Source organism: Rutilus rutilus, assembly GCF_951802725.1.
Source record: "Rutilus rutilus genome assembly, chromosome: 23".
NCBI classification, from domain to species: domain Eukaryota; kingdom Metazoa; phylum Chordata; class Actinopteri; order Cypriniformes; family Leuciscidae; genus Rutilus; species Rutilus rutilus.
This window is the reverse complement of record NC_140233.1, coordinates 25,481,277-25,625,455: the sequence shown is the minus strand read 5'-3', so window position 1 is coordinate 25,625,455 and position 144,179 is coordinate 25,481,277. Positions and strand designations below refer to the sequence as shown.

Sequence of the window (144,179 nt, the reverse complement as noted above, 5' to 3'; positions counted from 1 at the left end):
GTGCACGCTGCAAATTAAACAGTAAATTTGGTTAGGGGCTGGTAAATATTTAGAGAGAGAGAGAGAGAGAGAGAGAGAGAAAGGAGGAGAGAAAGAAAGAGTGTCAACGAATAAATCAAGAATGCTTGAGGAAATTGAATGAGAAAGTCAGTGTGTTGTTTGTTGAGTGCCTTTCATGGAGGAGCCTAAGTAATAATGTCACAACATTATTTAAGAGCACTGGAACCCTAATGTCAAAACAATCGCTCGCTTGTCCACCTTGACAGCACGGAGTAAATTAGCGGTGGATTGCCATGCTATCATGAATGGATTGCTGAAGGCATTCTATATGAGGGTTTATTCCAATTATGAGTTGTGGCCTATTTATAAAATGAATTTATATGCACATCTAATGAACTTGGCGCATGGCGACGGTAAACGGCGACAGTTACTGTAGCCTAATGAACTATATATTACTTGGCAGAAGAATTCCTTGTAGTGTTTGCTAAGGCAACGTTTCTATACCTTTTTGGTCCCTCCTCATGAGAATTTAATCTATCATATGTAAACGTACAATAGGTAAAATACCATGAAGGTCCACCCCTAAACCTATGCAGGAGGACGCGAGCAGATTGTACAAAAACGTAATAATGTGCCAAATTGTTAAATACTCTTTTTTTTTTTTTTTGCCTTCACTGAGATGAACTATTTTGACAGTGAGTATTGCATATGCAAGCACCATTATTGAAAATAAATCGTACTATTTATTGGCCATTGCCCATTGGTGCCTTGTATCATATTGCTGTTGCCGCTGTTCTATTAACGGCATTATTTCCGTTATTGTGTCATTTTTGTTTTAGAATTACTACAAACTTTGATTGTCATGAAATGTCATTTTCATGCTGAGGGTCGACAGACAAACATCCAGATGGTAACCCCAAACTGTCTCTACAAAGTTTAAACTACAGAGTCTGTCTGGGTCCAGTCAGATTTACTGAATAGAAAGAGCTGATTGTGCAGATTGTCATTTTTAAACAAAGTAGGTGATCCTAATATTTTACATTTCTTCATAAAAGCCTATGAATTATTGACAATAAATGCATTTGTACTGCAAATTTGTACTTACTTTGTACACCCTTAAACGCATACCTCATGTCTTTAGTGACCCGGGACGTCGTTCACTTCCCTCCTCCTCATTCATTTTTCAAAGTTAGACATCAACCTTCTCAGTATTCCTTAATCAATTCATTAAACAATATAACAAGAAAAAAATTATAGAAAGAATGCCTGTTTTCCCATTAATTTTTTTGGTCAAAATTGTATAGGGTCGCTAACGACCCGAGGTGTGTAACAGTGCAAGCATTTTTTTTTCTGCACAACAATAATTGAGTCTTTGATGACTGAATAAGTGCAATTCACCTTTATTCCACAAGGTGGCAATGTCTGATACACAATGATGAAGTGACGTTTCACTCATAGTTACTGCAGGCAGAAAACAAATGAATAGGAAGAACCATCAGCAAAACTTGAAATGGTTCAGTGATTTACCGCAGAGCAAGTTCTGAACGCAATCAAATATTAGTGTCACTGTCACTTGATGATGGATCTGGAAAGATGTTGATTTTGAAGATGTTGAAAATTATAGTTTTTTTGAGAATATGTTTGAGGTAGCGAATAATGCTGAATGTACTGGGAAATGAGCTCTGACGAGGACAGTAATTATGAAAACATCTGCTCAAACTGAACCCTTCCAAGCTCCAAAGGGTAACAAAATATGCTTTATTTTATTCTTCTGTAATTGCTACTCTAATATCAGGTGAGTTTTATTTTATCGCGGCAGGTAGAGATCCATTCATATTAGATATAGATCCGGGTCACTAAAGACCCGAATATGTAATAATGATTGGCGAAACATTCATACATTTCAGATTTAACTTGAGTCAAGCACACTATGTGCGGCACAAATAAGCTCAAAGCTGAAACTCTGCTACACTCCTGCAACACAGCAACATTTTCTCCAGTTTAATACTAATTAATATGCATTAATCCATTGCAGTCAATCTTTCAATAGGCCACAATGATTCAACATCTGGGCTGTTAACTCAAAGATCCATCCATCCATTCCCCACTTGTTCAACAGACAATATTAGTGTCTCCAATTCACCTCTCCTGCATGTTGGGAACCCAGAACACCTGGAGGAAACCCAAACCAACTAGGAGAGAACTTGCAAACTCCATAGAGAAACCGGTACTCAAACCAGGGACCTTCTTGCTATCAGTTGACCTCCATAACTTGACGATGCTAGGTTCAAACTTCCCAGTCCTGTAGCTCTGAGCAAGACACTTGACCTCAGGTTGCTCCAGGGGATCACACCTGCATTCAGTGTGTTGTAATTCACATTAGACAAAAGCATCTGTGATTGGCTAATAACCAAATTTAAACACCCTAAAGCAACCATCCGCCCTTTTGCCTGTTGGTTTTAATATCAACCCAGTCGTCAAAAGACATGTCAAAGTTTCTTATGCCCAAACACAAAACAATTAAAAGACAAAAATTGTGCAATACACTACTAGTTTTTCCGCGGCTCTCCAAACCCTTATCCACAAACTCAGCGTAGGTCGCATTTGAGGAAAGTAGGTGCTGGATATTTTTCCCTTGTCAGAGCAATTGACAGACAAGGTCTTCCAATCTGTCCCCTTTAGCACTACCTAGGGACCCTCAGTGAGAAGGACAGGGTGCGGGCCCTGGAAAATCGCACTTCTATCTTTGTTCACACTTTCCATTTCAAGGGCTATTTATCTAATAAAGTCCCTGACTCTGTCTCTGCTCTCCTCTATCTGCTGCTGTGCTTCGGTTTCTACCTGGCACCTTTAATTATTTCATGCCTAGGAGACAAGTTTTAACCAGAAGTGGCAGGGAAGGTTGTCCCTGACAGCTGGAGATTATTAAAGTTAAAAACGCAGGGCTGAGGTGTTGTAACAGGTCTCCACACCGCTCTTCAGCAACGGGAACACTCGCTGTCGCCCGGCAAAATAAGGGTCGGAGTTTAATTTATTGACTGGAAGGAAACATCAAGGAGCGTCTGGTAGCGAGTGTCTCTTGAACACACATGCTCACGCTGGAAATGACACGGGGCTGGGGGACGTCTGCAGATGTACCTGGGGAGTAGCTGTGTGTGTGTGTGAGGAAGCAAACTTCACTTTATTTCTCTCAGACATGGTCTTCAGTACGAGCGCACACACAGATGCGCATACGAACAGCCATGCAGAAAGGTGCTTCATTAGAGCCCTGTTTTTTGGTAGCGCTCAACCCCCTGGTGACACGGGCAACTGCTCGGTTTGACTCTGTCAGAAATAACAACAAAAGTGCTTGTAGCATTTCCTGTAGATAAGCGCGTTGAAGGAGGGTACTACACACAGATCATAAATTTTGAATTCATGTCCCATCTGTGCCTCTAGACTAGCTCAAGCCATGAGACTAATGACAAACACACTCAAGCCTCAGTTAAGGCTGAAATAAATAATAAAAGAAAGTACATTTAGCCTATACCAGTTTGGCAGATATACAAACAACTATACAAGTGAGACACACACAATGCTTCAGCAATGGCATTTTTAAATGTTGCGCTCGCCTGTTTATATCAGAGCCGAACACGTTTGCATCTTCGGGCGTACAGCTACGGGTGATCGTCACAAAACCTGTCAAGAACATGCCTGGGATAGGAAATTTTTTTTTTATTATTTTGTAGGTAAGTATTTTCAAGAGATTTTCTAAAATATAGGGATTTTGGAGGGTAAATATATACTTAATTGTCACGAAAATAATGCAATGCAACCTAATGATCCTAAAACTAGGCTTCGTTTTCTTAAAGCAAAATGGAATGTCTTTGTTCTTTTTGATTTTGGGGTGAAACATGACTCGGACCCTTCTTCGTGAGATTTTCCCATGAGGTGAAATATTGACAGTGGTAAACATGTGTAAACTTGAACATGTGGCGTACAGTTTCGCAGGCACGCGTTTGCCCAGAGGCCAGTGTGTCAGTGATTTACAGGCTTAAGCAGCGATCACCATATTACTGCATTCCACATGTCATGCAATTACGAAAGATGTAATTTCTGGAGTTCAGATCATTTCAGATAAGTTCCTTTTCATTCCCAACGCACCTATTTTTTCCCACGTTCTACAGTGACCCTCCTCAAAAAGCCCACTTAATCCTCAATAAAAATGTCTAAATGTCATTGCTTAAGTTAAATATCAAAGGAAGTTTCATCTGCAAAACTGCCCAATGCCTTTTAATCAGCTGGTGTTTTGATCATTTTTCACAATTCACACATACTGTATGTCCTAGCAGAGTAAACAGGGGTGGTTTATTATGGTAACTGAGGCCATCATTTGTCAAAACCACAAAGTTTCAACAGTACTTTATCTACTGTATTGTTTTATTACTTCCAAACTATCAATTATTATTTTCTTGTCAAATATTTTGCTTAAACATTGTGCAGATTTGGTTTTGTTTTGCCGTTTTGTTATCTAATGGGATGATATTCAGATATTTTAAATGTGGCCCAAGTGTATCAAATATTGACCATATTTATATTCTACAAAACTGTTATTGTGCCTCAGGGGGGGTTATGTTTTTCATTAGATGACCCACTTGTGAGAGAACCCCTTTCTAAAATGTTAAGCTAATTATATAAACGTAATGCATAGACAGCCATTTGTACTGTGTGATGAAAATATGAAGCATGAAAATATAAGTCAAGTCAAGTCACCTTTATTGATACAGATTGTATCAAAGCAGCTTCACAGTGATAACATGAAGATAATTCAACACAGTTTGTTTCTAGAAGAAAACTGCGTCATCGTCCACCTTAAGCAAGGCAGATCAATAATATTGTTGAATATTAAATGTCCCCATATAAGGACAAGTTGTTTCTGAAACTAAATAACTGGCTTACAATTGCAATTATTTTCCACTGCAATATTATCTGGAAAATATCTTCTATTATTTGTTTTTTCCCTTTGGATCCCAGTTTGAGATCCGTCTAATTTAGGCCACTGTTGGAAAATGTTCATGCAGCCTTTCTACAATCTTGCCAATAGTTTCCTCACTGATTTAATGTTGGTTAACATCACTGTGATGAAGGTTATAATAGTCGGTTACACTTTATTAAAGCTGTCTGTGTTACATATATATCACAACATATCACATTCCAGAAGTAAATTGTGTTGCAATGCTGTTGCAAGTGGACTTTAAATGTCCAAATACTTGCAAGTGTATTTTACACATTTGTTTATTTAAAGTATTTATTTACAGTGTTCTTTTTGTGTGTGTGTTAACTTTAATGAGTAATGCTGTACTAAAGTCTTTATGTAAAATTAGCATCTTTAATTACATGTGCAGCAAAGGAATGGCCGTAGAGTTTCTCACTGAATAAAATATCCAGTGATTATGGCCGAGAGAGAGAGAGAGAGAGAGAGAGAGAGAGAGAGAGCTCTATGGCCGAGTGTAATTAGATTAAATATAATTTAGTGTTATGGAGCACTGTTCAATAGGTTTCTCACTGGCTTTAATGAGCTGTCATCAGTACAATACAAATCCGTTTTTTTCCCGGGCAAGCACAGAGTCACATCACTATATTTAATCCCCTGCAGTTAGGCTAATATTATCGCCCTATTCCCACAGCACTGATTTAGGTGTGTGTAGGGGTCGTTACAGTGAAAAATAAAACACCCCCCGCACCCATTCATTTCACCCCCACTACGTAGACAACTAACCTAATCTGACTCGACTACGCATTTAATATGGCAACTTTATGAGGGTGGTTTATTCACAAACATGTATACAGAATGAGTCGATTGCTGTAAGTCCAATTCTTATTCATAATATGCTACAGATGTGTGTAAACGAAGAGAGCTCGCTGTGTACGTCCAGACAGCAGTCTGTTTTGGAAACCTGGGAATGTGTTGCGACTGGCGTTTGCCCTTGTGTGCAGAGACGCACACGGCCTTAAAGAACGTTCTCTTCTGTAAACCTCCACAGCTCAACTCTTTGACTGACGAGCGCTTGCTGTGTCTAGTTTTAGACTATGTGGAATGAAGTCAGAAAAAAACATACCTGGATTGAATTCTCTACAATAGTTTATGCTTTTCACAAACTTTGTATTTCCCACACAGCAATAGTAACCCTGTTGACTGTTGCAGATGGTGGTTAATAGATGTGCTGTGTTGCTCATGTGGGCGACAGTTTCCACTTTTCCAGACGTTCTGTTTTCCTCTCAGTATTTTCTAAGATTTGTAATATAGTTAAAGACATATATTACGAAATTACAAAGTCAATAGGTAGTGTTGTATGTGTGAAAGGGTAAGGGAATTCAATGATACAAATGAGGTCGTACAAATGCATACAAATGTGTAAAAAATGAGTGAATGTGTTGCCCCACCACAAAATCCCCAAAGCAATTCTGTTTTTTTTTTACACAATAGTTGTTTTGTGGACTCTGTTTGGTGCCAGATCGGACACCCAACAATATTTCTTGATGATTTATGCAATCTAGAAAATATTTTTATGCAAATGTACGCAGGTCATCAAATTGTTAATCAATGTATTTGATGTAAATTATTTATTACATATCACATATTTCTAAAGCAACAAATTATTATTTTTTTCAGTTAGCATGCTAATCATTAGCACCTGCTATGCTAACATGTTAAATACAAGTTAGCCCAAATCAAGTGATTATGTCAACTTTTCTGAAAAAGAAAACATCTTAAACCAGCCAAAGCTGATTTGCTGGTTTGAACTGGCCGTTAAGCTTGTGGTCAGCTGGTCTCCAGTTACAGCGTTTTTCCTGTATTAAAATACTGTTTAATTAACACTGTATTCATGATATTAGCTACAACATGCACATCTGAACAGGCAATACAAGCAGCAACCGGTTGGCATCTAAGAGTGCGTTCATGCGTGTTTAGTTTGATTAAAACAGTTTGTGTGGCTCGTGTGTGAACGCTACCATCTGAACCCTGGTGTAGTTTGACTGAAATATACTGTAAATGTGACACGGACCAACGACATCTAAAAGAACCAAAAACAGGATGTGATGTCATTAGATATGACTGTAATAGCACAGAATGCTCAAGCATACCTGGTTCTTCTCATTATAACAGCTACGTTGCCCATTACAGTTTGGTACATCAGAAACGCCAGGCCTCGTTTATTAAATGTTTAGTAGAGATCGTCCTACATTTGATCTTACGATCATTTCTCAAATGTGATTCAGAGAACAAACGTATGCACAACAAAACATGCATACGCCTCTCTTCCAGATAAGACATCTTTATATGGCTAATGAGCTTGAAATTGTGGGCAGCTGAATGGTTTCAGATCTTCGCCTAATTAATGTCATTGACATATAAAGAGCACCAGTCAACACCCCAAATCTTTGCTTGAGAACGGCGAGTGGCAAGAATTGCTTAGATTTTCCAGATGCTTGTAGTATAAAGCATTCTCGACTCGCCAAAAGGAAAAGTGCGCGCATCTGCTCAGACCCTGACGTGGCGCTAAGCACTTTTCCATGTCAAAACCCCTTTTATATAAATATCGCAACTTCATGGCTCCTCGAGGCGCCGCTCGACACATGAACATTAGGTAATTAGCCTAAGAAAAAGAGCTTTTTAACGGGATGGCGGACAGCAGTGTGAGTAAAATATTAGATGCTCAAACCACGTTTTAGTCCAAAGTCTGGACAAACTTCGGCTTTTATACCACTGATGGGACAAACATGTTGTAAATAGACATCTTTGACGCTCTTCACTAAGGGCTTACACAGATACTGTACACACGGTCTATCAGCGGATCCGTCTATCAGTGGATATATTAGGGATCCGCTGATAGACGCCTGCTTTCAAACGCTCCCGTGTGTACAGTATCCGTGTAAGCCCTCGGTGAAGAGCGTCAAAGATGTCTATTTACAACATGTTTTGGGAGCGTTGATCATTGCAGCCAATCACAGACGTATCTGTTGAGCGCGTGAACACAATGGCCAATCAGAGGTGTTTAAGAATCTGCTCAACAGCGCTCAAAATGCTGGTATCGTCACATTTTGTTAAATGTTAAAATACCCAAGTCGGTACCTTTGGCAACACTATTCCCAGGTTTATTTTAAGGAAGCCGGTAAACAGTGAGATGTTCCCAATTTTGAAACGTACCAGTCGATAAGCAGGTAATTGTGTCAGTTTACATTCAAAGAAAAGCTTTTAAAAAGTATAAGCAATGTTAAATTTACTTAAAATGTTACATTTAATTTACAGACTCTTTGTGCTGTTTTCTAACAGTTTGGACTTTAATAAAGAGAGAAAACCTGCACTTAACCTTTTCACAGGCATTTTGTTTTCCTTTTTAGACAGATATCGTGATGTATCATTATAAGATTGTCTAGCAATATAGCAATATATCATGATATTATCGGCATCGTGAGCCATGTATCATTCTTGTATCGTATCGTATCTTGAGGTACCCGGTAGGCTACCCTGTGATTCCCAGCCCCAATAACACACATACAACGAGTGCATTCAGACCAAAACACAGCATTGTTTCGTATGTTCGGTAATTCCATCACAAAATATGTTTTAAAAATAATGGTGTGAATGTTAAGCGCACCAAAATTATAAATGTATAATTGTCCTGATTGTACGAACCAAAAGAACCGAACAACAAGTGTGAACACCCCCTGAAGTGGATCAGATCAGCATGGCCGCCTCATGCGTGACACTGAAAGGGTATTTCCCATTCAGCATTTCAACAACTTTGAACCACACCAACCAGAGGCAACATCTGATTGAAAGCAAACAGTGTAAAGACAAATGTACAGGATTACATATTTAAGCTGAGTTCACAACACTTTCGGGTCATGAATGGTTTCAAGTAAGTTAGAGAAAAAGCAATAGCATTATAGCTCCTGAATATCAGAATGATGGTAATTGTGAAATAAGGAGGGAGAGGCAGGTAAAGGTGGTGTGTGTGCTTTGCAGTGCAGTTGGTGTGCCAGGATACTCAAACCAGTGACAGGCTTTTGATGGTAAATCTCCTATGTGAAATTGAGAGTGGACCCTTCACCAGAGTGTCTAACTAATCGTCATCTTCGTCCAATCATCTGTCATCGCTCTCTGCGGCGGCCTTAAGAGCCTCAACCCCACGCCTGTAGTCAAATTGCTCAGCTTCACCGGACTGTCCAATTACATCTAATTGTTATCAGTAGGGGGGTGCTGGAAATCTGGGGTTTGGTGCCTGAACCGGCTGACAGCGGGGCTTATCTCGAACCGCTGCTGTCATGTTCTGCAAATGCCCCCCCATCCCGCCTCTCACCAGCACATCACTTCACCACAGATCCTAAACCTCCAGTGCTCTCCAGTGCAGCGCCGAACACTCGGATGGGAGAGAGACAGTGATCTAATTGAAGAGCTCTAATGACAGGGTTTCGCATCGAGCATCACTGTCAGAATGAAGGTTCTCTCATATTAGGCTCTGTCTACATTTAGAGCTTCTCGTCTCTTGTTTCCGTGACTGCTGTCTCGAGACACTTTGTTTTAAAGAAATGCTTTGAGAATGGAAAACAGAAAATTATAATTCAAAGTCAAATTATTCTAAATATAGCCATGCTTCATTAAAAACAAAAAGAAGAAGGGAAGTTATATTACGTAAACGAAATAGGAGATATTCATTTTCTTAATTTGTGAGTGATACCAGAGAGAGAGTAAAGTGGAGGAAACTGAAAATGAATATGGCGGCTCTAGAGATGGAAGCCTCACCTTTCAGCTAAAAGTGAGTTTATTTACTCCAAAATGGGGATGTGCATTATTAACTGGACAAGCAGGAATTTAGCATGATTCTTATTAAATAATGTAATCTTCAGTGTTTCACGCTTCAAGTAATGAGATGCACTTCGTATGCCAGTAGTGTTTTCCAACCCTGTTCCTGGATGCACACCAACACTGCTTTTTTTCAGACTCGTTCTAATTAAACACACCTGATTCACGTCATCAGCCCGTTAGAACAGACTCCAAGACCTCAGATGAATGGTTCAGATAAGGGAGACATCCAAAATGAGTACTGTTGGTGTGCCTCCAGGAACAGGGTCGGGAAACACTGACTTATGCAACATGTGTAATGAAGCTGTGCAGGTAAACCTCACTCCTCTGGCCTCGAGAGGTACACTAGTGACTGACGCTGTCATCTTTAGCGTCCTTTTTAGTGCACTGCCTCCCATGCTGGCTGTCGCCAGCTGAAGCCCCGCTTGGAGTCGGCTGAGCAGAACCGGTCATATTGGTGCCGTGACCCGGACGGAAGTGAATGTAACGGAGGCCAGCTGGTTTGAGCTGTGCAGGTAAACCTCACTCCCCAAGCCTCAAGAGCTTAGCAGGCAAAGTTTAACATTTAGGTTGATAAGTTTGCTTAAAGCCGGGTGCACACTGTGTGATTTTAGCCTCCATTTGGCCGTCTGAGACACATTTTGCAAATCCTAAAAGATTCCTATGATCCAAGGCTAAAATCTGAAGTCTTTGATCGTTTGATCTTTGACATGTTCACCGACAGCCGATTAATGACCATTGAGATAAAAAATGTACCTCTGATATTATTGACAACTGAGTTCTTACAGAGTGACATGGCTTACAGCGATGATCATGTTCGTACAGTCTGACAAGCAACAATCGTTGCTTAAAAAAGGACTATTATAAATCGCACAGTGTGCATCCCTGGCTTAAGCCATTATACAAAAGCCAATATACACACACCTGTATCTATTTTTGTATATATAGTGCTGTACAACTTACCTAAACAATTATATTGTGATTATTTTGTCATGTATTGCGATCACCATTTAAACTGCGATAATACATTTAATTTCAAATGAAAATGTAATATTGCTACTGCTGTGACATCCAAGTCTTGACTGCTAATGGAAATACACTTCATCAAGAACAATTAACCCTACAAGTTAAAATACAATTATTTACTGAATGTCTTAAAGGGGTCATATAATGGTACATGCACTTTTACAAGTTGATTGTACTGAAATGTGTGTTGGCAGTGCCTGTACACAACCATCATAAAATAATAAAAATCCATCCAGTGTTTTTTTTTTTAATCTCCTTATATGTTTTCCCACCATCTCAAATCAAGCCGTTCGATTTTGTGACGAAAATCGACGCCCCTCCCACGATTGTTGATTGACAGCAGCGTTTCAACACAGACCCGGCCTCGCTCGTGAGCGAGCTGTCAATCATAGTCCGCGCGGTATCATTGTTGATACGCGCGGTATCATTGTTGATACGCTGGAGCACTGTCTATGAGCAGAATGGCGTCTAAGCGATTGTGGTGTTCTGTTCTTGGGTGTAATAACGAACACAGCATCATGTTGATGTTCCTAAATCCGAACCGCTGAAGACGCAGTGGCTGAGTTTGTTTTCGAAGGGAATATTCCCCACGATCAACGTCAATGCTTTCATGTGTGCGTGAATCATTTCACACACCAGACTGCTTTATAAACAAGGGTCAGTATAAAGCTGGTTTTGCTAAGAAGCTGCTCCTGAAAAAAGGATCAGTACCAACTATTCGTGTTCCTGCTGAACCTCCAGAAGAAGAAGTGAGTGTAACGTTTTATTAATCTTTATATTAATCTTTGCAAATTCATTACGGCATGTTTTCTATGTACGACGTTCTCAATATAATTCATAATCCCACGTTTATAATGAACAACGCGTTATGGTTATTGTGTTATTATTAAAAACGGTGTACATTAAAGACACATGCACTTAAACGGCGTGCTGAAAACAGAGCTGTTTTTGACCAGGTAAAATGAGTGTTTTCTTACAATACTAATGAGAATTTTTTATTAAAGTATATTACAAACTTTTCATCTAGACCCTAAAGAATCATATTAGCTTGTACAAAAATGGCATTATATGACCCCTTTAAATTCTTCACTTTCAAACCTTCAAGCTTTTAACATGTCAAATCTTCTTTGATTTTACATTTACATTTACATTTATGCATTTGGCAGACGCTTTTATCCAAAGCGACTTACATTGCATTCAAGGTACACATTTTACATTTGTTAGTTCTTGCTTTCCCTGGGAATCGAACCCATGACCTTGGCGTTGCTAGCACCAACGCTCTACTGTTTGAGCTACAGGAAAGCCCTATTTTAGTGGAATATTGGTGAAAAACTGTAAACCTCTGAAGTTCTGTCTACGGAAATGTTGCAAATTTTGCAAATGTGATTATAAATAAAGTGAACCCAGGGCACATTGTGTGCACATCAAACTATGTGTTTGATAAGATATATCTTTTGATTAATGGTGCAGCCCCATTTGTTTATTTTAATGTTACTGTACATTTAATTTCATAACCCCAGTTATTTATTGTACGTCGCTATTGTCACAAAAATCCAAATCCAAACCAGGCAGACGAACAAACAACCACCTAACATTGACGTGACCAGACAAAGGAGAAGTGGAAAGGCAAACAAGGGTAATGATGACACACAGCTGAACAGAATGAATAACCATAGTGATTAAAGTGTGGCGGGAAACTAGAACAAAGGTGACTGAAGATAAGATAAGCAAATTAAAAGTCCAAACATAACAGAACTGTGACAGTTATCTTTTGTTATATTGCTGTTGTTGCCATTCCTAAAGGAATAAGCCACTCAAGACTGTGTATTACATGATGTTTTCAACCCCAAACTGTGGTAAAATCACTGACATCTCTTGTGACGTACTACTTTATTTTTCCAAAAATCTCAGGTAAACTACATGATCAAAATGCAGGCAAAGAATGACAAAATGATTATGAAGAAATGAGGCATATTTGGAATATAGAGCACTAGGAAATAGTTTGGCTCTAGTAAAACAGATGAAAAGGGGGTCGCAGTTTTACATAAGTTACCATTTTACTGTATTAAAATGTATTTTTGCGAACTTCAGAAAAATGCTGACAAAAGGCATAGGGCAAACATGCTTCTTTTTTTGTTTTGTTATTAATGAAAATACATTAAGAAATACTTTAGGGGGAAAGGAACTAATTAGAGCACAGATCAAAGACCGCGTGTAATTCAGAGTCTCCACGAGAACAAGAGGAAGTAAACACAAAAGAGTATCACTGTTCCCACCGTCTCTGAAACACGCTTTACAGGGGTAATGATGCTGTCTGGGTGTCCCAAAAACTCAGAAGGATCTAAATCTATGTCGTACAGAGATGGTGTAGGCGGTCGCATTAGCATAAACAAATAGCCTACAACAAACTTTCAGCTTTCCGACAAGCTCTATAATATCTCTGTAAACACAACAACAATCAATCTCCTATCATAAATGTTGTCTTAATCCATAGCTGGCAATCAAAAATGAAGATGTCTTGTTACTTAAGGATTCCATTAATTAGTGCAAACTATTAGCATATCAATTAAGCAGAGAAGCAGCTGGATTCCCCATCCGCTCGGAGGGAATTGCACATTTAATCTGCTCCGTCGTTCCCAATAATGCTGGTGAAATCACACTAGTGTGAGGGGTGTGTGAGCTGTCAGTTCGCATCAGCACACACTAGCGTTAAGCTAACGTTGCAGAAACACTCAAATAACTCACTCCATTTCACTCTTGCATGAGTACTGTAATGATGGAGGATGAATGAGGCTTTATCATCAGTTACTGCAAGAAACATCTATCGGATTGAACATTGTAGAGTTTATTTCTACACGTCCCGTCTGAATGTCAGACGAATCCAGGCATGAGATTGAGAGTGTGCTGAATTTCTTCGATTATCTTTTTTGCCCTTTTATATTTAAGTATGTCTATCATCTGATGTCTGTGCTAGACACCGAAACACAAAAAATTAAACAAATAAAAAAATAAAAGATTTTGCTGGTCCTTGTGGAACCTTTATATTTAGGTATGTCTTTTATCTGATGTTTGAGCTAGACAGCTAATTGAATAAACAACTAACTAACTAACTAATTAACTAACTAATCACTAACTAACTAACTTAATGACTAACTAACTAAAATGTTTCTTTTTTTGGTTTTTGAACTTTGTGATTTTTATTTATTATTTATTTAGTTCAATTACAGACAAGTACAATGCAAAAAATACAAGACAAATACAATACAGTTCAGAGTGTATAAAACAAAGAATAACAACAATTACAACAACTAAAATATGAAATCAACATGTTGAAATAAAAATTCAAACTAATAACAAAAGAGAGAAAAAAAATTACTGGGATAAAAGTGCTGTATGATATTAGGGCAGTTACGTGAATTTGAAAAATTATTTTTATTAGCTGTTTTTTTTGTGATCTCATGAAAGAGTATATTGTGATATCAGTGTTATAAATGGTCATATTTGAGGGTTTCTTTTTAATTATGTTTGTCTTATGAATATAAAACAAAATAATTAAGATTAATAATATAATTTTGTTTTTCAGAAAAATCTGGGATTTCTAAATTAAGAGTTCTGTTTAAATTTTTTTGTCATGTCTATTTTAAAGTCAGTCCAAATAGAAATAGAAAAAGGGCAATACAAAAATAAACGTTCAATATCTTCAAAATACTTTGTTATATTATATCCAGTGTTTATCATCTTCCACAATGAATCACTCTGTCCAGAGGAAAAAATAATAATGAGTTAATAAAAATATAAAGTATATATTTAAGATAATATTAATAAAAGCAGAATACGACTTCTTGCTGCTAAAAAACCCCAATTCAATTTATTTGCCATTGGTAATTTCAGACTGTGCTTCAAGGGCTGATATTTGAAAGTATAAAGTATAGATGAGTATCAATATGGACAGATTTTTGGGCTGACGTAAAGCGGTTTCCTCTCTGTAAAGACTGCTCTGACGGTCCTGACGTGTGTGTGAGCGGTCTCTGGTTTGGACGGAGGCTCAGGACATGTCTCCCGCTGACTCTAAATTAAAGCGATGGTTGTATGAGGTTATCACACGGCACTAAGTGATGAGCTCTGGTCCTAAAGTGACACAGGATCGAGTGTCTCTTCAATAGGTCACATTTCCCTCTCCTTTCCCATTTACATCACATCCCTTCCACTCCCAAATCAATTCTACTCTTATACATACATTAGCATACAATTAAAGATTTGGCTTTAATCAGACGTAGTGATCAGCAGAAGTTCTGACACGAGTCTTTTCCCGTGTGCTGGTTCTTGAACACAGACAGCGGAGGAAACACAATGCATTTATTTTGTATTATTTGATGATGTTTTTAATTAAATCACTTAAAATGGAACTTTGTGACTTGTGATTGAGGAGTGGCTAGGTGATGTTTAACTAGAGCTCAAAAACTGTTATGATTTATCATGATATGATAATATTCTGGCTAATTAGAATGGAATTTTTTTTATATATGTTTGCCTCTTTTAAAAAAGATGTGAGTGATATTTGCCTATGCAAATTTTTTTTTGTTACACTCTCAGAAACGAAGGTTCCGTTGGGTTCTATTTAGAACCCTAGAGTTCTTGACTCAATTTTAAAGAATGCTTTTTGCCTAAAGGTTCTATATAAGGAAAAATGTTTTTAAGGAGACATTTCTGATTGCACAGTACTTTCATGTTTAATGGGTTATTTCATAACATTCATAACATTTAATCAAAATAAAAAAATCACTTTAAACAAAATTAATGCATTAAAACAAAATCCATAAAATTATCCCATGATGGGAATCCCTTTAAATTTCTATATAGAACCTTTCCTTCTTCCTGGGTGGTTGCTAGGGCGTTGCTAGGTGTTTTTCTTTTTCTATTGTTTTACTCTCTCTCTCTCTCTCTCTCTCTCTCTCTCTCTCACACACACACACACGCACACTAACCCGACCCCTAAACCTACCCATCACACACACACACTCACACTCACACACACACGCACACTAACCCGACCCCTAAACCTACCCATCACACACACACACTCACACTCACACACACACACACACACACACACACACACACACACACACACACACACACACACTAACCCGACCCCTAAACCTACCCATCACACACACACACACACACACACACACACACACACACACACACACACACACACACACACACACACACACACACACACACACACACACACACACACACACACACACACTCCTGGATGTTATCAGCGTGAGATAATGTGTCTGAACCCCTCTGACCATCTCGCTCTATTTATCCAGTGCTAAATTCAATAACAGGAACCATATATAAGAGAGTGGAAATAACATGGCAAGTCCTGAGATGTATCATGGGATGGAAGTCATTGTTGCGCTTATCTTTTCAATGGTGCGCTATTTCCAGCGGGTAATGACTTACAGCCCCCCCTCCCCACCCCCACTCTCTCTCTCTCTCTCTCTCTCTCTCTCATTTCTGCACACATGTTGGTAACAAGTGCGGGTTCAATGTCAAGGGAATCATTTGAGCGCTAGCGTTAGATTGGGTGATTCTGAGGTTAAACTCTCAGTCCTACACTCAATGTCACCATGTGTTTAATGAGAGTTTCATTCTGTGCGCTTCCTCTACACACAACTAAAAAGCATCAGAGTTCAGTTTCTTGATGTACACTATCGAGCTCAAGGATAGAATTAATGCAAGTGACATGTTATTCAGATATAAGTGTAGAAAATTACACCGTGAGATAAACTAAACACCTGTCTGTGTCTAGCTGTTATTAATAACAATAATCACAATACACAATTAGTCTTCCAGGTAATATAGACCTAATTAATTAGACTGACTGTGGATGTTATATTTGTCGCATTAATAAGGAGATCCATTAACATGCAGTCACATCTTTGTGCTAATGCTTTGAATATGGTCAGATTGCAGAGACAGAACTATGCTTTTGTTACAGTGTTTAAAGCTGAATTGTACTTATTGTGCAACTATCCGGAGATTAACTATTGAAGATTTTGAAATCAAAACAGACATGAGCAGATTGAGCTGATGGGGAAAAGATCAGTCCGCTTTTAAAGCCAGAACTTGCATTTTGTTCATTTTGTTTGCTATTAAGAATACATTTAGAAAATATAGCTGCAAGCAGCAATTAACGGGGTTCAAGCAATTAAGGCCTTTAAGGCCTTTAAGCACAAAAGCATCAAACGTTATTAAGTTTTATTTAGCAAGCATGTAACCGCAGACATCATAGATGGAAAAGACCATTTACAACCAATACAGGCAATTTACCATAGGAAATATGGTTTTCAAAGCTTTTTGCCAGTTATAGCGCCACCTATGGTCAGATCTCCATGAGATCTCTTCTTCACCATGTCATGACACATATGCTCATCAACTTTGGTGAAGTTCTGAGTTTTCATTTGGGATTTATAGGCTTTTGAGTGTATTTTGCCACGCCCCTTTTCTAAATGACCCTGTTACAGCCAGCCAAATGCAAAAGTTCAACTTTTTTCCGATAATTATTGATCTAGAGAGTCCAGAGAATTGTCCTAGACTGGTTTGGTTCCGATCGGGCGAAAAACCAGGGACTAGATCGCAAAAGTAGGTTTTGGACAAAATGCGACATAGCATTTTTCCTGCCTAAATCGAAATTGGATTGGACCCATTTTGTCCGCCTCGAGCCAGGGATCACACTTGAGTCTAGGGCAAACGGTCTAAGAGTTATGAGTGATTTAGTACTTTTGGTTGCTGGAGCGCCACCTATGGGCCTGATACTCTGATAGGTTGTACTTGTCCCCAAATTGAGGCCTACCATCTGGCCAGGTTTCAAGTCTCTAGGCCTTACGGTTTGTCCTGCGCGATCAGTTTTACAAATCCTTACAATTACAATAGGGTTTCAGCATTTCATGCTTGAACCCCTAATGAAGCACATTGCACCACTAGTGGCACTGAATGGCATTGTGAAAATATAGACTATTTCAAATGAACTTTTTTCAAACTAGATTTTGTTTGCTGGTTTGTTTGAATTGCCAATGGGTTGTCTTCATATCTTACACAATTTTGCATCTCAAGTATCTTGCTTAAAGTCATGATGAAAATCAATTGAAAAAAATAAAATTAAATGTATGTACAGATGAATATTTACATTAAGATAATACATGTAACAATAACATGCATTTAGAAAATAAAATGTTCAGTTAATGCTGACTGTAAAGGTTGTGGAGAATATGAGAAAACAAGACAAACACATATCATTTCTGCAGTGTGTAGCATTTTTTTTTAAAAACCCTTCAAAATCAAAAAATTACTATATATGTCAAAAAGGCACACACATAATATAGTTTTGTGCTGTAATCATAAAGTTTGCACTAGGCCAGAACAGCAGGAACTTAAACAGCAGAAGAGAGCGATGAGCCATTAGAGTAACTACTCCCTAGTGTGTGTGTGTGTGTGTGTGTGTGTACTGGAATTTCAGTATGTCAAACAGGCCAGACATCCCGCCTCACTGTCGACTAATTAACCCTGACAATACTGCTGCTTAATTTCCTATTTATATGTATCAAAGCAAATAGGGCTCTTTTATTCTGTCTTGTCACTGAGGATTTATCAATCAAATCAAGGGCTGGAAATTGGCTGCCTGTGTCATCCCGCAATCCCACAGGAAAAAGGGAGTTTATCTGTTTGAGATCTCAGTGACAACGCAAAGACAGATGTGCAATGACATGAAACATAATAGACATTGTCTTTGTGCGCGTTCTTTCTAAGTGTTTAGATTTTTTATCTTTAGCCATTAATGAGGCAAGAGCATAATGTCTGTCTGTCACACGGCTTGTACTTGCACACACAAACATGCATGTAAGGTTACGTTTGGACTAACACACTAACATGTGCTTCTGTTATATGTAGTATGCAGATTATCTAAATTATCTAAAATGTGCAGTATATAAAAAGTGTGTGGAATATTGTGTCCCAGAATGCAAAGTGCACAACTTGACCGTTCACAACCTGAAAGTCATATCGACCATGAATCTGAACATTTGAATCACATGTGAAGGCATTTCTGGGCTGAGTAAATTAATAAATAGTCAAGGTCTTTGTCAATCTTGTTGTTTTTTCTCCGTCTCGCATCATGAGCGTCAGCGATGGTTCACCCAGAAATCATTCACTCCCTCGTGTCTTTCCAAACCTGTATGACTTTCTTTCTTCTATGAAACACAAGAAAAAATATTCTGATAAAATTCTATACAATGGAAGTCGATGGTAACCAAAAGTATATGACCCTATCATAGCCATCCAAATACTAAAGTTCAACTTTTTTTGATAATGAATGACACCGAGAGTCCAGAGAACTGTTCTGCATGGTTTATCGAGCTGATTAACAACTTCCTTCAGAATATCTTCTCTTGTTCCACAGAAGAAAGAAGGTCACTGGAGGTTTAACAACATGAGGGAGTAAATGTTAACATCATTTTCAGTTTGGGGGTTTATTTTTCCTTTTGAGATGCCAACAAGTTAGCTTTATTACATAGTTTTTTGTAAATTAAGGTTGAATTGACAGCCTTGATTATCACAAAAAAATATAAAAAATGCAAAATAACAGTTTTTTTTTTTTTTTTTTTACTTGATATGTAGGTCATGTGACAACAATGTAGCATACTACTGTTTAAAACTATTAACTATTATTGAAACGACTATTAAATCCATAAAGTGCACTGTTTCACATACCGTACCGTATTCATTGTGTGTAGAGTGTGTTTTCAGCCTCGCACTAGAGCATGAGACCTCACTAACCTCCAATTTGAAGCAGTTTAGTTCACGCGTCAAATGAGTGTATCGTGGTGACATGACAGGTCTAAATGCTGGAAAAATACCACTGATGAATGGTCAGCCACAAGAGAGGATACACTCTCAGACACACACACACACCAGCACCGCAGTGTCACGACGATGCCGTTGTCACAGGTGTCAGGCTGTCAGTCACTCACTCTCTCTCTCTGACACTGACTGACTGACGGACAGGCCGCTGTATCTCAGAATGAGTGAAAGTGTCAGGCCAATCAGTGAGCAGAACAGTCATCGTGTCACTTCTGCTCTGACTCTCACATGTTTCGGCCCGGCGCTTAGTTAGCCCAGAGAACTGTGACACCGAAAGCCAGTGGTGGCCACCACACAAATACAACATGTACATGTACACATTACCTGCAAAAATCATCTCCTTAAAGGGATAGTTCGCCCAAAAATGATATTTAGCCCATGATTTACTCACCCTCAAGCCGTTCGAGATGCATATGTCAATCTTTTTTCAGACGAACACATTTTCAGTTATTTTAGAAAATGTCTTAGATCTTTCAGTGGTTAGAATGTGAAGCAATGGGGTCCAGCTCGTTGAAGTCCGCAAATGAGCATGCATCCTTCACAAAAGTAATCCATCCGGCTCCAGGGGGATAAACGAAGGCCTTCTGAGGGTAATCCGTGCGGTTTTGTCGTAAAAATATACATATTTAAAACTTTATAAACGAAAATAACTGGCTTCCGGTCGCGGCCGACGCGCGTTCACGGAGATGGATTGCTGGCATGTGATGTAGGACGTAGCGTAGGAAGCGTCGTGACGTAGAACGAACGTAGAGTTTTGTTTTGCTCTGCTCTCTGGCTGCGCTGTCACGTTCGTTGTACGTCACGACGCTTCCATCTCCATGAACGCGCGCTGACCGCCACCGGAAGCCAGTTATTTTCGTTTATAAAGTTTTAAATATGTATATTTTTACGACAAAACCGCACGGATTACCCTCGGAAGGCCTTCGTTTATCCCCCTGGAGCCGGATGGATTACTTTTGTGAAGGATGCCTGCACATTTGCGGACTTCAACGAGCTGGACCCCATAGCTTCACATTCTAACCACTGAAAGATCTAAGACATTTTCTAAAATAACTGAAAATGTGTTCGTCTGAAAAAAGATTGACATATACATCTCGAACGGCTTGAGGGTGAGTAAATCATGGGCTAAATATCATTTTTGGGCGAACTATCCCTTTAATCTTCTTTTTGTCTTGGTTTACAGTCAAATAACATTTTACTTCAGAAGCAAAATTGTACAAAACCTTAGAATTTCACTAAACACAATGTACTCCACAAGACAAGATGGCTGCATCCGAAATCACACACTACCTTACTATACAGTCGGCAAAAAACTGAATGTGACAAAATAAGTATGTCTGAAAAGTACTTATAAAAAATAGGCAAAAAGTCCCCGGATGACCGACTACTTCCGGTGAGAAGTGTGTGTATGATGGACACTTTGCTATCCCATGAGGCCACGGGAGAGGATTGACAGAAAAGCGACGCAACTGACGCTGGTAGATCACATGATAATGACATCATGGCGAATGTAGTACATCTGGATCACATTCACACATTTTTTAGCGGTTGCGAAGTAATTACTTATTCAAAATAAGTACCTACTTAGAGAGTATGTGATTTTGGATGTAGCCAAAATAGTTTCTGAGTGGTGCTTTATGGTTGCCAGGGTGTTGATATGCAGATAGCATGTTGCTAAGCGGTAGATTAGTGACTTGGATCCCTTCAATTCCAATGCTCCCATAATTCAAAATTGAAATTTTTTAGCTTTTAGGATGAATATGTTAGCCTTAAGGTTATGAATGAGCTGATGTGTTCCAAAACAGACAAAATTCACATTTAGGAGATATAAGCATTCAAAACTTACAGTCTCTCAGTTCCACTAAAATGGATCACGGATTTTTATGACATCACCGCGTGATGTCATAAAATTCACGCAGAAATGTAGAATTTCTTCAGCTTCTCATCACATCTTCTGTCCAATCAAATGCTCTCTAGAATCTAAAGCTCCGCCCCCTCTGCTATAATCACCACCTGGCCAAAGCAACCGTTGACACACACGTCACGCAGCAACATGGGTTGGAGATGTGTGTTCGGTTGCTCAAACGCTCGAGTTTTATTCCATTTTCCAGCTGCACGTTGGTTAAGAATGAAACGGATAGAATTTATTCACACCTCTACTATTGAACCCAACGTATCATCAGCGCTTGGATTCGCTTCCATGGTGCTGTCAAGTACGGCTCAATCTGTGAGGGAAACTAAACGCTATTGGCTATCCGAAAAGGGGGAGGAGCCATTCAATATCCCGCCTTATTACATGGCTTGGTTGAATTCTAATGTAGAATGCGGTCTATTATTTCTTGATAACAGACGCTGCGAAGTATAACACACCATTGCCATGGAAAACAGAGCGTTGCTATGGACGCAGGATTCTAACCGTAGAGACGGAACGGACTATTTTCTTTAGCGGAAGCAATACAATCGTTTTTGAATCAATAAACTCCTTTTTAAATCAATATTTTGTGTCAAATTATTGATTTATTTGGTAGGTAGCCATGTAATAAGCGGGATAATGTAGATTCAAGCTCCGCTTCGCGTCGGGGTCCTGATCAGCCTGTCGGGGTTGTATTCGCTATAACAACCGCCTCGCTCTACATTATCCCTTACTTAGCTTCCTGTTTCAGTGGAAATTACGTCAACGCATCAAACAAAGCTGCGCGATCCAAGGCACTTCAGTGGGGCTTTAAGTGTGATCAGTAGGCAATAGTTATATTGTTGCCTTGGCAAACCTTAATATGGAGTAAATCCTGCTGTAGGGTTTTCTGAGCATTCACCCACACATTTTAGCCCACACAAAGCCATCACATAAAATTAAGGATACTTTATACGATTAGTCAGCGCTATTGTACATTTAAATGTTACTTTTCTGGCTGAATTATGATCTGGAGGATTAGAGGTAGAGAGATTTTATTTCTTGTGATCAATCCTGGGGAAATTTGGGCACTTTTATTGAATATGAGCTATACACACAGACTGCTGTAAGATCTTTGCAATGTGCTGAAGGGTGTTTATGGGTGTGTGCTGATAGATGCAGGTTATGATGGATGGGTTCAGATGTGTGTGTGCTGATGGGCAGGTGCTCAACAACTGCTTCCTGAGACTTTAATGCTTTACTTCATTTAAAATGAAAACGACTGCCACATTCACCCCATCTGTGAATTAAAAGGGCAAAAGCAGCCACTTTAAGCTGTCAGAGAGAAAGATGGATGAGCAGTCTGCTGGTCCAACACGTTACAGAGACGAGTGTTCACCTGATGTTTCAACTCACTTAACTTCACAAACATATCCTGTACATTGTAAAATCCCGAATGACCATCATACCTCAGTGTGTCCTGCATGATTACCAAAAGAGGGAATGACGTCACCGGAGAAACATCAGCCTCTCTGCTAAAAAGGTTTCACTGGGGTCGAATCCTCCCCCTTGTTTGAACAAACTGATACAAAGTCATTAGAAATGCACATTACACGACAACTACTGCATATTAACAACACTCAGGAGCCAATTAATCATTATGGCATCAATATCTAATTAACATAAAATTATTCTCTTTTTAAAAGTCCATGTTGGAGGTGACAGGGTTACCTCATCGATAATGCAAATGATCCATTAGCTAGACAGAGTCCAGGCAGAGCTCACAAAAAAGACTGCTTTCAAGCACACGTTTTGAAGCTAGTACAACTTCTTGCAATATGCTGATTTTATTTCTTACTTAAGTTTTAAATGAATAAAATAAAACAAATATCATCCTTTCAAAACACTTTTATAAACCAACTTAATTTAGAATATTTGTTTTTCCTCCAAACAGAAATTCCAACAGCTGTATATATTATAATACATCACAACAAAACCACATTGTGATTTAAAAGACAAAGATCAACAATTCAATGAAGGTCGATTGTATTTCTTTTTCAGTTTCAGTTGAAAAACAACAAAAAAAAAAACTGAAATCTAATACATGTAAATGTCCGGATCTCGCAAAGTTGAATTTTTTATTTTATTGAGGTAAGTTGTTACCTGTGCTTTAAATGTTATAAAATTATAATTTCAAATGTTATAACAACCCCTGGTCTCACTCTTATGAGCAATAATGTGGGATTAGAAGTTTCCTAGAGCCTCATACTGGCATGAATGAGTTGCAGCATCGCTGACTTCTACATTCCCTCATCTTATCACAGCACTGCCCATCATCTCAGTCTGTTCTGGAGTCTGAGCGACAGGCGAGATCGCAGCTTAATACCAAACATGAAAAGGGTTTCCCAGGTTCAAGACTCCTCATTGATTAGCCCTTCCTCTCTCTCCCTCCCCTTTCCTCATATCATCTTCAGTTCTGCCGGCCGATCCAGTCCCTGCAGTAAACACTATTGATTGCCGTGTCTGAACAAGACAAGCAGAAGATCCTCAATGGCTTTTGGAAAATGTCAATGATGGTTTAAAATCATGGAGTAGATAAGGATGACACACGTTATCAAGAACTTTTTATCATCTATTTTTTTAATCTAGGGACTGTTCATAGATCGGATTCTTTAATTACATGGGCTTATGCTTTTACTTCGACTTAGAATGCTAATTTGACTCTGCATACTTGCACGAAGGTTTGCTAAAGTTTATTTTTAGATACTATAACCACAATGTGTCTCTGTGTTTCCAAATCAAGAGAAAGAAAGAAAGATGTTACAGTTTTGCACAGTCATGTTATGTTATGTTACACCCAGTATTGTGGTGCATTATGGGATTGAATGAGTGCACTCGATAATACACCACTACAAATGGCTGTCCAGTCAAATACTGTGCTATATAAGGGTATGGAGGTGATTTCAGCACACCCATTCTCCACACCCTGTCAATCTCTACAATCCTACTTCGCCCACCAGTTCACCCTTCAAGAATCCCAGTTAATCTGTCCAACCCCAGTTCCCAATTTGCCCAACACACCCCAACTAATCTTTCTCTCAGTCAATCTCCTCACTCTCAGTGAGTCTCTACAATCTTTTTTTGCCATCTGCATTCCCAGTTAATCTCTGTACTCCCAATTCACCATCTATTATCAGTTAATCTTATTACAGCCATTCTCCCTCTATACTCCAAGTTAATCTCTACATTCTCAGTTTACCTTTTACAGTCTCAGTTAATCAGTACATTCCCAGTTTAATCTTTTGTGCTTCTAGTTAATCTGTACATTCACAGTTTATCTTCTACACTTCCAGTTAATCTTTACACTCCTAGTTCATCTACCCTTCCAGTTAATCTGTACATTCCCAGTGTATTTTCTGTTCTTTCAGGTAATCTGAACAATCCCAGTTTATCTTTTGCACTTCTAGTTAATCTGTACATTCCCAGTTTATCTTGTACACTACCAGTTAATCTGTACACTCCCATTTTATTTTCTGCGCTTCTAATTAATCTGTACATTCCCAGTTTATTTTGTACACTTCCAGTTAATCTGTACACTCCCATTTTATTTTCTGCGCTTCATCTGTACACTCCCAGTTTATCTTCTGCAATTCTAGTTAATCTGTACATTCACAGTTTATCTTGTACACTACCAGTTGATCTGTACACTCACATTTTATTTTCTGCGCTTCTAATTAATCTGTACATTGCCAGTTTATTTTGTACACTTTCAGTTAATCTGTACACTCCCATTTTATTTTCTGCGCTTCTAATTAATCTGTACATTCCCAGTTTATTTTGTACACTTCCAGTTAATCTGTACACTCCCATTTTATTTTCTGCGCTTCTAATTAATCTGTACATTCCCAGATTATTTTGTACACTACCAGTTAATCTGTACACTCCCAGTTTATCTTCTGCAATTCTAGTTAATCTGTACATTCCCAGTTTATCTTGTACACTACCAGTTGATCTGTACACTCCCATTTTATTTTCTGCGCTTCTAATTAATCTGTACATTCCCAGTTTATTTTGTACACTTTCAGTTAATCTGTACACTCCCATTTTATTTTCTGCGCTTCTAATTAATCTGTACATTCCCAGTTTATTTTGTACAGTTCCAGTTAATCTGTACACTCCCATTTTATTTTCTGCGCTTCTAATTAATCTGTACATTCCCAGTTTATTTTGTACACTTTCAGGTAATTTGTACACTCCCATTTTATATTCCGCGCTTCTAATTAATCTGTACATTCCCAGATTATTTTGTGCACTACCAGTTAATCTGTACACTCCCATTTTATTTTCTGCGCTTCTAATCAATCTGTACATTCCCCGTTTATCTTCTGCACTTCTAGTTAATCTGTACATTCCCAGTTTATCTTGTACACTACCAGTTAATCTGTAGATTCCCAGTTTATTTTGTACACTTCCAGTTAATCTGTACATTCCCAGTTCATTTTCTACATGTCCATTTCATCTGTACATTCCCAGTTTATTTTCTGTGCTTCCAGTTAATCTGTATAATCCTAGTTTATCTTCGGTGCTTCTAATTTATCTGTACATTCCCAGTTTATCTTGTACACTTCCAGATAATCTGTACATTCACATTTTATCTTCTGTGCTCCTAGTCAATCTGTACATTCCCAGTTTATCTTCTACCGTTCACTTTAAAATTAGCTTCTACAATCCCAGATAATCTTTAGATTACCTTCTACAGTTGCAGTTAATCTATACATTTACAGTTCACCCTCCACAAGTTAATCTTTATTCTCCAAATTGAGCCTCCGACTGCCAGTTAATCTCTATACCCCCAATTTTCCATCACATTTTATTAAATCTCTTTACTGCCAGTTTACTCTCCACACTCCCACTTATGGTCCCGATTATACTCTTGGCAAAGTTCTTCGTTCCTCACAGAAGTTACTAAATAAATAAATAAATAGCTGTGCAGTATACTGCTTGTGAATATACGACGTCGTCTGCCTCCAGGAGTGATTCTTAGAAGAGTATTTAAGTATGAGTGGCGAGAAAAGAGCAGTTATTATAGTAATTGTCATGGACCAATGGTAGTGTGAAGGTGTTAAACAGCCGGCACAACACTTTCTGGAATATTTGCACTGGCTAACTCTTTCAAAACTACAGAAACAAACTCCAAAACACCTTAATTTTTGCCAAATTTTGTTTGCAATTATATCACACCCGTTTGTTCTTTAATTTTGCTTGAAGTATATTGGGACTTTTCATCAATTTTCACCCTTACACCGTGCCTATACCGGGCACAAACACTGTCGTATTGCATTGTGCTGCATCTGCTTGGCTGTTTCCATTGGACATATCAAAGTGACCGTTGCAAATCCATTTGTCCTCCTTGTCAAAAGTAGCACAGGCGTGTGGAGTAAGTCATAAATATAAATACAAATACAACAAGGCATCAGTTTACTGACAGAATCGATGATTATAATGGGTTCTACTGGCTTTTGTTTCCTCGCGCCGCACTGCTGCATCCAGGATAAACACAGTGTTATACTGCCAGTTAATCTCTTTACTCCCAGTTCAACCTCAAGAATCCCAGTTGATCCACACTCCCGGTTATTCCTTACACTCTCCTTCAACTGTTTGCAGATTCTGCCCTCAGTTAATGTCTACACTGCCGGTTCCCACTCAACACTCCCAGGTGAAACCATTAAAGCTCCCAGTTGATCTCTATACGCCAGGTTAATTCTTCCACTCCCAGTTCATCCCGAGCATGTTCAGTTCAAATCACATCTTAATTCACTCTGAAGAGGGTTCACCTGTTCTTTGCTTTTGTTCAGTTATAAGGATCCTTCTGAGATCTCATTAGTCTTGTCTCATAGCTGCACAGGGATGACCCTAATGATGTATTCTGAAAAAAGGCACCAAAATTTAAACGCAATATAAGTGAAATTGATTAATGAGAGGCACTTGCAGGAGGAAGAGAGTTACAATGATGCTGGAAATAAAAAATGATGTATTAATCCCCTACAATTACAGATGGTTCAATCCTCTCGACAACCGCTATCCATTTGAGATGCTATTAGCATGCATAATTATGCTAATTAAGCCGTAATTAAGTGTTAATCCTTTAGAGAGTCTACCCTTTCTTTGTGTGTAATTTTCTGCAAGATGGCAGTAAGCAGTTTTCCCAGGCTTTCCTGCTTTCTGAGCTGTTCTTTAAGACAACAGAGATGGCTGGATATGATTATTTTTCATTGGCACCTACTATGCTTAATTGGTTATCTTTAAAAAACCCTTTGAGATTTCATTAGTTTGAAAATCCTTTATTGACTTGATCCATGCCACCATTTTACAGGTCTGCTTACACATATTGATCCATTTAAATAATAAGTAATTTTTTTTTAAACAGTAATTGTTATCTTGTATTGAATACATATTCTATTAAATGTTTACTAATACTATATTTTCTTGTATCTTCTAATATGGTATGTTACAATATAATTGGACATGCTGGTAAAATTGTGATATTTTGTTGTATTTGCAATATAAGATAATTAATGTGTAAGTCATAACCGAGTGTGGAACTGAACTGGCTGACAACTATTTATTTGTACTTGCTTTGAAAAAGCAGCAGAGTGCCACAATCTAAAAAATAAATTAAATTAAAAAAGAATAACATTTAAATTGCAATTCATTGTAATAAGAAAATCGATATTACAGTGCAGAACAGGTACACCTCTCTAACTAAGGCCTTAGGGAAAGACCGATACCCTATAGAGCAACACAGATTCATTTGCATGACAATTATACACACATAAAAATGAAGCCCTTTTGTTTTAGGGAGCACTAATGAACTGTGCACATGTTTAATTACAGGCAATTCATGTACAACTTTAATTAGGAACAATTAAACTGTATCTCAGTTGAGCTATAGTCAGATATGTGTGTGTTTGTGTGTGTGTGTTTGTGTTGACGAGCGACGAAAGGCCAATAATGTTTTAACGGCAGAGCTGATTGGTCGCTCATGCCGTGCAGGTCCCCTGACAGGTCAGTGGAGTCCAGGTGTTGTGTCATTTCCTGTGAACTCACACTGTATGGAGCCTCTCGTCGCTCGTCAACACAAACACATAACATATATATATTTTATCAATGGGTTTCAATGAGGAAAAAAAAAAAAAAACAGTGAGGATTACCCTAATTTACACCACAGTACTTTACTGTTAAAGCATCGGTATAAAAATAATTAAGTGCAATGCTAAGTAACTTCACAGTCGATGCCAAAACCTAATTAGAGATTCATCCGCTCGTATATATCAAAATTAGTGCGTGTCAACAGGGGGCCATGCATCAGAGCCAAGCAACGAAGCTTCCGGACTGCCTGTGAAATACAGCCTGGGGTTCAAACGCTGGAATTAAGGGATTTTAATTAAAGCTAGAGAAGTTTACCACCTGGTTTTGCTCATTGCTAATGCACACCCCACTCAGGAAAAGCCCTCCATGGTTCATATAATGGACAGTTCTCAAACAAACAGCAGATACAGTTATGAGTTCTATAGCATACCAGCAGCCAACATGGATAATTCATAAAAGGTATGAAAAGATACAAAAATGTTGTTAGTCAAGTCAATAACAGCAATTTAATGTGCTTGAATAGATGAACTGGTTAACCAGTTGCAAGCCAATAGGTGCATACCGTTCAGTAAATATCTAATATAGTGTTTTTACTCAATTAATAAGACGTATATTCCTTTGAGCTCATCCAAAGAGTGGCTCAATCCAATCACTGCCCATTAATACTGCAGAAAACAGGTTATTGATCCCTTGTATTCCAGTCATCCATTCTCCCACCATCATAGAGTAAGGCAAGACTCATAGGTCAGAGCAAAACTTTGAACAAATAACTACAATCAGGGCCGTGCACAGACATTTTGGAGGGCTCAAGTGAAAAAAGGGCACCCCTCTTATAATTATTTGTAAAAAGTAAAGTTACATATTAATTGTGCCATGCAATATTCTATTTCCCCACAGAATCCAACTTTGCTTCCTCAAGTCGTTGCACTGACTGAGACTTTAGGGTAGGGGAAGATGTGCGCATTAAGAACAATGTGCATTTACTTTTAAATGTAAACATATTTAGGCATAAGTTTAGCATGTGCAGGATGATGATGTATCAGTCAATGTGTTATTAAGGGAAATAAACATTTGCTCAGTTGTCATAACACAAAAATATTCAAATAGACTAGTATTATGGTAAGATATAAATATGTTTTGAATAAATAAATATAAATATTGAATAAATGGATATGAAAAATGCTTAATAAAAATAATCATTGAATAATTTTGTATTGAATAATTTCGGATTGTACCTGGGGATCATTCTTCTTAATATATATATATATATGTATGTATGTATGTATGTATGTATGTATATATATATATATATATATATATATATATATATATATATATATATACGGAGTGGCGTTGCAAGCCGACACTAAAAACGGGTCCTTCGCACTACTGGCCACTGGGGGGCGAGTATACGGGAAGATACCGGCTCTACACGGAGGCTATAGAATCTAGCGAAAGTGTTAGGTGTCGCCCAGCTGCAGCTCTACATATTTCTGTCAGCGAGGCGCCTTGAGCCAGCGCCCAGGAGGAAGCAACACTTCTAGTTGTGTGTGCTTGCAACCCTGGCGGGCAAGGCTTGTTTTGGAACTGGTACGCCAAGACAATAGCATCCACTATCCAGTGGGCTAACCTCTGCTTGGAGACAGCCTTTCCCTTCTGCTGGCCTTCGTAATAGATGAAGAGGGGGGGATTCAGTCTCCTCGCTCCCCTCAGGAACCTGACGATGCTTTCCCAGTGACTTACCTTCAACTGCATCGTGATGTGCGGCGATAGGGGCAACATACACTTTGAGGGTGGAGGGAGACAGCCTTCGCTCCAACCCATAATGCAGGAAAGAAAGCACGACTCTGACTCCTGGTGGGAAGATCACCATTCAACAAACAGGTTCCACTTCAGTGCATAGAGGCGCCTCGTTGAGGGGGCTCTAGCAGAAGTGATGGTGTCTACCACCGCCTGGGCTAGGTCACCTAGAACTTCTGCGTCCCGTCCAGGGACCAGACATGGAGTTTCCAGAGGTCTGGACGCGGGTGCCATAGAGTGCCCCGTCTCTGAGAAAGCAGGACCTTCCTCAGAGGAAAGGGCTAAGGAGGGGCAGTAGCGAGGTAGCGAGTAGCGAGTATCCTCCCTGACTTTGCACAGTGTTTGTGCGAGAAGGCTCACTGGGGGAAACGCATATTTGCGTAGGCCCTGGGGCCAGCTGTGCACCAGTGCATCCGTGCCGAGGGTCCCTTCGGTCAGGGAATAAAACAACTGGCAATGGGTTGAGTCCGGAGAGGCAAACAGATCTTTCTGAGTGGCTCCGAAGAAGTCCCATATAAGCTGGACCACCTGGGGATGGAGACGCCACTCTCCAGGAAGCGTAGGCTGTCGTGAGAGCTCATCGGCTGCACGATTGAGCACGCCAGGGATGTGAACGAAGCGACCTCAGATGCTTCTGACTCCATAGGAGGAGATGACGGGAGCGTAGACCACCTTGACGGTTGATGTATGCAAAGGTCGCAGTGCTGTCCGTACGGACCAGTACGGGCTTGCCATGAGGCCCTTTGAGGCGGCCCAGCGCAAGGCGTACTGTGAGCAACTCGAGGCAATTGATGTGCCAATGCAGTTGAGGCCCTGTCCACAGACCTGAAACTGCATGCCCGTTGTACGTGGCCCCCCAGCTGGTGGCTGAGGCATCCGTGAAGACCACAGCATGCCTGGACACTTGTACTGATCCTCAACAAACTCGTCTCCATACCAGCGTGACTCCGATCTTCAACCAGATGAAACTGGATAATATTCTGATTGTTCCAAACCAATTGTTCCAGACTTCTGACCTATAATGCTGCCTGACTCATAATTATACACTGTTCGTTCATTGGCCAGAGGAGAACTGGCCCCTCGACTGAGCCTGGGTTCTCCCAAGGCTTTTTTCTCCATTCTGCCACCTGATGGAGTTTTGGTTCCATGCCACTGTCGCCATTTTCCACATTTGTTGCCATTGGCTTGGCTTGCTTAGTTGGGGACAATAAATTTAACATTTAAAACATCTAAAAACTGAAAAACAAAAGCTGGAAACCGCCTTTGAGTTTAATGGGCAAAAAAACTAGTTAATAGGAACCTGCGTGCCTCGTGGAATTTGGATAGTCTGATGTCTTGTGAATCTCTTGACCAAAACATGGATGTCTCTGTGCCTGAATCCGGAGAATCCTCCCTTAGATCACAAGATAAGTTTGAAAAGGATTTTGCTACACCCAGCAAAAGTCCTCCTGGAAAAAAGCTGATAGTGTTGTATCACTTACTGAGATATTCTACGCTATTCAGTCCCTGAACGGCAAGGGAGAGCTCCATTGAGATAACAACTGCGGCTGTGAACTCTTTGTCTGACACCGTCAATCGACTCCACTCACTGCAAAAAGGTCGGTAAGGCAGAAGCTTCGATACAGCATATGCAACAGGAGAATGTTTCTCTCAAGTCTAGAGTGGAAGAGCTAGAAAAGTACAGCCACAAATGGTGTTTGAAATTGCTTGGAGTGAAAGAACGTGAGGAAGAAAATGTCCAAGTGATCACCATCAATCATCTTGCAAGGGTGGTCCCGCGAATCAAAGACAAGCTGGAGGAGGCTGTGGATGTGGTCCATGTAGGCAAACAACGGCCGGATGGCTCGCCGCGACACATCATCATTCGATTCGCCACACAGAGGTACTGCGACATCATACGGATGGAAACTAAGAATTCTATCTACCTCAGAGAGGACGCTCTCTATGTTAAGGAATCTCTCTCTAAAGCGGACACTGAAAGTCAGAATAAACTTTGGCCCCTTGTCCTGGCGGCACGGAAGGAAGGAAAGAAGGCCGGTCCCTTTGCTGTTATCAATAACAAGAGAATCGCTGCCAATTCAGCACAGCATCCGTAAACTGACTACAAATTTCTAACCGCGTGTCAGGTTCGATTTACTTTTCTCTGCACATGTTTGCCCAGTTCAAATTTGTTGACATTCTTCTAAGGGCTTTTCGACCTTATTCTACTGATTCCCTGATCCTTAAAGGAAACAGCATTACAGAACTTCCAAGTTACGTGTTCAATACACTTTGTGGTTGTCATTTTCCTTTTCTTTCTTTTTACCGTAATTCTTATCATACTTTTATTTGTTAATGGACAAATTCGAGTTCAACCAGTTGAACATTTTTTCTTTAAATGTGTGGGGCTTAAGAGATGACATTAAAAGAAAAGCAATTTTTCTGTTTTGTAGACATTATAAATGCAGATTTTATTTTCTTGCAAGAGACTCATTCAGCTGCTTCTGATTCAAAATTTTGGAAAGCTCAATGGGGCGATATGGTTTATTTTAGTCAATAGTCAAATAATTCAGCTGATGTTCTTATTTTAATTCATAAGTTTAAAGGAGATATTGTTAATTCTGTGTCCTCCCCTGAAGGCAGATGGGTTATTCTCACTGTTAAATTAGATAATGCCATCTTTGTTATCTGTAATATTTATGGATTTAACTCACACACTATGAATAATTCCTTTTTCACTGACATTTCTCTTATTTCATCTCAATTGCTGAAAACAACCCCACATGCTAAGTTAATAATTGCGGGAGATTTTAATGAATTCCCTGATGATTTAATGGATAGGTTTCCAAGGAAAGTAAGACCCCACTCTCAAAGCTCTAATATTATTGATTTCTTACGCAAAGATCTATCTTTAGTGGATTTGTGGCGCTACTTTAATAGTAATTCATTTGAATATACATGGAGCAATGCGTCAAAGTCTTTAAAATCGAGAATTTACCTATTTCTTATTTCATCCAGTCTGCTACAACATGTTCAAGGTATCTCCCATCATTATGCTCCCTTTTCAGATCACCTTCTGAATGAGTTGTCTTTACAGACTGTTTGTAAACCCAGCTGCCTCCGTAGATATTGGAAACTTAAAGGTGCTCTAAGCGATGTCATGCGTTTTTTAGGCCAAAACATTTTTTGTTACATACATCTCCTCACTATCCGCTAGCTGCCTGTCCCCTGAACACACTGTAAAAAAACGTGGTCTCTATAGACAGCCCAGGCTCCACAAACGGCAACAAAAACAAACTGGCCCAGCCTGGACCACAAAACATAACAAACAGTGTTCCAGCCAATAACCGACAAGAATGATTTGGGGGTGGGGGGTGGGAGGTTAGTGCGCATGCACATGAAGGGGGGTGTGGGGGGTGGAGGAGAGAGAAGCATGAAGAGGGAAGTTAGCTAGAGGAGAGATGTCCCAGACAACGACAACGACTAACGTTAAAATAGTATATTCTAGAGAATTTTTATATGGCCGACACACAACCAAAGAGACGACGTTCCGATGATCAAATAACAAAGAAGAGGGAAAAGGAGAAGGAACGCGCAAAGTCCCGAATTTACATAGGAAAATGGTTCAAATGGTGGCGAGAACTCCTCCGGCAGAAGGGCTTCCAGTGTGAGATTCAGGTGGCTCTGTTTTTGCTGGACAGGAGGTAAATCCAGTTTGGTTTTTCTAAATGGTTCATGACTGTTTCAGGAAGCACGGAAGGGGAGGGGACGGGACGGGATGAGGAGACGGGATGGGATGAGGAGGAGGGAGGGTCGAGCTAGCCTCCGTCTTGTTTGACAATACTTTGAACGTCAACAAGAAGTGACGTCACCCAACATCGCTTGGAGCACCTTTAACAGCTCTATCTTAGAAGATAAAAATTTTACACAAATATTGAAACGTTAGCCACCAATATCTTTAATTCAGAGAAATCAGATTATGCATATAAATGGGAGTTATTTAAATTCAAATCCAGAGAATTAGCTATTAGGAGAAGCAAGGAATTTTTGTGTAAAAAAGAAAAAAGACAGAGATTGCATAGAAACAGAACTATTAAACAAAATTGATACTCTTTGGAAAGTTCAGACACTCTCTCAAACACAGGAAAGTGAGCTCCAGTCCTTAAAGCTTAAACTTGATGACTTGTATATTAGCAAGGCTAGTGGAGCTTTTGTGCGTTCAAGAGCTAGATGGATAGAAAAGGGAGAGAGGAATACAGCCTATTTTTTTTTATTTTTATTATTATTATTATTTTATTAATTATCTGCATTATATATTAACAACACCTTATGCAAGGAACCCAAACTAATTTCAGATTTTGTCAGCTCCTTTTATGAAAACCTTTATCAGTCTAACTTTAATTATGATTTTTGTAAATCATTTACTAATGACATTCAAGATTTTATTCCGTTAATTAGTAATGACTTCAAAAACCTTTGTGACTCCGACCTTAAGAAGGAATAATTACTGTCAATATATGAAAGAGGGTAAGAGTCCAGGTCCAGATGGGCTTTCAACACTTTTGGAAGGTATTGGAAGATCCCCTTTTCTTATTGTTTAAAAAGGATTTGGTCACAACTATGAAACAAGGATTAATCTCCCTGATCCCAAAACCAGATAAAGATGCCCAAAATATAGATAATTGGAGACCTATCACTCTATTACATATAGACTATAAATTGTTTGCACTAGTGTATGCAAAAATATTAAAATCCGGATTAAATGAAATCATTAATGAGACTCAAACAGGTTTCATGAAAAATAGACATAGTCATAATAAAATAGACAAACTCATAACATCATATCATAACATCATATAATTGACCTCCTAGACTATTCTGATCAAATTGATTCAGCTCTTATTGTGTTGATACATTTTTGTAAAGCCTGTGACACCATCGAACACGGCTTCTTACTCCACTCACTGAAAGTTTTTGGTTTTGGCAATAATTTTATTGATATTATAGAAATGTTTTATAAAGATATTAATAGCTCTATTATTCTTAATATGGGAATATGGTATACGCCAATGTCTCCCTTTTTCTGTTTTTATTAGTGGCTGAACTTCTTTCTATTCACGTTTTGAATAATCATAACATTCTGCGACTGAAAATATTTGATAGAGAAATCAAAATTTCTCAATTGGCAGATGACACTGCTTTTCCAAATCCTCTGGTTTAATGTTAAATCTTAAAAAATGCAGAATATTATTTTACATGATTCTATAGATCTATTAGTTGAAAGCATACCAGTAATTACCAGTAAATACTCTGTTAAATACCTTGGCATTCATATTTCTAAAAATAAACATACACGTGAACAACTGAATTTTATGCCTAAAAAAAAAAAAAAAAAATATTCTGAATAACTGGTTACAAAGGGATCTGACTTTGTTTGGGAGAGTTTTGCTTTCCAAAGCTGAGGGTCTTTCCAGATTTGTTTTCCCAGCTTTCTCTCGTTATACCAGTGATAAAACTTCCAAAGAAATTAATAAAACCTTTCTCGACTTTATTTGGAAAAATAAACCTTGCAAGTTAAAAAAGGACATCATATCAGGCAAAAGAGTTGATGGTGGCTTAGAGATGTTAGATTGTTTTTATATTAACAATACTTTTAAACTTAATCGGTTAAGAAACTGTCAAAGAAATAAAAATTCATTATGGTTCTTTATTCCTCAGTCCATTTTCAAAAAGCTTGGAGGCTTATCTTTGCTCCTGAGATGTAACTATCTGCCTGGGAAATTACCAATTTAACTATCCAAATTTTACCAGCAAGTGTTATTAGCTTGGAAAATTGGTTTCCATCACAATTTTTCTCCACACAAAATACTTCTCTGGAACAATTGTCTCATTACCTCTAGGAATAAATCTTTATTTTTACACAAGTGGTTTAAAAAAAATAAAAAATAATACTTTGTCATGGATTTGTTTGATGAAAATGGAAATGTTTTGTGTTATGAAGTGTTTTATGTTTATCTACAATTTCCCCATTCAATTTAAAGAGTTTCAGCAAGTTGTAAAAGCTATTCCAAATGGGTTGAAACATTTGATGAAAAGTCACCTTACTTTTGGAAGTAACGAAAGGAAACTTAGTTAGTTGATGGCATCAAACTATTTTCTCATTCCCGTAATAATAAAAATATCAGATTAATTTTTCAATCCAATCATAAAATCTCTCCTTGAGGGAATCTTTTTTGGAATGCACCAATCGCTGATATTCATTGGAAAGAGGCATGGTTAACTCCATATAATTTTTATATGCTGAATAAAGTTAAAGAGGTACATTTTAAAATACTTCACAAAATCTACCCATGTAAAGCTTCGTTATCAAAATTCATGGACGTTAACAACAAATGTTCTTTTTGTACAGTACACGAGGAAGACTTGGCTCATTTGATTTACAACTGTGATTTATCTTTTCTTTTTGCCCCAAGAATGGTGAATTATAAATGATCTCTAAACGATGGTATATGTTCTTTCACACACAGAAGCAAAATGTTTGAATATGTGGTGAACTTCTACATTTTGCATGGTAAATATTACACCCATAAATAAAAATTTGCAAAATGCATAACTAAATGTAATTTATTTTTAATAGAGATGGAATCGCTGAAGAAGTCATTAAAGTTAATTAAAAATAAAAAGTGGATGCCCCTGAACTTGGGAGGGCGCCGGGTGAACTGAATCGCATAGCCGAGTCTGATGGTACGGATGAGCCAGCTGGGAAGTGCTAGCCAGGCTCCCAGACACCGTGCAAGCGGGACCAACGGGACCAACGGGACCACAGACGTACCCGGGGTGGGGTAGCGAGGTGGAACACAGGGACTCGGCTCGGGAGGCACTGAGGCGGCCCGTAGCGGAGTCTGAGTGTGCCATGCAACATTTACCTGGTCCCAGGCTGGGTCAGAGGGTGCGTGGGAAGGCCTGGTGGCGTCCCCGAGCCGCACACCGCTGCCCGCTGGCGATGAGAGAGGGGGATGGGAGTGGCAAGGCATGGAAGCGTCGCTCACTGCCACCTGCGCCCTCTTGTGACCTAGAGATGGAAGAAATTGCTCTTTTATTGAAAAAGTGTGTACCGCTGGCTCACCGGCAGAACAGAAACAAACTGAAAAACAAACTGTTCAGCCACAGGTGTCGCTCCTGGACATCGCCCGACCCAGGGAGCGTGCAGTGATTTTTGTTGCCCGGTGGGCGAGGTCCGCCGCTGTACGCAGATCCTGCATAACCCTTGGGTCGAAACTACAGGAGAGTAAGCCTTACACGCCTGGGAGGGGAGGAATACAGCATTTTTAGTTGTTTTCGCAGATCCGTGTGAGCGGGGATCGTTTTGACAACGTTGACGACTGTGTGCGGAACTTCTCAAAAACGCAAAGGAAAAACTTTTTTGTTAATAGCGATTTCTAAATGTGCAATTTGTTTCAAAGTAAATCGTGCACCAGTTTTTGTTCAGTGTATTGTGATCACAATCTATCTGATCTGTGATCGAACTATCTTCACATGAGTTTTCCACACAGCTGGTCCTGCTCCAACTCTGGCCGCCCAAACAAACGTGCCACAGTTCTCGTGTTTACTTTTCCAGGGGACATCGACCTACAAATGGCGTAAATACATTTCCCCTGCATTTTAAGCTGGGATAGGAGAAAGTATTTTAACATCGCAAAATTGCACACATCACCTTTAAATAAAGCATTATACGTTCGTCTGAGTTGGAAAGCAGGGGATTATGGGAAATGAGCAGATTTCTGCAACAGTCCGGTGTAAGTTTAAGGGTAGCATTGCTGCCACCGCAGGGAGTGGTGTGTGTCCAGAGCCCATGAAGAGAGCGAGAGAGCCGACCCCCTCCTGGGGCCAGTGGCCATGCTGTAATAATGAGCCCTGGAGAGCAACACAGTGTGTGCCACGAAGAGCCATGCCCACAGGTACTGACCATAATAACTGCCCCTGGGAACGCTGAGAGAGAGAAACACACGAGTAATAACCAAGTCTCTTTTCTCATTCTCCTACAAACAGCATCCTCTAAAAAAGTGCTGTGCCCAAAACACATTGTCTACTGGATTCTCTGTCCTGTAATTGAAGTGAGTGTCATACACTGTAGAGAGGCAGAATAAGAGCCGCTGAGATTTGATCATTTCGGGTAATAGATTTCCCCGGCACAAACAGGTGGAGGCTGTCGGTGTTGCGGAGGGGAACGATAAAGACCCGACACAATCGTCTGAGAGTGCACTTAACTAAACCTAATCGATTAGAGAGACCTCAATACACAGGCATCACAGAGCCCATCTGTCAAATCACATCAGCCCCCGCGTTGATCCCGCCCGCGTCACCACTTATCAGCATGATACTCCGCTCGTGTGTGTGTGTGTGTGTGTGTGTGCGTGTGTGGCGGGAAAGCCCTTTTGATATGGCTCACCATGGCACTTCATTAAGATCTGACATCTTCAGGTTAAGACACACACACACACACACACACACACACACACGAACTGTTCTAAATCTTCGTAAGCTGTCTATGTAGGCAGCCTTTAAGACATCATAAGTGTGCGCACAACATGATGGATGTTTCAAAGGGTAGGCCGCATGCATTGCTTTGCATTTTCAATTGAGTTTGCAGTTATAATATTTAAAATTAATAATTTTATTTATAACAGTTCAATTTAGGCATTTTTGTTATATGCTGATTTACTTCTCAGAAGCCAATCCCATAATGCACTGCACCAAGCTCAGGGAAAAATGCTTTAAGCTGCAATATTATATTTTACACATAATTACATGTATAGCCTGTTGACCTTCCCTTACACCATAACCCACTCATGAACTTAACCATACCAGCAAACCTGTCCTACTCGTATCACACTTCAACAACAGCACTAGTTTTGCAATAATTCAATTCAATTTTGAAAATTGTATAGCGCTTTTCATTATACATATTGTTCCAAAGCAGCTTTACAGAAAATGCATGTCTGCATTTCAATTTAGAGTGATCTGTTATCAGAGGTGATTGTGTCCAAGTTATGTATTTCAGAAATGTACAAATACAAATCACACAGTTAGCTAAAAATGTACTTATTTAAACTATTTATTAATTTAAGGCAGAAACAATGAGCTCATTAAAGTAATGAATACATGTTTGTTAAATGGTTAGGATATATAGAAAAAAGTAACATTGTACCTAACGATTATTATTTTTGACGTAAGTATTGTAGTTAAAGACATATAAAGTGGGACTAACTGTTGATATATTAAATAGAATTGTTAAATTATAATAAAGAGTTACATTTGTTTTAGTCAAGTCACCTTTATAGCACATAAGTCTTATAATATAGCACATAAGATTATAATTTAAGTCATTCCATACTAAAAAGCTTTAAAAATATCAGGGTTAAAGTTGAAGTACCAAAATAACTAAAAATAAATAAATAAATAAAAAAAACTAAAACTTAATTAAAAACAATGTGGACATTTAAAAAAAAACATGAAACTAAATTTTTTAATGAAAACAGAAAATATAAAAATAAAATGTAATTCCAAATTCCAAACAAAAACTGTAATAGTACATCAGTGATGCTAAACTATAACTGTTAGCTTTTAGAAATCTCTGTGAGATTACTCCGTTACATTTATGACACACAAAGTTGCCGCCTATGTAGAGCACTTACATTCAGATTTTGGAACAGAGCCACACCGTAGGTGGAGGGATTGATCCATACAATACAGCAAAGTCCCATTAAACATCTCCACAACAAACACCATCAGATAATTAAAGAGAGAGAGAGAGAGAGAGAGAGAGAGAGAGAGACATGCTGTCTGTTTGCAGGCTTGTGTCATTTAATCTGGTTAATTGAATGCTTCAATAATTCTGAGCAGATTATACTCTGACAAAGTGGCACTTTAAGGTCAGGGTTAAGTAAGGCCAATTATCTATTTGTCAAATACATAAAGCTCTCATCTAATTTCCGCTCATTGAAATTGATTGTGGTGTAAAAACGGATCCCAGATGGCTAATAAGATTTGGTGGTGGAGAAAAGGCAAAGCAAATATTATCTAAAGGTAAGGGATGAGGCTTGATCATTTAGAATAACAGAATCCGCAAAGCTGATTTTCATGCATGAATCGCCTTTAGCTGACAAGATCAAGATCAGCCAAAGCTGTTTATCGAAGAAGCCAGAAATGAGGAACACCTTGACATGAATCGTACCTCAGGAAATCTTCTGAATATTCTAGATGCTGATTGGTTAATGCAACGTTCCAGGTGCGTCACAATATTAACAGCTATTGTAATAGGTAAAGCCTAATGTTTTGATCAAATGTTTTTAGAAAGCCTATATTTTTTTAACAAGAATTAAATTAAAACATGATCAAAATCAAGAAATATACACTGAAAAATAAATAACTTGTAGGATTTACTTGATAAAATCCTCGTAACAATTTGCACTAACACATTATAAGTCATTTTTACAGCCAATGCTCTGTACGACTTACCAGAAAACTGGCAGATTGATAGAAATCTGGTGTAGAACTGGTCAGTAGAATCCACTTACTATTGAATATAACATTCATTTGACATTTAATTGACACTTAACATGTAATTGAAGTAATTAAGTAAATATTACTTAATTATATTTAATGTCACATATATAATTAAGTAACATCTACTTAACTAAGTTAAGTACATTGAACTAAATTTACTTTTTATTAAACCACACTTTTAAAGTGTATGCTTTACTTAAAGACATCTAAGTAAATAACACAATAGATACTGTAACATGGCACCTGAACACACAGACCTCAGTACTTGGTACACAATACACAATGACGGTATTCGATAGATCGTTTTTGAGTATGAATGTGTCATTTTGAGTAGAAAATGAATCCAGATCACAAAATCTATCTATCTATAGACAATATTTGTATTTTATATGAAATATATGAAATAGAATTGTTAAATTTTAATAAAGAGTTACATTTGTTTTAGTCAAGTCACCTTTATAGCACATTATACAATACAGATTTTTTCAAAGCAGCTTTACTGTAAAAAAACAAAACAAACAAACAATCAAACAGGAAAATAACAATAAATAATGCAAACTTCATACAATACCAGACACATAGTCATATGCTGATATATTACTCATAACTAACCATGACGATTCCTTTCAATATGCACAGCAGGAACCAGCAGGACTGACAGGCTCGCTGGATTCTTCTGGATCTAATTAAATAAACAGCACACATTCAAACTGACAATTAAGCCAATATACGGCGCTGTTCGGGTCAGTGTGACACGGCTCTCCCTGCCAGTCTCTACAGGAGCCCAAACACTGCCAGATCAGCCAGCGGGAAACAGCACAGTTAATAAGCACGAGGATGACCTCTGACCTCGCCTTCCACATCAAACACTGACCATACTGACCCTAAAGCAGCACTAGTTTAGCAGGTTTAGCTTAACCAGACTGAAGAACTGGGAGAATAGTTCTACAGAATCTGTTCACAGAGCTGGTGTCTAAAGCACAAATCTAGACCCGTAATCAATGACTATAAACTTCTCAACGATCATCTATTTCATACATTTGAAATATTATAAAACTTTCTCTTAAATAGCACTTAATGAGCTTTATATTAAATTACCTTTACAAATGTCATGACATCGTGTCAATCTCTAAAGGTGCCCAAATATTGCCCAATCACCCAGCAGGAATCAACAGTTAATAAGCATTCATTAAAGCACTGGCATGAACTTTGACCTCACATTCCACAACATACAACACACCAATAATTTTAGAGCTAATAATGGAGACTTGATCCACTGAGAGCAGACTAATGCATATATTAATGCAGGTAGAGAGAGTGTGAATTACCTCAGTATGCGTGTCTCTCAACAGTGTTCGGCACCAGCGTCTCTACTCCTAGTGAAACTGTACGTTTATCTGCTTCAAGAACAGTGCTGTTATTTCCTCGCTAATGAGAAATGTCTTGTAGCTTTTAAGTTGCTAAACTATGTACCTGATCAAATCGCCAGAGCAAAGAGAGTATGTGCTTTCCGTACATAATAAAATGTAATTCTGTGGCAAAAACATGGAAATAATGTGTCATTTTTATCCTATTGTTTACTATATTTATTTTCTTGGTCCGTGTCATTGTGTTGTTCTGGTTCTTTTGCTGTTGTCGGCTGTAAAGACCTTTGAAATAACTGAAATCATGTGGTGAAGTGATATAGAGCTGTAATGCGGTCAAGATCTGCTGGAACTACTTTATCATTGCATTTCCCTGAAAATACCTGCACAACCAATCAGATTCAAGCATTACAGCCCAGTAATATCTTTGCATTAATGAAGCCTGTACAAAACTCTCAGCCAAAATGATCGTGCTACGGTGGTTAGCAACACGCACAAAGACGAAGGAGTTTCAGATCACAAACAGTCTTTATTCACACTCAAGAAATTGCTGGAGACATCAATAATTAAAGCAAACATAAATTTAAAGATTAACGAGAACCAAACTCCTAAATAGGAAATTCAGGGCTATGCATACAAGGGTATTCAAAGGAAACTAAACAGGAGACACAGGTGAAAACAATTGTAAACAAATGTAGGAAACTGAAACTAAACAGAGTGGAGAAACAGGAACCAAAGGAGGCAAAACTGAATGTCACAATAAAAGTCAACAGAAGTGAACATAACCACAAGAGGCCAGTTGCTATGGCGTTGCTAAGGGGATCTAAGTGGTTTTAGCAATGGTGTTCTGGGTGGTTGCTAGGACATTGCTAGGAGGTTGCCAAGGCTAAAAGCTTAATAAATTTGATTTCCCCCCAGATAGTTCAGCTCTAGCTCTGACCATATTTTTTTTTTAAACATTTGTTGGTGTAAAGATTCATTCAGTCATATTTAAATAATGTGAAATAACAATATCACACATTTGTTTAGGTTACATGATGTAACACAAACGGTGCAGGAGAAGCTACGCTATGCACCAAAATAATCAGCCTACTACTTTGAGTTAGGGGTTTGTTCACACCCTACATATGATCAATACTTGACTTAGATGACCCGTGTATCAGGGTTTTGAGTTTTCCTCGTTCGGATCGGCCAGTGTTTTGTCATTGCTGCTCACTTCTGGAGTTTTCCGCTGTGACTCAGAGTCATTGATGATAGGTGGAGTGGACAGGGACTGCTCACTTTAAAGCTCATCTCTTGTCTCCTGTTCTCATAATCTGCGTAAGATGGAGCGAGAAGCGTCCGTCTGCTGCGCTCGATCAGCCGTGACTGGCTGGGTTTGACGCATTACAAACCGCCTTTCCCTGCAGGGCGCCCGCGTAGGTTCATGAGGTCAAGACCCCGGCTGGTGCTGTCGCTCCTTACCCATCATGCTTTGTACCGAATCTGCTCCTCTGCCTGCCTGATGTTCTCTTCCTCAAAGTTTGTGTGCCGCCGCTACCGTGTGCTGATGGGACAAGACAGCGGGGGGTGGACGGCGAGCCTGACTGCTCTTTTTTGACTTTGGAGCGGCTGGAGTGACGCTTTCACAAGCGTAGCGGGTCTCAGGCTGAGGAAGTCATCAGAGTGGCAGGCCTGTCAGATCACGGAGGGCCGGAGGTCTGATCTCCACCGTGGCAGGCAAAGAGACAGCAAGCGCAGACTGTGCCGCACTGACAGGGAATATGTTCACACAATTGGCAAGCTGGTGGCAACTCAGTGACTGAGACTTCAAGAGGCATCGCGTGAGGATTGCTGGTGGAGGACAGCCGGCTCGAGAAGCTGGGAAGAGGACGAGCTCCGAAATAACAAACACCTCCGATTTACCTCAAAATATCTTTTTTGTTCACGTTAAATCAATTACAGGCTATAATTATGCATTGTAACCTAAAACAACAATGCATAAACAAATCTGTGGCCATTTCCTTAAGTCATTTATATCTGAGGTTCCCAACTTTTCTTTTACTTGCTTTCTAACACACTATATGAAGGGGGGAAACGGTCTGCATTTACATTTTATGTGTTTTGCAGCATTTTAATTTTGATTAGAGTTGTATTATTTTAATATATCAGTAACAATTGATTTATTTAAATACTGTTAAGTCATCTTGCGGTCACATTTCTTAGTGCGCCTCTAGTTTCATTTACTCTTAAAAGTTGATCAAATAAACTTTTAGCATATTAAAATTGAAATATTTTCAAGTATTAAATAATCATATTGGACCATACAATAAAGTGCTCACTATAAATGAGAATGTAGCCAGTAGCAAATAATTGGTTGATCATGCAACGACAAAATTACAGCCTATTGCCTATAAAAAAATATATATATAAAAAAAATATATATATTTTTTAATTTCCTGTTTTAATAAAAAGGACAGCTATCATGGGGTCAGAATATAATATCAGAATATTATCATAATATCAGAATATTAAATATCTAGTTTAAAATTTTCTGTAGAAATTGTAAGTGCAAAAACAAATATGCTAGGGTGTTATGGGTGGTTGCTAGGGCGTTGCTAGGGTGTTTCTCACTGGCCCTAGCCAGAACCATAAGTCTATTAGCTTATAAACCACAATATTAGCATAATAACGCCTCTCTTCAACAAACTGCACAATTTGGAGCGTCATTCATGTCTGTAGCACGGTTTGTGCTTTATTTTATTTTATTTTATTTTATTATTTTATTTTATTTTATTTTATTTTATTTTATTTTATTTTATTTTATTTTATTTTATTTTATTTTATTTTATTTTATTTTATTTTATTTTATTTAGCAGATTAAAATTGAAATATTTGCAAGTATTAAATAATCATATTGGACCATATTGCTCACTATCAATGAGAATGTAGCCAGTAGCAAATAATTGGTTGATCATGCAACGACAAAATTACAGCCTATTGTGTTATAGTGTTATGGGTTGTTGCTAGGGCGTTGCTAGGGTGTTTCTTACTGGCCCTAGCCTGAACCTATTTGCTTATAAGTCATAAGTCTATTTGCTTATAAACCACAACATTAGCATAATAACGCCTCTCTTCAACAAACTGCACAATTTAGAGCGTCGTTCATGTGTGTAGCACGGTTTGTGCTTTAATAATTTTTTTACTTAAAGTAGTTCTAACATGACAACTCTCGGGAGAATGGTATGGTAATAGAGAGTGGCATGGTAATAGATATGGCAGTGTTAATGTATTTTAATGTACATCTGTTGCTGCTGCACATGTAACACATGAAATGATCCCCGTAGCAGATCTATACAGGTGGAGCTGGGGAAGGGGGAGGGTGTCTGAGCTAACAGCAACACTACTGGTATTTGAATGTTGAGCCGCAGCTCATTGGATGCGACAGCAACCAATCAGCTGCGCTATGCAGATAATGATGTGATCGCTACCGAATGAGTTTAAGACCTCTCAGCCTGCGCCATCTAGAGTTTCATGCCGGAACTAGGTGTTCATTTTGTTGTGTATTATTATTATCATTATATATATTTTTTTTATACACATCACTTTTTGAATTCCTTATACCTTATAGCGTCATTACAGTAATTAAATTCAGTGAGAAATATAATTTTATTCAGGTGTAGCCAAACCTGTCTTAGCTGCCAACCGGCTTTATTTAACATTATGCACCGGAGAAACTTTTCCCGAATAATTAATACACTTATTTGCAATCATATATTTTCATCAGTCTTATAGGTGATATGAATTAGTTTTACCGTTACACTAATGACTTAACAATGACTGACACCTCATTTGAATTTCCCAGCATATACCGTGACATGTTTGCAGTCTCTCTCCACAATTGTGAAGTAAACCTCCGAACACTTTAACAAACATGACAGCCATGTAGAGAGAATAATGAATAATCATTACCTAAAGGTCCACAAATTATTGATGTAAAATAAGCAATGATATTTTTTTCCTCTATGCAATTTATTGCCATTAACAAGTAACTTGCAATCCAATAAATGTCAGTGTGGCTTTCAGTTAATTAAAGGAATAGATATTATATAGTAATGCAGGGTGGCACTTAGATCCCAATTGCCACAGACTGCAATTTACAGTCTGAGCTTTATTTGAAGGGAACCACAAATAATGACCATTAAGCTGTCAGCCAATGGACAGGAGATCACATTAATGAAATTAGATAAGCCGAGCGGTGATCTACACAGCCATCTCAGTAAAGAGACGAAGAGCCCGGAAAAAAAGGGTCAGGACCAATTAACTAACAAAACAATGCCGGGCCCCTGTCGCAGTCCACCGGCGCTGAGTGAAACTTCCCTGCGTTCACAGGCCGTGGCGCTATGACTGGATGAGGCGTCTGTGTGTGTGTTTGGTGTGTCGTTATATGATTTCCTGGACCTTCGTGTGGCGCTTTAACCTTCATGCCAAAGGGCTTCACTATTTCCTGTTGAAGAAATGATTTGCTCACCCACACAATCCAAACACATATGAACGACTTTTTCTGTGTGACGTCAAATGTCTGAGCAGCTCTTTTTCATAGGAAATCCTGCAAAAATGGACTAAAAAGCAGAATAAAAGTCTGCCATATGCCATCTATTTCTATATCTACATTACCATTCAACAGTTTGTGGTCAGTAAGATTATTTTAAAAATGTTTTTGAAAACTGAAATATTGTGAATTATTAATGCATTGAAGAGTTCAGATGCAAAAGCCTCTAAGTGCCATCTGAAATTTTCTTCTAGAATGATCATTTTTATCACGCTTGTATATTTAAGTTCAATAATTTCACTTAAATGGCGATGCAAATTACCTATTAATTGTCATTTAAGTGAAATGACTTAACTTAAATATACAAACTTTATAAAAATTATAATTCTAGAAGAAAATTTCCGATGGCACTTAGAGGCTTTTGCATCTGAACTCTTCAATTTTAAATAACTGGTTTCTATGTGAATATATTGGCTAATAAAATGTAATTTATTCCAGTGATCAAAGCTGTATTTTCAGCATCATTACTCCAGTCTTCAGTGTCACATGATCCTTCAGAAATCATTACAATATGAGGATTTGCTGCTCAAGAAACATTTATGATCATTATCAATGTCAGCTTCATATTTTTGTACAAAAACATGATACAATTTTTCAGGATTCTTCAATTAATAGAAAATTCAATAGAACAGCATTCATTTGAAGTAGAAATATTTGTAATTTTATAAACATCGTTACTGTAACTTTAAATCAATTTAATGCATCTAAATAACATTTACTTTTGAATGGTAGTTACATTATAGATTTGTACATAGTTACATTTTATTACATAGTTACATTGTAGATGTGTAAACTTCTTATGCCACATTTCAATTCAAAGGTCTCATCCGGACCCCTGTTACGATACCCTTCTGGTGCTTTTTTGGCCTGTTTTGGAGTTTGACTGCTCCTGGTTATTATGCTTTGTATGTGGAAAAGAGCAGCAGGAACATTCTGCTAAACCTCTTCTTTTGTGTCCTACACAAGAAAGTAAGTCGGGATAAGGGTTTGACCGACATGTCTGTGGTCTCGGCGCCTGTTTTCTATCCACGCAAGTGCCACGTAGGCCCCATTTTGGAGCGTGAGACAAGCCGAGGAAGTTAGTAATAGTTTTGCTCCGACCCTGACACTAAAAGACACGTCTGCCGAGCCGAGCCGAGGTTCACCCTGTCCTGTCCGCCCTCATGAGTGTGTACACAGCCTTGTGTTCCTGTGTATGTGCCCCCCGGCACAATGCCATGGCTGGCACTAAATTAGTGATTAGGGACCCTCTCCTTCACGGCCCTCCCCCCTGCGCGCTCTCCAGAGACGCCCCCAGACTGGACAGCTGGATGCATCAACAACTGTCACCTTGTCAGGGAAAGTTTTCTCTCCGTCCGCCAAACTTTGGTCAGTCCGTCAGCCGGTCGTGAGGGTCCGCGTGCTCCCAGTGACGGATCCGCAGAGGGGGGGAGGGGGGAGTGTGTGACATTTCTGACGGCTCCCCCTCAAATGAGCGTCTCTGCTGCTGTCAGAGCAAGCCTCGCCCCCCGGCAATGACTGTCAAGACACATGCTCACAGCGGCACGGAGAGAGAGCCCGTCACACACACACTTTTTTTGTTGTTGATGGCTTCTGTGGTCAAATGTTTATGCCGAGGAGGCTTTAGGTTACAAGGCTAATCTGTTGCAAATTATGAACTAGTGTTTCATTGGATCCACTTTCACGGGGTGTTAAATTTCTCCTCTAAAGTTCGCTTTTCGTCTTGATAAATGGCCAAAATGACATTTCCTTCTTCCGGGAAGATACTCCTTCCATTCAGACTGGGACTAACAGTGCATGGATGCGAAATCTGAACTCAACCTTCAGCATAAAGGTATATTTTTTACCCAAAACCGAATTCTCACACCGTTCCAAACCTCTATGACTTTCTTTCTACTGTTGAACACAAAATACAGCATTTTTACAGGTTTTCTCAATTGCTTAAACATGCAGGCTTCTGAACCAAAATTTCAGAACCATAACTCCATTTATCAAAAAGCACAGCCATTTCACTAAACTATAAACACTATTCTCCCGTTTTGACACATGAGTCAGATTTGTTGAACTGCCGCTGCAAAACTCTACACACAAATCCCTTCATTTCTCATTGCCTACACCATGTTGTCATTTAGAAAGCACTAGCATTCAATATCATTCACTCAAGTCAGCACAGCTTCAGCTCAGTTAGCACACAAACACTCAAGTGGAAACACTAAGAGTTGAAACTGATCACACACCAATCAGAGCCTTCAATAGATATGTCAGTTTTTGGAACAATCTTTTCTAATAATATAAATCTTTACTATCATTTTTTATCAATTTAACACATCCTTGCTGAATAAAATTATTTATTTAAAAAAAAAGTTACTGACCCCAAACCTTTGAACGGTAGTGTATATTGTTACAAAAGATGCTGTTCTTTTTTAACTATGTATTCATCAAAGAATCCTGAATAATACAAATAATAATAATAATACGTAAGCAGCAGAACTGTTTCCATCATTGATAATGAGTCATCATATGATAATGATTTCTGAAGGATCATGTGACACTGAACACTGGAGTAATGATGCTATTCAGCTTTGATCACAGGAATACATTTTACAATATTTTAATAGAAAACCATTCTTTTAAAATGTAATAATATTTCACAATATTACTGTTTTTTTTTCTGTATTTTTAATCAAATATGTAAATGCAGTCTTGATGAGCAGAAGATACTACTTTCAAAAACATTTAAAATAGTAATGTTTCCAAACTATTGACCGGTACTGTACATTTGTCATGTTCATGTTCATGGTTTTTCAGCAAGAGTGAATGGTTTTGAGTGGAGAGCTTCATTCTGACCTGAAAATAGGACGTTTGGGGAATTGTGGGAGAAGTTATGAATGTGTTTAGAGAAAAGGAGGCATCATTTCAAGAAATGTGTTTAAGCAATCGAGGACAAACTGTTATAATGTGCTGCATGTAAGGTTTGACTGCAAGAGGTCTTGTTGGCAGAGGCTATTTACAGTAACTCCGCCCACTGACGTCTGATTGGGCAGAACATTTTGCCGAACTCGCTCTACTCCATTTTCCCATCATATCAGGTCGGAAAGGCATTTATTTTCTATAAAAATTAAGAAAATATTTGAAAAGTGGAAATAAAGTTTCTAATGTGTGTTTAACAATATTCTTTATTCTTTATTTGATCCGCATTAGCTTCCACAGAGTGGTTGGGGTCCACAAAGCAATACAAGACAAACAGCCAAATAAAATATAAGAACATGAAAAATACAATTAATATAATACAAAAAATACAATTACTCCAATCAAATCATCTAACTATACAAACACAATAAAGTGTTTATTGGTTATGGTAAGGTGTAAGGAAGGCTTTATTGTATAATAAATATATTCATTTACACTCTATATAATTGTTGCATACCGTTTAATGTACAACAACTCTGAGGTGAAGATAGTCTCTGCCACTATTTATAAGTATAAATAGCATTTGACTACTATTTACACTTTTTACTTAGTGTAAATATAATCTATTGCTATTTAAAATGAATACAAATAGCTGCTGCCTTCTTCTGCGAACCACACGTTTTGAAGAATGTTGGGAACCAAACGGTTCCGGTGCTCATTGACTTCCATTTCTCAAAATATCTTCTTTTAGTAAACGTAAATGATGACAGAATTGTGATTTTTGGGTGAAATTATCCCTTTAAGATTGTTATGTGTAATTTGTCGCACAAAGGATTTGAACACTTGGAATAGAGCGCAGTCATGTGGATGTGTTGTGATGATTATTATACATTTATGCTATTTTTGTGACCCTTTTGAAACTTGAAAGCTTCAGTGCATGTAAAAAAAAAGAAGAAGATTTTTCAAAGTTTTACAAGAAAATACCATTTCATTCATTTTTTGTTTAATTCATGTAACTTGCCGATTCTTTGTAATTATTTGTGCAATTTATCAATTACCGAATTAACATTGTTTAAAAGTAAAAAAAAATGTATCTTTATTTTTTATACACATTCATTGTACCTGCTTTGACAAGAACAACCAGCACATTATTCACAATATCTCATATTGTGTTGTACAGAAGAAAGATTGATTAAAGTATGAAGTAAAGTACTTTACTCTCTGTGAAGTAAAGTATGATTTGAAGGACATGAGGATGAGTAAAAACAACAGAGTTTTAATTTTAGGGTGAAGTGTAACTCTATTGACTGTGTTTCTGTCATTTACCACAGGAAATCATTTCGACAGTGGATGTGAATAAAGTTAACCGTTTGCTCGATGAAGCTTTGAAAGAGGTGGATGAATTTCCATTTCTGAAATAATAGCATGTATCATGCGAAACATGCTGGCTTTATCATGAAATTGAAAGACTGTAGAATATTGTAACCACAATTAACCACAAACAAAACAGAACAGAACGAGAGTTAAAAGCCTAAATCAATTTCAGGATGGCACAAATGCTGTCAATAGAGCTTAACATGTATTGAATCTGGGATCATCCCTTAAAGAACGAGCCTTTGTTAGAACAGATAGAAAATAAACCTCATATGCTCACAGTCCATAACTGAACTGAGAACATTTACATTCATACGGAACTGATATGGAATTCTGCAAAAGTCTATGATGGATTTTCAAAAGCCTGAGATGAATTTGACATTTAACTGTTGAAATTACCATAACGTCAAGCATAACACACTGTGACTTTTACATGAGGTGTATAATTGAAATTCCTCCATCCGCCTTCTCAAAGTTCCTCAACAAATAACATGCAGCACTTAATGAACATATCATAATGATGAAATGTTGCTGTTTTACACACTAGAATCTCTAGACATCACACTTTTGCTCTGGTGGGATCGAAGCCTCCAGGGTTTCGAACTTTAACCTATTGTGTCTGAGCTAAACCCGATAAACTTTAATGGGATTCTTCCGGGTGGATCTATGTGTGTCTGTCATGTTTGTTGGGGTAAACATGGATGGGACACATGCCTTGAGACGGGACAAGCTGCCAATACTCTGGTCATGTGACAGGACTGGTGTCTCCACACTGAGATGTTGTCAATACGGGCATGTTGACATGCTCTGCTCATCGGCTACAGGAGGAGGAACCGCACCAAATCCTGCTTTACTGATCCTTTTCCCATGAGGAGTCACAACAGTGATCATTTATATCAATTCTTTTTAAATACACTGATTTACACGTTTTGCAAGAAATATTAACATTTGTCTGTTAAAAAGAACATCTTTGGGTAGTGTTAATTGATCCTGAATTGCTCTGGATGCTGTAGAAGTTGATCTGGAGTGTTTCTTTCAGTCAACAGAGCGAGTCTGAGGCTTTTGTGCGTCACTGAATGTGTGTGTGTTGCAGTGCTGCTCTGATGCAATACTGCCCTCCAGTGTCTGCTTTCACACACTGACGAACATCATCTCTGTCACATATTCATAGGCTACTGTTTAAAAAAATACAAATAAAACACTTCATATTGTTCAGAGCAAGATCTGCCGATCTGATCTAAAGGAAACATTAGTACAATATATGGAGAAAGTCACATACTGGCCCACAACATAATTCTAGAAGTATTTTTAATTACTGAATAATTATAATGTATTGTTGTGCCATGTCTTATTCACACCAAAAACGACGTGAATCCAAAAAGGTGATTAAAACTGTGAAAAAGGAAATGGTGACTTACAGGACCTAAGATGAACATTTTCTCCAGATTAATATAAATTTAAACCTAAAATATTGAATAATAGCCTAATAATGTTTATGGACACATTATTGGTCTGTTACAGTATGTGCAAATTATGCCAAGTTACTTCTGTTTTGTGCTCTTTACAATGGTACTTACATAATGATAGATAGATAGATAGATAGATAGATAGATGCACTGCGATCTTCAAGGCGAAACATTTCTGGAAAATCTTCCAATCATTTAATGCACTTTTATACACACACTCTCTCTCTCTCTCTGTCTCTCTCTCTCTTTTCTGTGCGTTTAGTGTAAGTGCTTTAATATCTCTGTGGTCTTGACGCATGGCTGCCTGAGAAACCGCCCCGTGCTTAATAATGGTAATGACTGTATTTCCCTACATCTCTTTCATTAAATCAAGCGGGCTGTAAGTTTTCACATCTATCCGACTCCAGCCATCAATCCCTGCAGCACTCAGCACCGCACGAGCTCTCTCTCTTTTTCTCTCTCTCTCTCTCTCTCTCTCTCTCTCTCTCTCTCTCTCTCTCTCTCTCTCTCTCTCTCTCTCTCTCTCTCTCTCTCTCTCTCTCACACACACACACACACACACACACACACACACACACACACGCACGCACGCACGCACGCACACACACACTAGCTGCCATTCTGGTTTGAGACAGGTTTATATGTGTAATGGAGCAATCCATTACTGCTGCAAACAGGAATACTGTCATCCCAAGAGTTAGATCAAACCCAAAAGAAGATTTATTACTCTAGAGTTAACATATAACATAAAACTCATATTAAATTATAGTAGTTTTGCCAATTCCTCTCAAATCTTGCCGGTTGGATGTTCACAGATTTTAACATGAGCAGAATAGCATATTACTAGTAATACTTTCTGCAGTATGTTTACTGTGTGCAAATGTTCGGCTTTCACAGGATGAATTCCGGAATAACTGAAAATGTACAGCAATTTCCTCTGGAACCGACTGGCTGAAATCTCCCTTTCCCATGCGCCTCTGAAATGTGGTGCGGCGGGAGGATTCATCCTGAAGTTGATCTGATAACTAGCCAACAACTCTTGCAGTTTGAAGGCTTCCGTTAGCTCGGTCTCAGCTCCTTGGAAATTGGTCCCCTGATCCGAGAAGATTTCGGATGTGGTTCCTCTAAGGGCTATAAAGCGTCTAAGTGCCAACAAAAATGCATCCGTATCAATGCTGTTGAGGAGGTCAAGGTGAATGCATCTGGTCGTCAAGCACTTGAAGATGACTCCCCATCGCTTTTCATTGTGCCGGCCAATCTTCACAATGAAGGGCCCACTCCAGTCAACTCCAGCTGAGAAAAAGGGTTGGTACAGTTGCAGGCGAGCTAAAGGTGAGTCAGCCATGATAGGCACAGTCGGCTTGGCTCTCCACTTCTGGCACTCCACACACTCTCTCTGATGTTGCCTTGCTGCTTGTCTGCCTCTCATGATCCAGTAGTGGCAATGGAGTCCGGCGAAATCCCTGTCAGGTCCTGGATGGAGAAGGCATTCATCAAAGTACTTAATGAGAAGTTTAGCCACCTTATGGTGCGGGTGTAAAACCACTGGGAGGATCTCCGTTTGACTTAAGCCATCCAGTTTCCGCAGTCTTCCTCCCACACGGATCAGTCCCATCCATCTCTGGATGCAGGCACAGGTTTCGCTGCCTTCAAGGCCTTCAGTTCAGTTCAGAGAAGGTCTCCTCCTGACATCGACTCAATATGAGTGTTCCCACACTCCGGTAATCAGGGTGTTGTTTGCTCATGTCTTGGGTAGCTGCCCCGTGAAGAAACTGGTAAGCAGCATCAATCAAGTCCTTCCAGGAAGTGTACTGGGATGCCTCAGGAATTCCAGAACCTTGATCATTCCTGTACGTACAGCTGCAGGTCCACCAGCTGGTCCTAGTCTGATGTAGGGCTGTCAATCTTCCTCTATAATACTATTCGAATTCCATTCCTTATTTTATTTAATATTCGAATAATATTCGAATATTAAATGCTCAAATTCATCCTATTATTAATATTTACGACATTACACAGTCTTATGGATCGCCAATGCGTGATGTTGATCGGTCTCATATCTTCACAGATAAACCGTCAGTTTGTCTGTTATTGCCTTTTGGCGGACAGCTGGTAGCAGTTGAGCCCCGTGATGAGGAGAGGCAGAACATAAGTTATTCTTGCCTGTTTTAGCGGCGGTTCCTCGGACAGATCGCCTAGCTTGTCAGGTTGTAAGTTGTCATAAAAAAATAACGTAGGCCTATATTTTCCTCTCCGTTTTGGCCTTCCGTCCACAATGAGACGGCGTTTTTATTAATGAAAACGCACTCCAAAGTGGATATATTTGAAGACGCCGTTTTCACGTTGTAATGTGGACTGAGAATCAAATTGTTGATCTCCGTTACCGTGGAGACATTCCTCTCCGCGACTTTTGACAGTTGTTATGATGATACAGCGTGGATAACGTGCACAATTGTGTTGCGATTCAAAAACGTTATTGTTTATCAGACGAAACAAAAGCATTTAATTTTCACATGTGTGTGCCAAGGCGGCGAGAAAGGCAAGATTGCATAAAAATAATAATAATAATAAAAAAAAAACATAAAAAAGCAATATTCGAATAGGAACTTCAGCATTCGAATAGTATTGATTTTTTTTATATTCGAATTATATTCGAATTTCGGAATTCGTTCCAACAGCCCTAGTCTGATGTAGGGCTGTCACTTTACGTTTCTAAAATCGATTGCACAATCGATCGAACCAACCAAAACAAGTTTTGAAAACGAAAATAAGGAATTGAACATGCGTCACACAGCAACTGCAGGCTCTGACAAACACACATAACAGCAAATTACACTTCTGCATAATGTGTCTCTTTTTACTACAGAAAAGTGAATTCTGCCGGTATTCAGACAGTCTCATGCATACAGACACAGATTCAGGCTTCGGGCTACAATCGCCTACGTAGGCGAATTTTTTTGACATTTCTAATCGTAAACACAGCCATGTCAAAGCCTGCAGTGATGTTTGTCATTGATGTTATGGCTGTCCACTCTGCTTATTGTTTTTCGAGAATGTTGCACTCCTGTTTGTCATTGTGCACGAAACTTCACGCCAATAAATCATCAGGAATATTGCTGACTTGTGCGCGTCTCAAGCGCCCTCTTTACGTTCGTCCCAATGCCTGTTAGTTGTCCGTGGATTTGCCTATATTTGGCGTTTAAAATGGAAACGTCCTTAGACATGGAAAATCGATTCAATGAACACTTATGTCTAAAAAATCGAACAGGATTTTTTCACAAAAGTGACAGCCCTAGTCTGATGGGCTCCTTAGCTGTGATCAGGTTTGGATAGTCAGACCCAATTAGGAGAATGGGCTGCACCTTATCAAAGGATGGAAGAGGAATCTCTCTGAGGTGGTAATAGCATCGCTGAAGCCTCGTAAGAGCATCCGTTTGCACATTTGAAACACATTTGTGAGGCTGTACTTCTCATTTGGACTTGACTGTGTGGAAAGCAGCAGATCAATTGACTGTCCCTTCAAATCCGTGACATCATGTTGGATGTTGCGAAGGGCCAGAATCTCTTCCCCACCTGCAGGTCCTGGCTGCTGGACTGCTGCTGGAAGAACAGCGCTCAGTGATTTCACTGCACTGCGACAAGTAGTACCCTTAACTTTTACAGAACAAAGACATTTCAGTTTCTTAAGTGCTGACCATGAGCGGGCTCTGTATGGACATGATGTACTGACCTCTTTGGGTTGGTCGCTGCCATGATAAACTGCAGTGAGTCGAGTTTGGGGCTTTGGAACGGGTTGGTGTTCTCTACGTGGGACTGCCCAGCTAGGCAGTCTGTCATCTAAAATGGTTCAAGTCCCACGTAAAATGGTTCAAGTCCCATCTAAAATGGTTCAAGCCCCCCAGCCTCTGCCTTCACTTCAACCAGTCAGCGAGGTCATGGTGGATATACGGGTTGATGCTGTCAGTGTTCAGTCGGCCTCGTAACTGGAGGTGCTCAATGACACTATCTCTGTAGTGCTAGGGTAGCTTACTGAGTAGTCTGTCGACATGCCTGTGCAAGTGAACTCTCTGGAGTGGAAGTGCTGCAGGTGTTGGCTGATAAACAGGGGTTGGAGGTGGTGACGGGTACATCGCTGGAGAGCCATACCAGCTCTGTCCTGGAATATGTGTAGAAGGCTGAGTGACATAATACCCTGTAGTGGAGGTCTATTAGGGTCTGGCATGGAGAATGACTGCCGTTGTGGCTGGCATGGCTCAGCAGTCTGTAACTGATAGACAGATGGCACATAAGTTGTGCAGGCTGTTGTAACTAGAGGCAGCTTCACCAATGTACAGTAACAGTGCGTGGCAAAGATGAGGTAACAATCTGGTGCACTGGATAAGGTTTGCTGATGCAGTGTTATATGTGAGGCAGATAAAAGTGAGACACCAAAGTATGGCGAGGTCGTACCATATGTGGCATTAGTCGTAGTTTGTGTCATGTGCCATGGGACTGACTGTTGAGGAAATGTCTCTGGTGACCACATCAGCTGGGAATGACTGGCTTGCAGCCACTGGCGCTTCAGTAGTTTTCAGTCTGACCACAGGCGGTGAGATATCTCTAGCCTGGTCCTCATCACGAAGTGAAGGTAAAACAGAACTCACATGCGGATTGACTTTGAGCTACCGGTGAACTAGAATGACTAAAGGATCTCTGAGGATCTAGCTGTCTAGCAAAAACACCAGATCCATTATCAGTGTGCCCATATGACCTGTAGCTTGACCTGCTCCATACTGCACCAGAGATAACTCACTCATAGGAGGCTGATCCACAGTCGAGACTGGCTCGGCCTGTCCACTGAGGTTTAGCTGTGCTGTTGGATGGTATGAACTGTCGTATGAGAGATTTAGGTAATGTAAAGTCATAAGCTTGCAGACGTGTTGCGACCTGATGTGCTCTGGCCTGTGGTCGAACAGGATGTGCGGGATCAGGAGTAATGTTGGCTCTGTTGCTCCATATCACCTTAATGAGTGCAGCATCCGGCTCGAAGGAGCAAATTGCGGACTATATGGTTTAAATATAGGAAGGTGAATGCTCATCCACTACAGGGCTCCGGTAAGAAGGGTGACAGGAGACAGGGAACTGTTAAACTCTTTATAGATTTGAATGTTCACATGCATTGGCATCATTCAGTTGTACTGAGTTTTCTAATATAAGGACAAGGTATTGTTTGTGGTCATTATTCAATCATGCACCTTAACACCTGAAGTGAAATGGTAAAAGTGAAAGTAAACACAGAGGAATAGCGGAAACTAACGTTACCCAGCAGCATACACTGTAAAACGTTTCATTATAAAAGTCCTTCTCCTATACTTGTATATTTAGAACAGTAATATAGGCCTAAGCAACTACTTTAATGATCTCCTATTAGTAATAACGAATAAAGTAAACTAATAAAGTTTAGACGTTTCTACACAAAATTCAATACATAAATAAATAAATCCATCTGTCTCATTATACAGATCCAATGAAATGTAGTTAGCATCTAACCAGAAGTGCACATAGGAAAATGTATAGAAATGGTTAATGTACAGTGCAGGTGTGTGTGTGTGTGTGTGTGTGATATGGTTACAAGTCTAAAAGTTACTTTTGGGGGAGGTTACTTCTAAAAGTAATGCATAACAATATTACATAACTCCCTAAAAATGTAACTAATGTGTTACACTACATTTTCTCCCCTGGACTGGGCTTCCTTGTTTTTAACATAAATAACCCTCTGGCTGAAGCAAATGTAAATTCACTCTTGTACAGTAGAGGGCGCCGCTCAAACAAACCTTTCAGCTGCTGCAATTCTGGATCACAGAAGAATAGATGCAGGAGAAGAAAGTTCAACAGCATCAGAACAATCACATACTTCCCTACAGTACCTTTACCTACAGTAGGCGGAAAACAGTGTGACAAAAGACTAAAGGGGTTTAGGGAAGAAAACTAAACACAGAATTGCTTTTTTTATTTTTATTAAATTGTTCTTTTCACAAATGTGTATATATGTTTAAATAAATTCTATTATAATTAAAAAAAAAATCTAAAGGATAAAAAAAAAAAAAAAAAAAAAAAAATTAGCTAATGCTGTAAACTATATGGGGAGTGCTTAATCACACACTACTATAATATTAAAGGTAACAACAGAGCCCACATTATTAAATTGAGTAGCTATTTATTTTTAGATATAATAATCAACACTCAAATAAACAAAAACTGTAAATTGCACATAAGGAAGGTTTTGCAATAACTTCTAAATCTAATTAAAAAGTTAATTTTCTACTCAAATTCATTTGTGAAATAGGCTATAATCATTTACACAGTGGCTGTCATGTAGGCTATGTTTAAATAAATTTGTCAAGAAAATGGTTATTAAATAATCAAGACATTACTAACAGGTTAAGTATATATTTTGTTGTAAATTTAAAAGTTTCTCTATGACACTGCATGGCTGTTTGTGTACGCAGCCCCCGCTGACGTCACCAATAAATGAGCAATATTCTTTATTTCTTATATGGTTTTATTACATTATTTTGGCACAAATTAAATAAGGCACATTTACTGCATTGTTACAGAAAAAAAAAAAACTGAAATGTAATCATACAAAAATAATTGCTCTCTAGCTCATCAGATTGCCACAAAAAACCCTTACATTCAAAGATGCGTGACATTTGATCACAAACCAGCTGTTTTTATTACATGGCCAATTTGTGTGAAGATATTTAATTACTTTCTGTCCAGCATTAATTCTAACCCTTCCAACACACACTCCTGCAGTAGAAAATGCACTAACACCCGCCACTCAAAATGTGTTGTTAGTAAACTGCAAAGTCATATTGGTAAACCAATCAAACACAGTAACCTTGCAAGGGAATAAAGTGCATGGCTTAAATAGAGCCGTGGTCCATAATACTGACCCCTGCTGAACCCAGATCACATTTATCCTGCAGGAATTCTTCACTTCTTTACAAATGCAACATTTTCACCTTGTGCTAAGAAGAAGAAGAAGAAGAAAAATCCACAAACCAAATATAATTCCTCTGCATTATTATTAAAAGTGATTAATCAGCTTTATTATCAGCGTAATTAGTTGTTTAGTTTGAGGGACTTTTTAGTGTATAGAGGAGATTCATCCCATAAAAGACCAATGGAATTAATCGCAACAAAAAATGTTGGAAGACATTAAAAGAAAAGAAAAATGAGGGGAAAAATACACTATTAACTACCTATTAGAAGAAGAGCACCTAATCCTGTGCAAAGACATCTACAAACAGAGATGTTTAGCAAATGTAAGTACGATTAATGAAAAGAAACACTTCAGTTTTGTAAAGAAAAAGAAAAATCTTGCTACATGATTTTATCTTTAATTATCCCTTTTCATAATGTGACATTCTGAAAGAAAATGAGGTGCTAGTTTAAAACAAAAAACAACCAAAAAAACTCCACCTTCTTTCAGTGCAGGTTATTCTAAATGTCTCCCTTTAACCTACAAGTTATAAAATAAGAAAGTTTCTTCACACATCCCAAATATTCTCTAAAGCTGGTTCCTGTCTTATACTTTTCATTGCTGTTTTTGTCAGTTCACCCATCACTGTTGACACATGCAAAACATTTCTCTGATATTTTGTGATTTGGAAGTGTAATTTAAAAAAAGCAACTTCCTCTTCTGGCTGCGGAGCAAACTCTGATTTCCACTAAAAACCTCTAAAACAGTTTAAACCAAAGGCGTGAGGAAATATGCTCACCTTGGAAACCACAGTCCTTGCATATTCAGGTCAATTGAGCTACTTCAACAATACAGTAAAGACCAGGACGGGGAGGAGGAACAGATTTACTATGAGAGGTTCATATTTAGTCTATTAAGCAGGAGTTGTTTGAAGAAAACATGTGACATCAGGTTCATCACAACACAACACTGTCCATTTCTGTGCCAGCGGTCTCCACACGGCTTCCCCCGGACTGATCCTCCTCCTCCAGATCCGTGGCCAGCGCCGGGGCCCCGTTGAGCGGCGGGTCGGCTGAGGGTGTGTGGAGCGAGCGCTGGGTCAGGTCCTGGCTGATGGTGTGGCAGCGGGTCAGGCTCCTGCTGTGGCTCTGGGGCGACGGCGGGCCGCCGATGTCCAGCGTTTCTCCCCTCATCAGTCTCCGTCGGTCACTCAGACTGTCTGGAGTCTGTGGTGAACCGTTCAAACAGGAGTCATGTTAGCAGTAAACACAAAACCACGCTATTCAAAGTGCCCCTATTATGCTTTTTGGGATAATGCCTTTAATGTAATATAAAAGTGTATAGTAAGTAAGTGTTAATGTAATATAAAGTAAAATGTCTGCAAAGTTTCAAAAGATCAAAATGCCGATAAATGGAGTTTTTGTCTCTGAATAGAAAGAATCGATTCTGAGTAATTCCCGTCTCACTTCCGGCTGAATCTGCGTAGGTTTGGAACAGATTTGCATAATGCCAGTTTATGGTCTTCATTGGCTGTCGGCGAATAGCGTCTTTGACCCTCAAACTGTAGTTGTATCTGAGACTGGAAGATATTGCTAGATAATTGAGTATCTGAGACTGGAAGATATTAATAGATATTTGAGTAAGTTGAAAACTAACAATACTTGCATTTTAAAGTGCAATCCAGCATTCTCTCTCTCTTTCAAAAAATAAATAAATTAAAAATCAATTGTCACTGGCGAGCAACGAATCGTGGGATAGGCTAAGCTGAGAAGGATCCACTCGGTGTGACGCTTCAGCATTGGAAAGATGCAGCCTCTGAATTGGGACGCAGCTACTGTGAGAAAAGAGCTGATGCTGCAGTGTATTTTATGAGAAAATGTGTTTTTGGACCTCGGATGCATGTAAATGTATTGTAGGACACTCTAAAAATAAAATTAGGAGCCTTTAAAATAGTATAATAAGGAAGACCAAATCATTTTTACATACATGTTATGATATAGATGATTATGGCTGGGTGAATAATGATGATGATAATAGTAATGATGACTATTCTCTTGTTGTGTAGAAGAGTACCTGCTCTGCTACTGCTGAGGTGGTTGCTGCTCGGTCAATCCTCTTCTGACTCCTGTCAAGAGCAAAAGCTTCTCAGAAACAGCTTGAAATCATATTGAGGAGAAGTCAATCTAGTCAGCAAGTGAATGATCACAATGGGGATTTTTTTTTTACAAAGGTTTTTAAAGATATGAATTGTTTTATTAAGCAAGGACGCACTACATTGCTCAAAAGTGTCCGTAAAGACAATTATAATGTTACAAAAGATTTCTTTTTCAAATAAATTCTGTTCTTTTAACTTTCTATTCCTCAAATAATGCTTAAAAAATATTAGAAATTAGACTGATTTCTGAAGGATCGTGTGACACTGAGTAATGATGCTGAAAATTCAGCTTTGTTCACAGAAATAAATTACAATTAAATATATTTTCAAATATAAATTGTAATAATATTTCACTGTTTTTACTGTATTCAGAAACATTTGAAAATCTTACCGACCACAAATTTTGAATGGTAGTGTAGATCAGGGGCGTTTCCTCCGAGGAGGCAAGGGAGGCAGTGCCTCCTCAAAAAAATTGGATGAGAAAATTATCCATATTTTCAAAAATAAAACAACGCAAATATTACAAAATGTGACATTAAAAAGTGTATAAATAACTCGTTTTTAAAAAGAAACGCAGTCCAACAGCGCCACCAACAGGTGAACTTACAGCAGGAGTCCTCATCTCTCTTGCCTCCTCTGAGCCCATTGACTAACAACAGTGAGGACTTTACCTCCTCATTTCAGAACACCGCTGGTGTAGAGTTATATCACAAAGTTACGCCAATAAACAAGCCATTAATGGACAGTAAACGTACCTTTGTTTAGTGTGATCTAAGTCTCGTCTGCCACTGTTGGGACTCTCACTCCGTTTCACTCTTCGCACTATTGAGTGTCCTGTTGGAGATGATGATGAGATGCTTTGTGAAAGTTGATGAAAGTTATGTAATTAAACTGAACTCTATATATGCCATGTAACTAGGGGTGGGCGATATGGCAAAAATATCACATCACCATTTTTTTCAGGAACACGATTCATGATTTTATCACGATTCTTTTTCATGTTGGTTTTACTATTTTGCAAGTGACTGAGCATTACAGCCAAACTAATGTCCCTACTTTAAAAACAAAGCCTTCTGTAACAAAATATAACATAAAAAAGAATGGCAGACATTTAGGCCAAAGTGGCAAAGATACATTGATTTGTCATTATTTTCTTTGTTATTAAAAATTTATAAAGAATGAAATAAACAGTGCATTTTTTTTTAGCTACAGAAGATGTATTTAACAGTAGCATTGAAGAAGGTAATTAAATGAACAAATATGAAAATAAAACACAACATAGACTTCACTGTATACATTATACATTGATTCTTATTAAAGCTACTATTAAAGTTCTCAGTCAAGAGCAGTGAGTGATTTCCTCTTTGTGTTTTGTTGTTTTATTAACATTAAAGGGATAGTTCTCCCAAAAATTAAAATTGTCATAATTTACTCTCTCAAGTTGTTTTAAACCTGAATAAGTTTCTTTCTTCTGTTGAAAATCAAAGTTATTTGGAAGAATGTGGGTAACCAAACAGTCAGGTCCAGTGACTTCCAGTGTATATATTTTTTCCTACTATAGAAAGTCAATGGGGACCAGCAACTGTTTGGTTAGCCACATTCTTCCAAATATCTTCTTTTGTGTTCAGCACAAGAAAGAAATGAATACAGGTTTGGAACAACATTAGAGTGAGTAAATAATGACAAAATTTGGTATCTATCATATTGTTTACTATTAGGCTACTGTCCCTTTAAGACCGGCACGCGACTCATTTAATATACACGCATTTGACAAGCAGATTTTCTCTCAATTTTCTCAGTTTAATTTCACTTTAGACATAACCAACTTTGTTTATGTAAACCTTGTGTGTATTTGACAGTATTATCGCATTAAGACTCGAAAGATAACTTAGTCCAGGCTTTTAGTGCCTGTGTGCCTCGGTGTATGCGCTCAGGAAAGCGCACGTTAGAACAGCGCATCAGCACGTGAATGACATGTTTAAGGCTTTAAAGCACATGCAAATAATGAACTTTTGTGAAGTGCAGTGTCCCGTTCCTCTGCGTTAACATGTGATGTGAATATACGTCGCGTTGTACAGTGTGTTGAGACGGAGGCGCCAGAACTGAACTGAGAGAAGGCACTGGAACACGATACTACGATATTTCTTCAAAAGCAGATCATGGAGACATTTTAATCGTCCACGATCAAAAGTCGTGAAATCCCACACCCCTACATATAACACGTACTATCTTACACATATCACAGCCTACTAGAGCATTTCTGGAGATGAAATAAAACAGTACAAATATAATTCTCGGATTCTTACCCACAATGCCCTCTAGTCCTCTGGAGTGTGGTTTGACCAGACGGAGATCCGGGACTTCAGCACAGGCTTTCTGCAGGAGTCTCTGAATCTCTGTGTTCTGTGGAAGCATACAAATACAGATGAAGCATTTCCTTCCTGTGACACAGATTAGCATTTTGTGAAAGAAAGAAATATCTAAAATAGGGCTGTCAATGTATAATCATAACAGGGTTGCCAACCCTCACACATTCAGGCTCTGTCTCACACTCTCACCCACAGGACTTGCCCCTCAAGTAATTTGAGACTGTAAACAACATGTAATCGAAAAAGTTTGACAAACCTTAACCTGTAATCTGTCAGCCACGATTTTTTGATCTGACCTTAAATGGTTGTAAGAAGACACTGACAGTTAATAGTCTGTGTTTTAAAAGGCCTTTATTATGCTTTTTCAAATATTACCTTTGATATAGTGTGTAATATAGCTGAATCTTGGCAGAACTTTTACATTCACAAACAAAGATCAAAGTGCAAAACCAAAAGAACAATCAGAATCAGAAAGAGTTTTACGGCCAAGTGTTCAAGTGTTACTGCCATTCTTGGTACTGAAGCTTCCAGTGCACATTTACAACTACAACAACAAGAAACAGTGATCAAAATGTAAGATTTAAAAATATAAAAGTGTAAAGACACGTTAGGTTTAGTCATAATACACATTTACAGATTATGAACATTTACAGTATTATGAATAATATGAATATCAACTAAATTTGCAAAGATATTGCACTAAGCAGGTGGTATTGCACTTACAGGCATATGCCTTGGGAAGCAAACTGTTTAAGGGGAAAATGTCCTGTGGGAAGAAGCTGTTCCAGTGCCCAGATGATCTAGTGCCCAGTGACCCGAATCACCGCCCAGAGCAACAGCTCAGACAGGCTGTGTCCGGAGTGAGTGGAGTCTGTGGTGATCTTACCTTCTCCTTTTACTCACTCTGGAAGAGTACAGGTCCTGGAGGGTGGGCAGGGGAGCACTAACAATCCTATTAGCTTATGTCTGGTTTGGTAGATGAACCAATCCAGACAGTTAAAGAACTGCATAGAACAGACTCAATGACGGATGAGTAGAACTTCCTCAGCTGGCAAAGGAAGAAGACCCTCTGCTGGGCCTTTTTCACAATGGAGCCAATGTGATTGTCCCCCTTCAGGTCCTGGTAGATCCCAGAGATGGTAGAGCCCAGGATCCTGAAAGACTGCTGATGAGGGGGAGTGGGGGGAGTGCTGGGGTGTTCCTCCTGAAGTCCACTGTCATCTCCACTGTTCTGAACATGTTCAGCTCCAGGTTTTTATGCCTCCAGTCTACACCAGAAAGCCAGTTGTTCACCCTCTTATCTGTATGCAGACCAGGGGTTGAAAGACTTCAGATTGTTTAAAGTCCACATTTATGTGTTTAAAGTACACATTTATAAGACGACGACTTGTCGATGATGACGTCATTAATGAACAGAAATAGCCTGAACCTCGAGCTGAGACTGGAACAGATATGGCGTATGACAGCGCTCCTACAGAACAGCTTATTTTTATCAGTTCTTTTGTCTTTGGGTCGTTATATTTCTCAGAGATTTCTGCTCGTTTTAAATCAAATACAGATAAACTACCACAGTAAAGATTACATTTATATGAATGCGTGTGAATTAATTCTACCTGGCAGTGTCTCTCTACTAATAGAGAAAATGTGAGTTTCAGTTACTAAGAAGTATATGCTAGAACTTCAGTTTCTTAGCTATTTTATTGATAAATCACAGATCAGTGTTGACAACACATTTATGTGCTACTGGATGATTCTGTGTGCGTGATCTAAGCTACTGTCTGTGTGTGTGTGTGTGTGTGTGTGCACGTTACAATGCAGCACGCTTTAGTTTAGATTGCCAATTATCTTGTGTGTACAATAAGCTGTTTAAAACGTGCATTCACCAGATAGATTTTAAGCATCCAGATGGTATAATCAAAGGCGTCTTGTGGAGCGCTCTCAGAGTATGCATTTATTTGTCATTTTAACTGTTTGACTAAAGATTTCTTATCCTGTCGTGCCCTCCATAGGCCATGACCAGTGACTAGTGGACGTCAAATGGCACAGCATTAAAGTCGACTCGTCTGTGCACCCCATTAATGCAGACAAGTATTTTAAAGTGCAGTCATTTGTGTATAGGGAGAAGAGTAGTGTGGAGGGGACACATCCCTGACAAGCGCCACTGCTGATAGTGAGAGTCCTGGATGTGAGTTTCCCCAGTTTTCCCATCAGAGAGCTGGTGATCGACGGACAGGGTGTCAGTCTGGCTGTGAGAAGATCAGGCATGATGCTATTGAAGGCCGAACTAAAGTCACCAAATAAGATCCTTGCATAAGTCCCCGGTCTGTCGAGATGTTGCAGGTTGTAGCGCAGTCCCATGTTGTTGTAAAAATAGGCTAACGATTAGGTCATAACCACGCGACTCTCTGTCTCACAGTAGAGACATTACCGTATAGACAGGAGGAGAAGCTCGCAGGCAAGCTTGGCACAGCTACTAGAAGACTTACAACTGTCAGACAGGTTGCTCACGTCACATCCACGTCGTCAAGCTCAGTTTGAGTCTGCGCAGTACGCTCAGCCATCAGGAAGTGAGTGCTTCTAATTGACTTCACTTTTCTCCGTTGAAGTCTATGGGGTCGCTGTGTCCATTTCTTATACTGTCTATGGGAGAAGGGGGGTTCGCAGGAGGTGTGAATGCAGGTCAGGATGGATTTGGGGTGTGAGATTGGACACATTCAGATCCTCAGCCAGTTCTTTATTCTCCACAGATCGGGGGCTGGTTTTTATTTTATTTTGTGATGTTCCTCAGGCCAGTCCAAAATGACGCCGAGTCGTTGGCTTAGTATACATTTTTCAGCTCTCAGAGTAGCTTCTCTGGTCTCCTTTATTAGTTTGATTCTGGCCTCGTTGTGCAAGATTGGATCCCCACTTCTGTAAGCATCTGTAAGCATGATGAAGCTGTCTGAGTTTTGCTGTAAACCATGGTTTATTGTTATCGAATAATAGAAATGTCCCAGTAGGACTGCACAGATCGGTGGCAGCAGCTTCAAAAACAGTCCAATAAGTGCAATCGAAGCAGGTTTGTAAATCCCGCTCTGCTTCATTAGTCCATCTTCTAACCATCCTTATTACAGGTTTCGCTGATTTCAGTTTTTGCCTGTAGGTCGGCATAAGAGTGATCAGAGAGCCCCAAAGCTGCTCTTGGGATGGAGTGATATCAATTCAGTATATTACTGTCTCTGGTGGGACATGTAACATGCAGTCTGTATTTTGGCAGTTCACAGGGGAGATTTGCTTTGTTAAAATCCCCAAGAATGACTTTAAGAGAGTCCAGTTAATGTTGCTCTGTGCCTGTGATCTGATCCTCCAGCTGTTGCAGCGCTGCGTTCACACACCCGTTTGGAGGAATGCAAACATTCACAAGAATGAATGAGGAAAACTCCCACAGCGAGTAGAAAGGTTTTCAGTTTACAAAGAACGCCTCTTAATTAGGAGAGCCCATCTTCTTTAGGGTTGTTACGTCTGAACACCAACTCTCGTAAATGTAAAAACATAATCCACCACCTTTCGTTTTCCCGGTTAACTCCGCGATCCGAACAGCTGGAAGCCCGTCACAAGTCAAGTCACCGTTATTTATATAGCGCTTTATACTCTGCTCTGATTGGTCAGATGGGCCGGTCTTTGTGATTGGTCTACTCTGCTCTGATTGGTCAATCACAACAGACTAGGCCATCAGACAAAATGTAGAGCATCTTTTAATGAATTCAGTCCTTCTTTTAAATAGAAATAAATATATGTCTCTAGCCTGACTTCGTCATACTCATATTCTAGTCAGAATGTGAGTCTGATACCGCTCCATAGAGATTTGATTATGGGGCGTGTCTCAACCGAACCAGAAAAAAAAAAAACTCTGCACTCAATTGGATAGACCTACAACCAATCAGAGCAACGGAGTAAATGACGCATGTTCTTCATTCATATTTCCAACCAACAAAATGTCGCGGCTCTCTGTTCCTCTTTTAAAATGAATGCGCTGTGGATATCTTCTATAACAGACGCGATGGCGGAATCTACACATGATGTTTCATAAACAAAGTTCGGGAGGAGCACGTACAAATAATCAATCCAATATCAACTTGTCATCAAACCATGTCTAACGTTACCCTATATCAGCATGAGGAAGCATATTCACTCTGTCAACTTACCTAACACTCCTTGACAGTTTTTCAGCATCCCTCCACCACCCCGAATCCTCACTCTTGACTTGTTCTCTCACAACCAGGAACACGGGGGGAATATGGCTACCGAGCCCACAGCCCTCTCCTCGGACAGCACGTCATATACGCATTTATTCTATCTGACTTATTTGTGTGAACTCGTGAAATCTCATATACGCATTTATTTTATCTGACTTATTTGTAAGTGTGAACTCGTGAAATCTCAATTCTCCAGCTGCAGTCGTCTTTGTTGTAAACTAATTCAAATCAAGCGCTCTTTGGTGACGTGGGTGATTACGTAACCGCAGATCATCTGTCCATCATCGATTAAAGCCCGCCCTGGCAATTTGATTGGCCCGGCCTTTTGGGAGCCGAGCATAATTACTCCTCAACGGATCGAGTCCAGACCGAACTTCCCGACCAAAAAATGTTGTGGGCGGGGTTCGGGCTGGCACCCAGGCTAATATGTCTCATAATGTTGGTACAAATGTTAAATATGTTAATATATGTTGTTAAACATACATCACGTAGGTGCCCAATTTAAATGATCTAAATTACATTTACATTTTACATTTATTCATTTAGCTGACGCTTTTATCCAAAGCGACTTACAATTGCTATATATGTCAGAGGTCGCACGCCTCTGGAGCAACTAGGGGTTAAGTGTCTTGCTCAGGGACACATTGGTGTCTCACAGTGGATTCGAACCCGGGTCTCTCACACCAAAGGCATGTGTCTTATCCATTGCGCCACACCACCCCATTTGCTGATAAGGAAAGTTTTTATTCATCATCTACTAAAAAATAATGAACACACACACACACACACCTTTCCGGCGGTCTCGTGAGCGCAGTCGAGGGCGGTCCTCTGTCTCTTGTTGCGCAGGAGCACCAGAGCCCCCCTGTGCAGGAGCAGCTCCACCAGCGGGACGTGCCCCCCCCTCACCGCCTCATGCAGACCCGTGTTCCCGTGGCTATTCACCAGATTCACCAGCGCACCGCTCTGATCCACATCACGGGTGTAGAGTACCAACAACATCATTAGTTATATAAACTATAAAAACTATCATTGTATAGTGATATATCATAATACATAAATAAAAATTATATTTCTGTACTTTAGACACATTATTATTTATATAGTGCGATATAAATATGAATAGAGTACCTCCAGCAAGACAGTGGCTATCTCCAGATTTCCCTTTAGACAAGCATGAATCAGCGCTGTATTTCCATATTGATCCTTCTTATTCAGTTTGGCATTACACTCCAATAGAGCACACACCACCTGGAACAACACACACACACACACACACACACACACACACACACACACACACACACACACACACACACACTGAGAATTCTTCCTCATGTTCCGTATGACTTCCTTTCTTGGAACACAAAAGGTGGATTTTTGAATATTCTGGTCACTCTTCAGAACACAAGTAACATGGACCTGTTTTATGATACGTTTATGGTACTTTTGCATTATTTTTGAATCTTGACAACCTCAGTCCTTACATTTTTTTATTAAATAGAAAAGAGTAGCAAATATATTGTACAAAGGAAGAAAGACATGGGTTTGGAAAAACATAAGGAAATGCCATTTTTGGGTTCTTTAATATTATTTTAGTAAATGTATGAACACATCTTTTGGTTTTTAATCTGTAATCTGATATATTGAAACTTACATGAGGAAAATGTAGGCAGTTTATTCATCTGCATTTGATTGGATTGAAACATATTAGACTATTATAATATTGGTTAATATTTTTGTTCATACAATGTTTTTGAAAGAAGTCTCTTCTGCACAACAAGGCTGATATACTAATTTATTTGATATACTGTAACATACTGTAAAACCTGTAATATTGTGAAATAGCACAATGCAGAACAACTGTTTTCTATGTGAAAATATTCCTGTGATCAAAGCTGAATTTTCAGCATCATTACTCTAGTCTTCAGTCTCACATGATCCTTCAGAAATCATTCTAATATGCTTATATTATTATTAATATATTTCTATTATTATCAAATGTTTAAAACTGCATTTTTTTTTTTTTTTTTTTGTGGAAACTGTGATACATTTTCTGTAACATCCTACGTCTTTACTGTCACTTTTAATGTGTCCTTGCAAAAAGGGGCAATTTTGATTTAATTTTGACTAAGTTTAAATTGGCTTACAATGTAATCAGGGAAATGAATATACTTAACATAGAGTTTTAATCATTTACAAAATGGGGCACACAAAAACTACTAGTTAAATCTGAACTGTTTGGCGAGCCTTTTCCGATCAGTCGTGTTGATCTGTGTGAGAGGTGAGCTGTGATGTGCCCACCTGTGTGTGGTTGTTCTGGCAGGCCAGGTGAAGCGGAGTGGCACTCTGGGTGTTGCGGGCGTTGATGTTGGCACCGTGACGGGTGAAGAGAGACACCAGAGCTGTGTGTCCGTGCAGCGCTGCCACATGGAGCGGCGAGAAGCCGTCGGCACTGATGCTGTTCACACCGAGACCATCCAGCTGCAGACGGGCTGCTTTCTGAACACACACACACACACACACACACACACAGTCAGCAGGAAGCGTTTCTCAACTCATTTTAGGGCTGTGAAACGATTAATCGTATCCAAAATTTTGTGTTTACATAATAAATGTGTGTGTACTGTGCACGCACACGCATGTATATATTTAAGAAAAACATGTTATTTATATATAAAATAAATATATTTATTTATACAATACAAAATAAATATATATATATACACACACACACACATTATATACATGTGCAAATATTTCTTATACATGCATGTGTGTGTATTTATATATACAAAATAATTACACACAGTACACACACATTTATTATGTAAACACAACATTTTATTTTGGATGTGATTATCACTTCACAGCCCTAATTCATTCCATTGTCTTGCAATAGAGATTTTAACAGAGGCACACATGTTGCATAGAAGATAATGTTTAGTTTTAATCGTAGGAAAGAACGAGTAATTTTGCAATATTTTCATCTTCTGGGTTTAAATTCGGGACCACAGGATGTGACGTTTTCCTACACCTATAGATGACTCATCAGAGTCGTATAATTATTCATGAGACTGCGTGTCCTTATCCTATTTTTTATTTTAACTTTATTTTAACAGGGAACCAGACTGAGACCGAGATCTCTTTTTCAGCTGAGCCCTGTGAAACATGTAGACATATACAATGTCACACAATGAAAAATACATGCACAATGAAGACATCCAAATCAACAAAAACAATCACATGAAACATCATATGAGAAGATGTCTCGCTAAATTATTTGCTTCAAACTGTGTCTACTGTGAGTCTGTTGAATCTATTGAAGAGAACATGTGGAGACATGTCACATGACACATCACGTTCTCTTCAGTAGATTCAGAGACTTTGACACAAACTGACACAGTGAGTAAAACCGGTCTTTACTGCCCAATAACCTATCAAACAGCTTATAAAAGCACCGCAAAATAAGCCGTAAAATCATTTAAAGTTGCAACAGCGCATTCATATATATTTCTGATGTCGAGTACAAATGCAAACTGCTATGCATTTATTTGTGCATTAGATTATAGCTGTCACAGGATATGTGTAATGTATGGTAAGCTTGCAAAATCTTGTATAATATGAGTTCATTTTGTTGAAGCGTGTGTTTGTGGGAAGCTTTTATGTTTTTTCCTCAATGAGTGAAATAAAACTGTCTGAATTAGCATTTTAGCATTTCAAAACTGACACAGTATCTACACTGGATGCGACACAGAGAGCTTTGTAAATCCATTAGTTCTGCGTGTCATAAACAGCACGAGCGCTTGAAGTATGTCAAACACAGAACAAGACTCAGTTTACTGTCGGGAATTTGCTGCACCGCATCAGTGTAGACTCAGTGTAGACAGATTCAGTGATTATAATGGGTTCTGACTGCCTTTGAGCACAGTGGATCGAATGATTCATTTAAATGTTCATACATAGTAGTAATAAAGACACTTCATATAAAGTGGATCCATATTTCTATTACATTTATTTAGTTGAGAACACACACACACAATGTATATTTGGATGATGTTGAGGTGTGTTCAGACCTTCTGTGTGGGTTCACAGAGAGGAGCATTGGCACAGAGGACACACACACACAATATATATTTGGATGATGTTGAGGTGTGTTCAGGCCTTCTGTGTGGGTTCACAGCGTGAGCATTGGCACAGAGGACACACACACACACACACACACACACACACACACACACACACACACACACACACACACACACACACTGATGTTGAGGTGTGTTCAGACCTTCTGTGTGGGTTCATAGCGTGGGCATTGGCACAGAGGACACACACACACACACAATATATATTTGGATGATGTTGAGGTGTGTTCAGGCCTTCTGTGTGGGTTCACAGCGTGAGCATTGGCACAGAGGACACACACACACACACACACACACACACACACTGATGTTGAGGTGTGTTCAGACCTTCTGTGTGGGTTCACAGCGTGGGCATTGGCACAGAGGACACACACACACACACACACACACACACACACACACACACACACACACACACACACACACACACACACACACACACACACACACACACACACACACACACACACACACACACACACACACACACACACACACACACACACACACACACACACACACTGATGTTGAGGTGTGTTCAGACCTTCTGTGTGGGTTCACAGCGTGGGCATTGGCACAGAGGATGGCACAGCTCGGTCTTTCCTGTAACCTCCTCTTCCTCGGGCTCCTCATCCAGCCACTCCAACAGATAACGCACCTAATACACACAAACACACACACACTACTGCCATTCTGTGTTGAACTCTTATTATTATTACTAAAGCAAGATCAAAGCAAGACTCCTCTTTAACAAGGTTTACGTGACCCGAAATGAGCTCACCATCTGCACATCTCCATCAGCCACAGCTCTCAACAACTTCTCCACCTGTTCAGCAAAAACAAGGAAGGAAGAGCCTATAAGTAAAACTTTACACAAAGTTTCTCCACAAACACATTGATAGTTAAGTAATGATACATGCTTTTCTTCAACAGTCAGATTCATATTATAAATTATGCACCCTTATTTTCTTAGACTAAACTTCTCTTATTCTCTGCCAATAGCCTGATGCATACATCAAGTATTGACTTTACATCATTTTCAAAACTTTGCATTTGCAATCATTTTTAAAGGGGTCATTGACATGGGAAATAAAAATTACCTTGATCTTTTGACATATCAGAGGTCTTTGTACCATTTAAACATCCTTTAAGATTCATAGCTTAAAACAACATCCTCAGTACCAAACGAGAATTTGAGAACCACCGACTGTAGCCGAAGCACAAGACACTCATTCAGTCTTTCCCAAGGCTCATTTTAAATGTATATTTCTGGTAATCCATAACCTGGTCTCATGAGAACAAAATATATCATTTTGGATCTAACAGCATCCAACACATCACACACCAGAACACTCAAGGAGCTCATAGTCCAGGAGTTCAACAGGATAGATGTGAAAACGTGTTGTAAACTTAATTTTAAACTTAACTTAAAATAATTCATTTAAAAATGAAAATTCTGTCATCATTTACTCACCCTCAAGTTGTTTCAAACCTGTATGAATTTCTTTTTTCTTCTGAACTCAATAGAAGATATTTTGAAGAATGTTGGTAACCAGACAGTTGAAGGCAGCCATTGATTTCCATAGTATTTGTTTTCCTACTATGGAAGTAAATGGGGAATGGAGAAATATCTTCCTTTGTGTTCAGCACAAGAAAGAAATTCATACAGGTTTGAAACAACTTGAGGGTGAGTGAATAATGATGGAATTTTCATTTTTGGGTGAACTATCCCTTTAATGCCAAGAAGGTCATAGCAGTATATTAAAAGCTATGGAGGACATACGGTGTACTAGAATATTACATGTTTGTTGAATATAATCAAGGGCGTACTAATTTTTGCATCCCTTCATTAAAGCTAAATTGGCTGATTTACTTATTTCACAGATACTGATGACATATCTTTCTCTGTTTTTATTAAGTATATGTTTAATACATTTACATTTTGTCATGTTTTCATGAAATGTTAAAGTGATCACTAAGAAGTTTCAGATATGCTCATTCATGATGAGTGCTGTAAATGATCTCATCCGGGAGAAGTGTAACGCTGAGATCTGTCCTCCAGATGGCGCTGCCAGTACCTCTTTGTGTCGGGTGCGTTCGGTCTCCGGCGGCGTGGCCTCGACGCTCAATGATGACGAGCTGGACATGGATGAGCGTCTACTGCTGCAATCAGACGGCGGAGGAGAGCGACTCGGAGACTAGAGAGAGAGAGAGAGAGAGAGAAAGGGGGGGGAGAGAGGGGGGGAGAGAGGGGGAGAGAGGGAGAGAGAGAGAGAGAGAGAGAGAGAGAGAGGGGGGGAGAGAGGGGGAGAGAGGGAGAGAGGGGGAGAGAGGGAGAGAGGGGGAGAGGGAGAGAGAGAGAGAGAGAGAGAGAGAGGGGGAGAGGGATAGAGAGAGAGAGAGAGAGAGAGAGAGAGAGAGGGGGAGAGAGAGAGAGAGAGAGAGAGAGAGAGAGAGAGAGAGAGAAGGGGATTTGGAAATGGAGAGAATGGTTAGATCTGTTGCTGAAAGACTTTCTCTGTAAAGATTCTGTAGAGTTTTTCCAGTCAACTGAACGTGTTTCTCTGTTGCTCAAGGCATTTTGAAACTTGTCAGAATGGGTTCATCGGTTGAGACACGGATGAGTGGCGAAACAATGTCTAGAACGGGGTTTCCAAAGGGGTTTGTGAGGGAACTGCAGGGGGTTTGTGACACGATGAAACACTAAGAATTATATTAAATGCAAAAGTTTAATAAATAAATAGGGCTGGACGATAATTGCGATTATAGCATTCCAGCATTTCACCAGTATACTACCAAAATAAAAGCTTGAGGGTTCAAGTTTGGGAACCCTTGGTCAAGAGAAACACATCCAAATGACAAGAACTAACTTTACTACACATTTAAATAATTAGTTTGAATTTTAAGCTCACCTCAAATCCACTTTCCCTTTTACTGGAGTCATGGTGTTTGCGCTCCAACAATGACAGAATCTGCAACACAGATCATTTCAATAGTTTACGAAATTCTCTGCTGAAAATAAAACACCTGGACACCACTGGGCTGCGTTCTAGCTCTCCATGACCTTCCCTCGCTAACTTTCCTCAGTCCCGTTCACTCAGATGAGTGTCCACTACTGGCGGACCCTTGCAGTGTGTTGAACGTCCTAAGCCCTTGATCACTTGAATCCGCTATGGAGCTGATATATTATTTACTCTTTTTCTCCTGAAAAATGTGTTTAATACTGCATTCTATATGTATATAGGTGTGTTTGGGTTGTTTTAAATAAAATAAAAAATTATAATTAATATATCATAGAGTAGTGTGTGGTGGTGGTAAATAAACACTATATGCTGTGACGTCACAATCGCGTTGCAGTGTGGTATATGGAGCTGCCTGAAGTGTACATATAAAGTAGACTCGTTCCCGCGGTCAACATCGATGGGTTGTCCATATAAACTTCCCTCGTCCACTTCACCAAGTGGAACACACTTCAAAATGGCGACGGAGATTCCCCCGAGGGGAAGACAGTGCTTAGGGAAGTTTGTGAATGCGTGTCTGAAAGTGGAGTGGAACGCAGCCCTGGTCTAGACTGTGCGCAAACCTAACCTTGGAGTTGAGGGCACAGTGTAATGGAGTCTCCTTGGCTTTGTTATGGATGAGCGTTGATGCTCCATTCTCCAGGAGCACTTCCATGATGCCCTCGTAACCCCAGCGAGCGGCGATGTGGAGCGGCGTGTCTCCCTTATCATTCTGAACGTTCAGTCGACAGGAGTGCAGGTCGAAGTACACCAGCGCCTTCACACACTGACACACACATTTACATCAAGAATGAAATACCTACATTACATACACCATCAGTTTTACCACTACACATTCACAAATGTAGTTAGTTAAATATAATGATGTGTCACAATTAAAAGAAAGTAAAACTACTATGTACTGTGTCTTACATCTTCGTGTCCGTACATGCAGGCCAGGTGTAGAGGAGTGTTTCCACTGTTATCCTGAGCATCTGTGTTTGCCTTATAATCCAAGAGCAGCAGCTACAAGAGCAAATGTGAAGATCGATGAAACAACAGATAAGCGACAATGCACAGGAGTTTTATGAAATATGATGAGACTTATTATGATGCCCTAACGCTTGTGAAGAGACAGCGCCAACTCCAGCGAAGACTTCAGATGACAAACTCTGAATCAACATGCACCAATGCTACAGTTTTCTATATGTCCTAATCATTTGTTAACAAACATGGATTCATTACTTTACTGAGTTCATTGTTTCTGCCTTAAAGCAACACTAAGGAACTTTTCCTCTGCGGTCCCCCTACAGGTTGGAAGCGGAATTGTCCATTACTGCTATCATAAATCATTTAGCCTAACGCAGCTGTTTATCCAGCACCGGCTTTGGAATGAACGATGTCCACAGACAAGGTAGAGTATGACGCATGATTTTATGAAAGTATGATGTATTGCGACATCAGAAACGAAGAAAAAAACAAAATAAATGACTATTGTAACGCTTGCCGTAAAGCAAGTCAAATTTGTAGTTTTCTTACGTCTCATTAGAACTACAGAAACGCGACCCAATCTGGCAATCTTACATAGTGTGTTTATAGCAGATAAAGGACCGCAAAGCGGAGGCATAAGTGCCTTTCACCCTGTTACGACTTGATGAACCACTGAAACGAATTTGGAAACATTATTTTAAGGTAACATTTTTTACATAGTGTTGCTTTAAATTAATACATTATTAGCTAACTGTGTGATTTGAACATAACTTGGACACAATCACCTCTGATAACAGATCACTCTAAATTGTAATGCAGACATGCATTTTCTGTCCCAATATTGGAAAATAATCTAACATGTGAGATACTAGGAACTAACTATACAGTTGTGTTACTCTGCTCATCAGAGCTACATAACTACAAGACAGTTATTGACACACGCTATGTTGAGCTCTGACCGTGACTCCCTGGTAGCCCTTCTGGCAGGAGAAGTGTAGCGGTGTGAGGGCATGGTAATCGGTGGCATTCACCACCGCTCCCTTCGACACCAGCAAGTCAATCAGCAGAGACTGACCTGGTCACAAGCACAACACAGTCACAACATTTATTGGTCAACTCCGTGTGAAATCTACAGATTCAAAAATACTACAACAAAATTTACCCCATTATAACATCTATCATGTGAAAAATCTAAAACAAAGACAAAAAAACCAAAACACAAACACAATCCTCACCACAAATAGCAGCAACATGTAGAGGAGTATAGCCTCGGTCATCCCGAGAGAATGGAGTGACTATGGACGGGTCGTTTAATCTCCTGAACCAAGAAAAAACAAGAAAGACAAGCAAAGCAAGACTTTAACATTTAATTAGGCAAAGGACATTCATCACTTTGTGGTGGTCATCAGCCCAACATATTGTCATTACGGTCTCAAAATTAATTTGATAACGAAATTAAAGAGCTGTGATAAAGATTGTAGTGTTAAAGGGGATATATGTAAGAATGTTTATGTATTAATCACCTTTTATTGCCAATGTGAACAAGAACTAATGAAAAAACTAAAAAAGTCCTTCCCTGACTTCCTAGGTTGTGTATGAAAGCCTGTAGACTGATTTTTATGTGAAGGACTCGAATGCTTATACAATGTTCAGGATAATGCTGAAAGAGCCATTCTGTAATGTCAATCTATCACGCAAGGAAAAGGGATTCATTCAAACTATAGTCTCACATAGCCAGTCTATATAGTCTATCGTCTATAATCAAACTATCATAACAGTGTAATTTTAATGACCTCATCTGTCGACATGATTCCGGTGAATTGCAGAGCTGTATCCGCATCACTATGATCAGATGCTTTCTGAACTGCTGTTTTTGTTGTGTTTATGTTGTTATTGAGAAGAAAGCATAAAGCACATATTCACATATTGTATGTGATATTCATTAACAGTATATCGCTGCAAAAGGTATTTACAACTTCTTTTTACTTCTAAGCAAAGAACGAAGACCTTCGTCGTGGACCTTGAATCACGTTCAGTCTCTTGTACGTTACGTGTGCATGAGCCGTGAGTTGCAAGCTGCATTTCACTCAAGTGTCACCGGTATAACAAGGGTTTCTGAATTCTACAAATACTCTTTAGATAACATTTTCCCCGTTCACACAGATCCGCACAAACGACTAAAAATGCTGTATTCTGTATGCCAGGCCTTTAGGTGGCGATGTCACTTTGTAAAGAAAAACTATAGACTGAACACGTTATAAGCATTTTATGATGCCACCATTTTCACCAATCACATTTTTGTAGTTTACACTGAGACAATAACAGTATAATTTTTATAAGTTTTGAAACACTTTGAAACCCGTTTTCAAAAGTTTGTCTTCAGGCCCCCAAAAGGCCATTGTAAAGGAATGGCCAAAACGCATAAGGTTTTAGTTGAAAACGGTGTCGTGTAAACGACTTTAGACCCTCAAGATCAGGTATTTGGTGTTTAAAAGGCATTTATGCAAACTTTCAGATCACTTCAAAAGCTTCTCTGCATTTGTTCTGTGTGATAAATATGTTTGCTAGTCTGTCAGTACTGACCCTGAGATGTGGAGGTCACAGGCGTCACAGGAACACAGTGGGTGGCATAACTTCTTCCCGTCCTCCTCACTCTCGCTTTCACTCAGCAAACGCTGAACCTCGACCTCATTTCCGCTCACAATGTACTGCCCACACACACACACACACACACTTAGAATTAATGCATTACTGCTAATGCGCTCATAAATCATATATTTATTTAATCAAGAACCAATTTGAGACACTTGTCTTGTGCATCTAAACTAGAATAAAAATGTACTTCCTGTTCTCGAGTCAACCAAAAATAAGGCAGAAAAACAGCCAATGGTGCTCACCTCAAAGAGCTGATCTGTAGGTGTTGCATTCTGGGACAGCAGGTCCACCTTCTCTCTGAAAGACAGCCTGTCTCTTGACCCCTGTGGACCACAGCACACATTCACCAACCAAGACATTGCCTCAGAATCCTGGGATTAAGTATTCTTCTTTAAGGGAACATGGGGTGCTGTTGAGTACTGGGTCAAATACTGGGCCTGGTGCCTGAAAGTGTTCAGCTTCAAACCCTGCAGTGGTTGATCAAGGGACTTCCAAAAATTCTAACCAATTGCTCGTATAAAAAGTTAAATTAATTAACGTTAATCTTTCTATTTAAATGTTCCTTGCACAACACTATTTTTTTTACTTGGAATATAGTGTAATAGTAATATGAGCTAATTATAAGATACTTTCATGGTGTTGTTTGGTTATTTTTGGAGCTTGACAGCATTTGTTCCCATTCGCTTGCATTTAGAAGTTGGCGATACGACCACAATCTTTGAGTAATTTTACTTATAATAATACTAATACAAATATGACTAATGTTATTTCACGATAACAACATATGACGTTGTTTTTGCTTGAATTTAGGTTGTTACAATATCAACACTTATGATACCATTGAAAGTACATAATTTTTGACACCAATTTCAATATCAGCAAAAACAAATACAAGCCTGAGGGCTGGGTATTAACATTTCACGATTCAATTCAATTTAGATTTGCAATCTTCAATTTAATTTGGATCTGGATTCAAATTGATTTGATATAGATTCATTTGGAGATTCACAGTAGTGGCCAAAAGTGATGTTCAGAGGATATTTTTTTAATCAAATGTTGGGTCAACTTCATCATAATTAGAAACCGAACCATAACTTGACTGTCTCAAGCACTGTGTTTGCTCTTACCAGAGGGCTCTGGGTGAGGTTCCCCTGGCGGATGTACTCCACAGCAGCCTCAAACGAGCTCAGATAGTAACTCAGATCATCCTTACTGGAGTTGCGGAAGCGGAAGTTCTTTATATAACTCAGATTTGCCATCCTGAAGAAAAAGTCAGATTATCAATATTGTGCATATATAATTAATGCAATCCACAGATTGGTAAATACATTAATTTAAAGGCACACTATGTAATTTTTCACCACTAGAGGTCGCTTATTCAAAACAAAGGCGTAGCTTGATGACACCTTGATTTGGCGGGTTCATGGGAGTTGATGTCTTCACCTCTACAGCCAGTTGAGAATACGACGGGACTCGGACAGAAATCATATTCATGGATGACCGGTAATGTATTAAAGATTAATTAACATTGCGAAAGCCATTGGAGCGGAACGAGGTGCTGGAGCGAATGCTAATGAGAGACGAGCGCGACACACGTCTCGAGAACAGTGGAACTTTTATGATGTCGCAGACCGCTTGCATATGTGTGGTAACACAGCGCTGTTTTATCATATTAGATACTTTTGAGTAGGGATGGGTATCGTTAAGGTTTTAACGGTATTACTACTCTTACCGATACTCCTTATCGATCCGGTACTTTAACGGTATTCTTATCGGTTCTTTTTGTTACATAAAAAATGTATATTGCTTTATATTTTGAAATGTAAAATAAATATCTATAGCAAAAGAAAAAGCAATGCTTTAACAAAACAAATAAAACATATGTTATGCAGAAGGGTGCAGGCTTTTGTGTTTATACAGAAGACATAGGACACCAAAAACAAAGTACAAACACATGGTCAAACAAACAAAAAGTATACAATAAAACAAATATACAAATTATATACCCAGTGCTTTAATTTCAGTGATGTCTATACTGACATTACTGTTCAGGAGTAATATGGGCTAAAAAGACCTCTAATAAAGTCAGATGTAAAATAACACTGCATAGTTTATCATAGATAGATTAAAGCTTATAAAAGCCAAAATTATTTATTCAAGAGCTGCGACTAATTTCCTCTTCGCCTTTTGTTGTTTGATTCACATTAATGGAGCAATCGTCAGCAGGTTTATTAGACTGCTGCCTCTTTAAGACCAAATGCAGATCTAATCATTATTACGCATCATATTTTCTCTATTAACGCCCATTTAAGACATAAACTGTATTTAAGTGAATAAACTGTTTAAGTGAATCTCCAAGACGGCCATTTTGACATATGTGATCGTTTAGATGCGCACACAAAGCCCAAAATATACGTTGCTTGTCTTGTTGCGGTGTTTCGGAGCGCGCGCCACATTTGGAACAGCGTCTATTGCGTCAATTTAGGTACTTTTAATAGCCTTTTATTATCAAACGCGTCCCGCAGTTTAGCAACAGTATAGACTACATTTTACAACAATCACCGATCGTGCAGATTCTGACGTTATGTTTGGGTTTTAGGGAGAAATGACAGCGCACCGCTGTGAAGGGAAGGAAGTTTTATAATCATTGGAAGCCAAAATCTAAATCAAAAATAAAATTAGTTTAATATCAAAGATCTAAAGTGTAACCGTTTGAATGTTTAGTTCTGTCCTCATCGTCACTCATTAAGCAGGGCTGTTGTGTTGTGCGCGCCGTGGCTCTGCGTGAAAGAGCGCTCTCTCTCTCTCTCACACACACACACTCTCTCTCTTTAACAAAAATGCATCACAGACAAATGGTTCAGTATTATTATATATAGAAGTGGCTGGCGAGATTAAATTTGCAAGAAAATAATTTCTTAATAGCAATAATAAATAGCACGTGTACTTTCTTAATTTCTCCAGTACCGACAGCAGAACCGATAACGTCCGAGCTTATCGATCCAGCGGTCTTTCATAATTCAGCACCGGGGCCCGTTTAATACCGGGTTTCGGTACCCACCCCTACTTTTGAGTGTGTTTGAAGTTGTTATAATGCTGTTACTGTGCGTTCACTCTGCGGCTGCTATATGAGACACTTGTTGCACACTGCGGTGAGCTAGATCATTATTAGGAATGGCAAAACAGGGTACTCGCGATATTTAAACAAAGACTAACTGTGTTGAGCTTATATATAATAATGATTAGGTTTCTGTCAATTAATGTATCCAAACAGTTGCTCACCTGTCTAACAAAACACATTATATAGCATCTTTGGTGTTTCCATGAAATCGACGGTAACGCGGGTATGATTCTTAGAAACATTTGGGATAATGCAAGAACACAAATCAACAAAATTTATAACATTGTTCTAGTGGTTTTTGGATATTTTGATCCAAAAATCTTACATAGTGTGCCTTTAACAATCACAACAATGATCCAGAAAACATAACACTCACCAATTAGGAATTTCAGTTTTGATTAGCAAGTAGAGAATGACTGACAGAAGATCATCAGCACACATGGCCTCAATGCTCACCGCTGAAAGAGACAGACAATCATCATCAGCTTTTTAAATGTGTAAAATCTTACTCTACACATGAGAAAGATAGAGTCACATGTTCAGTCCACCAGATTGCTACACTAAGTGCTTCTCGTGAAGAACCACAGCCATGGTATTGGCAGTGACAAAGTTTGTTGCTTCAGTATTTGTAGAATATATTGTCACATCTTTCTATGGTTTACTGGAAAACAATGTTTATTTTATTATTATTATTATTATTATTTATTTTTTACTGGGCTTTTATTGGCAAAAACATATGCAAAGACTCAATATTTAAAGTGTTGACCCTTCTTCATAACCTCTGCAATTCACTCGACATCACTGGATATCAGCTCCTTACTGATGCCGATCCATTCATGCCTCAGTGCCCGGAGTTGATCACAGTTTGCGGGCTTCTACTCGTCCACTCGCCTTACATGGATCATCACCAAATTGCTCCTGGATCGTTGGGATCGTTGGGCTTCTGCAGGACGTTTTGATGCCATTCTTTATTCCTGGCAGTGTTTTTGGGTGAATTGTGAGAGAGCCCACACCGTCGGATGAAAAGCAACCCCACATATGGATGGTCTCAGGATGCATCACTCTCGGCACAGAACAGGACTCATGGTAGCGTTCACCTTTTCTTCCCCTGATGTCCCAAACATTCAGAAGAGGGCTTCATCAGAGAAAATAACTTTGCACTAGTCTTCTGTTGTCTAATCCTTGTACTTCCAGCAACATTTCATTCTGTTCTTCCTTGTGCTTCCTTGCTGCTCTTCTTGCTACCAGGCCAATGTCCAAAAGTCTTGGCCTCACTAGCGCATTTCCATTACCCTTCAAATTTTGCAAATTGAAATTGTGAATTGAAAATACAGCCAATGGAAAGACGTCAATTTCGCAAAAACTCCCATATATTGCAAAAAAGTTTCTACACTCGCATGGTGTTTTTTCAGGCAATCCGAAAAAGGAATATTTCGCAAAACTGCAATGGAAACAGATTTACAGTCACCTGACGTACAGACCAGTCATTCTTTAAAAAAGCGCGGTATGTTTGAACAGAAGACGAGAGAGTGCTTTATTCAAATCATAAAAGACAAAATAAATACGGGAATACTGGATTCTAAACAACAAAGAAATGCCCCAATTTATCAAGAGCTTGAAGCAGATATGAGGGAGAAACACCCAGAAACACCTCATATGTGCCGATCCCAGTATAAGGGTCTTTCATGTTTGGATACACGCCTATGTCTCCTTCCATTAAAGATAATGGCTAGAGCGGTGGCTGAGAAATATATAAACCTACCAACATTCATCGCCATGATTTTTGTAATGATTATCGCCAGAGGAAAAATTTAGTTTTAGTCGCATAACATCGGTTAATGGAAACGGCGTCATTTCACAATAGTTTTTTAACGACATTTAGAAAATATCACAAACGTTTTGCGCAAATCTGTAATGGAAACGCGGCTACTGTGTGTTCAGACTCTCTCACACTCTTCTGCTCAGTAGGAGACGGTCCTGGTACTTGAAGGACACTCTGGGTCATCCTGAAGCCTCCTCCACTGCAGGTGAACCTCTTTCCTTGAGGCTCTTGATGATCCAGTTAATGGTTCTTTCAGGTGCAATATTCTTTGAATGATGGCAATGAAAGCAATGATGGCTGCTCGTCGTTCTTTGGAGGGAACCATTGCTAACACAAGAACACAATGATTGGAAGCACTTCTTCCCTCCTTTAATAGCGATCAGTCTGCTCTTATAATCCACATTGTGGTTTCACCTGACTAGAACTTGTTCACACTTTCTCATGTGCTGACGATGAATAGTGAAATGATGTTAGCTGGTCATTTTGTGCCAAGGACAAAAAACAGTGAAATTTGAGAGGCTTTTTTTTGTGCCAATGAAGCTTTTTGCAATTCTTTAAAATGCACCTGGTCACTCTGCACAATAATCTAGAAACAATGGAAATCAACACCACAACAACTGAAGAAGCAAACTTTGCAAAACACAACATTTCTGTCACTCCAAATTAGTGTTGCACAATGTACCGACACTAGTAAGGTATTGTGATACCCTGCCTTTTTAAAAACAATATGATTCATAATTTTACGAGTATCGGTACTTTAAAAATAACAGGGTTTTAATAAGAGTCATATTTCCTGGGTTGTGTCGACGCGTGGTAGTGAAATATGTCTAAATTCAGCAGTTTCATGGCGGCCTCAGATCAGAAGTTTGGGTGGAGCTGACGATCGCCTATCCCGCCCCAACAACTAACCATAACTTCACCAATCACCATAACTAGAAGCTCCACCATAACAAATGCCCAACCCCACCTCACCATTAAACCTAACCTTAAAAGATGCTATAATCTCCAGCCTGACTGCTGGTCTTAAACTGCTGGTCTGGCGCTGCTGTCCTGAGACTGCGGTGTTGTATGGCTCTGCGGTTCTGCGGTTGGTTAGTATTGTAACTTTATATATCTGCACAGTGCAAGACTGCTTAAAGTTACTGACATGTTAGAGTGATAAATAAACGGGACACGCTCAATTTTAAAAAGAGTTAAGCACAATAAAAAAGAACTCAATGCAATCACATACCCGAAGCACGCGCACAGAAAGTCGCCTGTAACGCCTGCGATAACTTTCTAAATCCTTAATGCTTTAAAAAAATGTAATGCAATTAATGCAAATAAGTCACAAAAGAATGTGAAGCTGCGTCATTAATGCAATTTACGTCAAGCAAGATTATCTCAGAAGTCTTGAGTTTATCACACTGAGCATCACAGTGTAACCCTGCTAGGAGGAACTTTCCATTTCTAACCCTTTAACCCGATTCTGCTTATCTGTGTTGTGATCTGACCATTCAAAGCCCTGAAACTCAGTGATTTTCAGTGATCCAGTAATCGAATTCATTCAAACAATCAGTCCAAAACAGCGCTAATGTAAAGAAGGCCCGGCTGATCCTCAGAGAGAATAGAGACTCACATTGCAGTACATCCGCGTTGTTTCCACACACACCCAGGATAATGTTGGATTTGTAATGTGTACGTAGCTGTGTTTAGTAATCGTAGGTTTATGCTGTTAAGGCGTCTGATTTTTTATTTTTTTTGCCGTCTCCTCATGATCCCGTTCGGGATCGCATTTTGACTCGTCTAAAATGAAGCTCTTTGTTGTAGCTCTGTACACATACTATAAAATGTGAAATCTGTAAAGGTTTTTTTTATTTTTTTCAGTAATGTTTTTTCATGGGTGCTATAAATGTATCATATAATATAATTATATGGACTTCTTATATTATTCCGTTATTTGATGTCCTTTTGGAGTCTCCAAGTGTCCTTGAAGCTTGCAGAAAACACAGTTTTGTGAGAATCACCCTTCAATTTGATTGTTTACTTTGCTGGATAGCATGGAACAAGGTAACTGGCTAATGCTTAATTTCACGATAAGTGTGCGATTAATCACAACAAAAGTGTCATTGATCTGATAAAAAAATAAAATAAAATAAATAAATAAATATATATATATATATATATATATATATATATATTTTTTTTTTTTTTGATTCATTTATTCAATTTATGTAATATTATTTACTTTAACACTACTAAATAGACCTGCATCTGAAAAAAAACAAAGCACTGTTTATTTAATTTGTCTGTTTTATTGTATTTTTCCTATTGTTTGTTACTTGCATCTATGTTCTTATTATTAATAACTAAGATAAATAAAACAACAAAAATAACTATATCATGATATATATATATGATCTATTTTGTGACAAGTGAATGTTTTCTTCATCCGAGTTTAACAAGGCAATTGAGGTCAATAATAACAGTTTAATCTGGTTTTATCCTTTCAGCCAAGTTACCAATGTTGCAAAGATCTATATATTACCTGTAGGCTTGGCTGTATCATAGACGACTGGTGTGATTTTATTTATTTATTTGTTTTTAAGGGGAGGGAATGCTCAAAAAAAGCAGGGCAGGGACATACAATAGTTAAAGAGATTTAATTATTTATTATAATTGACCAAAATGTTCTAAATAAAATCTTTCCTGAAGAAAAGAAGCATTGAAACATGTATAAAAATGGAAAGAACATCCTGTGCCTGTTTTTCTGTCTGCCTTCAGTGCCCTGTTATGGCAAAATTGAGAAAATGACTTAACAAGCTGTTTGACAAACAGACATTAGGATAGCATTCCTCTAGTTTACACACACTGGAAGTGTTGCTGCTCTGCTGCATGGAAACTAGGATCTGAGGTAAAACAGAGGACTAACTGTTCATGAATGAGCGTAAACTGGCTAATCCGGTCATAAGAGCCATGCAGAACGAGATCTGTTTGCAAAAGGGAAATTTAGACAAACCTTCACACGCACACAAACACACACACACACACACACACACACACACACACACACACACACACACACACACACACACACACACACACACACACACACACACACACACACACACACACACACACACACACACACACACACACACAAAGTTCATCATTCATTTACCATGGTATTTACATGGCACTCCTAAATAGTTGCAAAAGTACCAAGGTAATACCATGAAGTGAATACGGAGTATTTTGATAGAAAGTAAGGTTTGTGGTCACAGCACCTGTATCTCGGCGTCTGGTGGACTGCATGATGGTTAAAATAACTTTCCTTATGCAGAGCAGTTTCTGCAGGGGAGACGTACAGATGTTCAGTTGACTCAATTCCCTCTTAGCCCGAAGAATATTTATACTAGGAGAGAGAGAAGTGACATGATCACTAAATAATTTAAAACTCTCTGAGTCTATTCTTTACAAAACTTAACAGTTTCTAGCACAATATTACACATTTTTTCTTCATGATTTTGCATGTCTCTGTGATATTCTGGTCTTTAAAAAATGGCGTAGGTCCTTCCTTAAATGTTACTCTATGGGATATTTCATCTGTCTGATCACTCAAAAATATCAATATTTATTAATATCATTTGGCTTAGCAGCACTTAAAGGAGCATTTCACCCATGGGAACATTAATCTTTATTGAAAGTGGGTCATATAAAATATAAAATAGGTCTGTAGCGTGAGTGGGTCCCATGAGGAAAGAGTGTTTGTAGTCTCAACCCCTCTACAAAGATATGGGACTTCCTGCTTAGGATGACGCAAAATGACGATTTTTACATCATCACAAGCAGGAACTGCAACACTGAAATCCGTATTTCTCCCGTCTCAGGGGAAAAAGAGGGAATAATGCACGACCATTCAAAAATATGACTGGGTTTCTAACGATGCAAAGCTTAATGCAAATGGGTGAAGTGTTCCTTTAAGAAAAAGACATCCATCTAGAGATAGAGCAGTTCACCTGAATTCTGACTTCACACCAAGGTCTTTCTGTTGCAGTTCCTGTAAGGATCGCGTCGTTTTATTGAAAGCTGCATCCTGTCAAGACAAACATACATTTAATACCGGAAAATAAAATTCTGCTACAGCGACGACCAGCTTTTACAGAGGCCATGTTTCTGGAAGCATTTTTACTTTTAATATTCTCCATTCAAAAGCTTCTGAAATAATGCATTAACAGACAAACCAGCCAGCTCTGAGATGACAGAGCATTACATTTAGTAACAATAATTAAAGCATAGAAAATCTGCAAAGTAAAACAAACAAAAAAAACATTCTGAATTACTGAAATCGAAAATTGAAATTTTACTCCCTGCAACAAACAAACAAACAAACAAACAAATTAAGGTGAAAGTGAGCTAATTAATGGTATGGTTGATCAGTACCCGACTTGCTTCAAGAGTCCCAACATAGCTAAAGAGTAGATCATGGATGCCATGATGGATGTACATCTGAAAACGGAGGAAAAAACAGCCTAATTAATTCTTAACTCAAGGTTACACGTTTAAAAGACAGAACACACTGTTTGGTTGTTCACTGACCTCCACTGCTTGTTTGAGTAGAGTCATCTGTATCTCCTGTCTCGCCAAAAGTCTCTGAAATGAAGACATTTTACCCAGTCAGCATCACAAGAGAGTCCGTATTAGAGAGATCCGTTCTTAAACAGCTTACCAGATGAGAGTCCCTCAACAGCCACTGAAGACATCTTGTGTAAAGGGTATTTACAGAGTCCTAAAGGATTGGGTGACAAAATAAACAATACATAGTGAGATCTAAGAAGGAATGAAGTTAAATACATGATATTGTTACTTTATTGAGGAACCAGGGGCCGGTTGCATCAGCTGTGCGCAAGTTACAACTTAGCCAAGTTTTGCCGTAAATCGTACTACTATTTATTTACACCATAGTTGTGCATTGCTCCCTGAAACGTAACTCTACGTATAAACTAAATATTAACGGAAGCCTCCGATCAGGAGTTGGAATGAAATAGACTGACTGAACTGCATCGACAAGCTCTTGTTTTTCCCGACAGACTTCAAATCTTTAGACATATGTGACCCTGGATCACAAAACCAGTCACATGTCGCACGGGTATATTTGTGGCAATAGCCAACAATACATTGTATGGGTCAAAATTATCCATTTTTCTTTTATGCCAAAAATCATTAGGATATTAAGTAAAGATCATGTTCCATGAAGATATTTTGTCAATTTCCTACTGAAAATATGTAAAACATTTATTTTTGTGAGTGAATGCAGCACAATCGCCAACATAAATGAACAACTTTAAAGGAGATTTTCTCAATGTTTCGATGTTTTGCACCCTCAGATTCCAGATTTTCAATAGTTGTATCTGTACCTATTCTAACAAACCATACATCAATGGAAAGCTTATTTCATATGCTGTATAAATCTCAATTTTTAAACATTTTGCCCATGCGACTGGTTTTGTGGTCCAGGGTCACATATATGGTAATCAGTGATGAGAACGCATTACAAGTAACTTGTAAAGTAACGCATTACTTTTAAATTTACAACAAAATACCGGAGTTACTTTTTAAGTTAAGTAACGCAAGTTTTTCCATTTATTGACTAACAGCTCTCCTGTCCTCATCTTGAGAGAGATCGTGAGTGCAGAGGTGTTGTGAACATGATGGTTATTATAGTTCTAGAATAAATGTAAGTTGGCATTTACTCATTCCACTTGCAAAAAAAAATAAATAAATAGATTCAGTATCACCCAAATGTAATAAAAACAGTGCAATGCAATCTCAGAATATTACGCAAACCTGCAATAATGTTACATTAAATATACTTTATGTATTTAATCTCACTTTATTAATGTCTTTGCTGCTGACCTTCCATGATCCACTTCAATAAGCAAACATGACTTTAGATAAACATCACATTTGTGTTTATTTTTTACATTTTTATTGCAGAAGTAAGCGTGTTGAACTGCATCCTATTCTTCTTCAATCCAGAATGGCAGAACAGCTGAAAGTTTGTTTTTATTTTATTTTTAAACTGTACACACTCTACTGTACAGGCGTGAATGTGTGTTTCCTTCAGCCTGAGGCATATTCATTTCACTTTTGGTGTGAAAGGGCCTTTACATTTGCCAAAAATAGAGCTTTTTTTTGTTATTGAAAAAAAAAAAAAAAAGAAAAAAGAAAAAAACAAGCCCAGCCCAGTAATTTAACGCATTACTTTACATAAAAAAGTATCTAAGCAATGCAATTAGTTACTTTTTTATGGAGTAGAGCAATATTGTAATTCATTACTTTTAAAATAACTTTCCCCAACACTGATGACAATGCTGACATTTACACTCGCTCATTCATAGAACATTATGGATATACTACTTAGTTAGTAGCTCTTCAACACAAATCCGTCCTAAACAATGTGTCGCTGTGTGTATCGGTCCGTATTGTGCATGTCAAATAAAATTTGTCATAAATAAATAGAAATTACTATGTTTTTTGACATCAGTATTTATTTATTGATCCTTATTAATGTCAACTACAGTTTCTGAATGCTATTTACATATAAAAAATACCTATCATGTTATTCATGATTAAGTAGTATCATATTTAATGGAAACTTATTTTTATTGTTAGTTACGTGAGGCAAAAGAAGTTAGAATGAAGGAGAAAGTGGAATTCACAGCATTTCAACACAAATTCTGCTCACATATTTGAAGGCTGCGATTGGATCATTGAGGCACCACACATATTACGCAACCACGCATTACTTACTAGCTTCGTTCTGTCTTTAGAGCAAATGGTGCAACCGAATAAAGTACAGAGTTAGTTACAAACGAGCTAGCCTCTAGTGTGGACCATTTTAAGAAAGAACTTATGAATGGCTGGTGCAACTGCAACACATATCTTGTAATACATTTCTTCAGTCACAGTAAAGTGACTCTTGTGAGGTGGTAAAGACATACACCTTTTAATGGATAGTTAAAAAAAGATGTGCTACCAGTTTGAATCAGTGTTAAACAAATCCCTGTATATTTACAGCATTAGCAGAGAGAAATTCTTTGATCTGCAAGCAAAATAAACATTATTACTGTTAATTGAATTGCTATCAAATCAAACTGAATCAGAATCTAATCGAGATCTTGTGAATCGGATTTGAATAGAATCAGGAATCTGTATTGATGACCAGCCATTGGTCTTGGAATAACGTCTAGCTCCTGGACAGGGAGATACAGAAGTTTGTAATAAGATAAAAACTGCCCCATATGTGTTCTCAATATCTATTTGTAATATTTTAATGCTACAAGACAATTCCCATTAGTATTCTTTAGGATCGCTTTCAAATAATAATATGTTCAATTCATTTGTTTTACTGTTCCCACTTCTCTTAAGGAATTATGTATGTTATCAGGCTCTGATTAAGATAAAAGCAAGATTATGAAATGTAAATCTGGGTTTGTCTCACTATGTGATGTCGTAGGCCCTTCCTCTCTTGTTCTTTGAAGGACTGACAGAAGGTGGCCACAAACTTGTCCAGTTTTTCAGCATGGCGGCCCAAGAATTCCCTTACTTCCTCGATATTCTTCAGACAGTACAGAGCAGAAACAGAACTCAACTCCTCTGCGAAAGATAAAACAAATCATCAAATTCATCGATTTTGAACAGTTGATCAAATGGAACGAATCCGTCCAGCAAACGATCCATTTACAGTAATACAACATTGGCATCTGCGACAGTTTCAGTCTGTCTTAACCAGGTACGTTCCGACAAGGTGTCAAGCAATAAATCACTAAACCTATAAATGTTAATCTACATTCTTTGTCCAAATCAGTCATTGCATGTAGACACGTTTTATCAATTGCATGGATTTAATTTTTGTACTGTTTTTCTTCTGTTTGGCTGCAATTTCATCACCTCACACAACATTTAGTTGATGCGTTGCAGTTAGGATGAAGTGTTAAAGTCCCCCTGTGGTGAAAATCCAGCTTTTACATGTTGTTTATATGTCTATGTGGTGTTTTTAATATGATTTTGCACATGGTTTGCCTTAGATTCATAAGTCGACACCATTGCTGAGTATTTTCTCCTTAAAACTGCAGTGAACCAAAGACAGTCTCAAAAACACGCTTTGAAATCGCTGGTGTTTCTGACGTCACAAACTACCTTGTAACTAGGCTTGGCACGATAGTCGGTGTTACCGGTGTTACACGGTGTTCAGTCGCAACACCGGTTTCATCACTTGCCCACCGCAGCACCACAAGAAAATCCGTATCCGTATTTTCTGTCACCAGTTGACTAGCGTTGTATGATCACGCTCAACCATTCAAGCGCGACAAAACAAGAGACCGCGCTGTGGAAGTCCTGCCTATTACACACACTTGCGCACACACGGAAAAGACGCGCGTCAGTATCGAGTTCTCTTTTCGGCCTTGAACAAAACATAACACACACAAATTATGCCAAAATGTCCGTTTTGTTGTTGCGTTTTTCATGAATAATAACGAATAATAACGAACCCACCATTCAAAACACTGTGGTTGAATCCGAAATCGCGCCCTATACCCTCAAATCGGGCGTTATTGTTCTCAATCTCAAGCAGTGAAAAATAGAGGACACTGACAACGCGCTGAAATACAGGACCGAGCAGGTAATATTTAATATGAAACAAAGTCTCAACTTTCAAATTTGGTCAGTCAAACAAAAATAAAATAGGCCTACCGTTTTTTGGCTCTTTAATGTGTCGTGACAGATTGCCTCAGTTAAAGCCAAGTTCAAATCCACCGAAGTTAATCAATAACTCTTCTGACTGCTTTGTCGCACAAAAATGGTGGAATTTGATTGGTCAATCAAACTCAATGCGAATGATGAATTGACGCTATGTAAAAAAAAAAAAAAACACGTCACTCTAACACCCCCCACCCCCACGATGAAACCGGTAATACCGGTGTTGTCACAATTCGATTAACCGGTGGGAGAATATTATCACCGTCACATCTCTACTTGTAACCAATCAGATCAACGCGTGATTGTCAACGAGCTGAGTGAGTGAGTGGAGGCGGGGCTCATTTGCATATTCATAGAACCGCGCATACTAAATGAGGCAAGGGTGTCGAGTTACATTCAAGATATTTTAAGGCATGAAGATGTTTTTTTTCAAGGAAAAAAAAGTTTAAATAAGTCATTTTGGTGATCAAAGATGAGTTTTAAGGGATACATCTATTGACTACAGGGGGACTTTAAGGTGTGGTCACTGCAAAATATTCCACACAGATTTCATTTTGTGGATTTGGATTTAAGTTTATGGAATGTTTAAGGCAAATTCACTGCATTACCAATTTAAATCTGCTTGGTTTGGAAGTGACCTCTGTGTTTCATGCATTATTACAATAATACGACTGCGCCTTTAGCTAGAACCTCTTACAAACAAATTACCAGGGCTGTGGTCAGAATCAAAGGGTCTTGTGATGCACAGTATGCTGTAGGCCTGCTCTTTCTCATTGTAGAAAGTCTCCTCAAACAGGATGGGGACAGAAGTGGGATTGGGAAACCCTGCTCCCAGGCGGACCTGGTTGTTGTCTATAGACACTTCCTGGAAGATACGCCACAGTAAAAAGCTGTTCAGTTACAGTCAGCATCCTGAAATTTAACTCTGAATGATACATGTGGGGCTTCTGCGTGATTATATGTGGGATTTTACACACCTTTCCATCTAGCGTCTGGTAACCCTGCTCAGCCGGCTGAAGCACGTATTCGTCAAACCGGGCTGCTGTAAAAGAGGCCGTCGGTAAACTTCCACAACACGGTACCAGGATCTAAAAAAAAAGAGGTTTGTAAGTTTTTAATTGATCAAGCACAAACAAACTCATCACAAGCTTTACTACGACTTCAGGAGCCTTGGAAAACAGCACACAAGTCTTATGGACTACTTATATGGTGTGTTTTGTTCTCTTTGAGATTGATATATGGTCACTATATGCATCTTTTGAGTTCATTAAAAGAAAGAAAGTAAGTCATATTGATAAAGAACAACATAAGGGTGAGTAAATAAGGTCAAAATAAAGCAATAAACCATGTTGATAATAGTGTTTTTACCACTTAGATATAATTGAAACCAAAATATAAGACTCAAATGTTCAATAAAAAGTCAAATTTTGTAATATTAATAGACCTTAATCAGGGTAGCACCAGATTTTATTTTTGGCAATGAGGCTGAGTTCAGTGTGTTCAAAGTGGTTGAATTTTTCCATCTTTCAGAGGAAAAATAATGCCGAATTTTTTTTTTTTTTTTTTTTTTTAAAGAAACTTTACATAGTGCATGCCACGGAAAAGACTGTACAGTGTGTATATCCTTCAGCCTCGTTTTCATTCCCAACAAATACACCCTGACTAAGGTCTATAATCAAATCAACAATTCTTCAGCCAAGTAATATAGTTCATTAGTCTAACTGGAAACGTTTTATGCCTGTCAGGCAACACAGAAACTTCAATTACACAGTATTATACCGCAGTTACTTCCCATCCTCGGGATATTGCTGATATTCAATCCAACAGCACTGGGATGTTTGACAGTGTCACTCAGTTTGTCAGTGTTTGTTACTTTACACAATGGTTGATCCTGCTTCGGCTTTGTTAGAGCGTTACAGGAATGAGTCCTAAATCCCAGAAATGAGTTAGCATTTTTGCATACCGGGTTCCAATATGGGTTGAATAAGTGTTTGGTTAAATTAAATACATAATAAAAGCCTAAGTGAACACAAGCTCATGATATTATCACGTTTTATTCTACGACATAAATAATTAGGCTTCAAAATTCATCATGGTGGTTCGCGTGACACTAGTGAAACCAGACTTCATTCGCCCCAATGGAAAGCATATTTACACTGTCTGAATCGTCCCCTATCCCCTATCAGACCTGCAAACTCCTCAGACTAAAAAAGGTGACAGTGTCGCCGGGGGGGGGGGGGGGGGGGGGGGGGTTGCATGTTTTTTTTTGCTACATGCCATGGGATTAATCAATGCATGCTGATGAACAATGTATAATAATAATAATAATAATAATAATAATTAATATGCATACCCTAGTTTTGCACTGATGTAAAAAGACTGACAGTGACACAATAAGACCTCATGTTAGCAAAATGTTTTAATCTTTTAACTCTTAAAAAAAAAAAAAACTCTTAAAAAAAACATGTTCTTTAATGTTTGATTATAATTTTACGGTCTTCACATAGGGATGGGAATTGATAAGATTTTATCAATAATAATGCCACTGACGATTCTGATTATCGATCCAATTCTTTATCGATTCTCTTATCGATTCTTGATAGCACTGTGTGGAAAAATGTAGTCATATGCTTCTTTTTTTTTTTAAACAAGTGGTTTTCTTTATTTTGAAGTTTAAGCTTGAGTTAGCAAACTGTACTTTTTTATATAATTTATGTAATAAATATAACCTTATTGTAAAGTGTTACTGATTAGTTACACCGATTCAGACGTCACCTGAGTTCACTGTTGGAAAGATTAGTTGTTTTAACCATTCATTAAAATGAATCGGTTCAAAGGAGTCATTAGTTCGCGAATTGGACGTGTCGTGCGCGTTGTGTGATTATGCCAGCAGTTAGGACACTGACATCCAAGATTTGTGTCAACATAAAAACATTTCATCACTGTATAGTTTTATTTCGTTTAATTAAAGTGTTGTTTAAGTCAGCTGAATGTCCAGAACGCTTTTCAGAGAAGATAAGGAAACTTATTTAGCAAAATTCACACCCAGCAGTAATTCAGAAAAAAAGGTCTTTCGACCTTTTACCACTGTGTCGATTTATTTTTGATTAATATGTGCGTGCGAGGGAGAGAGAGCAACACAGCGCCTAGTTTGGAGACGGTGAAGTCGTTTACACAGAGAGTGCGCGCGCGCGACCGGCTCTCTCTCTCTCTCTCTCTCTGCTCGTTCTTTCAGTTAAACATACACCCTGTCACAAACGCAGCCGTTCATCTACATTACTCACCGATCAAATAAGACTTTGGCGGGACAAAAAATCATTTTGGTGGGCGCTAAAATATAGGAAAATTCATGCGCGAGTTTCCATTAGACTCGCACGGTAGCCAGCCGTCTCATCAAATGGCGAGCTCAGCTCAGTTGACGCTGTGTGCTGCAAGATTCTGACGCAAGTCCTAAGATTCCAATTGGCCAAGAGAAAAAGTGCTAAGATTCCGATTGGCCCAGAGAAATGTCAATTATAAGAATTATCCAATAATGTTTCACAATTCTAGCCTGCATGGCAGTTACTGTGAGAAACAATATACCCCCCCCCCCCCCTCGAAAAAAAAACTCTCCGGTTCTACGCGATTCACGTAAATGACCCAATTGACCAAGAAAACGGCGATTATCGCCGAAAAGCGACAAGTTTGCAGGTATGCCTATATAGTGCACTATGTGCCATTCACCAAATAGATGATAGTTAATGCGTGAACAAGTGACTGATTTCAGCTGCAGCGTCAGCATCTATTAATAATGTAGGGGGCGGAGCTTCAGATTCTAGAGAGCATTTGATTGGACAGAAAATCTGATGAGAAGCTGAAGTGCAGAATGATGTCATCAAAATCACTGATCCATGTTGGCGGAAGTGAGAGACTGTACGTTTTGATCTCTTACATCTTCTAAATGTGAATATTGTCACTGTTTTGGAGCACACTAGCTTATAGATAACAGCAAGTAGTGGTCGACCGATATTGGTTTTTTGATGGCCGATGCCGATATAAAGCCGATATTTATATATATATATATATACTTTATATTTATTTTAATCAATATTTAATAAATTAGAAATAAATTAGAAAACAAATCCTTAAAATAAACATGCTTATACTTTAGATGGCAACTTCTTGAATCTGCAATCCTATTACAGTATTTTTCACAAATAAAGTAATTGTTTAAAAATATATGAATATGTGAATAAAAAGGAAGTAAACACACATATCGGCCTTGGCGATATATCGGTCGACCACTAACAGTAAGGCTAACATATTCATACTAAAGGCCAAAAAAACTTCAATTTTGATTTCATGGGGTCTTTAACTTCTTGATTATTGAACAGATTGACCTGAGCTGGTCACAAGCATGAGGCTGCAGGCCAAATGAAATCAGAGACGAGCTGATAACCACAATTTGTGATAATATAGAATGTGCATCACATGTTCATGCTTAGCTTGAAACACAACTCATTCAATCATTTTTAGGAGAAGTATTCATTTAAGCATTGTTTTAAAGTTGAGAATGACCTCAAGACAGACACTGTCATTATCATCTGATTAACAGAACTTCAAACATCACCCAACATTAAAGAATCAGTTCATACAGAACCTCTTTCTGACCGCATGTGAACTGACCACAGTCACATGAACGAATACATGACTAATTCTGTTCTACAAATAAATCCGGCCATCGTTCCAGTCGTCAACACGCAGACAACATTCACTTTTGCTGTTTCAAAGCAGTTTAAATGAGTAAGATCTTAAACAGCATTTCCGATAAAGCACATAAAATGGTGATAAATGAGGAAGTGTGAACTCACAATGCCATGTAGTTCTGCCACCCTGCTGCTCAGGTCCGGTCTGTGCTTCTCCAGGGCCAGGTAAAAGGGGTTCTTTAGGATATTCTCATCATACACAGCCATATGTGTCCCAAACTCCAGCTCCTTCAAGAGAAAAAAAGGAACAGATAAAGAGAAAGAATGATGCAAAATGGGGGAACATATGGAGAAAAGGAATTTTAGAAATGTCACAGGACGTGGGGGTTGAACTAAACTGGATTAGCATTACTAACCACTTTTGCTCAGCTTACATTTTCTCTCCAGATTGTTTTTGAACTTTGCAAAGCTGTATTTATATCATTATAAACCTAATTTAATATTAAGTGGCATTTGCCAAGCCAAGCATGACTATTACTCATACTTAAGATTAGTAATTTGAACAAAACCCCATTCCTAAGTAGGGTTGGGCAACGATTAATCGTGATTAATCGCATCCATAATAAAAGTTTGTGTTTACATAATATATGTGTGTGTACTGTGTATAATTATTTAGTCTATATAAATACACACATACTGTATGTATGTGTATATTTAAGAAAAATTTGGTATTTATATATAAAATATGCATATATAATATAAATTATGTATAAATATATCTACAGTATATACATGCAAATTTTTCTTAAATATACACATACATATGTGTGTATTTATATATAAAATAATTATACGCAGTACACACACATACATTATGTAAACACAAACTTTTATTTTGGATGCGATTAATCGCAATTAATCGTTGCCCAACCCTATTCCTAAGTATAAAAAAAAAAAAAAAAAACCTGTTCACACCAACAACAATAACTATAAAGATAATTTATACTATAACAATAATTATATCAGCATCCACCAGTGAAAGATATCATTCTGTTTATTATAAGTGCTGCCGTTTTGTCGTCTGCAGCTTTAAATGCTCAGGTGTTTTAAGGCAGGATTGATTCTGATTGGCTGTCAATGTTTTTATCGTTCATCAGCTTGAAAAAATCGTTCTGAAAGTGATTCCAACGATATCGTTCTTCTGTGCCATTATCGTTATAGTTGTGATGTGAACTCTGCTGTTCTTTTAATGATAGAAGAATTTTAAAAACTGTATCTTTATCGTTAAGGTTATTGTCCTCCTTCGGTGTGAAAATTTGGTGCAATAAATATTTTAATTTGAATGGGCGGCAACAGACAGTTCTCATTTGAATGAACGCAAATATTCACATGCTGTAAATGCAACAGATTTTTACGGAGAAATGTTCTGATCTCATTTCCATTTCACTGTGAAAAAAACAGAAAACTGCACAGCGCTGCTTTGTACACCGTATTAACCAGGATAACCGCTGTGTTACTGCTATAATCAACCAGGGTAATCAACCGGGGTAACCGCTGTATCACTGTAATAATCAACCAGGGTAACTGCTGTATCACTGTAATAATCAACCAGGGTAACCGCTGTGTTACTATTATAATCAACCAGGGTAACCGCTGTGTTACTATTATAATCAACCAGGGTAACCGCTGTATTACTGTAATAATCAACCAGGGTAACTGCTGTATCACTGTAATAATCAACCAGGGTAACTGCTGTATTACTGTTATAATCAACCAGGGTAACCGCTGTATTACTGTAATAATCAACCAGGGTAACCGCTGTATTACTGTTATAATCAACCAGGGTAACCGCTGTGTTACTATTATAATCAACCAGGGTAACAGCTGTATTACTGTTATAATCAACCAGGGTAACCGCTGTATTACTGTAATAATCAACCGGGGTAACCGCTGTATTACTGTTATAATCAACCAGGGTAACCGCTGTGTTACTATTATAATCAACCAGGGTAACCGCTGTATTACTGTAATAATCAACCAGGGTAACCGCTGTATTACTGTTATAATCAACCAGGGTACTGTAACCGCTGTGTTACTGTAATAATCAACCAGGGTAACCGCTGTGTTACTGTAATAATCAACCAGGGTAACTGCTGTATTACTGTTATAATCAACCAGGGTAACTGCTGTATTACTGTTATAATCAACCAGGGTAACTGCTGTATCACTGTAATAATCAACCAGGGTAACTGCTGTATTACTGTTATAATCAACCAGGGTAACTGCTGTATTACTGTTATAATCAACCAGGGTAACCGCTGTGTTACTATTATAATCAACCAGGGTAACCGCTGTGTTACTGTAATAATCAACCAGGGTAACCACTGTATTACTGTAATAATCAACCAGGGTAACCGCTGTATTACTGTAATAATCAACCAGGGTAACCGCTGTGTTACTGTAATAATCAACCAGGGTAACCGCTGTGTTACTGTAATAATCAACCAGGGTAACCGCTGTATTACTGTTATAATCAACCGGGGTAACCGCTGTATTACTGTAATAATCAACCAGGGTAACCGCTGTATTACTGTAATAATCAACCAGGGTAACCGCTGTGTTACTGCTATAATCAACCAGGGTAACCGCTCTGTATTACTGTAATAATCAACCGGGGTAACCGCTGTATTACTGCAATAATCAACCGGGGTAACCGCTGTATTACTGGTATAATCAACCAGGGTAACCGCTGTATTACTGTTATAATCAACCGGGGTAACCGCTGTATTACTGTAATAATCAACCAGGGTAACCGCTGTATTACTGTAATAATCAATCAGGGTAACCGCTGTATTACTGCTATAATCAACCAGGGTAACCGCTGTATTACTGTTATGATCGCCCTACTGTCAGAGAGTAAATGTACGTTAATTTAACCCTTCTGGTGTTTTTTTTTGCGCATTGGTCTGAACAGACAAATCTCATTGAATGAAGTTGTTGTGTGAACATTCGTGTTGATGTGAACAGGCCTTTAAACCTTGACGTGTAACTCATCCCACATACTTAACATGAATGATATTTTCAATAGTGCAACTTGTTTAAGTACACAGTCACCTTGCAACCACCTTAGGCTATATATCAACCGCAAAATAATGCCTCAATAAACACTCTGAACACCTTAACAACTGCATATCAATGGCCTAGCGTTGATAACCACTCAGGCCACCCTACAGTAGCATTTGTGGTAGTGGGGTTTTTTCAGAGACAAGCCCCACTTTACACAGGAAAACATCACTCACAAGTTTTTTTCTACAAACAGACAGACAAAAAAAGGCTCTCTTCTAGGGCTGAACGATATATCGTTATCGTATCTATATCGAGATATGAACTTTCAAGATATTACTATCGAAAAAAGCAACGATATCGACGATATAGATTTACCCTCTCCGCGCTCGCCCTGCATACAACTCTGGCAGTCACAACAAACATCAGTTTTACGAGTGCCCTTGAATGCACCGCTAAAGCCAGCGCGCGCACACTACCAGGGACGTGGGAACTATATTGTGAGAGGGGGGCGGCGTTTCCATGGTGACGCGTCCTTGCTTGTCACGTGACACACCGCCGCAGCAACAGCGCTGAATGAATGATGATCTGCTTTTATGTCATTTTTCCTTTTTTATTCAGAATATTCACAAATGTGTTAGCTATGGCATGAAATATTTGATATTCCGATTGTCAAATACATGCAAGTGGAAGTATATGGTTGTTTAAACACCTTTATAACGATCGCGTTAGTTGAGCTGTATGCGCGATGGGCGCCGCCGTGTTAGTTTGTGCCGCAGACGCAGTTCAGAGAATCGGATCTGTTGGATTTACAACCTCTATGTTTACAACACGTGAATTCATCCACTTCTCCCGAAATACTTAAAAGTAAGTGGCTGGTGAACTGGGAATAGAATAGAGTAAACATTGAAGTTACTTACACAATGTGTATCTGATATGAATAAAACGTGTCGAATTATAATGGAAAGGATTATTATTATTACCTCTTCCATAGACATCAGTGTGTATTTTACAAACTCTAAATGTATTTTTTTTTAGTACTTACGTAGTCATATCGTATTGTATCGATATCGAGATATCTGGCATGAAAATCGAGATATGACATTTTGTCCATATCGTTCAGCCCTACTCTCTTCCCTTAACAACTTTTCACTGTCCGATCAGTAGAAATTCAGCTGAACTCATTTAAGCATTCTGAAAATGAAATTAACTTCAAGACACTCCAACGTACAGTAAACATGAGCGTATCCAAGTAAACAGAGGCAGACTATGAGGCGGCAAAGCACCCAACAACAAACTTTCCTCTGACTGAAATTCAAAGCCACAGCACATGTTTCTGAGGGGGGAAAGACGCCTTTATTACATTTCCACCTACAGTTGTATTTTTGAGCCAGTCTTGAAACTGCAGGAAATCCCCACTATGTTCAGAGTGGGAAATAAAAAGTCTATTCGACTCGCTTCCTTAAAATGTGTGTGCGAATTCTGACCAGAAAGACTCTAGAATCTCACAAAACCTGTCAAGAACGAATCTGAGACATATTGGATCTCAAAATTAATAGAAAAATGTAAGAAACTATACTTAAGAAAACGTATCTTGTTTTTAAGACCATTGCATTGTTACATTATTTTAATGACAACTATACGGATTTCACCCACCAATTCTACCAGTTAACATAATTGTGATTATTTTAATTGTTACTATCGCAGTAGTATATTTCTACCGCCTTAAAATTACACTTAAACACCATTGATTTACTGCATTTTTTATAGTATGAGGACAAAACTGTCCAGAGCATTGTGTTTCACCCTATTATTCAACCATGTTAGATGGTATTCAGGCCATGAAGTTTGTGTTTTACTACGAACATTCCCAGCCTAGAATCCTCAGCTTCAAGTTCCAACCAGAAAACATGTAAAAACAGTAAAAGTTTGAACGATTCTGCTAAAGACTTACTCACATATTTATGATGGTTAAAGAGAGTTTGCGACACCATGAATAATTTCATCTTCAAATCGTTGAAATGACGGATAAGGAGGAGGAAAGCCATGAAGATGAAGAGGCTCAGGGTGTCCAGGCGAAGATTAAAGAATCACATGGCAGCTCTGAGAGGTCAAGGCCAAAATCCTGATAATATTTCAAGAGTCAGGCCTCCACCCCTCATTCTGGGCATCATGGGAGGATTACTGGGATGACTGTCTGCCGAAACCCTGAAGAATGTGAAATCTGCCATGTGATCTGCTCCTCCGGGCCATAACAAACTGGGTTGAGGGGGAACCGCACTCCTGTGATCCTTACAGGGATTTCATGGAGTGTGTTTTCCGGTTGACATTGAATTGAGCCATGCCTCCCAGATATCCAATACGCTGGCAATCGGTCACATGACTTTCCATATAAAAGTACTTCACAATGAGCTTTTATCTTGACCCAACACCAGGCCACAAATGATTCAAGCAGAACGATTTTATACTTTAATTGGACAAAACAAAAATGGGCAACTGACGTGACATTACAGGAGATGTCATTTTACTGTCCTCAGAGATCATCTGGCTGGACTACAACAAACACACACATTTAACCATGACGCGGCGGAGTCAAGCGCATCTCCGGTCTGATCTACGAGGAGAGCCGCGGAGTGTTAAATTAAATTACAGATATTTAACCAGTATTAATCAGTCAAAATTCTTAATATCAGTTAACTGTTAATTATGAGAACTGGGGGTTGGTAATGGTACATTTACAAGCACCAAAACGGTATTTATTGTTTGAATTTCGTAATAAAAGTGACAGAATCTGAGAGCTGAGATTTTTTTAAGTAACCTGCTCTGTCTAGTCTGTCGGTCTCCGTGTCCTCTTTGCTTCGCGATTTTTCTGTGCGTGAGAAAATGGATGTGTGGCGTGAGAGCGTGTGAAAAGTGTCAATTGCGTGTGTCTCACGGTGAATGCGTGAGAGTTGGCAGCTCTGCTATCCTCTCAATTTCTTCCTGCATATCATCCGCCGTGCTTATTCTGAGGTCTCGCGAGATTTTGCGAGATTTCCTGTGTTCACAGTCGAGACTCTGGTTGAAAATCTGTTGGTGTGTGGTGTGCTGTCTTTGTCACATCATGGCACACCGCACACTATAGGAGCAAAACCGTTAAATCTAGGATTTTTTGTCCTCATGTTTGTGGTCTATCACATTTTGAAAATCTTATAAGATGTCAAAAATCTTTTGGTGTGTACCCAGCATTACTTTTAAAGGAATAGTTCACTTAAAAAAATGAATTCTGAATGCTGTCATCATTTACTCACCCTCAAGTTGTTTCAAACCTGTCTGAATTTCTTTCTTCTGCTGAACACAAAAAATATATATTTTGAAGAATGTCAGTAACCAGACAGTTGATGGACCCATTTTAATCTTTAATAATAATAAAAAAAAAAAAGGCAGATCATCCCTTATACCAAGTAGACCTGGTAAGTGATGGATGCTGTGTTAAATATTGGGTGTTCAAACACATGTTCCTGCTGCAGTGGGTCACCGATTGCAAACGCAAGCGAAAGGGTTTTATTGCAGTTTGCAGCTCGATTACCTGATAGTGCTGATTCACTCTCACTGTTGGTGATATTACAGTCTTACAGAAATGATTTGATCTGTTTATCTGTGTTAATTTATTCAATCCACATTGCTATATGTATTTTGGGTGAATTCCTGCATTATAAGCACCAATCTTGCAAGACAGCCTCAAAGTTACACGCAGTCATCACAGTCCTATGCTAAAATTCAGGACCTGAATAGTGAATAAGGCCTGATAGTATTTGAATATAATGGCATTATATGTTAACTTGCGGAGTCCTCCAGGGATCTATCCTTGGACCTCTCCTGTTCAATCTGTATGTTTCCCACTAGGTCAAACAATGGCAATAATGTTAAAAGCAGATGAAACTCAAATCGACCTCAATCATCAGGTGACGACAGTCCCACGGACTCCATTTCTGACACAGACTGTGAAGTAATGATGCAAACTGACCACACTGCATTATATTACTTTAAACTGGTTGCCTACTTCCCAACAATGTAAAAGAAATCATTACAATTTTCTCACCACTTGTTTAATTGTGTGGGGGGATTCACAAAATCAATTTCAATGGACAATCTCTAGTGAATTCCTGAAAATCTTGTCAATAAAGACTTCAAAACTTTTAGCCTAAATGGCAGGTTTCTTTTTTTCTTCTTCTTCTTCTGAAAATTAATTATTTTGTTCAGAAATAATGCATCAAATGATAAAAAGAAAACAACAGACAGCTCTGAAGTTTCAATTCAAAAATATGATCACGTGCCTCATTGCAAATCAATACACATTACAAAAGTTATGCTCATGTATTACAATCATGAACACTGTGTTTGCTGTAAACACTTATACTCGTTAGTAAATAGATAAAGGCCTTAGACAATGCAGATAATATTGATAAAAGTAAGCACACAATTTAAGGGAAAATAACAGGAGACTCAAAACAACAACAACATATGCTTAGTGTGCATATTTTTATACATGGCATGCATAGGTTGAGTCTGGAATCAGTATCTGAGCCTGACGCCGATTCAGATCACACATCATTTGTAATTCAACACTATGCGTAATAAAACATCATCTGTATTTCATGACTAATGGTAAAAATAGCATCCGATGCTAACTAGCCATTTGCAAACCAGAAGAAAACACAAACTGCATGGGTCAAATGATTGATCAAGTATGGTATTTGATTAGTTGTAATTATTTGTGTATACATGCATGTTTCATTGATACAGTATATAAATAATGACAATATGAGTGCTAATATTAGCGTTAATTTTCTGTCAGCCCCTCAGACTTGCTATTGCTAACAGCTCTAAAACAAAAGAGCAAAACCACTGAAGATATAACTATTAAGCCGTCTTGAAAGAGGAAACAGGTTCGTCTTACCTCAAATAATTATGTACAAGATGGTAAAGTGGTAAACAGAACATTTACTGGAGTTTGGCAGCGAACGCAGAAACATTTCAGACAACTATCGTCAGTCACACACTGATGATTACTGTAAAATGACACACACCAATCAGAGCTGTACTCGATGAAGTGTTAACCAATCACAAAGCGTCTTTCAGTTTGCTATCGTGACACAGGGAAGCGTCTTGTTTAGGTTAGGCAAAATCTTCTGAAGATTATCTAAATTTAAGAACAGATGCACAAACAATTAAAATTACAAAAATGTAAAAAATAACAATAAAATAAAATAATTGGGAAAACTTGAATGAATTACTTGGCATGAGCTTGCCTGGACAACAGCGTACTCTAGTGGAAAACTCCAAAGCCTTGTTTATCAAACCTGGTCATTTTATAAAACAGGTTTTATTCATTCAATAATATGTTTAAATACAAGTAAACATGTTCATTTTAAATTAGGATGACAATTTAATATTTGTATGATATAGGCTAGTCATGTAATATTATTTTACACCTCTCATTAAATTATTTAAATCAATCTAATAGTATGTTATTATTGTATTACTTTTTATTAATTATTCACTTTTGAAGATTTATGTACTTACGGCACAAGCAAAATTGTTATAATATAGAGCAATTTCCTTTTGACTTTCAAAAAACCTATGAAAGTTTATATAGATAAATATATTGAATGATGTATACTTTCTAATGTCTAATGTTTCAGAATCAGGATCGTTCATACATTACATACACTGAAAAAAGCAAACAGTTGTATCAACTTAACAAATTACTTCAATTGGTAACGGCATCTTAGTTTTTCAACTTTTTATCAACTTAATTTAACTAGGTCAATCACACTTATATTATTTAAGTTTGTTCAATCCTTTTATTTACATAAACTTAATTCGATTGCCTCAAAGACTCAAATTGCTTTATAAGTATTTATTAACGTTTGTTCAGTTTACACACTGACAGTACACTGACATATACAAATCATACAAAAACAACTGAAACATCTATCAACTAAAACTCTGAGACATTCTTGAAACTCTGAAAAGATTCAAAACTTCAACTCCCTCGATCGATCACAATGCGAATGTCAGCAGGTGGTTTATGAAGTTCTCCTCCCTCCTTCCAAATAATGAACACTGCCATGGTGAGGTGCTCAAGGTCAACCTCACAACCATCAGTTTCCACACTTCATCATCTCTGCTGGCTCCACTCTGCTTCCGGTTCTCCGGCTCCGCCCCCTCCATCGGCTTCGGTCGGTTCTCTGGCTCTGCCCCCTCCATCGGCTTCATCCGGTTATCTGGCTCCGCCCCCCTCCATCGGCTTCGTCTGGTTATCTGGCTCTTCCCCTCCATCGGCTTCGTCCGGTTCTCTGGCTCTGCCCCCTCCATCGGCTTCATCCGGTTATCTGGCTCCGCCCCCTCCATCGGCTTCGTCTGGTTCTCTGGCTCTGCCCCCTCCATCGGCTTCGTCTGGTTCTCTGGCTCTTCCCCTCTTCGTCTGGTTCTCTGGCTCTTCCCCTCCATCGGCTTCGTCTGGTTCTCTGGCTCTGCCCCTCCATCGGCTTCATCCGGTTATCTGGCTCCGCCCCCTCCATCAGCTTCGTCTGGTTCTCTGGCTCTGCCCCCTCCATCGGCTTCGTCTGGTTCTCTGGCTCTTCCCCTCTTCGTCTGGTTCTCTGGCTCTTCCCCTCCATCGGCTTCATCCGGTTATCTGGCTCCGCCCCCTCCATCGGCTTCGTCTGGTTCTCTGGCTCTTCCCCTCCATCGGCTTTGTCCGTTCTCTGGCTCTGCCCCCTCCATCGGCTTCTTCCGGTTATCTGGCTCTGCCCCCTCCATCAGCGTCGTCCGGTTCTCTGGCTCTTCCGCTCCATCAGTTTCGTCCAGTTCTCTGGCTCTGCCCCCTCCATCGGTTTCGTCCGGTTCTCTGGCTCTGCCCCCTCCATCGGCTTCGTCTCGTTCTCTGGCTCTTCCCCTCCATCGGTTTCGTCCGGTTCTCTGGCTCTGCCCCCTCCATCGGCTTCGTCTCGTTCTCTGGCTCTTCCCCTCCATCGGTTTCGTCCGGTTCTCTGGCTCTGCCCCCTCCATCGGCTTCGTCTCGTTCTCTGGCTCTTCCGCTCCATCGGTTTCGTCCAGTTCTCTGGCTCTGCCCCCTCCATCGGTTTCGTCCGGTTATCTGGCTCCGCCCCCTCCATCAGCGTCATCCGGTTCTCTGGCTCTTCCCCTCCATCGGCTTTGTCCGGTTCTCTGGCTCTGCCCCCTCCATCGGCTTCATCCGGTTATCTGGCTCCGCCCCCTCCATCAGCGTCGTCCGGTTCTCTGGCTCTTCCGCTCCATCGGTTTCGTCCAGTTCTCTGGCTCTGCCCCCTCCATCGGTTTCGTCCGGTTCTCTGGCTCTGCCCCCTCCATCGGCTTCGTCTCGTTCTCTGGCTCTTCCCCTCCATCGGTTTCGTCCGGTTCTCTGGCTCTGCCCCCTCCATCGGCTTCGTCTCGTTCTCTGGCTCTTCCCCTCCATCGGTTTCGTCCGGTTCTCTGGCTCTGCCCCCTCCATCGGCTTCGTCTCGTTCTCTGGCTCTTCCGCTCCATCGGTTTCGTCCAGTTCTCTGGCTCTGCCCCCTCCATCGGTTTCGTCCGGTTATCTGGCTCCGCCCCCTCCATCAGCGTCATCCGGTTCTCTGGCTCTTCCGCTCCATCGGCTTTGTCCGGTTCTCTGGCTCTGCCCCCTCCATCGGCTTCATCCGGTTATCTGGCTCCGCCCCCTCCATCAGCGTCGTCCGGTTCTCTGGCTCTTCCCCTCCATCGGTTTCGTCCAGTTCTCTGGCTCTGCCCCCTCCATCGGTTTCGTCCGGTTCTCTGGCTCTGCCCCCTCCATCAGCGTCGTCCGGTTCTCTGGCTCTTCCCCTCCATCGGTTTCGTCCAGTTCTCTGGCTCTGCCCCCTCCATCGGTTTCGTCCGGTTCTCTGGCTCTGCCCCCTCCATCGGTTTCGTCTGGTTCTCTGGCTCTGCCCCATCCATCGGCTTCATCCGGTTATCTGGCTCCGCCCCCTCCATCAGCGTCGTCCGGTTCTCTGGCTCTTCCCCTCCATCAGCGTCGTCCGGTTCTCTGGCTCTGCCCCCTCCATCGGCTTCATCCGGTTATCTGGCTCCGCCCCCTCCATCAGCGTCGTCCGGTTCTCTGGCTCTTCCCCTCCATCGGTTTCGTCCGGTTCTCTGGCTCTTCCCCTCCATCGGTTTCGTCCGGTTCTCTGGCTCTGCCCCCTCCATCGGTTTCGTCCGGTTCTCTGGCTCTGCCCCCTCCATCGGTTTCGTCTGGTTCGTCTTTAAGTTTGTAAAGTTATCCTATTGTTTTCTCACCTGTGGACTTCCTTCTTTGTTTTTGTTTTGTTAAATAAACTACGACTGCTGTTGTTGGCATCTCCTCTTCCTTGCCCCGCTGTAATGCCTGTCAAACTGATAAAAACGTAATGCTGCCTGCCTGTGATAGAAAGGTGTCAGAACACTCAGAGCATCACAAGCCACGTTTCCATAACAGATTTGGGCAAAACCTTTGCAACATTTTCTAAATGTCGATAAAAAACTATCGCGAAATTACTGCGTTTCCATTAACCAATGTTATTTAAATAAAACTTTAGAGCAAATAACTGATCTATAAGTGGCTAACATTATTAAGTCCATGAAACCCTCAAAGGCCAAAGATGCGTATGGCCTTGACACACATTTTTTTAAAATACACAAAGATGCGCTGGTATGCTCGATAACACATCTGATAAATCTATCAATTAAAATGGCAGTTGTTCCATCAGGATGGAAGGTGGCTATAGTCTCACCAATTTTTAAATCAGGAGACAAAACAAACATTTCAAATTATCGCCCCATCAGCATCCTCCGTGTTGTATCTAAGGTTGCAGAAAAGTGGATCGCCAAGATGCTGAAAAAACACCTCAGCCACGGCCATTCTGTCTCCTGCACCCCATGCAATTTCGGTTTCGCCAGTACCACTCCACAGAGACGGCACACTGTGTCTTCGTAGAAACAGTGAAATCCTTGCTTGATAAAACCACCTGTGTTGGTGCAATCTTTTTGGATTTAAAGAAGGCGTTCGATACAGTAGATCATCGAGCCCTTCTGTCTAAACTGACTCACTCCAACTTTGCAGAAGATGCGCTAGCTTGGTTTCAATCTTACTTGTCCAGCAGAAGACAATCTGTGAGTGTTAGTGGCACTATTTTGTCTTACCTGGATTGTCCAGCAGGGCTCTATTTTGGGACCAGTATTGTTCTCTGTATATATAAATGATCTGCCAAACGATTGTCAAAAAGTCAATTTCCAAATGTATGCTGATGCGGTTATTTTTACACCTAGAAATGTTATTTAAAACAATCTATACAAATATTTGATCAAAAGCCTCCGTCATTCCATCAGTGTAATATTTTGGAAAAATACAATATTTTGAACATTTTATTCATTTTAAAAATAGCAGTTTAATTTATAAAGTTTTTCAAGGACTAGCCCCACCTCCACTTTCTACATACATTAAACCAAAGTCTGACCGAGGTTTTTGCACCAGAGCCTCATTTAGAGGAGACCTAGAGATCCCGCACAGACAAAAAGCCTTTGGACAAACTGTTCTGTCTATCAGAGGAAGTCACTTTTGGAACAGCCTCCCAACAAACATTAGAGAATGTCCCACTTACCCTGATACTGTATATTGTCATATCCTTATGTGTTGTATATTGTCATATTATCTTTTTGTGTTGATGTCTTCCTGCCTTGGGACTACAGATGAAAATTAGCATTTATGCTCATATATCTGGCTCATTTACAGTCAGTACAGAAGTGTAGATTGTTCATGAATGTGCACTGTCCCAAATAAATAAATAAATAAAAGACTGATACGTACACCAGGTGACCTGTAAATACGAAAAATCCATTGCAGGTTTGCGAAATATTCTTTTTTCGAATTGCCTGAAAAAATCCACCTCATGCGAGCGTAAAAAACTTTTTTGCGATATATGTGAGTTTTAGCGAAATTGACGTGTTTCCATTGGGCGTATGTTCAATTCGCAGTTTCAATTTCCGCAATTTGAAGGGTAATGGAAACACAGCAGGTTTTCTGCTTAGCCACAGACTGGTCAGATTGCCCATGATTGTCCACCACTAAAAGTGCCTAAAAGGGTAGAACCATTGAGAAGAAGGATGCATGGTCTGATGAATCGTCTTTTCATTTAGGACAGCTGTGTGTGTTGTTTACCTGTGAAAACGATGGCAGTATGATGCACAATGGGAAGAAGGCAGCCGGTGGAGGCAGTGTTATGCTCTAATGTTCTGCTGGGAAACCCTGAGTCCTGGTATGGATATTAGTTTGACATGTGCCACTAGCTAAAGTTGCAGACCATACACCCCTTCAGGACAATGGTGTTCCCTGATGGCAGTGGCTTCTTTTAGCAGGATAATGCGCACTGACACTCTGCAAAAATTGTTCAGGAATGAAAAAGAGTTCAAGGTATTTCCCTCCAAATTCCCCAGATCTCAAACCAATTGAGGATCTGTGACCCTGTTCAAACCTGGTATTAAGTGTGTTTTGGTCAATCGGATCACACGTAGACGAGGGAGACTCATTCCCGTTTACACCTGGTGTTTTAATACGTCTCTTTTGTCCACTTTCAACCACTTCTGTCCTGATTACTTCAAGGGGAGCGTCTATGGGCGGGTAAATGTATGGACTTTTTCAGATCTTTCAATCTAATGGACAAAATAAGCTTGCAAAATTTACATATGCATTACTTGACTGGAGTGAATTGCAGAGATGTTGCAATATGCACATCACTATTATCAGATAGATGCGTTATTAACTGCTAATAAGAACTGCTAATAAGAACTGCTATAATAATAATAATAATAATAATAATAATTAATAAAGAAAACTGAATCTCATATCTATTGACAATGTAACCTGAATGTAACCCGTAACACTTTTGATATATATAGATAATATAATACACTGAGTAATTTGTGAATTTTGGACAGTTAATATTATAATTAATGGCTGCTTAAATATCGACTTGTTGGTGGCAATTTGGATCTGGTTAATTTCTATTTTCAGTTTATAGCCTGTTAGCGGGTCACAGTTTAGGACCCAAGGACCAGATGTTTGAAAGAAGACCCGGAGTCAGAATTATAATAAATTGAAGAAAAGTTTTACTGAAGATAGTTTGCAGTTTCATCAGGCAGAAATTAGCTTCAAGACTCACACAGGAGTTTGTAGGCCGCCCCTCTTATAGTTACAAAGATCACAGCAGTTATACATCTGTGACACACACACACACACACACACACACACACACACACACACACACACACACACACACACACACACACACACACACAGTTATACCCTTCACCAATGTCTACACCAATGTCTTCACCAAAAGCTACGTCCTTGCTTACAGATTGAATGATTCTCATTGGCTAAGAAATAGATAAACATAATAATTTTTTCACACATATACAGATAGACTGAAGCATATCTCCGTCGATTATGCGGCTGACACTCGGACCCTGAAGTTAGGCACGTCGTGACCTTCCAGTTCTCAGATTTGGGTTGCTGGGCGCCAGCATGTCCAGAACAACAACTCAGTCAATTTCCAATAATGCCAGTGGTTCAGGGTTTAATTACCCTTTAACCTGTAACCTGTAAAAATGTTGTCACTTATTGGGATTAGTATGCTAACTGTAGCCATTTACATCCAGTCTTTGTGCTAAGCTAGGCTAGCGGTGGGTGCCTCAAACAGACTTACAGCACGCACGGAGATGAAAAAGGTATGTATGGACTTATCTAATTCTGGGGGATACGGTGAATAAGCTAAAGTCCCAAAAAGTCGAAGTGTTCCTTTAACAAAGAAATGGTCCCTTAAATTATTGACTTCAATGACCCCTATATGTTTTAACCCATTGAAGACCTTTCTCAAACACAAAACGAGTCCATATTTCATTTCTGGAAGCCGGGCTAAATGAGCAAGCACTGTTACTGCATTCAGAGATCAAATACAGACATTAGAGAATACATAAAAAAGAACATCACACTAGTTACTTCTATAACAAAGTAAAATCTCCAGAGAAGTCATTCAACTCATGTGATGTTTAGAAGGAAACATATTGATTAATACCTTGATTATAATCACTCATTATATATGAAGAGTTCAGATGCAAAAGCCTCTAGTGTCATCTGAAATTTTCTTCTAGAATGATCATTTTTATCAAGCTTGTATATTCAAATTCAGTAATTTAACTTAAATGGCAATGAAAATGACCTATTTATTGTCATTTAAGTGAAATTACTGAACTGAAGGCTTTTGCATCTGAACTCTTCATATATACATTGAAGCAGCAGTTTATTCCAAAAACCACCCCCCCAGCTAACAATTTTTGGTTCCCATAACGTTAGTTTTTGGTACCCAGAACATTCTCAGAATGTTAGTTTATGGTTCCCAGAACGTTATTTTTTTATGGTAACCACCCAGCAACGTTCTGGGAACGTTATTTTATTGTTACATAAAAATAAAACCAAAAAAGAACGAAGAATTAAAGAACGTAAATTTCTGGTGTTGAATTTCAAGGGATTAACACTGCTAGTGTAAACCGCACCCTCTGGCTGGTGTAAATATGTAGAGTTACTAAATTTACACCGAGAGAGTGTTATTAGTTACATCCGGGACATTTACGCGCTGGGCGCGACGAAACCACCTGAAACTTTTTTCACAGACGCCATTTTCTTTGACTCGCGATGCAAGGCATACGAGGAGGGAAAACGCAGATATGAAGTGTTTTATCGCATTTATATATGCATTTTATAAACTTTTATTACATCATATTGTTTTATTACAATATGTATGTGCTGTGTGAACGGCTAAATCGTTCTCAGAAAGGCATTTTCGTTGACGCGCGATGCGGAGCAGACCAGGATGAGGTTGCTTTTAAACAGAGAAACGACGAAAGTAAGTGTTTTATCTAATTTACAATATGTATTTTATAACATATTGATTTATAGAGAAATTTAAATGCTCTGCGTGCTTAAACGAGCCGAAACCTTTCTCAAAGGCGACATCTTTGACTCAATACGGAGCTGACGACGAGAAGGTTTGCTTGTAACGTCAACAGGGAACACCCAAAGTAAGTGTTTTTAACCTAATTTACAACATGTATTTCATGGCATTATAATGTTTTATAACGATATTTATGTGATGTGCGCCTAAACCTTTCTCACAGACTAACATTATGCCCTGCATCTTCTTTGGCTCGTGACGCAGTGCAGACGCGGGGTTTGCTTTTAACGGTGAGAACACAGAGTAAGTGTTTTAACTCATTTAACGTACAATACGTATTTTATAATGTTATTTTGTTTTATGACAATATTTGTGATGTGCAAATATCATAATGTATTTATCCTCAAACTATCTTTTACTTTCATTTTATCTGAAAAACAAACTTTCTTAGAATGTGTAAGTAATTCTTTAAGATTATGTTTATGAAAATGTATTTATCAGATTCAATTTTGGTTGATATTTGAATATGCTTTCATGTTTAAATGTATTGATTGTGTTATTTGTGTTTGCTAGGAGTATTTCCATGCTGCACCAAGTGGCTAAGGCTAACCAGGCTTGGTCTTTAAAGGCTGTAACGTTACAGACTAGAACCTGGTGAGGGTCAGATTTTACAGATAACATATGAGATAATCATGTGCATAAACATAAATAAAAAATTCTAGCTTTGTTGCTATTTGGTATAACTAGATTTTTTGTGTTTCATAACAGTCATTTTGAATTTGTCCAGTCAAATTACTTTACAAAAGTTACTTTTCCTTTTCCTTAAATAAAATTAGTTTTCAAACCAATTGTTTTCATGATTTGATAGGTAGATGTTTTCTTGGTTTTTAATTTTAGACTCAACTGATTGGGAAATCTCTGCCCATCACCTGCCTCCAACATCACAAAGCCACAAGAAGGGAACAAAGATTCTTCCGTCAGCTGACTATTTAGAGAGATTTCTTAAGGTGCGTGTCTAAATTTATTCCTAAAGGGTTAGTTCACCTACAAATGGAAATTATGTCATTACTTACCCTCATCTCGTTCCAAACATGCAAGACTTTATTTCATCTTCACAACACAAATTAGGATATTTTTAATTAAATCTGAGAGTTTCCCGTCCCTCCATTGACAGTCCACGCAAATACCATGTTCAAGCCCCAGAAAGGTGTAAAGGTACATCATTAAAGTACTCCATGCGACTCCAGTGGTTTAACATACATTTTATTAAACTACGCAAGTGCTGTGTTTGCAGCAACAAAACATTTACCACTTAATTTATAAAATATTAATTTCCAACATGCGTTAAGTGAGCGTGCATCGAAGATTAATAATTTGTAAATAAAGTTGAGTTTTTTTGTTGTTTTTTTGTGCAAACAAAGCGCTCTTGTTGCTTCATAAAAATTTTTGAAGTTAAACCACCTGAGTCACATGGATTACTTATGATTTCCTTTATACCTTTCTGTGGCTTTGTAAGTGATAGTTGAATAGGCTGTCGATGAAGGGACAGAAATCTCTTAGATTTTATAAAAAATATTTTAAAGAGATAGTTCGGCCAAAAATGATATTTAACCCATGATTTAATCGCCCTCAAGCCGTTCGAGATGCATATGTCAATCTTTTATCAGACGAACACATTTTCAGTTATTTTAGAAAATGTCTTAGATCTTTCAGTGATTATAATGTGAAGTTATGGGGTCCACCTCCTTCAAGTCCAAAAATGTGCATGCATCCTTCACAAAAGTAATCCATCCGGCTCCAGGGGGATAAACGAAGGCCTTCTGAGGGTAATCCGTGCGGTTTCGTCATAAAATATATACATATTTACTGGCTGCGCTGTCACGTTCGTTCTACGTCACAACGCTTCCTACGCTACGTCCTACGTCATACGCCAGCATCCATCTCCGTGAACGCGCGTCGACCGTTGCCGGAAGCCAGTTATTTTCGTTTATAAAGTTTTAAATATGTATATTTTTACGACAAAACCGCACGGATTACCCTCAGAAGGCCTTCGTTTATCCCCCTGGAGCCGGATGGATTACTTTTGTGAAGGATGCATGCACATTTTTGGACTTGAAGGAGGTGGACCCCATAGCTTCACACTATAACCACTGAAAGATCTAAGACATTTTCTAAAATAACTGAAAATGTGTTCGTCTGAAAAAAGATCGACATGCATCTCAAACGGCTTGAGGGCGAGTAAATATTGGGTTAAATATAATTTTTGGCCGAACTATCCCTTTAAGTGTTCCGAAGATGAGCAAAACTCTTACTGGTTTGGAACAACATAAGGGTGAATAATGACAGAATTTACATTTTTGGATGAATTAAGTCTTTAATTTACTTGGAAATCAGTTTATTAATAGTTTAAAATAGTTTATTGTTTGAGTCACCTTGCTGTATTTATAAAACACAAATAGTATTAATTGTAAATGGTCTGGTTTTGTGTTGTCTACTCTAGGGAACCAGCACTCCAGGATTTTGAGAAAGTTGGATCTGCACAGCCTTTCCTGCTCTGTGAAACAACTAGGCTATGCACTGAACTTTACTGTTAGCAACTGGACACAACTGATCCACTCATATCCTGCAACTGTTTTTCATCTGTTGAATGTTGTTGCTGTACTGTTGCAAAGTCGAAGGTATTGACTCAACTTCACTGACACAGGACTTACATTCACTGACATGTACAGGATTTGAAGTATTACAGAGATACAGACCATTTGATGAGCAGCTTTCACATAATTCTGATGACAGAAATGCCTATATTTTGCCTTCATTTATTTTAAAAGTTAACATATGTAAAGGGACTTGTTCGTTAATAAAAACTAGTTTGTTAAAACAACTGTTTGCATTTTGCCTTTATTTTTAACTTTACAATGAACCGAATTCTAACTTTCTGGATTGTTTTGATGTGCATTCAATGTTATCAATAGGTTAAATGCTTTGCTTTTATTTCTGAAAAGATTCCTTTTGTCAAAAAGCACATCTCATAAATACAAACTCAATTTGAGTCAAATTTAACACTCCTGAAATGTATATATGACTCCCTCCATTTTGGAGTTAAAATAACACTTTTGAAAGTGTGAAATATGCACATTACTCACGGAGTACATTTTAAACACTGTAAGAGTTCAAATGTACTCCATGAGTAATGTATATATTTCACACTTTCAAAAGTGTTATTTTAACTCCAAAATGGAGGGAGTCATATATACATTTCAGGAGTGTTAAATTTGACTCAAATTGAGTTAAATGTACACTGGCTTTTTTGCTGTGCAAAAAAATAACCAAGAAATAACATTAGGGGAACGTTCTGTGTTAACTGGGCCCCTTCGTTTGGGTCGTTTCCGTTGTTGCAAGGGTAAAGTGAAGTATTGCTAGTTTATTCATGTATTCATGTACATTAATCCATTTTAAATATATGTTGTAGAGAACACTTCCTTTCTTAATATTTCTTAAACAGAAACAACATGTGCAGTAGTTCAATGAGATCAGACAAGCAAAGATTGTGTCAAAGATCAAATTTGAATAAGGAATAACAAATTTATTAAGTAAAAATGTAAAATTATAGTGACAAACAATTGAATCAAATAAATAAGTTTATATTAAAATCCAAAGTATTGTATCTAACAGATGAAGATTGTGAAGATCAGAGTATAGAGAAAGAAAGACAAAAGAAGTAAGAGTCTATATGATTTTATTTATTTATTTGGACACATTTTTAATTTAACATTTGTACAACAAAAGGAAGATTTTTGGTCCGTTTTATTGGACTGATTAACCAAGCTCTCCAGAAAACAATCCATTAATTGTTATCCCTTCAAAACAATACATTATAAATCAATTCTTCATATGGTTTTAAGGTATTAATTGCATTTGATATAGGCCTATTACACTTTCAATAAAAAGTGAAAAGATGTTTCATTACATTTACGCCGTAAAGGCGTCAGCAGCGTGTCGAGCGCTTTGAAACAATGAATAATTTTGGTTAAATTGATTCAAAGTTTCGAAAAGCTTCGTTTCTCCAATCACTAGACGAAATGTCGACCTGTGAACTGTGGGGTATATAAATAAGATCAGTACCGATACTGTATGAAGCCTTGCAATAACACAATAGTACTGATCACCATGTGAATCTCCCAGGTTCTCTGGTCAAAGACGGGTATCATATGTAGCCTATAGCACCGCCTTTGCATGTTTCAACTAGGTCCTGTAAGCGAGTGTAAATTTCTACTCGCACATCTTCAGCTTTTTGCAGATTCTGCTGTGAAGAGTAGAGCTTGAACATTAGTGAAACATGTCTGGAAGAGGCAAAGGCGGTAAAGGACTCGGGAAAGGAGGCGCTAAGCGTCACCGTAAAGTTTTGCGCGATAATATCCAGGGAATCACCAAACCCGCCATTCGTCGTCTGGCTCGCCGCGGCGGCGTCAAGCGCATCTCCGGTCTGATCTACGAGGAGACCCGCGGAGTGTTGAAGGTGTTCCTGGAGAACGTGATCCGCGATGCCGTCACCTACACCGAGCACGCCAAGAGAAAGACCGTCACCGCCATGGATGTTGTGTACGCGCTGAAGAGACAGGGACGCACCCTGTACGGCTTCGGCGGATAAACGCCTGAAAGCAGGAGAGACCCCACAAACCCAACGGCTCTTTTAAGAGCCACACACTCTCCCACATAAAGAGTTAATGTTTTGACCACGTTTACCATACATTAATTATAAAACAAGCAAAATTGTTTAGCAAATGGGCTTTTTTTTTTTTTTTTACTATTCATGTGGTTTAAATAGTTCAACAACATCTGACCATTATTGGTCTCGTTTTTAAATGAAGCTCTGAGTCTGAGCTCTGTGTCTGACCATTATTGACCTCTTTCCTACCAAACTCACTCAATTGGTCTATAAATGGGTTTAAAATTATACAATTATGCACAATATTTGTGTAGAACCGCTTATTTAAAAAAAAAAAAATGAAAGAGCGGGAAACGAAACAAAGGACGTTCAAACATGGAGCGGTGGGCGGGACTATTATTGGTTCTCTGATATGATTGGCTCTCTTTTCTCTCTTGATGCTTTGAGTTGACCAATGAACTACGAGTTTGTGGGTTTGGCCTATGAAAACAGACAATCAGAGAATTCTCGTATAAAATTAGCATAGGGCATTGAATAAATACCTCTGTATCACACAGGAGAAAACATATCTTTGTCAGTCTTATGATCTCGCTTCATCATGCCTGAACCAGCAAAGTCCGCGCCTAAAAAGGGCTCAAAGAAGGCCGTCACCAAGACCGCCGGTAAGGGAGGAAAGAAGCGCAGAAAGTCCAGGAAGGAGAGCTACGCTATCTACGTCTACAAAGTCCTGAAGCAGGTTCATCCTGACACCGGCATCTCCTCCAAGGCGATGGGCATCATGAACTCTTTCGTCAACGACATCTTCGAGCGCATCGCCGGCGAGTCGTCTCGCCTCGCGCACTACAACAAGCGCTCCACCATCACCTCTAGAGAGATCCAGACCGCCGTGCGTCTGCTGCTGCCCGGAGAGCTGGCCAAACACGCCGTGTCCGAGGGCACAAAGGCCGTCACCAAATACACAAGCTCAAAGTGAGGCGTGCCTAACTTCAACTACCCCAAAGGCTCTTTTAAGAGCCACCCATCTTCTCAAACGAAGAGCTAATATTCTTTTTTTTTTTCTTTTTTTTTTCTATTTTTTAAGTGCAAAAAATATTTATTTTGGGTGTCCATTCCATTCTTGTGAGTCTTGTACTCAAAAAGCAGAAAAGTTTCAAGTAGCCTATAGTTAAGCTTTAAGAGTAGCGTCCTTCAAACTTGTACTATCCTGTTACCCAAAGCTTCTTGTGGGTTTACTTTATTTAAAATGACTAGAAGTTCTTATAAATTAATACCTGCTTATAATTATTAATTATCTTATTTTTTGCTGGATTTCCACTGGAAACACATTTCCTCAATTCCTCTTGCACCCACTCACCTCAATCACACTTAACCAGAGTCAATCATACGATTGTGCCTTTGCTTTTTCTTGTTTTCTTTAATTTATTCATTTTTAAACCAGGTGTAGGCAAGTTTGGTCCTAAAGAACTGCTGTTCTGCAGAGCTTGGCTCAAACCCTGAACAAAAAACAAACTCACCTGCCTGTAGCAGTAGTAATCCTGAAGACACTGATTAGCTTGTTCAGGAGTGTTTGATTAGGGTTTGAGTTAAACTGCAGGACAGCGGCTCTCCAGGACCAAACTTGCCTCCCCGTTTTAAAGGATCATTCTGCTTTTATATCTGTGGACCAGCAAGCTTATACTGAATGACCTACAACACTTTATACTGTAACATGGAGGCCTTTACTGCACCTTTTTTTTTGCCACAGTGTAGTAGACCATACAAAAATAAATGACATTTGTGTTTTTAATAAACTTGTCATTAAGAAATCTGACTGGCTGGTAATTATAAAGTTACTATTTTTCTGTGCTCATTCTCCGTCTCTCTTTCACTCAAGAATGACACATATCCACAGAAAGAGTCATAAACATGCAGCCTATCTCTGTTCACAAAACGTATCCAACATGTTAGCTTTTATTCAAGTAACTGTCCAGTGAGAATCTACATTATTAGATTATATAGAAAACAAGACAAAGAGTAACACAAGTCCATAAGGAGAAGGCTGGTATCCAAGAAACACACACACAAAGCATACAAGAGCTGAACAGCTTCTGAACAAGAACATAAAGGTAAAGACAGAGACAGAAAAGTCAAGCTGAAAACATTTCTCTTTCAATTCAAAGCAAAGTTAATACGGTCCGTTTCTAAAAAAAGTTTATCTACAACATTAGACCTCAGCATTTGGTTAATTTGCATTATTAAGGCAAAATTAAAAAACAAATTGTTGGATCCTTAACTCTTGTCATTGATATCCTCAAAATCTCATTCCAACCAGGCAAACAACAAAACAACACAATGTTTTGAGAACAAAAGTAAATCCATTTAAGCACATACCGGTACACTGATTGGCTTCATCACTGTCTCCTCTCCACCAGTAAGCTGGTGTGTGGTGGGCGTTCTGGCGCAATATGGCTGCCGTCGCATCATCCAAGTGGATGCTGCACATTGGTGGTGGTTGAGGAGATTCCCCCCTTCCATATGTAAAGCGCTTTGAGGTCTCAGAAAAAGCGCTATATAAATGTAATGAATTATTATTATTATTATTATTATCAGTGTCCAAAGTGTTGTTTCAGGCCGAGAAGTTTTCTCAGTTTTGGTTCAGAGAGAAGGTGTATGTTTGGTTTTATGTGTGAGGCTCAAAATCTCCTCACTAATTTAGTGAATCATGAGGAAAATTATGATTCATAATTGTTTTTGAATGTTTAAATTTAAAATGTTTCAACATCATTGTAGTTATTATCAGCTCTGCAGCTCCAGTGTCCACATACTTTGGTCGTAATCCCAATATATCAAACATATAGTGTAAATAATGTGACTGTTATATGAATTAGGATTTAACAGTGGTTAAATCAAGATACAAAATTAGAAAATTACATTAAGAAACCTGTGCTTATTTTTTACATTTATTCATTTAGCAGATGATTTTATCCAAAGTGACTTATGGAGAAATACAACAAGTGATTCAGAGAATGACATAAGAAATTCTAGCAAATTTCTTTTTTTTTGAGTCACTTTGCTCTGCCTTACTTTAAATGAGCAGCTCATTCAGATGAGCTTTTACACAATCCTCATTCACATGATGAAAACTGAGATGAATAACGAATAAGGAGAAACAAATATGATGATTTGCATTTTTATTTACGTTATATGATGTGCATCAGCTTATATATATATATATATATATATATATAAAATACCAATTATTATTATTTTACAGCCAGATCATCTGCTGGCCAGACACAGAGAGACTCGGAGCCTCCGGATGATGTTCGTGTGCTTCAAGCTGCCCAAAACAACATCTGTATTGAAGCCTCCTCACGGTCCTCACTGATGCTGATTTCATTAAAGTCTATTTCAGACTGTTTGCTGAACACACAGATGAGGCGTTCGGGCTTTTATTAACCTTTACACTTAAACTATCCATCACATTTACACGCGGCTTTCCCCCGTGGCTGATGCTCGCCTTGGATTTGATCTGACGGAGGCAAAATAAACATTTCCTCTCGCGTATTTTAGTCTCCAATGAAAGCTCAGAACCTCTGCTTGGTGTTCACTTTGTTTTGACTGCGCCAAACTATTTTACCACTCCAGTTTTGAACCAAATGTAAGAGAAGAAAACACACGCGTGAGGGGCTCGTGGACGCGCACAGACGCCGAGCGGGCAGGTTGAGTCTATAAGGTTCTCATGTGTTATTTAAGAGCGCAGCGCCGCTCGAGCACTACTCATTGCTGAAAACAGAGATAGCGTCTGAAAGACAGTTGATCTGATCAGAGAGAAATGGCAGAAACCGCCCCAGCACCCGCTGCTGCCGCCCCGGCAAAAGCGCCCAAGAAGAAGTCCGCTGCGAAAGCCAAGAAAGCAGGTCCAGGCGTCGGAGAGCTCATCGTCAAAGCTGTGTCCGCATCCAAGGAGAGGAGCGGCGTGTCCCTCGCCGCGCTGAAGAAAGCGCTCGCTGCCAGCGGCTACGATGTGGAGAAGAACAACTCCCGCGTCAAGATCGCCGTCAAGAGCCTGGTGACTAAAGGGACACTGGTGCAGGTCAAAGGAACCGGCGCCTCGGGCTCATTCAAGCTCAACAAGCAGCAAGCCGAGACCAAGAAGAAACCGGCCAAGAAAGCGGCTCCTAAAGCGAAGAAGCCCGCGGCCAAGAAACCCGCCGCTGCCAAGAAGCCCAAGAGCGCAGCGGCTAAGAAGCCCGCCGCCAAGAAATCGCCCAAGAAGGCCAAGAAACCCGCAGCCAAACCCGCAAAGAAGGCGACGAAGAGCCCCAAGAAGGCAAAGAAGCCAGCAGTCGCTAAGAAAGCAGCCAAGAGCCCTAAAAAGGCAAAGGTTGCTAAACCTAAAGCGGCTAAACCTAAAGCCGCCAAGCCTAAAAAGGCAGCGCCCAAAAAGAAATAAAGTCCAGTGTTTGTTCCTCAACGGCTCTTTTAAGAGCCACCCACTAATTCTGAATAAGAGCAAAACTCGTTTATATCAATGATTTGTGTTAAATTTTAAATCAAGTATCTGATATGTGATTTTGACTTATTGGACTCAAGCAATCTGACCAAACAAGTCAAAACACTTGAGTTTTGAAGGAAAAAAAGTAATGTTATCCATTATCTGTACATAAGAAATGTATTGTAAATGGCCAAAAAAGCTGAAGAGGGTTCAGACAGTGATCACAGTGTAAATAGGATGTTGTAAAGTTACAACACAGTAGAGACAGAATATACACACAACACTACTGGAGAATTGTGACAAATACAAACGACCCACATCCAAAAATATGGGCAGTGATAAACGCCAATATTACAATAGGAACATAATATTGTACAGTATCAGACGGTCAATGTGCACAGTGTGGATGTGAAAGGCACAGCGTACAATATCCATTTTTGTAAATATATATATATATATATATATATATATATATATATATATATATATATATATATATATATATATATATATAATATTTATATATATATATATTTCAATGGTTTCATCTCTTCTGTCTTAAATGTAATTAATACTTGTGCATAGTAATCCCCGCCAGAAAGGGTGTTGGGATTGGGAGGGAAGTTCAGTGATTGGTTTAAATCTTTACAGACTCTAAGCCAATGGGCGACTGCCACTCTCGTTTAAATACAGTGTGTGGAAATACGAAATCCATATATTCTCTCGACTGTAATTAACTGAACTGAAAATGAGCGGCAGAGGTAAAACCGGCGGCAAAGCCCGAGCAAAGGCTAAGACTCGCTCCTCCAGGGCGGGACTGCAGTTCCCCGTTGGCCGTGTTCACAGGCTTCTCCGCAAAGGAAACTACGCCGAGCGCGTCGGTGCTGGTGCTCCTGTTTATCTGGCGGCGGTGCTCGAGTACCTCACCGCTGAGATCCTGGAGCTGGCTGGAAACGCCGCTCGGGACAACAAGAAGACCCGCATCATCCCCCGTCACCTGCAGCTGGCGGTGCGTAACGACGAGGAGCTCAACAAACTTCTGGGCCGAGTGACCATCGCTCAGGGCGGCGTGCTGCCCAACATCCAGGCCGTGCTTCTGCCCAAGAAGACCGAGAAACCCGCCAAATCCAAATAAACAGATTGAAGACTGGGTTATTGAAACAACGGCTCTTTTAAGAGCCACCCATTTTATCTGACAACGAGCGCTTTTCTCTGTTAATATTTATAAACCGTATAAACTCTTTTGGTTGGGGGGTGGGAAATTACCCACCAAACGACTAGAGTGTGTGATTGATTGTCTACCTCGATGATTAACTTTACAGTTGATGTTGTGCATGTTGTAAGAACATCATGACCCCCTAATGTGTCTACCACCCAATCCATCTCCCCTAATCTTAAAATAAATTTGTCTATCAAGCTCCGATAATTAATACTTTAATAATTTATCCAAAAATAAAATAAAAAGTAACATACACATTAGCTTCATGGAAACAGAAATTGGTCGATGTTACCCTGGGTCTTTTCCCTTTAGTAGCAGGTCTATTGATCCCCCATTTCGCGAGAAGGATGGAAACTCTAGTCTGTCTTGCTGCAGTGCTTTTATACTGTAATGTGAATTTGTTATAATCCGAGATCTGCACAAGCACTTAGAATTAAGGCGAGTATTTCAGAACAAATAAATACAATATTGTGAGTATAAAGGTGGGCAAAGTAGTCAATGGAACAAAGCAGCTCGAGCGGGAAACTCCGCTTGTTTGAAAAGAGGAAACGCGCAGTCATTGGCTGGCACTCATGCGCAGACTTCATGTATTAGCCAATCACAAGGCCTGCATCATCGCGTCACTATGAGCTCGTGGCGGTTCGATGCTTTAAAAGCCGGTGTTTAACGCAGAGCAGCATTTCCAGCGTAAGCAGGACAGAGAGAAAGACCGCAGCAATGGCAAGAACCAAGCAGACCGCTCGTAAATCCACCGGTGGTAAAGCCCCGAGGAAGCAGCTCGCTACTAAAGCCGCCCGTAAGAGCGCACCGGCCACCGGCGGCGTTAAAAAGCCTCACCGCTACCGGCCCGGGACCGTGGCTCTGCGGGAGATCCGCCGCTATCAGAAGTCCACCGAGCTGCTGATCCGCAAACTGCCCTTCCAGCGGCTGGTGAGAGAAATCGCTCAGGACTTCAAGACGGACCTGCGCTTCCAGAGCTCCGCTGTCATGGCCCTGCAGGAGTCCAGCGAGGCTTATTTGGTCGGTCTGTTCGAGGACACCAATCTGTGCGCCATCCACGCCAAGAGGGTCACCATCATGCCCAAAGATATTCAGCTGGCCCGCCGCATCCGCGGAGAGCGCGCTTAAACCCGCGTCTGCTTCAACCCACAACGGCTCTTTTAAGAGCCACCAAAACTACAAAACGAGAGAATTTCAAAATCAACTCAATGAGTAAAAAGTTGTATTCATACATTACATTAACACTACATTGGTCACTGTTCTCTAAATCATCAGCTACTATTATATATATTATATTATACATATATAATTCTAATTATAAAAAAGGACCGTTTGTTTTGCTCGATAAGACTCTTCGTCAGGTGGGATCGTGCAGAGCCCTTTGAAACTGCATTGATTTGGACTTCAACAATTTGGTTACCGTTGAAGTCCTGAAATGATTTCCTCAAAATAATTTATTTTCCACGAAAGAAAGTAAATGATCAGAAAACTTTCGTTTTGAGGTGAACTAATCCTTTAAGTTTAGAACTATCCAGCTTGTAACTATTATTACATAACATGCATATTGACATCAATCTATAAAACTGCCTTGTCTGTTTAAAGTCAGTCTCAAAATGCTAATCTGTAAACAATTCAAAGGTGTAAACTCTTTACAACATATCTGAATTAAAGTTATAGAACTTAAATACAGGCTAATCTCTTTGTTTATGAGCAATCTTATGAAAATTGAGCTCATTCTTTTAACTGCACAATTTATTCAAAACAAAAACAAAACTCAGGTTACTGCCATGTACATTTGTAAAGTGCAAACCACTGTTCAGTCCTTGTACCATTTTCAGCCCGGGACACACCAAGCCACACTTAATGCCCAAGGCCAGCCCCTCCCACTGGGGTTGAACCTGGATTCATGAAGTAACAAATCTGTTCTTACTATCCTGTCATATTTATTTTTTAACAAAAATGAAGAAGAAATATGAATAATATAATATGGCCAAATAACAAATCACATACTGAGTTTTCTGCTACAAAGTGTCCAATTGTTACTTTAAAAAAAAGAAAAGAAAAAAAAAGATGTATTGCAGTAAGAAATATACTTTTTCGACTTTTGTTTATATATATAATGGCATAAAATATATATAACATAAAACATGTTAATACATACATATACATATTGATGTAATAAATACATTATATGAAACTTTTCTGCTACAAAACATACAACTGTTGCATTATGAAAAAAAATAAAAATTGCATTTTAAATTAAAAACTACAAAGCAGTCATCTTTAACTAAACTGACAATCAATATGCAAATATGCATCTCAATATGCAAAGAAAGAAAGAAATAGGCCTTCATTCTCTACAAGTTTTGGCTTACACTCAGAACTGAAAATAGCAAAGCCTTACAGCATCAGCAACCGCCTAAGCAGTGCACTGGTTTCTGCAACTTTGTTAATAACTGTCTCATTGTCTATAGACATGAGTATTTCCTTTTCTGTGCCCATTAACATGAATCCCTCTAAGTGCTCCTGAGACATTGAGCTTCTTAGCCTGTTCTTAACAAATTTCAGGGTTGAGAAGCTTCTCTCACAGGCGATCTGAGTGATTGAGATTGTCAACACAAACTTATATGCCAAACCAATTACATGGTAGGCATCAGTAAGAAGGTTGTACTGTGAGCCAAATGGCAGAGTTTTTGCAGCAGGAACAGGTCGTGTTCTCCAGTTGTACCTCTGGTTCCATATACAATGGTCCACTTACCAAATTTAAGGAGACACTTGCTGATGTCTTGGAGAGCTGAACTAGGGAGCCCATTTTCCTTAATTTTGCCAAAGTTATTAGGATCAAGAGTTCTGCATTTGCTGAAAACCTTCTATGTAATGCTACCTGCCACAGTGTCCAGAATGACATTGTGCACATTGACCTCACAGTCAGCATCTGGTGATGTCAGAGGGTCATCTTCTGATAGCTCTCCAGGCATGTTTTTCTTTTTCCGAACCTGTTTCTCTGGAAGTGCAGTCTGCAGTTCTATCTCAATGCTGTGCTCTTTTTGATTGGCCCTACCCACAAACCCATCAGCTGCTACTTTCACTCCCTCAAAGTCTCTGATAAATTTGTTAAGGCTTTCCTTTGTCCCCTCAACCAGGTGCTGAGCTGCTAGCATATCCATAGCCTTTATCTGTAGGTACTTGGAGAGGGGGGATGTACACTCAAAAATTCTGAGAAAGGTTTGAGCAGTGAGGACCGTCTCAAACTTTAAAAGGGCTTCAATATATCCCTTTGCTTTGACCCGCACTGTTGGCTTCTGTTGGCACTGTTGAGAATTTAACATATTTCCTCAACTAGGATTTCTTAGGACTTAGTATGTTGTTCTGGACACCTCATATAAATTATCTAAGCTGCAAAAAATAATTTTACAGTTAGTCTGTCGTAAAACGCTACTTTGCCTGGACTAAGTTTGCACAGTTCAAAGTCAATAGGTCAGAGTTTCTTAACACAGCATTTCTGTGAAAGTGGCTTTGTTAGCCCGTCGTTAACAATTTATGCTTCTGCAAGAAATGCATAGAATATATTTTGTGCAAAATAGGTGTAAACTCAGAATTGCCATTAAATAAGCAAGTATGTAATTTAAATAGTTTAGATAAAATTAGGCAAGTGGTAATTATCACAAATTGAGCATAATAACTGATTATACAAAATTTCAACGTCATCGAGCCACCTCTAAATATTGTTCAAATAAGCTCATATTTTGCCTGAATTATTTTTTCATGTTTTATAACAAATTGAGGGGGTCAGACAATTATAAATCTATATATATATATATATATATAGTAATTTTGATCACATCTTGTAATAATTACTTTAATGAGCTAATTGTTTTTGCCTTAAATTAAAACATGTTAGCAAACTGCACGACAGAGCCTAATATTATTGTTTCTCTATTACCCACTTATCATGCAACTCTTGAAATGGGTTGAACTGGAATGTCCAAAGTCTCTATCCACTATGGACCTGATTTATTATTTACATTTTTGTTTTTCTTATGAATTTGTTTGATGCACCATGCAAAGATGCATGAAAGCTGTGACAGAAATCAGGATTACACCACCAAATGTTGAACTTTTCTGAAGTTAAAACATTAGTCTTGTGTTGTTTAAAAATGAATATAAACTTTCTTTCAGATTGCTAAATTATTGATGTCTATTGTTCCCCCTTTCCTCAGTCTGTCCGTTTGTTTGAATGGATGTCATGTTATAACTAAAGACAATAATCTTGAAGTAGATTTTTTTTTGTGCCATTTAAAAAAAAAAAAAAGCTCTAAATGGCAATGGTTTTACTTTAAATTTGAAGGAAATGTTGTCAGTAGTTTGTAGAATGATCATTTTACTTAAACACACATATAAATAGTAAATCCAGACACAACATTTTGTATTTGACTTATCCGCACACATGGCTGATGATTTTTTTAAGTTAAATCAAGATAGAAAACACAGCCATCTTTCTTTTTACTGTCACAATCAACACATCGTGGTAATTTTGTATGCATTTCTGCAAATCCATCTTGATATTTTAGTATATTTCTCTTAAAAACAGTAGAATAAATAGTGATTTCTAATATTCATTGGTATATTTTAAATTGGTATAAGGCACAAATGCCTGTTGTAGTAAGGTAAAAATGCACTTGAAATACAGTTGTGGTTTGTTGTTGTTGAGATTTACAGAAGTTGGGAAATGCAGTTATAGTTCACAATTTACACAATGTTCAAAAAACAAAAGACAAGCCTATTTTTTTTCCTTGACATTTTAAAACTAATGGCACACTGAAAGAGATGGATTAGGGCTATGAAACGTGCTCAGCCTAAATTATCCACTTAAAAACTTGGGAAAGTGTTGTCATCAATGTTCATATTAGCACTAGAAGATCCATGAAAATCTTCAGAATAAAAGCTGTAAATAGTAAGACACAAAAGCTCATTATCTGAGAAGGTGAGTGGCTCTTAAAAGAGCCTTTGGGGTAGTTGAAGTCAGGCACGCCTCACTTTGAGCTGGTGTATTTGGTGACGGCCTTTGTGCCCTCGGACACGGCGTGTTTGGCCAGCTCTCCGGGCAGCAGCAGACGCACGGCGGTCTGGATCTCTCTAGAGGTGATGGTGGAGCGCTTGTTGTAGTGCGCGAGGCGAGACGACTCACCGGCGATGCGCTCGAAGATGTCGTTGACGAAAGAGTTCATGATACCCATCGCCTTGGAGGAGATGCCGGTGTCAGGATGAACCTGCTTCAGGACTTTGTAGACATAGATAGCATAGCTCTCCTTCCTGGACTTTCTGCGCTTCTTTCCTCCTTTACCGGCGGTTTTGGTGACAGCCTTCTTTGAGCCCTTCTTGGGCGCGGACTTTGCTGGTTCAGGCATGATGACGCGAGATCACAAGACTGACGAACCACTGTTATCTCTAGAGTTATACAGTGGTATTTATTCACTGCCCTATGCTAATTTTCAAAGAGATACTGGAATTCTCTGATTGTCTGTTTTCATAGGCCAAACCCATAAACTCGTACTTCATTGGACAACTCAAAGCATCAAGCAGGCCAATCACAGGCGGATAAATAATAGTCCCGCCCACTGCTCCATGAACGACACCCTCCCTCAAGTTTCCGTTGTTTCGTTTCCCGCTCTTTTTATTCAATATTTTTTGAGAAAATAAGCGGTTCTAATATTGTGCAATGTAATTTTTAAACCCCTTTTAAATCTATTGAGAGAGTTTGGGAGAAAAGAAACGAATAATGGTCAGACACCCTTTAAAAACAGTATCCTCATGAAACTATTGTTAAAATGTTTAATGACAGAAAAAAAAATGAATACAAGCTCATTGGACCGTTTGTGTACAATATAACATTTTCGTCTTCATCTTCACTTCTCTTAACTGTGGTAGCCATACTATGTTAATGTAATTGCTAGTTTGAGTTGTTAGTTTCCACAAAAAAAAAAGAAAGAAAAGAATATTCGTTAAAATAACATTTATCACAAAAACATGCTCACATTTGTGATGTAAAAAACAATTATATATATGGGCGTTTCTTCAACTAGGGGCACTTTTAGGCTTGTGAAGTTGATTAAAAAAAACTTGATCAAAAGTCACATAACACAGTCTCATAAGTTTAAATAATTTGTCTAGTTTTAAGGTCTGTAAGAGAACAAACATAGATTACAAGAGAAATTGTTAATATTTTACATTTTTTCCGACCTGCAATGAACAAATGTCATTTCCACCACATCTCAATATACAGCTGTTATTTAAAAACAGAATAACTTATGCCACTCAAGAATTGTCTAAGATCATTTTTGTAACTAGTTTTATCAGTTTTTCCACAATGTACAAAAATTATACATTTGTCAATGAGATAAATTAACTGCCCTAAGGACCAAATGGTGAACTGTACACCTGCACACTCTGAAATTTAATTTTGGTTAGGGCAAGAGCTTATTAGAAAATAACTAACTTGAATTTTTATATTAAGTAGAGCATGATCTCGTAAATTGTGGATACATTTTTAATGTGTGATGAGAACTTTTTAAATGTTTTTAAAAAATGTGTGTGGTGATGGAAATGACAGGGTGGTGGTGGAAATGACAATGAATTAACGTGAATGTAGAGAAACAGTAATATTTAGAGAAATATTTATTTGAAAAATATATTTTGAAAACTCTTAAACTCATCACACTCAGTAAACTCAATTCACAACGTCAATCTACTCTTGCGATCCATATCAATTGTACTTTGTAATCATAAATGTCATTTCCACCACATGCTGTCATTTCCACCACAGAGGGCAGTGTGGTGGAAATGACATTTCTGTAGTTTTTTGTGAAAAAAGGGAAGATAGCTTCACTGATAGCTTTGAATAAATACTCAGCATTTCATGCATGCAAAATACTCTTATTTAACTTAAACATTTTTACTTTTTAAAAACACCCTTGAAGGTACAGCATGTTTCCACCACATGCTGTCATTTCCACCACAGAGGGCAGTGTGGTGGAAATGACATTTCTGTAGTTTTTTGTGAAAAAATGGAAGATAGCTTCACTGATCAGCTTTGAATTAATACTCAGCATTTCATGCATGCAAAATACTCTTATTTAACTTAAAAAAAAAATACTTTTTAAAAACACCCTTGAAGGTACAGCATGTTTCCACCACATGCTGTCATTTCCACCACAGAGGGCAGTGTGGTGGAAATGACATTTCTGTAGTTTTTTGTGAAAAAATGGAAGATAGCTTCACTGATTAGCTTTGAATTAATACTTAGCATTTCATGTATGTAAAATACTCTTATTTAACTTAAAATTTTTAACTTTTTAAAAACACCCTTGAAGGTACAGCATGTTTGGAAATGACGTAGAATAAATATATTAACTGATCAAGCAATATTTACCTTGATTTTTCTTATTTGTTCTTGATGAAAATTAAAAATTGCCTCCATGTCCAACATGTGCTCTGATGTCTCTGAACATTCCCATAGAAACCACCTAAACAATCTTTCACACAAACTTTTTAAAGGGACATTACAGTGTTGTGGTGGAAATGACACCAATACTGTGCGACAGCTATATTTTGTATAAAAAGTAATATTGATGGTGGTCTCACATTAAATACTATAATGTATTTTAATTATTTTACTAGTGCTTAATTTAAGTATATTAATAGTTACCAGATAAGTCATACTTTTAAACTGTATTTTCATTGTTGAAGTTAAAAAGTCTGGGTGTGCGACAAGGAGAAAACAGTGATTTTGACACCTATAAGGAGGTTGAAAAGTATGAAGAAATCATAATAGAAAGGTAGTAAAAAGTTAAGGAGGTTTTATTGTTAGTTTGAAAAAGAAAGAGGATTTTGTCCAAAATTGTATGTATTTTTAAAAATATGACCAAAGTACATAAAAGTGCCCATAGTCTAAGAATCACCCATATATAATAGACATGACAATTCGGAATGAATTTTATGGTTGATAATAATCAAAACATTGACTCTTTATGTGGCAGAGTGTGTGGCTCTTAAAAGAGCCGTTGGGTTTGTGGGGTTTCTCCTGCTTTCAGGCGTTTATCCGCCGAAACCGTACAGGGTGCGTCCCTGTCTCTTCAGCGCGTACACAACATCCATGGCGGTGACGGTCTTTCTCTTGGCGTGCTCGGTGTAGGTGACGGCATCGCGAATCACGTTCTCCAGAAACACCTTCAACACTCCGCGGGTCTCCTCGTAGATCAGACCGGAGATGCGCTTGACGCCGCCGCGGCGAGCCAAACGACGAATGGCAGGTTTGGTGATTCCCTGGATATTACTCGAGACCATGCTCTCGCTCTGCTAACCGCCGGCCCCCTCCGCGTGGTCCCCGGCCTAGGATTGCGGTAAAGCCAGAGCCCTCAAAGTCGTCCTAGCACGTCTAGGGAAACGACGGTGTTCAGGTCTCGCTGCGGCCAGACTTCTACCAAAACTTCTCGCTCGTTCAATTCCAGACAATGTGACTGTTCCAGTGTATTCTGCAGTAAACAAGCCGGAACCACAGCCCGCTTGCCTGCACACAAACGCCGTTTTTTCGGCGACCCAGATAAATCCCATAAAGAGTGTATTTTCTGGTATTCTGGCCACGGCCGAGGGTGTTATGAGTGTAGTAAAAATGCCAGCTCAGTGCTCATTCCTACACACAGACACAGCCCGCCACAAGCCAGGGCTCGCACACATGAAATCGACTCATGTCGATTGTGCATTAAACGTAGTAAATGTGCCCACGACCCAGTGCCCACAAACACTGCATTCTGCATGTCTCACGGTTTCAAATGGGTTAATGTACCTTACCAATTCTTGTCACCTGAATTGGAATTTGTTTGTCACTGCTCAATGGTTTGTGACTAATATGGAAAATATAATGTCCATTGCAAGTTTTGAAGGAACATGATGCCTTAACTGGATACACCTGGTAATTTCAACTTTGAGTGACCTTTAAGTGCTGGTATGTAAAAATCAGTGTGCAGCAGGCATTATGTTTCCGAAATTTTTCATAAATTGCATATGTCCATGAATTCTGCAATTTTTTGTTTCCGGCAATGGGCTTTATCTTTTTCCATTTCCGTGTGGATCTGTACATTGTAAAAGACTTGGGTCCTGGCCTTATGCTTCTGTTTGGCTTCTTTTGATGTTGCTGTTGGTCCGCAGACTTTGGTGTAATGCCGTGCTCTCCATCGCTGTCTGTCAGCTCCATAGGTGAGAGATGGTCTGCAGACTTTGGTGCCACGCCACACTCTCCACCACAGTCTGTCAGCTTCACAGATGAGAGATGGTCCGCAGACTTTGGTGCCATTCCGCGCTGTCTGTCAGCTCCACAGGTGTAAGGCTGTCTGGAAATTAAATGCGCATGTAAACACCACGACAACTCCATCCTGCAGGCCTGTGCAGATGACAGTAATTTCTGTCAGACAGACTAAAGTAAAAAAGTAAAGACTGTGCTGTGGTTCGGGTCTTACTAGATGTGAACTACTGGATATTTCTCCACCATTCGCCATGGCTACTCTACCCTGATATCCATCTACATCTTATTATCAGATGAATTCTGAGCACTCAGACCACAAACTTTAGAATCTGAACAATGTGTATGTTTTAAATTGCGCCTTCTAAAGTGGCAGGTTTTGCACTGCGCAAATATATACGCATGTCGCCGCTACTACATGTGCGACAAAGTGGTCACGAGCCAGTAAATCTTTCGTTGCAACATCAGCAGAAGGGTAAGCTTTATAAACCAAGCGTCTTAATGCATTACCAAACACACAAGCCATCTCGTTATGGAGCTGACGTCGGGAGGAAAAGTAAACCATAAACATCTCTGGCTCGACCAGAAAATAAAAAAAACACTTGAGCTCATTATCATTTATTATCATTATCATTTACTTGTGCCGCCATCTCAAATTGTTCAGACCAGTCAGACCATTCCCGTCCCACCCCAATGACCCCAGTAAATATTTCTGGCATGAAAAGAGGGCGAGAAACTGGAATTACATTAGAGTTAGCAGCTGTCATATCTAGAGGTCGACCGATTCATCGGTTTTGCCGATATATCGGTACCGATAGATGATTGGTGGAACTATCATTATCGGCAAAAATCCATACCGAGATTTTCCGGATTGCGTCCGTTGCTGGAGCAGCTGAGAAGAGTGCGCTGGCATTACACAGTACGGGAGCACTGAGAAGACACTGGTGGCATTATGCAGAGAGCGGCCTCTAGAGGACAAATAAAAATTATCACTGGCACCGTGGCCCGCGGCCCAAGATCGCGTTGAAGCCCGAGCCCGCGAAGTCCTCCTAGCATCCGCAAGGAGGAAAAGATGGTTGAGTCCCGCTACGGCCGGACCGCCATCAAAACGCACAGCTCTGTCAGTCCCCTATGTTCAGGCTACTGCAGCAGCACACACCGCAGCCAACGAGCCAGTATTAACACTCGCTCGCCTGCACACAAACGCCGTTTTCACGGCGACCCAGATAAATCTCAAAAAGAGTATAAGTGCTTTAAGTGTAGAAAATGTGCCCACACCCATGTGCTCACTGCTTCACACAAGTACAATCCCCATGGTAACGCGCCCAGAGCGCTCTCTCATAAAGCGGCCTCACACCGCTCGAGTACTAAATGTAGTAAATGTGCCCACACTTCCGTGCTCACAACTACTCGCTGCTCGCTCTGTCACTCAGTTACCTCAAACTGCTACGGCTCAAGCCGCAGGGGTATTAAGTGTAGAAAAAGTGCCCACTCCCGTGTGCTCACTGCCTCACACAGACCAGGTTCCCATGGCAACGCGTCCAGAGCGCTATCTCTTAAAGCGGAAACTTTCCGCTCGAGCATCAAGTGTAGGAAATGTGCCCACAGCCCTGTGCTCACACCTGCCCACTGCCCGCTCTGCCAGACAGGTTGCAAACCTCATAAAGCCCCCAAACACTGGCCGTGTCATAAGTGCAAATCCCGCGCCAGCTCACGAGCACGCGCGCCCACTTTCAGACACCATAATCCCCACGCCGCTCTCGCGCCTGGGTTATTTGACAGCAGTTCACGCTCCATCGCCCGAGATCGAGCTACTAAATTCTGCACAGTCGGCCAGCCCTGTTCTTCTGCCCTCGTGTCCGAGCATCGCGCGCGCCGCCCCGTCTTCTCTGATACGGGTTCCCCAACCCGCGCAACGCGGCGATCTGATCCCAGAGACCATTCGACCCCTAGCTATGCATGCAAAAGCATGGGAGGCTATTCAGGGCGCGTCAGAATGGGTGCTCAACACCATAAGACACGGTTATTCGCTCCAATTTGCTCGTCGCCCTCCGCGCTTTCTAGCGCAGACGGAAACGAAAGTGAGTTTGGAAACAGCACATCTGCTTCAAGCAGAAATAACAAAGCTGCTGCGAAAAGGGGCCATAGAACAGGTGCATCCTTCCCTGAGCGAGTCAGGCTTTTACAGCCGTTACTTCCTCGTTCCCAAGAAGGACGGAGCATTAAGACCTATTTTAGATCTGAGACATCTGAACAAGGCTCTCATGAGACGGCCGTTCAGGATGATTACAACCAGACAGATCCTCGCGCAAATTCGCCCAGGAGACTGGTTTATCTCTCTCGATCTGAAAGACGCGTATTTCTAGATCCAGATAACTCCCCGTCACAGGCCATTTTTGAGATTCGACGGTCGAGCTTATCAATACACAGTCCTGCCGTTCGGCCTGTCTTTAGCACCCCGTACATTTACGAAATGCATGGACACGGCTCTCGCTCCCCTGAGGAGTCAGGGAATGCGAATTCTGAACTACTTGGACGATTGGCTCGTTCTAGCGCAGTCAGAGACAGAACTTGTGTCTCACAGAACAGCGCTACTCGACCACCTGGAGGGTCTGGGTCTAGCGGTCAACTGGACCAAGAGCTCGCTCTCGCCCCGGCAGTCGATTTCCTTTCTCGGAATAGAACTGGACTCGGTGGCGATGACGGCCAGATTGTCGGAGCAGCGCGCGCGCCGCATCCAGCGCCTCGCTGCATCCTTCAAAGAAGGCAACCGGGTTCCCCTGAAGGCATTTCAGCGCATTCTGGGGCATATGGCCTCAGCTGCAGCAGTGCTTCAGCTGGGTTTACTGCGCATGCGCCCGCTTCAACGCTGGCTGAGAACGCGCGTATCCCATCGAGCCTGGGCGACCGGCGGCTCGCTAATCAGAGTGACTCAGGTCTGTGTCTCAGCCCTGCAGCCCTGGCTAGCAGCCGAATGGTATCACACGGGAGTGAATATGGGAGTGGTTTCACACCGGAAAGTTGTCTCAACAGACGCGTCCAACCTAGGTTGGGGAGCGCTCTTCGAAGGCAGACCGGTCTTTGGCCACTGGTCAGACCAGGAGAATCTCCTACACATAAACTGTCTAGAGATGCTCGCGGTCGAGAAAGCGCTCATGCACTTCCTCCCTTTCCTCCATGGTCACCATGTTCTAGTCCGCACGGACAACACTTCAGTAGTGGCCTATGTGAACCGCCAGGGCGGTGTCAGATCAAAGCAACTCTGCGCCCTGACGGAACGCCTCCTCGTATGGGCTCAGCACTCTCTGCGCTCTCTGAGAGCATCGCATGTGCCTGGCCATCTGAACGAGGGCCCCGACAGACTGTCCAGGGACAACGTTCCCCCTGGGGAGTGGTCTCTACACCCCCAAACAGTCCAGTCGCTGTGGCGCCGCTTTGGCAGAGCGAAAGTCGACCTCTTTGCGTCAAAAGACAACGCACACTGCCCAGCGTTCTTTTCGAAGAGCGAGGACGCGCTGGCCCAGCCTTGGCCCAGCGGCCCGCTATATGCGTTTCCACCAGTCTCTCTGCTGCCTCAGGTCATCGAGAGTCAGGGAAGCGCGCCACACAGTGCTCCTCATAGCCCCGTTCTGGGAGAACCAAGCTTGGTTCCCGGAACTCATACAATTGGCAGACTCAGCCCCTTGGCCGATTCCGGTGCGGAGAGACCTTCTCTCTCAAGCCTGCGGCTCGATTTGGCATCCCCACCCAGAGCACTGGTCTCTGCATGCGTGGAGCCTCAACAATTACATGCTGATCTACCAGAAGGGGTGATGAACACGATCATACAATCTAGAGCCCCCTCCACGAGGCGGCTCTACACGTCTAAATGGTCTGTGTTTAACAAATGGTGCACTACCAGAGGGCTCAATCCACAGACATGTGGGGTCTCGCAAGCATTGTGCTTCCTTCAAGAGCTACTGGACGCGCGCAGGTCCCCCTCCACGCTCAAAGTCTATGTCGCGGCCATTTCAGCGCTCTCTGTTTCAGAGCCGGGCCGCGCATTAGGAAGGAACGAGTTTGTCATCCGCTTCCTTAGAGGAGCGAGGAGGATGAACCCCCCGCGACCCCCTTCGGTTCCTATGTGGGATCTTTCACTGGTCCTAGACGCACTGAAAGCACATCCCTTTGAACCCTTAGAAACTGTGGACATGAAATACCTCACGCTCAAAACCGTTTTTCTGATAGCACTGTCTTCAGTAAAACGTGTGGGAGACCTTCACGCGTTATCCACTAACGCTGCGTGCCTCGAGTTCGGACCCAATGACTCTAAAGTTATTCTCAGACCGAGGCATGGGTACGTCCCAAAAATTTTGGGCACTCCCTTCAGAGCGCAGGTCATTTCCCTTTCAGCCCTGCCGAATACTGGCTGCGAGGCAGATAGTCACCTCCTCTGCCCAGTTAGGGCGCTGAGAAGCTATATTTCGCGCTCCGCCGCCTTCAGGCGTTCAGAGCAGCTTTTTGTTTCGTTTGGTGGGCGCACCAAGGGTCTCGCCGCCTCGAAACACACCCTGTCCAGATGGATAGTCGATGCTATCGCAGCTGCTTACGCATCTAAAAACCTGCAGTGCCCTTTGGGCATTCGGGCACACTCCACCAGAGGCATGGCCTCATCGTGGGCGTGGTCCAGTCGGATTCCCATTCATGACATTTGTGCAGCGGCAGGCTGGGCCTCCCCCTCCACATTTGTTAGGTTTTACAACCTGGAAGTTCCCGCTTTGCAGGCCAAAGTGCTATCAGTCTAAGTCTCGCGTAAGCCAGCCCACTGTCTGTGCGCGGGCTACGCTGCTGATTTAGCTCTACTGGTTGAGCTACACTATATGGAAGTGTTAGTTGGACCGGCTGTGCCGCTCCCTGCCCCATATGATGTGCTTGTGTACTGTGGTATCTTGGCCGCCCAGCTCCGCTTCGCGTTCCCTGGGCTCCCCATGGGATTCATTCAGGATGCTGAGCGCGCGCACGGCGTTGACAAAGGTGTTCCCGTAGCGTAAGCTAGCTTACGCAATACGAGAGAACCTCTCGTAAGAGAACGTACTCGGTTACTAAACGTAACCTCTGTTCTCTCTAGAGAGGGAACGAGTATTGCGTAACCCGCCGTGCTCTCGCCACGAGCTCATTTCACTTCATGCGACAGAAACCAGCGAAGCAGCCTCTGTTCCTTGCTTATATACGCTAAGCCACACCCCTAATGACGGGCTGTGACGCACTAAGCGCGCCAAGCGCGCTCATTGGACGTGACGTCACGCGCAAGGCTCAGCCATAGGCTGCTGCAGTTGCCACAGAGCAGCCAATGGGCACGCGATTCGCTTGCCCTAGGTCTGCAGGCTGCCGCACTGCGTTGACAAGTTTTTAAAAAATTTGGATAATTTTTGGCTTCAGTATCTCGAGAAAGGAGACTTTCCCGCAGCGTAAGCTAGCTTACGCAATACTCGTTCCCTCTCTAGAGAGAACAGAGGTTACGTTTAGTAACCGAGTACGTTATATCACCATTTGAAACTAATGAACTTGCTCCTGATTGGTACACAGACATACCCTCTCCCTCCAAATTATTATTATTATTTTGTCCCACCACTGCCACCAGTGTAGTAAACCTTTTGATATCTTTAAATATGTTTAACCAGATTTATGGAGGACAGAGGGTACATCACAACACCGGACTTAATGGAAAAATATCACCTTGACAATTTTATTTAGAAAAACATAACCATTATGTAAAAAAAATAAATAAAAATAATTATATATATATATATATATATATATATATATATATATATATATATGTATAGCAGCCATAAATCCGAGCATATTTCACCTCCGTTGTTTTATTCATTAAACACAAATAAAAGCCTGACTACGCCAAATGTTCAGTTTTCTGATAATATAATTGGCATATTAAAGTGTGGCAATAAATTAAATGTAACAATTATATTACTACTAATTATAAAAATGCCAACAGAGTAGCTTGATGCAAGGAAATGGTCTCGAGCAACACAAAGAGTCCCCATATTCCCCAGAGCGCGAAAATCCAGTCAGGTTCACCACTGCCGAGCCTCCCTTTCTCTCACCTCTCGTCTCTTTAATGTCCTCCACTCCAGGTGAGATCAATTATCCCTGCCTTCGGTCCATGCTGCAGAAAGGTTCATATGGGCGGGGCCAAAGACAAACAAAAAGATGAATCCCCATTACAATACTTCATGCAAATAGTTAAATGCACTGATAGTTCGAGTCAGTTTAATCATCTTCTAAATGAATGCGCTGTCTTCATTAAAACACACAGACGGAGAAACGGAAAGGGATAGGGCTCCCTTTCCGAGCACATTTCTTTAGATTATTGTAGATTTGTAAATGAATGTGTCCCATGCACTCATGTCTCTCTCTCTCTGCAGATAAGTTGTGTGAGTTTCTGATAAAGAATAGTGAAAAGGTGAGAGTTGCACCATTTAAAGATAATATAATTGCTGGAATTTATGTTTTTTGTTGTTGTTTTTTTTTTTTAAACATTTTGTTTGTTACAAAAATGTACAGATATCTTCTCTTGTGTACATATAAGTAACAGGAAGTACCAAATCATTGCTAAAAGCCACAGCACCACTTTCAGTGATACTGTTGAGTTGAGTTTGCCTCCTGAAACTGCCTGAACATCTCGTACCCAGCAGGCCAAGGAGCAACGCTGGAGTTCTTGCAGAGGTATGAAACCAGCAGTTCATTTCATACATCAAAACATTAATGAAAAAAAAACTCTATAGCTACATCTAAATTAATCCGGACACATTTGGAAACATTGTTTTAATTTTAAGATGTTCTCAGACCACACTATCGTTCCAGCATTTTCCAAAAGTTTCACACTGAGATGTTGGATGACTCGTAATTCATCTTCCTGTGCATGCTGTAAAATGTAAAATGCTGTAAAAGCTGATAGTGATGATTCCGAGAGACCAGAAATAGCTATGTTTTCTCAGGACAAAAAAAAAAAAAAAAAAAAAAATCCTGTATGGAAGGAAAACACTTTGAAAGGACTTTGAAAACACTCACTCTTTCCTGCTTAGTTTAATTGTTTGTTTTTATGACCCCTTGTAATTCATCGGTTGACTAGTGGTCCAGTTTTGAAGACAAATTGTTTAATTATTATTATACTGTGTGCGTTTTTTTTTTTTTTTTACAAATTGTTGTATTGTTATATTAAGTATACTGATACAATTGTTTTAAAAGCATTACTAGTTTTAAAACTGTTATTGTTTTTATTAAATTAAAACTATTAAATGAATATTTCTTTATTTTGCAGTTAAGAGGCTGGCTTTTTGTATATAGCAGTGTTCAAACTTGTTTATAGATAATTTAAAGTAAACAGATTTCATTAAACATTAAAAAGCTAAAGAAAAACACAAGATTTTATGTAAAATGACAGTTATAAATGGTACTTTATTGACCGAAAATGACTGTTTTTACAAGAAGTTTATTTTCCGTTATTTTGTTTTATTTTTATGGCACCCCCACTTTTCACACTCTTGTACATCGGGTGACTGACATCATTTGAACAGGATGGTTAAACTGGCATGGGATGTTTTTCTCACCTTTGCCTTACCATGAGGCTCCAGTGCTCAGGTTACAGTAACATGGACAGTAAATGTGCCACAGAGAACGATGGGAAGATGTCCAATGGATTATGCTGGCAAAAGCAACAACAGTTTTTGGGGAAACTCCTTAATAGAGAATACATGGAGATGTTATCTGTTCTGAACTTCTCAAAATAGTTCATGGAGGTCTAAAATCTCCCATGTAGCATCTAAGGGTTTGGATCCTGAAGATGTTGGACATGCCCTAACATTTGTGCTTCAGCTGTTCATCAGCTTCAGCTATTAACATCAGCTAGTTATACCATAAGGGGGGTTTGAGCACACTCACACACCTTTGTGCCATTTCTGGAAACAGTTCCTGTTCAAATGAAGACACAAGTGAGCGTCACAGCTTCTTTCCATGCACTGCTTTGCAATGAACACGCATGCGGCGACCAGCAGTGGCAATATTTCTGACATCAGAGGTCAGCTCAGATCCTGGAACCGGCACATGGTCACTACTGGTGTGTTTTGGTGCTGTTTTCTGAGACACACCACAGAGCTCTCCAATAAGCTCTTCAATAAACTTTTTGTGCGTCATGTTGCCGTGTAGCTCCTTGTGCAATATGAAAGCGTTGGTGGCAGCAACGTCCAAGAAGTGTAGAAAGACTTTTCTGTACCACTTCATGGTTTTGTGCTGTGCAGTGTAGTACTGCAACAGCTGATCGGACAGGTCAACACCTTCCATGTGCTGGTTGTACGCGGTCACAGGTGCAGGACATGGAAATGTCTTTTTCCTCCACGTATCTTGTACTTTCACTTGTCGTTGCACACGGTCTCCTGTATAGGCAGCATGGATGGTGGAGCAAACAGACACCTCTTGTTTGTCCATCCACTTCACACACACAAGAGGCCCATCCCGAATCCACCGGATGGATCCCCTGCTGGACTTTTTGGTCAGTGCATTAGATGAGCTCTGTGGGAAGTCCTTCCTATAGTCTCTGTAAGTTCCACAAGCACCAAACTTCATAGCAAACAAGTCTGTTAAGAGCTTTGGACTTGTGTAGAAATCATCCATGTACACATGATACCCAGAGCCCAAAACTTTCTTGTCCAGGAGAGACATCACAGCATCATAAGAAAGCCCATGGTCTGTGGGAAAGATGTGATTGCGCAAGTACAAAGAGAGGTCCACAGTATATCCATTCGACGAGTCCGTAAGGACAAAACACTTGAAGCCCAGCTTTGTTGGCTTGACTTTCATGAACCGTCTCATTCCTGCATTTGCTCTGCATGCCACCAGTCTTTCCTTCACAGTGACATTTCTTCTAGGATGATAGAAGGCTTTGCACGCAAGACGGATGGTGTCCATGAGGGGTTTGACCCTGAAAAGTTGGTCATGTTCAGCTGTTCCCCTCTTTTTGTCATTTTCCTTGTCTGCATCTGGGTGGCTCATGTGCAAATTCCATGAAATGGTGCGGTATCGGTCCCTAGACATGACTGTGGCGGGAAAGGGCACAGAGAAGAGACTGTCCTGCCGCCAGTAGTCAGCGATGGAGCTCATCTTCACCATGGCCATGTAGAAAACGAGTCCAATGTAGCGGTACAGCTCGCCAACACAGACATCTGTCCAACTGTATTTGCGACCCTGTGCGAGTGCCCTGGCTGCCTGAGCGTTTGTGTTGTGGCACAGATTTGACACGGCGCTCTCTGAGAAAAACAGTTTGAACAGACTCACAGGGGAGTGTGAGTCAGCAAGACTCAACTGCGGCCCAGGTTCCCGTGCCGGCAGGAATCTCCGAGGCTTTGGGGCCACGTCGACATCAGTCTCTTCCCTCCATGACAGAGTCTTCTTGGCTCTCTTTGCAACAGGTATCTGCTCACAGTCATTCTCACATCTGTGGGGGGAGAAAACAAAAGTGAGCATGCTGACAACAGGATCACAACAACATCATCATCCATTACTAATAGTGATATATTGCCCATTCATTAAAAAGCTTTTTAAAACCCACAATCACTTTGTATGTATTATTTCACAGTGTGTTCTCAAAATTAATCTGTCAGCTGTAAAATGTAAGATAATGTGCACATACTCATTAAGATTCTCAACCGCGCTGAAAAATGAACGATGCTTTTTTGCCATCCCTGTGTGGGGTGCACGTGAAGGAACCACATTTCTAAGAAAAGAAAAGGTACAAGCACAAATATTAGTGAACATTTGTTAGCTTAGATTGTCCAAGGTGGCATACCAGTGTATGCATAAGTGATTGGCAATTAATGTGTATGGCTGATGCTTTATGCCTGACGATGAGGCATCATTGAAACATTTACACCTAAGCAGATATTGGAGAAGGTGGCATACCAGTGCATGCATAAGTGATTGGCAATTAATGGATATATAGTCTCCTGCTTCATGCCTGTTGATGGGGCATCGACGACCTTATGTTATGCACGTTCAAAACATTTACACCTCAGCAGATACTAGAGAACACAGTTAAGCTCAGTTGATGAGCCAGTATTTTACAGCAAACGCCGGTGTTCTGCCGAATAATACCACCTATCAGATTGTGCTACCAACACTATATTTGTATTAAGGGAAGGTAATAAAGCCTCAAACCACATGAATATGATGTAAGCTAACCCAGAGTCTGAATATTTAATTTTCTCTCTCTCCACATTATAGAGAATAAATGCTTGTTTTGTAAGACATACTATGAAAAGACCACAGGACAACACATTTCACCCATAATATTAAAAACAGGTAGCCTAGATTTCAGTCTGGACAGGTCTGAAACAGCTATACGTGTTGGCAACTCTAATAACTAAAATAAGAATAAATGACTTACTCTTGAGAAAATGTGTCCTGCGCTGGATCAAAGCCCTCCTCCAAATGCAGGTCTTCATCGTCAAGGTATTCGTCGTCTTCGGATTCTGAAGAAAAAGTTAATTCTTCCTCACTGTCTATGGTCATCTGAAGAGCTTGCTCGCGTGCGTGACGTGCCATCTTGATGAAAGGTCAATACAGCCAAACAAAAGTTTGCTGTCAATTTTATCCTATTGATAGGGGGCGTTTAC

At 39.6% G+C, this 144,179-nt stretch overlaps 8 protein-coding genes across 9 annotated transcripts; 5 read left to right on the top strand and 3 right to left on the bottom strand.

The window, feature by feature from the left end:
- Positions 1–59,411: 59,411 nt before the first annotated feature.
- ankrd27 (ankyrin repeat domain 27 (VPS9 domain)) lies at positions 59,412–105,906 on the bottom strand. 2 transcript variants are annotated; one of them, XM_084397106.1, is made up of 30 exons: positions 105,785–105,906; positions 97,948–98,070; positions 94,075–94,185; positions 93,806–93,962; positions 91,839–91,993; positions 89,064–89,123; positions 88,934–88,987; positions 88,778–88,843; positions 88,354–88,430; positions 87,622–87,749; positions 82,910–82,991; positions 80,540–80,672; positions 79,655–79,735; positions 79,341–79,465; positions 77,993–78,075; positions 77,717–77,832; positions 76,701–76,793; positions 76,357–76,554; positions 75,681–75,740; positions 74,847–74,966; positions 73,550–73,594; positions 73,313–73,426; positions 70,925–71,122; positions 69,752–69,871; positions 69,413–69,586; positions 64,326–64,422; positions 62,775–62,853; positions 62,411–62,478; positions 61,938–61,989; positions 60,953–61,090 (listed from the first exon to the last, which is right to left on the bottom strand). In XM_084397106.1, the coding sequence occupies exons 2-29, from the start codon at positions 98,047–98,049 to the stop codon at positions 61,946–61,948; spliced, it is 2,940 nt and encodes a 979-aa protein (XP_084253232.1). In that variant the 5' UTR covers positions 98,050–98,070; positions 105,785–105,906; the 3' UTR covers positions 60,953–61,090; positions 61,938–61,945. The 2 variants fall into 2 exon arrangements, with proteins under 2 accessions (XP_084253231.1, XP_084253232.1); XM_084397105.1 differs by lacking the exon at positions 62,411–62,478 and having other exon boundaries at positions 59,412–61,090.
- Positions 105,907–118,191: 12,285 nt separating this feature from the next.
- On the top strand, positions 118,192–118,521 carry LOC311282980 (histone H4; the record flags this gene model as incomplete). The annotated part of the gene is made up of 1 exon (XM_084397111.1): positions 118,192–118,521. One exon carries the CDS (start codon positions 118,192–118,194, stop codon positions 118,501–118,503), a length of 312 nt encoding a protein of 103 aa, XP_084253237.1. The 3' UTR covers positions 118,504–118,521.
- Positions 118,522–119,119: 598 nt separating this feature from the next.
- On the top strand, positions 119,120–119,628 carry LOC311282979 (histone H2B; the record flags this gene model as incomplete). Its single annotated transcript, XM_084397110.1, has 1 exon — positions 119,120–119,628. The coding sequence occupies one exon, from the start codon at positions 119,120–119,122 to the stop codon at positions 119,492–119,494; it is 375 nt and encodes a 124-aa protein (XP_084253236.1). The 3' UTR covers positions 119,495–119,628.
- Positions 119,629–122,286: 2,658 nt separating this feature from the next.
- Positions 122,287–122,956, top strand: LOC311282976 (histone H1-like; the record flags this gene model as incomplete). The annotated part of the gene is made up of 1 exon (XM_084397107.1): positions 122,287–122,956. The coding sequence occupies exon 1, from the start codon at positions 122,336–122,338 to the stop codon at positions 122,954–122,956; it is 621 nt and encodes a 206-aa protein (XP_084253233.1). The 5' UTR covers positions 122,287–122,335.
- Positions 122,957–123,746: 790 nt separating this feature from the next.
- LOC311282556 (histone H2A-like) lies at positions 123,747–124,133 on the top strand (the record flags this gene model as incomplete). The annotated part of the gene is made up of 1 exon (XM_084396371.1): positions 123,747–124,133. The coding sequence occupies one exon, from the start codon at positions 123,747–123,749 to the stop codon at positions 124,131–124,133; it is 387 nt and encodes a 128-aa protein (XP_084252497.1).
- A 786-nt stretch (positions 124,134–124,919) lies between these two features.
- LOC311282977 (histone H3.2-like) lies at positions 124,920–125,361 on the top strand. Its single transcript, XM_084397108.1, has one exon. It carries the CDS (start codon positions 124,935–124,937, stop codon positions 125,343–125,345), a length of 411 nt encoding a protein of 136 aa, XP_084253234.1. The 5' UTR covers positions 124,920–124,934; the 3' UTR covers positions 125,346–125,361.
- A 3,253-nt stretch (positions 125,362–128,614) lies between these two features.
- Positions 128,615–129,642, bottom strand: LOC311282978 (histone H2B). Its single transcript, XM_084397109.1, has one exon. The coding sequence runs from the start codon at positions 129,623–129,625 to the stop codon at positions 129,251–129,253; it is 375 nt and encodes a 124-aa protein (XP_084253235.1). The 5' UTR covers positions 129,626–129,642; the 3' UTR covers positions 128,615–129,250.
- An 11,868-nt stretch (positions 129,643–141,510) lies between these two features.
- LOC311283329 (piggyBac transposable element-derived protein 4-like) lies at positions 141,511–144,108 on the bottom strand (the record flags this gene model as incomplete). Its single annotated transcript, XM_084397680.1, has 2 exons — positions 141,511–143,002; positions 143,951–144,108. 2 exons carry the CDS (start codon positions 144,106–144,108, stop codon positions 141,511–141,513), a joined length of 1,650 nt encoding a protein of 549 aa, XP_084253806.1.
- Between the last annotated feature and the right edge of the window lie 71 nt (positions 144,109–144,179).

Bases quoted from the DNA above. Each gene is read 5' to 3' on its own strand.
- LOC311282977 (XM_084397108.1), top strand. From the start codon at position 124,935: ATGGCAAGAACCAAGCAGACCGCTCGTAAATCCACCGGTGGTAAAGCC.
- ankrd27 (XM_084397105.1), bottom strand. From the start codon at position 98,049: ATGGCTGTGTATGATGAGAATATCCTAAAGAACCCCTTTTACCTGGCC. The intron at 87,750-88,353 runs GTGAACTGCTCT...TCTCTCTCCTAG, and splicing joins GGTGTGAAGTCAGAATTCAG to TATAAATATTCTTCGGGCTA. The intron at 78,076-79,340 runs GTCAGTACTGAC...TTCTTGGTTCAG, and splicing joins TGTGACCTCCACATCTCAGG to GAGATTAAACGACCCGTCCA.
- LOC311282978 (XM_084397109.1), bottom strand. From the start codon at position 129,625: ATGCCTGAACCAGCAAAGTCCGCGCCCAAGAAGGGCTCAAAGAAGGCT.